Here is a 122,892-nt window from a genome sequence, read left to right as displayed (position 1 = left end):
TTGTACTTTCAAAATATATAAAGAATTTGCATATATATTTTCATTTTTCCTGTTGTCCCCATGATCCAAGATACTCTCTTCCCTTATTGGGATTCTGGCAACAATCTCCTGGTTTCCCCCTTTTGCTCTTGCTGCTTTATAGTATATCTTCCACAAAATAGCCAAAGATGTCTTTTTAAAATGTAAATCAGAACAGGACATTCCTTGGATCAAAACACTCCATTAACTCCTCATCTCTCTCTAAAAGCTGAAAGCCTTGCTGAGGGTCTCAAGGCACCGATGTTCTCTTGGACCTTGTTTCCTCCTTCTTCATGCTTGTCCCTTCTCCAATTTCACTGAGTTCTGTCCTATCTTTAGTACACAAGGCCCTGCCTCAGTTGGATTGAAATCTTCCCTTAATTGGATTGAAATCATTCCATGAAATCCTTTCCCCCAATTAGGTTTCTTCCATTTTCAATTTTTCCCAAAATGTCACCTTTCCACTGAGGCCTACCCTGATAACTCTTTCTAGAAGTGCGACTCAAGTTCTGATCTAGTTATTCAATGCTTTGTTTTTCTTTATGTTTTTATCATGACAGTATAATTTACTTCTTTATTATGATATTTATTGTCACCCTGCTCACACTGGGATGCAAGCTCTTCAAAGGCTGTGATATGACTCTTGTCTGTTTAGTTCTCTAATGTACTCCAACTTCTGGAACAGAGCAGGGCACATAGTAGGTGCTCAGTAAGCCTTGGTTGAGTGGGTAAATGAAATCAATTGTTCTTGTTACCAGTTGCATTCTCAGTAGTAAGTATTGAGTACTAGTCTACTCATCTTCAATGTACTTGTATTTTTCACTTTGTCATAGTGCTCACAATTCAGCTGCTACAGTCCAGGGAGTACTGAAAGTACATTCTATGTTTCTTTTGATTCTAAAAATGATTCTGTGGGAATATACTAATACACTTGATATTTTCATTTATAATATAGGATTATGATATAGGTAATGACATAAGACTTTCCTTTGATTTTTGAAATTTAGTTTGTTCTTGGGTGATGGATTTCTTCTCTTGGAATAGATAGGACATTGACATTGTTCAGTAGCCAAAACCATTTAGAAAAATGAACATAGAAAAGCCTCGTTTCCTACAATAGTTATATAACTTTGGGCACATTTAGCCACTCATAGCCAATTTACTCATCTGCAAAGTGGGAATAAAATTTTCTATCTTGTTGAGTTTTTTTGCGTAGGTTAAATGAGGAAACCTATGTAAATCGTCCATTTTGGTGCTTTTCCAGTGTATGTATTCATTAAGCAACAGTGATTAAAACCATTTCAACATGGCTTCCACCATTGGGGCTTTCTTACATTCTAACAGGCTTTGTCCTCTGGATCCAAAATATCTAAATGTACTTGGTGGATGAAAGGAAGACCTATGTACAGACCACCTGACATGGACTTGGGCTGGTGTCAGATCCCAGGAATTTGAGTGTTCTCCCAGATTATTCTACATGAACTGTGCAACCAAAGGTAGGAAGGGAGCGTTTTAGATCCATTTCTCCAAAGCCTCCTGGCTAGTGTTGCTTGAAGAAAAGTGGAAATGAGGCAAGAATAAGAGGTCTTCACATTGGAAAAGGGCTGCAGGGTATTATAGGGTCTAGTCCCCTCCCTGCAGATAAGCCAGATATGCATTACCTCCACTTTACAGGCATCATGGTCCATTTGGGCTAAATGATGTGGCCTTGTAGGGCGAGGGCAGTGCAAAGGGGATACAACCCAGGTTTCTGTGAGTACTTGAAGCAGCAGACCCATTGCCACACCTTCAGATGCCTGTAGAGGTGGGTGATATGGATGGGTGACACAGGCAGTGGGGACTGTGGCAATGTGGGGGCAGCCATACTCCATTCCAGTCCATTGTTGCCATGCTCTCTGTGGCATTGTTTATTATCTTCAAGTTTTTAAAGAGAATTGAAAAATTTTAAGAGATTTTTGGAATGGAAGCAAACAGATTTGACTATGGTATTTAGCCAAGAGGGGGTAGTATTTTTCTAAGAGGGATTTTTACCACCAACAACAATAATACTTGATAATAATATAGTATCATATGCCAATTATACTTGAATAATTTTTTTAAATAATGTCCTGTGTCTCCTTTTGCTCATCTGGCAAAGGGTTGGTTCTGGAAAGCACAGCAGCACATTCTTCATTCAGAACATCCAGTGTTGAAAGGGTATTGAACGAAGCTCCAGGGCAATGTACAGATGAATTCCCTTAATCACAGCAGGTACTCTGTGGCCACAGAAAAAGGAAGAAACAGATGAGTCACTACTGGGTTCAGAGAGAAGTTGTTTCAACTCTGCCCTGATGATCCGGTGGGCAGAGAGTTTGATGTCCTCACAGCTGTCTTCAGGCTAAAACACTGTCAATACATGTTTGATCATTTAATGTTTCCCTCCAGATTTCTTAAATAAGGAGGCTCTCATAATCTAAGAATCATCGATAGAACAGTGGGCTGCCAATGGGTCCTCTGGTTCATCTTTTAAATGTCACATCATTTATTGAACAATAAACTGTGATTGCCTCCAGACTAAGCAGTATTGATGGATGGACCGATCAACCAGACTTCAGAAACACTTCCCTGAGGCAGTTGCCAACCAATACCAGTGATGTTGGACTAAAACACGAAGATGAAACCTTGAATCCATGACCCAGACTGAGCTGTCAGCTTGATTTCTCCAGCTTCAAACAATCGGGATTGGCTGAAAGAAAATGATCTGTTAGTAAAACTTCTATATTATAGTTGTTTTAAGAACATGTTATTATTGTAAAATAAGTTTATTACTAAAAAATTATTTTTAAAAAGGAAGTGAATAAATAAAAACAAGCAAAATGCTTTTATTTTTCCTATGTCCCTCCCATTAGTATGAACTGTGAAAGGGATGAAACCCATCTTCCCTGTCTATACTTCCCCAAGGTGTGGGACAGTGCCTAGGTCTACTAGATGTCCAATAATTGTCTGAATGAAACGGCATTTCTCACCCATACTCTGGCTGTCTCTGACTGCAGATTTTGTTTGCTCTGCAATTGGTTGGCAACTGCCTCAGGAAAGTGTTTCTGCAGCAACTTTGAAGCACAATTCAGCATATTTTTACATTCTTAAGAAGACACTGCATTAGATTTTACTGAGAGGTTTTTAGGGAAAATTATTTACCTTACAGAAAATTCAGCATTTCACCCTCCATTCCCCATCAAACAGACCCCATCCTGACAATTCAGGGACCCTCTAGGAGTCACATCATTAGTATAAACTCAGTTATGGAGGAAAGGACTTCTTATAAATAACAAAGATTCCTATCACCTCTATCACTAAGAAAATTCCAATAAATGTATAAGCTCTGTGCCAGAACCAAGGACAAATACTGAATTATTATTATTATTAGTAGTAGTAGTAGTAGTAGTAGTTCTGTTGTTATATCACAGCCTTTCTCTGCCATAGCCCCCTCCAGCCACATTGCATCAGAGACTCTGATCAAGCTCTTTCCTTTATCAGAGATGCGAAGGTGTGTTCCCTCACACCACCCTGGTCTCTGCTCAAAGGTTAACTTCACAGGAGGCCATTCTGAGTACCGATACTCTCTAGCCCCTTCACTTCACTCTATTTGTCTTCGTAGCAATTATCACTGCCTGACATTCTTTTTAAAATTATTTTCTAATTTTTATTTTTTGCTAATTCTCACTGAGGATATTTTTCTGATCATTTAAAAAATTATTTTTATTGTTGAAAGTATTAAAATGCCCTATTGACCCCCTCCACTCTGCACCATACCCCCAGGCCTTCACTGTACTATTTTCTGTGCCCATGGTTTATGCCTATATGTATATAAGTTCTTTGGTTATTCTTTTTAAAAATATATGTATATTTTTATTGATTTCAGAGAAGAAGGGAAAGTGTGGGACAGAAACATCAATGATGAGAGAGAATCATCGATTGGCTGCCTCCAGCAAACCCCACACTGGTGATCAATCCTGCAATCTGAGCAAGTGCCCTGGACTGGAAGCGAACCATCAAACCCGGGATCCTTCAGTCCTCAGGCCAACGCTCTATTCACTGAGGACTGTAGTTATTCTTTAGAGAGATAGAAAAAGAGGAAGGGATGAGAAGGGTGAGAGGGAGAGAAGAAGGAAATGAGAGAGACAGAAAAGGGGAGAGAGAAAAAGAGAGAGAGACATCCATGTGATAGAGAATCATCGTTTGCCTCTGGCACATGCCCTGACCATTGTACCACACTTGTCAGGGCAATGCCTGACATTCTTATAGACACTTTTTCACTTTTTATTTCTCATCTCCATCCTCACAAAGAATATAAATTCTGCGAAGGCAGGTTTTCACCACTGTGGACCCATAGCATCTAGATCAGCTCCTGAACATGGTAGGAGTTCAAGAAGCATTAGTTGAATGGAAGAGTAAATATTTTCCTAGCTCTGACAGACGATGCACTTTGGGTCAAGTGACCTGCTTGATGCTACTAGGATTGAGGAAGAGTGCAACTTTCCAACTTTGCATTTCACAGTTGTGGGGATAAGGGTGAGGAGCTCTTTCTCATTCCTTTCCTTTCTCCTTTGCCAGGGAAGGCAATATTGTAAAGATCTCTTTTTGCTTCATTCAAAAATGGGTCTTCCTTACTCCAGGTTAGCCAATTGCTCAGAGCTCAGTGGGAAATTTCAACTCCAGCATTCTCTTCCCTCAAGAGAAGTTCTCTCTGTGTGATCACTTGTACCTTAAATCAGGACCTAAAAAGAAGAGACACTTAATGCATGCTTGATGATATATAAATGGAGAAATAAACACGTAGATGACACATGAATAGAAGACACTGTAAAACAAATCACATGCGGATCAATCCATTTACAGTATTTGCCGGAGCAGGTGACTCAGGATACACTTTTTATCTTCATATTCTCCATCACTCGTTTTGTTATGAACACTTTCAAATATTCTGTCCTCTTTCTTCATAGAAAAATGGGTGACTTTTACTTGCCCAAGCTTGGAACCCAGCCCTTTAGTAGACAATTGAGAGATAACAGGTGGAAGTTCATTTTCTTAATCTCTTTCTGAAGTCTGGCCTCTCAAGGACACCCAGGTGGTGGAGTCATTGCCCAATTTGTCAACAGTTGCCAGCAAGAACGAACATGCAGGCAGTCACAGTCTGAATGGGTGAGCTCCCTGACAAATTTCCTTCCTTGGGGCACAACAGACTTATTCACCCAGGTCACCTGCAAGAAAAAAGAGGGTGACAAGATCCCCTTGTAATTTTGTTGCAATATTTAGTATTTAAATTATATAAATATATTTTGTAGACTAATTTTGTCAACTAAAAAAGTAACAGAAAAAATTCATCTATGTATACGTATATATATAGATAATCCTCCATCCCTTTCTGTCCCCCTCAGATATAATTGCTGCTATCATTTTCTTATATAAACTTCCAGAGACATATTATGCATATACAAACATATTTATGTAGACATGTCCATCTTTTCTTATGCAAATGAGACCATCTTGCACACACATTGTCGCCTTTCTCCCTTGGACCTGATTTCACATCAGCACACAACCTGATTGCATTCCTTTTCACAATGCACTCCTTGGGTGGATGGCTATGCTATACCTTGTCGCTTCCCTTTCAGGTTGCTTCCAGATTTCACTACAACAGCAATCATTCATTATTTTGATGTAATGGCTAATCTTGGGCAAATGCTGTTTCTCACACATCTGAGTCTATTATAAGCTAAATATCTAGAAGTAGATTTTTGAGATTAAAGGGTTTGTTCACTGACAAATTTGTATTAGATATTGCCAAATTGCGGTAGCATTGATAATATCAATAAGAGAGTGTGAGAATGTCTGTTTCGAAACACCTTCTTTTGTATTCACTCTTAAGCAATGACAGTCTCATTTGGAGTCTGTTTTAGAGATGCCCAAGGCCCAGTTTTTGAGAGTGGGGGAATGATCACAGTGTAAAAATCAGAGCCACTATGTCCTAGTCCTGCCGGTCTAATGCCCTAAAAGATCGTGAACCAGTTTCTTCCCCTCTGTGGGACTCAAGTTTCTCATCTGATGACAAGTCCTTTGAACTAGAGAAGTACTGACTCCATGATTCAAAATCTGTGAATCCCATCTTTTATGTCAATGGTCATTCACCACAGTGTATAAAAGCAACTCAATCACCAAGCTCTGATGAAGTCCCATTCAGAGCCAAGCTCCATGTATTAGGTAGGTGCCTGCGAGCTACAGAGGATAAAGCCTGTGCCTTGACCTCTTTTTTAAAAAAAATCCTCACCTGGGGACATGCTTTTTACTTATTTTAGAGAAATTAAAGAGAGAGAAACATCTATATGAAAGTGAGACATTAATTGGTTACCTCCCACACTCACCCTGACCAGGAACCAAACCCACAATCTTTTAGTATACAGGACAATGCTCCAACCAACTGAACCACACAGGGCAAGCTTTGCCCTTTAAAAAAATTATATATATATATATATATATATATATATATATATAGAGAGAGAGAGAGAGAGAGAGAGAGAGAGAGAGAGAGAGAGAGAGAGAGGGAGGGAGAGAGAGAGAGAGAGAGAGAGAGAGAGAGAGAGTTAGAAACATCGATGAGAGAGAAAGACATTGATCAGCTGCCTCCTGCACAGCCCCCACTGGGGATGTGCCTGCAAACAAAGTACATGCCCTTGACTGGAATCGAACCTGAGACCCTTCAGTCCGCAGGCCGACGCTCTATCCACTGAGCCAAACCAATTTTGGCAAGCTTTGACCTTTTTGAGATCAATAGTTAGCAAGCCTGAAAAAAGTAGTGAACCACAGGTTACAGGATATAATCAAAGTTGCATTGGGAGGCATGGACCATAGGGGTTAAAATTGTTCAGAGGAGGGCGGCCTGACACTATGTACTTGGTGTCATCATAGGAGTCACAGAAAGGTGCCATTTACCCAAGATTTTAAGGGAAAGTAGAAATTTACCAGGCAGTGGTGCTAGAAGGGAAGCTGGGAGCATAATAGAACAGGGCTCTGGGACACAGGGAAACCCCCATGACAAATGTGGCTGGGCCTTATCTCTTTTTTATTTTATTTTATTTTATATTTTTATTGATTTTTTACAGAGAGGAAGGGAGAGAGATAGAGAGCTAGAAACTTCGATGAGAGAGAAACATCGACCAGCTGCCTCTTGCACACCCCCTATCGGGGATGTGCCCGCAACGAAGGTACATGCCCTTGACCAGAATCGAACCCGGGACCTTTCCATCCACAGGCCAATGCTCTACACTGAGCCAAACCGGTTTCGGCTGGGCCTTATCTCTTTTTGCACGATTGCCGAGAAACAAAAGTGAACCCCTAATCCCCATCACCAACATTCATTTTTAGTCTCAGATAATGGCCACTCTATCCTTTCAGTTTAACCTTCAACTCACCTTTGACTTCTCTTGTTCATGACCCATATCCAGGTCATCACCAAATCCTACTGACTCTACAAAAGAGATCCAAAATCCAAGTCCTTCTTCCTACTCTCACTGCAGGCTCTTAGTCACCATCATCTGTCAGCTGCATTACCAGGCATGCCTCTTACCTGGTCTTCTGCTTCCCCTGCATGTTGATTTCAGCATGGGGGTAGAGCGATCCTGATAAAATGGAAGTCCCATCAGATCACTTCTCCAATGGACTCCTATTCCACCCAGTATGAAAGTCAGTCCTTATAATAACCTATTTGATCCTATAGAAGATGACCCTCTACTCCCCTCTTTCAGATCTCATATATTGTCATTCTTCCCCCTTCACTTACACCTTCTCTTCTCTCCAGTCTACCAGCTTCCTAGCTGCTCCAAGTACACTGCAGCCTCAGAACCGTTGCACTGGCCATTTCCTCTTCCCAGAAAACTCTTTCCTAAGAGCTGCAAGCTCATACTGATACTGTTGTAAGCAAAGGGAAGGCCAAATACCGGAGGCATGTCATTTGGGCAGCTTTGCCAGGAAGCTTCAGCTTTACACTCCCCAAGGAGCCTCACAGATCCCTGAGAATGGACCAGGGGGTGACGATAAATGCATGATCAATAAAGTTGGGGAGACTGGCAAACTTGTTTACTTCAGTCAGGTCATCGGCCAGAACGGGCATGGCCACTGCGAGTGGATGATGATTTGATCTATTTAATCCCCTGAACAAAGTAGTGAGCTCTTTTGATTTTTGGGCTCTTGGTTGACTCCTGGCTTGCAGGAATCTCACACTCCTGCTTCCTACATTCACCCACATGGCCCCCTGCCACAACAGACTAATGGACCGTAACTAGTCTGATGCTGAACTGGACCCAGCTGCAACACGGATGGAAACTCCAGACACTGTCTTGGTTTTAGCTCTTTTGAAACCCCAATTACACTATTTCCAAAACTGGATTAAAGAAAATGGGGGATAAAAACTCAGGGATGTAATTTCAGGCAAATAAAAATCACTCATTACCCCACATGACTCCCAGAAAATTCTTTTTCTTGAGATATCATAAGGTCTCCACCCCCAGTACTCAGTGGGGTAGGGATAGCTTACTTTCACCATAACAATACCCTTCCTGCCGAAACCTGTTTGGCTCAGTGGATAGAGCGTCAGCCTGTGGACTGAAAGGTCCCAGGTTTGATTCTGGTCAAGGGCATATACTTGGGTTGCAGGCACATCCCCAGTAGGGGGTGTGCAGGAGGCAGCTGATCAATGATTCTCTCTCATCGATGTTTCTAACTCGCTATCGCTCTCCTTTCCTCTCTGTAAAAAATCAATAAAATATATTTAAAACACACACACACACACACACACACACACACACACACGCAAAACCCCCACAATATCCTTCCTATCTTCTCAATGACCTAACCTAAAAATCCTATTATTGTTGCACTCTCTAAAATCTCAATCCCCTGTATCATGCTGTACTTTTTCCTTATAGTACTTATTTTATTATATAATTAAATTGTTATTTTCTTACATTTATTGTTCATTGCCTATATCCCCCCTTCCCACCCACTAGAATGTCAGCTTCATGAGATACAAAGGATAAACCCTGAGCCTTGACATTTTTTTTTTAATCTTCAGCCAATTTGTAGATAAACTCAACACATGTTTTTTGAATGAATGAAAAAACCATGGGATTTTCTGATGAGCTGCTATGAAAAGAAAATAGGCTCGATAGTTTCATCACAATAGGTATGTCCCCTCATCTTGTTTTGCCTTCTGTCAAGGAAACTAGAATGTTCTATTTGACCCTCAGCTGATGTCCACCAATCTGTTAAGGAGTATGAGAAGCAGAAAAGCAGAGTGGTTACACCAAGAGCTTTGCTCCTTGCCGCTGTCACTTACCGTTTGTGTATATCACTCTCCTGAGACCCAACTTACCCCTTTTGAAAATTACTGGAAAAAACTACAAACTTCCCAGGAGAGAAGATTAAATGTGATAACAATGTGAAAAGCATTTTAGCAGGATGCTTCCCATTCTATAAGAGCTCAAGACACCCTAATTAATTATGGATATTATTTAACAGAAACATTGGGTCTTCCCCTAGAATCATATTCAGGGGGCCCTCAAGGTCAGATGGAGCTCCTGGTTCCAAGGAAGCCAATGGTAGAATTGGTGGGGTGGCCTGGCATTCACCCTGAAGGCCCTTGCTCCGACACGCTCCTCCACCATTTCCACACCAAACCAGCAATTGCCCCCAGGTTTTCATTTCCTCCCTTGCAGTTGTCTCCTTATGACAATCTTTGCCAGCAAAGGAGAAAAAGCCAGTTTGGATCTTAGGGAACAACAACAACAAAAAAATCTGGGCTCAAGGCCAACCTTGTAATACATGCCCTCTTGTCTAGTGACTCCCTTACCCCCTTAGGAATTAAGGTACCTCCTTTTAAGGGGAGGGGCTTCAAAAGGAAGGAGATGGGTGAGATGAAGGCAGAGGTGGGAGTTAAGAGTCAGTGAAGGCTGATGATGGGTGAGGTTAGAGTTGGTGGCGGGAAGATCATCCTCTTGCATCCCACAGTGGTCTAGGCTCCCTGGAGCAGGTGAGAACCAGATACCTGGTGAGGGCAGCAGCTGTGCTGATTGGCTAGAGCAAATGGGATAACATCAAGCTGTCGGTGGAAAGGGGCCTGGGGATGGGAAGGGCAGGAAGGACTGGTCTTTCTTTTCTCTGGTGGTTTAGGCCAGTGTTTTTCAACCTTTTTTGGGCAAAGGCACACTTGTTTCATGAAAAAAATCACGAGGCACACCACCATTAGAAAATGTTAAAAAAATTTAACTCTGTGCCTATATTGACTATATATAAAGTAATTCTCTTGAATAGGAATCAAATAAACACAAAGAAAGTATTTTATAATTACTTTATTATGAAATATTAAGTAAACAAAATAGTGAAAAATTATAAAATTCTTGTCTTGTCTGCACCTACGGCACACCAGGCAACATCTCGCGGCACGGGAACAGCAGTTGAAAAACGCTGGTTTAGGCAAGTGTGTAAACCACCAAGCCCAGGCTGATACCAAGTGGGTGACCCAGACAGGTGAGGGAAAGGGAATTTAGTTTCCAGACTGAGGAATGATAAAGGTTTCCTGACCCTTTACCCTCTATCCCATTTTCACAACAGCTTTAAGAAGTAGGGGCTGTTTGTATTCCCATTTTATAGATGAGAAATGGAGGAACAGAGAGGTTAAGAACTGCCCACCCACCATAAGCAAGTAGTGGCAACGTCAAACTACCAACCCACAGCACATTGCCTCTAAAGGGACAGAACCACTAAAATTCCTGCAAGAATAGGGCTTCTTGCAGCCTGAACTAAGCAGAGAAGAGAGTGAGGCACACAGAGGCGGACTTGCCTCCCACTATCCCACGCTTTCCCTCCCTCTTCCTTCTAAGCTGTCTTCAGTCTTCACCCTGTGCTTGTGTATGCAAATTAACCACAATCTTTGTCAGATTAATTTGCATACTCGCTCTGATGGGCTGATGGGCGTATTGGAGTGATGGTCAATTTGCATTTTCTCTTACATTAGTGTAGATATTTTTAGAGGACTATAAGTTTTCATCAATAAAGCATTTTGAAATTGAAATATAATTGACATATAACATTAACTTCAGGTATACAACATGATTTCGCACTTGTATGTATTGTGAAATGATTACAATAAGTCTAGTTAACATCCCTCACCACAGACAATTACAATTGTTTTCTAATGATGAGAACTTTTTAAGATATATTCTCTTAAGCATCTTGCATTTATCCCAGATTTGCTGAGAAGCTGAGAATGGAGTTAATGATCAATCAAGCTATGTATGGAAGTTTCCATGAATATGGGGTCTGGAGAATTTCCAGGTGGGGGATCATATCCACATGGTTCGGGGTGGTGGTGATGATACACCCCAACTTCATGGGGATAGAATCACCTACACTAGGAACTTTTCCAGACCTTGGCTTATATATCTCCTTAACTGGCTGTCCCTCTGTATCCCTTATTATATGCCTTTATAAACTGGCAAATGTAAGAAAGTGTTTCCGTGAATTCTATGAGATGTGCTGGCAAATTAATAGACCCCAAGGAAGGGGTCATGGGAACCTCTGATTTGTAGCATGGGCACCTGGTGTGTAGAAGCAGAGAAAGTTACAAATCCCCAAGGCTTTTTGGAGAACAGACAAGCATGTCTCTGCTCTAAATGATAGGGTAGCACCAGTAGGAGGCAGGGAGGGTGTCTGACTAGGAGTGTGAGGAGCACAGAGTGAATGGCCTGCTTTGTCTTCTGGGAGAAGGTTAGGTAACAGATTGGCTGAAGCCACAATTACCCGCTCTGTGAAAAGTGGCAGGAAAAGCAGCAGGACTGAGACAAAAAACATGGATGATTATTTTCACCACCTGCTTCCTCTTGGGAAGAGGGAGATTTCCAAAGGGCGGGTGTGGGGATAAAGGAGAGGTAATGATCATTTGCCTAAAGCCATGCTGTGTGCCAGACTGCAATTCTGAGAGGCTAACAGAGAGAACTCAGCTGCTTTGTAAAAAGAAAAGGGAGAGCATTAGAAATATGAAGGGGGGGGGGCAGGAACGGGTTGGAGCCATAGAACAAAGAAGTGCAGGCTATGGTCCAAGGAAGGGGAGAGGAAGGGGCCTGTCCTTGAATGTGGATTGAGAATGCATTTTGCCGTGTGCTATGTGATGGCATGACTCTCCCTCTCCATGACCTCCTCAATAAAATGTAGACCCTCATGAATGGGGTGTTGCAGGTTGACGTTTTTGGAGATACAGCTAAATATTGAGTCCTACTCTGAGGTAGGCACAGGAGTGAGAACAGAGGCTGCCCCATCACATGTGCATTTCCACTTATTTGGCCAAAGAAAATCCAGTGGCTTCATTCAAGTTCAAAGTTTGTTAATTCTACTTGTTTCCCAAGGGGAGGAATTGTTTATATTCATGCCACCTGCGAAGACTGGAAGCCTCCACAGGTAGGTGGTTCCTCTCTATCTCAGTGTCTCTAGTGTCTTGCGCCATGCTTAGCACTGTTCCTCTGTGTTCCTTATTATATCCCTTAATAAACTGGCAAATGTAAGTAAGTTTTCCGCGAATTCTGTGAGATATGCTAGCAAATGAATAAACCCCAAGGAAGGGGTCATGGGAACCTCTGATTTGTAGCATGGGCACCTGGTGAGTTAGAAGCAGAAAAAGTTACAAATCCCCAAGGCGGTCAAGTTCACTAGAGCTGCCACGATCCCTTGCAGAGGCTGGCCTGGCTCAGGTGGGAGAACTGGCAAGCATGTCTCTGCTCTAAATGACAGGGCAGGGCCAGTAGGAAGCGGGGAGGGTGTTTATTGCATAGAGGCATCTCTGCAGACTTGCCTTATCTTTCCATCACTGCTATCCTAAGTGCAGACTGTACCTGGACTATTCCAGTATCTTTTCTATGGCTCCCCAGCTCCCTATCTTTTCAGGGTCTCCCATTGCAAATGCACTTACGTTCCATCACTGTAGCCATGGATCCACTAAATATATTAGCACCACTTTGGTGGTAGCTTGCGTTGACTTATCAAACTTTAACTCTTCTGTTCTTCCCTCCTTGGAAACCTTGGAAACCTTGGAAACCTTGGGAAAGGAGCTCCCACTGCCTAGAATCATGTCTATATTCCTTATCCTGGGATTCAAAATCACATGGGGTTCTAAGGATGAAAAGAACTCAGGAGTGTGGAAAGCTTTTGCAGAACATTCACAAGGACACAGTTATTAGTCACCTGTGGTAGTCATTACTCTTTCCAGTATTCTCCCACTCACATATGCATAGCCAGAGGGCATTTTTCTGCCCCCTTAAGCTTGGGTGCAGAGACTGGATTTGTATTTGCCAAGGAAATGGGAACGAGTATTTCACTGGGTGGAGCCTTTAAAAAGCTCTACCTGGTTTGTCATGCTTCTTCTTTTTTTGTGAGTAAAGTGACAATGATACTTTGTCAGCCCATCCTTGAAGGAAAACCCCCTGGACTGATTTGAGAGAGGTGCACGCTAGAAGTGGCTGTCTCCATCACCACTTCCTACGACCAAGGAAGGAAGGAGACTGAGAGGCCAAATCACTTGCTCTTCAAGGATAGAACCAGCCGGGACCGGTTTGGCTCAATGGATAGAGTGTCGGCTTGGGGACTGAAGGGCCCCGGGTTCGATTCCGGTCAAGGGCATGTACCTTGGTTGCGGGCATATCCCCAGTAGGGGGTGTGCAAGAGGCAGCTGATAAATGACTCTCTCTCATTGATGTTTCTAACTCTCTATCTCTCTCCCTTCCTCTCTGTACAAAAATCAATAAAACATATAAAAAAAAAAAAAAAAAGGATAGAACCAAGGTCTCCCCAGTTGCAGTGGGAGACCTTGTCACCAGTGTAGACCCAATTGACTCCTCTAGGAAGACATAGGCAGAGTGAAAAACACAGAATTTTTATTGTCAGACCTGGTTCAAATGCCAGCTATGCCATATACCAATGACTCCCACTTCCCCATCAATAGAATGGCAACAACAACAGCCTGTCTCATTTGCATATGGGAAGGATGGAGAGCCTTGGGAGGCCGATAAAAGGGACTCAACATAGGTCAGCTCACCTTGTCTCTTTTCCACAGATTGGCTCTCCTTTTTGCCCTTGGATTGACAACACCTGTCCTCACAACTAATTATAAATCCCTCTCTATCTCCTCCTCTTACCACTCTCAAAACCCAACTTTTACACCAGCCTCCTCCTGCAGGCATTCTTGCTCACATTCTTTCCCTCAACCTTGGAATTCCATCAGCCCCTGACATTTAATTAGCCACCCATTTTTAACTGTTTCTCCAGCCCAGTGAAAATATATTCCATAGATATATTCAACACAGAGGGCATTGACCAGCCTCATGCCTCTTGCATGCTTCCCTGAGCTTGGCCCAGCCCTGGTTCTGACTGTCTCTTATTGGGTGAGTGGTTCTGGACACATCACTGGACCTAATTCAGCATGTGGGGAATAAATGAGGGAGCTCAGAAGCTGTCCCATTCCTGAACACTGGGTGAATGAATTCAACTGCAAATAGGAAGTTACCCGTGAGAATGGTTGGGTTTCCTGAAGCAGCCCTATGACCTGGCATTGCATCCAGTACCTGGCATTTTCTCTAGTTGTCAGGAACCTAGGACATGGGGTGTTTGCAGAGGAAGAACACCAACTTTGGAGGGATTCAGTAGCTCAATTGGCAACAGTAGGTTGAGAATTATTTATAAATAATAACTGAATATGAACGTGTGAGAGACTGTGCTAAGAATTCAGAGATAATTGTGCAGCTCACAGACTAGCTGACATGAGAGACATTCACATTCTGTCAACTCTTCTCTTCTGGCACTTTGTTGCATCATTATTTTCTGTGCATGTATGAGAAGCACCATCATTCTGCAGGTACATGTGACTCAGCTCCTTGCATGGATTGTCACCAGGTAATTCCATATGCATTATCTCAATTACTTTGGAACACATTCTGAAGAAAGGGCATTATGCTTATTCACCAGTGGCTTTGGTTTAAACCCCGATCCTGCCTCAGTTTCCTTCTCTGAAACACAGACGCCCCTACTTTGTAGAATTGCAGCATCAGTCAACTGAAGAGATGTATGCTCCCAAGAACAAGCCCAGTCATCTGTCCAAGGGCTTCCAGTCCCTGGCAGGCTCTGAATATGAAGGCCTTTGGGGTGTTTTTCATAGAAGCTGTCAGGTTTGCTTAAGGGGCTTTTTCTCTTTCAAATTGAGAAAATCTATACGGAGGCTCTGGGAACAGGTAGTTACATGGCTACTCAGCCCTTGGCAAGGGGATCATTTGCTTCCTAGTTTGGTTTGCCTTATGCCTCAGGCAGCATTCAGAAGGGTGCATAGCCTCAAGCTGTCTCCCAACTTGTCTTCATTTGAAGCCTCTTAAAAAGTCAATATTGTCTTGAGAATCAAGAAGCCATTCTCATCAACTCTTCTGCTAGATTGAGGTTCATGAGACACCACTCTGGCTTTTCTCATGTAATTCCAAGAAGACATGAAATCACCCTGACACTCAGTGGAGGACATGGGTCACCTTCTTACTTTATTGAAAATGCCAACTCCAAATTCACTCCTATGGGAACCCCTTTCACGTCCTACGTGATTCAGGGTTCCAGTTGAGGGTTTGGGTTCTGGAGAAGGCTGCACACTGAAATGATTTTAATGAAAAGACTTTAGGAAAGATTTAATTTGGGAAATGGGGGCCAGGAGGTAGTCCAATTCTAGTGGGAGAACTATTCCTCACTCTGGCTTTTCCATCCCTTTTCTTAAGATTAAAATTATAGGATACACCCATACCCCCTAGGCAGGAAACTCCAATAAAAGCCAATCAGTGAATTTAGGACTAACAGGTGGGGGCTGCTTCAATTACCAATATCTAGTAATCATCTCTGACCCCGTGTTTCCCAAACTTCTCTCATGATGAGAATCACCTGGTGGAATTGTTCAAATACAGATTCCTGAATCCCAATTAAGAAGTGCTAAACTAGAATTTATGAGAACATATAGGTAAAATTGTCTTAGAGCACTAGTTAAGTATACAATTTTACCTATATGTTCCCCAAAAATTCTAGTTTAGCACTTCTTAGTTGGGATTCAGGAATCTGTATTTGAACAACTCCACCAGGGAAGTTTGGGAAACACTGCTAGAGCAATTAAGGTTGACCAGCCCTCCGAATTCCCTGTCCACAGCTCTTTATTATTAAAATAATGATCGGTTTCTGGCAACATCCCAATGGAATAGATCCCTGGATTGTCTTTTAAAAATTAGTTACTTCTTTCATTGATAAAGAAATGTTAGGTGGGGCAAGGGCTTTGGGGGGGGGAGGGGTGAGAGGGGAACAAGTGGGGGGATGGAGGACATCTGTAGTACTGTTAACAATAAAAAATAAAGAAAAAAGTGATGTTAATTTTAGAACATATGAAATTACCATTTTATGGATCAAAAGTGATACCATGTTGACAATTTTTTATGGTTCACCCTACCACAAAGCATAGAGAACAGATATTAAAAGTACAAAGGGTACATAGCTCTCTCTCCTATTTCAGTCTCCTGTTTTCTCTCCCCAAAGGCAATTGCTACTGCCAGTGATTTGAAAAGCAATTTTATACAATTTGAGACATATTTTATGCATATATTAATGTATAAACATATGGAAGCATGCTATGCACACTTTTTAAAAACACATTTCTTTAACTGCATTTCTTAGAATCATTCCAACTAACTCCTTCATGGTTTCAACCAGTCCTTATGTATATGCCTGTTGTTCCCAGTGTTTTGCTGCTATAAATAATACCACATCTTTGTTATGTGCGAGTATGTGTACATAAATCTCTACAAGGGGAATGAATAGGCTGAAGGGCTTGAGATTATAAATTCTGAGAAATATTGACGAGTTCCCCTCAAAATGGGTAGCACTAATTTACACAACGCATTCTTCTCGCTTTGTAGTTGACACTTTATATGTGTTAATCTCATGCCTTAGCTCATGACTTGCAGACATTTGGAGGTTCTAAATAGCTCATATCAATGAACAAAGCTGAACAAAATGGTGATGCTCAGAGTGCTTCCGGTGGCTGCTGGACCTCAGATCATGCCCCATCTCTCCTCCATTGCCATTGCGTGTGTTGGGTGGTGGTAAAAGTGCTGATGCAGACTCATTTCCCAGACTTCCTAGGTCAGTGGTCGGCAAACTCATTAGTCAACAGTACAACAATTGAAATTTCTTTTGAGAGCCAAATTTTTAAACTTAAACTTCTCTTAATGTCACTTCTTCAAAATAGACTCGCCCAGGCTGTGGTATTTTGTGGAAGAGCCACACTCAAGGGGCCAAAGAGCAGCATGAGGCTCGTGAGCCGCAGTTTGCTGACCACTGCCCTAGGTCATTGGCTTCAGGTTAGGATTAGCCCGCAGGGAGGGAGGAAGCCAGGACATTCGGTGTCTGGTGGCATTTCTAGCCTCTGTGACCCAGAAGGTTCCTCCCTCCAATGTCCTGGCTCCAGCTGGGTGCCTGGCCCTGGGCTCAGTCACACACCTGTTTCCTTTGTCTTTTGAGCCCAGGGCTTCGAGTAGGAAGCCCCTGGCTTGGGGCTGCCTTCCTGGGCTCTTTCAGCTCTTCCAATATTATTGTAACTGGTTCCCTATCTACAATCACCACTATTGAACTTTGTGTATTTAATTCCCACCCCCACCCTCACCACCTGAACTGGTCTGGTACCCCTGAGGTTGATAAAAATGAGGAGACAAGGCCACATTCTTATACTGTTGGCAGTAATATAAGTTTTGTAACTTCTTTTGGCAGGCAGTTTGGCAATATGTGTCAAGAGCTTTAAAAACGTGCATGCTCTTGCCCTTTCTCTTAGAGGTGCAAGTTGAAATATTTATAAGTGAAATGATGTGTGTCTGAGTTTTGTTTCAAAACAATCCAGGGGAGAGGATAATTGGGACCTTATTAGATAAAGTGAGGTTGGCCACGAGTGGGTAGTTGTTTAAACTGAGTAAAGGATATTTAGACATTTACTACAATACACTCATGTCTTTACTTAGGAATGTTTTTGAGTTTTAAAATAATAAAAAGCTTCTTTCAGAAGTACAGTGTTGGGCCTTGAAGTCTGCTCTCTAGGAATTTTCTCTAAAGAAAAAAATCCTAATGTTAGAAAAGATTTATCTTTAAGGACGGTTCTTAACAGCATTGTTTATAAAAACACTTAACAACCATCTAATTTTCCAACAGTGGGATGATCCTATGTTAATTTATGTTGCTCTCTTTTCCACATCTGTGAGTCCCAGCTGTTGATTCATTTTTTGCCACATTGCTTAATAATAAAGATAAATAACCAGGCATTGACCTATGGGCTAAAATCCCTAAGGAGCTTCATCAACTGGTTTTGGGCTTGATCCCGAGTAGGGGGTGTACAGAAGGCAGCCAATCAATGATTCTCTCTCAGCATTGATATTTCTGTCTCTCCTCTCTCACCTCCTCTCTGAAATCAATAAAAATATATTTTTAAAACAGAATATAAAAGGGATTGATGCACCCTGTTTACTTAATGGCTGGGCGCCTGCCTGAAGACCACAAATGCCTCTCTTCTCTCATCAAGGGAAGAAGATTGCGAGTTGTGTAGGCAGAATGGGCTTGGAGACCTACAGACCCAGGTTTCCCAGGTACAGGCTGTGCCTCTTATAGGCTCTGTGACCCCGGCAAGTTGTTCAGCTTCTCTGAGCTTCAGTTTTCTTATCTAGAAAATGAGGATGATAATATGTATGAGAGAGAATTGTCGAGGAATTAAATAAGAAAATAGGCAAAGCCTCTGGCACGTAATAGGTGATCAATAATGGCTGTTCCTTCTTGCTTTTTGTATTAGGGGGGGGGGGGAACCCTCACACTTTTAAAGTTTACATAATTTTTTGGCCTCTCTCCAAAGTCAGTCTTGCACTCTGGACTTCAGACTGTCATTTGTGTTGAAAACCTATGTGAGCCCTAGGTGTAGCTCTAGGTGCTCAAGATGTATTGACCAATATGTATCTTACAACAACCTTTAAAGATGGTTTCTTTATCTCCATTGTTAAGTGAGCTCATTGGAGCTCAAAATATTTAAGTAATTGCCCCAGGGTTCTTGGTTGAGAAGCAGCAGAGAGAAACCTCTAACCCAGATCCTGCCGACTCCACTATGTTGGAAACAAGGCCCATCCCAGTTCTGCCATCGGCCAGAGCCATGAGTGACTTAGAAGAACCATTAGCTTTATAGGCTGGAAGGGACCTAAGAGGGCTTTTCATTTGGTCTTGTCTGGTCTGTTTTCTGATGTTTATATCATCCAGACCAGAGCAGTGTTATTGTTTAATGACCTCTAGAAATGTTTTCCTATTTTAAAACTATGTAGAATTTATATGTGTGAGTGGCAGGGGGGCAAAGGGCTGACAATCTGTGTAGACTTTAAGGGAAATGCTCCTGTTGTGTGGCCAGGAGGACCACAAAGAAGACCTGTGATGTTGGGTCCATAGTCTTGGGTATGGGGATAAGGTTTATAGGTCAGTTGTGTCCTAGAGAGAATCTGTAATGTTTGATATGTCTGTGCTTAATAAATTATGTGTTGAGTGAGTAAATAAATAAATAAATGTATACTCCATGGGGAAAGGTTAGTATGGTGCCTGGATATAGAAAGTGAGAGATAAGTGCCAAATTGATGATGTTGATGATGATAATCAAACGGACTCTGAGGCTGTCAACTCTGGATTGGCCACTGACAATGCTCAGTATAGGTCCTGGTAAAATGGCATTCTTCCACTCCACTAGCCATTCCTCCTTGCCACCAACCCTAAAGAAGCTCTAAAGAACAGTGCTTTTACAAACTCCAACTCCTCACTTTTTGTTCTTTGTGGAATTATGACAAGGCATTGGGAACAGTGTATTCTCTCTTTCCAGCTATTGAAGTGAAAAAACTTTAAGATTCTTCACATTAACACGTAAATGATTAACAGCAGTATCATCCCTGAGCCCCACTAATTCCAGCCATGTGGTCTCTCCCACCCTCTATGATTTTCTCCTATCTTTGCTTTTATACATGCTGTTATTGTCCTACAGTGCCTCCATTCTGCCCTGTTTCCTACCTAAAGATACTCTCTCTAAATTCAAGCTCCAGTATCATCCCCTCTGTGAAGCTCAAGCTAAGTTCTTCCAGCAGTTTCTTCCTCTTCTCTGATTTTTTCCTTTTCATTCTTTCCATTTGAACCTTTATCAAAGGGCAATGTTCTTATGCAGACCTCTCTCTCTCAGGTTAAAAATGAGCTACTCAAGACTGGGGGTCCTGCATATGGTGGCTGACAATGGGCAGCTCTGACTTTGCCAGTAGAGGGTGTTTATCTAGCATGTGGACTTGGCTTGGAGACTCCTTAGGTTCAAATCCTACCTACTATCTGTGAGACCCTGACAGGTGTCTCACCTCATGCCCAAGGTGTCCCACTTGAAATCAGTACAGTGAGCATCAAATACCACAGAGCAAGGCATGAACGTGTAAAGATAGGAGTTTGGAGTGGGTCACCTTATGGGATGACTTGGGATGGATGGGGAACAGGAAATTGTCCCTTAGATATGGTTTTTTCCACTGACACATGGAGGCCTGCTTATGAGTTTATTGGAACTAGATGCAGACACACAAACAATGGTTGAACATTTTTGAAAAATGTACCGAGCTTTATTCATTTTGTTAATTAAGCAGAACTGCATCACGCTAAAATCAACCCCTCTGGCTCATTCAGCTCAAAGAGTGGTTGTTACTGCTCAGATGCACACAGTTTTGTGGGCTATGAAACACTGCAGTCAACAACCTCTGAAAATCACACCTAAGGAAATGAATATAAAGCAAATTCCAAAACTCAAAAACAAAAAATTACAAATTCTGTTTAAAAAATTCCCTGCGTGCTTATAGAAATGTTTGTTTCACAAAGAACTTGGAGAGCTTTACAGCATCCTAGAGGCTTGGCCATGTACCTAATGGAGATATGTTCTCCTTTGACTTCCTTAGCATGATTCACTCTGCACCATGGTGAAGAAGAATTTGCAGAAAGAGCTCCAGGACTCCCCACAGTATTCCAGGGCTGCCTTATTCTGGTTCACTGCATCTGGGTCCTCCAGACACTCGGGATTGATGGGGGACTCTGCTGGGCCAGCGAGGGTATTCTCTTTGATCTTGTTAGGCTTCACGAGGGAAGCCTCATTGGTCATGTTCTGCTCCCTGGGAGAGGGCTCCATTGTCTCCTGGCTGGGTTTCTTTCCAATTAGAGTAGAGGTCACCAACTTGAGATTGGATTCTGGGAACTTCTTTCTGCACACCCTGGTCTTCAAGATGCTCTTGGAGTCCCCACAGATGGCTTTCTGAGTGCGCAGACTCCGGCCAATTTGTTTCCAATAGGCACCCTTTTTGGTTGACTCTAGGCACGAGGTTGGATTGCCCGTAAAGGAACAGGAAAACTTGTTATCCTGTCGGGTGCAATCGACCTTCAGGACAATGCCCTCCTCTTTCTCAGTCACCACCCATCTGCAGTCGGCCTGGTCTTGGGTGACAAACTTGCCTTTGGCCAGGTGCTTGGGTGGCTGGCTTTTCTGCTCATTCTCGGGCTTGCCCAACATCTGTGTTTTATCTGTGGTGGCTTTGCTGCCACCTCTATTCTTTACTTCCTTTTTGCCCCCCACCAAGAACACCTGAGTGGCCAGAAGGAGGAAGGACAGCAAAGTGAGGCTGTGGATCCTCATGTCTTCAGTTTGGTGGGAACCTGTTTGACAAAAGGCAGGTGAGTCAATGCTGGGAAGTCCCCCCGCTCCCCTGGCACATGCCTGCCTGCCTAGGAGTAAGTTCAAGAATCCTTCTGATTCTGGAATTACTCGACAAGCAGTCTGTCTATTCACATTTCTGCTTGACTGGAGTCTGGAATGTGAAAATTTCCTACCCTTCACTCCTTCCTTCACCACTCTCTGAGCCCCATTCATTCACTCATTTATGCCTTCATTTGCTCTTTCACTAATGCTTTTATTCACTCATTCAACAGGCATTTATGGAGCACCTGTTGTATGCCACATACTAGACTAGATGTGGAATATACCAAGATAAATAAGAAACTTTCACATCTTAAAAATTTAGAGGCAGCTCTTTGGGGATTCTCAATAGTATTGACCAGGAGTCTGTCCAAATTGTGTCCCCGCTTGATCTTAGACAAGTCACCCTCCCCCTCTGGGTCTCAGTTATTTTGTCTGGAAATCAATGTGTTGCATGAGATAACTGCCCACTCCTTCAGCTCTGATGTGCTGGGCTTCTATATCACAATTCAACATGGAGTCAGATGACCACACTATGAGAAAGGACATGGGAAGTGACATGCAAAGTGATGTTTGACCCAAGGTTAAACGTGCATGAGACTTGTACACTCTGAGATGGGTGGGTTTGTGAGGAGGGGCAATTGGGATGAAATAAGAACCCAAGGAAAGGCATAAAGAAGGGGAGATCATTCAGCTTGCCTGAGCAAAGTGAACCTGGGTAGATAGGAGTGAATTTTCACCAGAGCATTAGGCTGCTGTAGCACAATGCTGGGCATATAGAATGCCCTTAATCAATTCTTTTAAAAAAATCATTGAATGAATAGAATGACCTTAAATGCTATGCCAACCTACATGGATTCTGTCAGGTAAGCAACAAAACTACCCTGGAAGGAGAAGAGAAATATTATTTCTGTGCACTTGACCAGTATCTGACTACCTTGTTGATCCACACAAGAGTGCACCCTGGCAGATAATAATAAATCTTTTCAGTTAACAGATGTGGCAGTTAAGACTCAAAACGACAAATAAACTGTTTAAGATCCAATGAAGGGCAATTGACAAAGCTAGGACAGGCAGCCAGAACTTACCTCTCTGGTCCTTTATACCACCCTCCTCACCTTCAACTTACTCTGCCTTTCAAAAATATTGGCAAGAAATAAAAGAGCAATCATGAACAGCTCGGTGTTCAGTTTGGCTTACTTCATGATGACAAGATGATTCATATTATCAGTGCTCCATTTTAAAAGAAAATACCAAATTTTATTTAAACAAACAAACAAATAAAAAGGCTGGCCTAGGAAATGGCCCTATCTCATTTCCAGCCTAGACATTCTGACCTGCTATTAAGATTGAGAAAGGGGAAGACAGTCATAGACATGCGGGGTCCCAAAGAAAAGTGGGGCATGAGGTTAGGTATACCAGACAAAGACCCGCTCATTCCTCATGGCATTGAGACCCCTGCTGAAATCCAGACCCCAGGAACATGAGGTCCTTGGGGAAGCTGGAAGTGGGGCAGGCAATCACACTCTTAAAGATATAGGCTCTTACCTTGTTCTGAGTATGCAGGTGCAGTGCAATCCTGGGTGCCAGAGCAAGCTTTCAGGCTTACAGCTGTCTCTTCTGCAGTGCAAGGCAGGGGAGGCCCTTTTTATAGGAGCCCAGGCATACAGGTTTTCACAGGGCACACACCTGTGCAGCTCTCTTTACACTCCTCCCAGCCACACCCCCTTGGAGGGAGCCAGCGCCTGCAGGGAAAGTGGTTGGTGGAAAGTGGGTGGAGGGTTACACACAGGGCATTAGACTACACACTCCAAGCCCTTCCTCTTTCCCCAGCCACCAGTTTGGGAGGACAGCTCAGACTCGCAAAGATCCTCTTTGATGGGACTCCTTGATGCAGCAATATCTCTGGGGAAAGTTATAAACCACAAAAATAATCATAGCTGCCAAGCACTGTGCTAGGTCTATTTACTGAAATATCTCCATTTGTTCTTGTCACATCCATTCTATGATTTGGGAAGCTGTGATTCACCCCATTTTACTGATGGAAAACTGAAGCATGGCGATATTCAGAGTTTGTTCAAGGTCACACAGCCAGGAGAGTGAGGGGCCCAGAGTTAAATCTGGGACTTCCTGTATCCATTTTCCTACCTGCCATTCTCAGTAAATGTTGGGTTTATGAGTGGATGATCTGGGAACACATCCGAGTCCCTGTTTTCTCTGAGGCACCTGAAGTGACTGTTGGGCAGAGGAATCCAGGGGCTCCGAATGGCTGGTAGAGAGCAAGTTCCTGATCTTGGGATTTCTGCTGAAAATATTCAACTTTGGGTCCAAGCTCTGGCCAATCTTTTCTTTTTTTTAATCTTTTTTTATTTTATTGACATTTTATAGAGAGGAAGGGAAAGAGATAGAGAGCTAGAAACGTCGATGAGAGAGAAACATTGACCAGCTGCCTCTTGCACACCCCCTACCGGGGATGTGCCCGCAACCAATGTACATGCCCTTGACCTGAATCGAACCTGGGACCTTTCAGTCCGCAGACTGACGCTCTACCACTGAGCCAAACCGGTTTCGGCTCATTCTGGCCACTCTTTGATAGGCAATCTCATACTGGAATTATTTTTTAAAAAATATATTTTATTGATTTTTTACAGAGAGAAAGGGAGAGGGAGAGAGAGTTAGAGACATTGATGAGAGATAAACATCAATCAACTGTCTCCTGCACACCCCCTACTGGGGATGTGCCTGCAAGCAAGGTACATGCTCTTGACCAGAATTGAACCTGGGTCACTTGTGTCTGCAGGCTGATGCTCTATCCACTGAGCCAAACCAGTTAGGACAAAGCTTTCACTTAACCCCTGTCACAGCTGTCACATAACCTTTCCTAACCTCTGTGTGTGCATCTACAGATTGAGGAGAATCACAGTACCTCCCTTAAGTTTTCCTACTAAATTATTTATGGGCATAATGTAAACGAGGACAATTTGGTTCATAATGGGGACTCCATCTGTATTTTTTAAAAACAGACATATTTTGTTTTGATGTTAAACATGGAGAAGGAGACTCACTTCCCAAAAGAAGATGTGAACCTCAGTATAATTTGCCACCTCCCTTTTCATATCTGGGCACAAGAAGTTGTAGTTCTCTTCTTAACTCAGCCATAAGAAGAACAATAGTACACAAAAGGTCATAAATGGCAACCGACCTGCTTTTGGGACTGAGACACTAAAGAGCAGGGGCGACTGAGGCAATCAGGGTAGGTCCGGGTGGTAAGATCAGCACTTAGCTCCAGTTGGCTGAGAACATGTGGCCTTGGGGTTGGTATTTTCAGAAGTCATATATATATTGTGTGTATATATATATATATATATATATATATATATATATATATATAGTATTTAAACTATGGAGAGTTCTTGAACTTTAAAAAATGCCCCAACATCCAGATGTGAGTATATGAAATTGAGCTGCCATCTAATTGAAATTTTTAAAAAGTGCTGGCCTGGCCCATAATAAAGACACCAAAAGTCCTAATTGTGGTTGGATTCCACTCAAGCTGTGGATGTTGACTGGTTTACTCAGTGCTGTCGGGTGCTTCTTCTTTTTCTGCATCCCGCACAGAAAGGGAGGACAGGTTCCTGGGTGGAGGAGCTGGGGATTAAGAAATAAAAGAAATAAAGAGACAAGAGGCAGAAATAGATTCATAAACTGGGTGCCAGGTGGATGCTGTCACTCTGATGGAGGGACAGTCAACCCCCACCACAGACAGCACAGCGCATTTATTGATTTCCAGAGGGGGTTTAAGGTTAGAGAAGTTTGGGCGTGCCCAGGTCCTATTCATTCCCTCATTCCTGGGATTTAGCATATCAAGACCTGGGTAAGTCAAGGTCCTACCCTGTTTCCCTGAAAATAAGACAGTGTCTACTATTAATTTTTGCTCCCAAATATGTGCTAGGTCTTATTTTCAGGGGACGTCTTATTTTTCCATGAAGAAGAATACGGTACACATTTATTGTTAAATGAAAATAAAGGAAATTTATTACTGTATACGGTACAGTAGTACGGTAGTTGTCAACACAAACCAGACAAACTGAACCCTACAGTCTCAAGAATTTACTCATTTATTCAATGACGATCATGTCGTCATCTTCTGGAACATCATCATAACAATTTAATTCCTGAATTTCCTGGTGAATTTCTTGTGACTCCATTTCTTTCAGAATCAGTGGACCAAATCTCTCATGTTTAGCCTAGGGGGGCCTTATTTTCGGGGGATGCCTTATATTTCACTCAGAAGGAAACCTGTAAGTAGGTCTTATTTTCAGAGGATGTCTTATTTTCGGGGGAAATACTGTATTAGTTACTCATTCCAAGCACATGGATAAAGATAAGAAATCTGTACTGATAACAGTCTCTGACTTTTTGGGAAGCTGTTTCCAGGGACGGCCATGTCAGTCACCTCAGACTCAGCTGACATTAATTTAAAGGTCATCCATGTGCATTCCCAGGGGGCCCTCTACAACTCAGAGGTTCAAAGGTTCTTTTCATAATTGCCACCGGAGATGGCCATTTCCCCAAGCTCTAAGCCTCTTATAAAATCAGCTCTCGGAGAGATCCATCACCATTATTCCGACCACCATCTTATAGAACACACCCTTCCAAATAGGCACTCACAGTGTGGTGTTTTAGGAAATCACTTGGACATAGACAAGATAAAGCAGCTTTGTTCCACGGGGAGATATAGATCAAGGTGGCCTCTGAAATAATGAGGAATTCATCTTCATCCTCAGGACACAGCCAGCTTTTTTTTTTTTTTTTTTTTTTTTTTTTTCCTGGAGGAAGATTGTAAGTCAGAACACAAAGTATATTTAAAGGAAACTCATGGACTCCAGGATCTTTTCTGAGAATGTTTCTCTTAGCTTTGGCAGGGAACATGGGACTCCCCCTTCTGGCTTCCCATGGCTTCTTGTGATCCCACCCCAACTTCTGTCTTGATCTTTCTATTTCAAGCAAGAGGGGCACAGTATTAGGCCAAGCTATGTATACCTTTTCCTGTTGTCTCAGCCTGTCATTCCAAACTCATTTACACACACACTTACACACACAACAACAACAATCTGTCCATACTCGGATACTCATCCACCACTTTCTGAATACTAAGTTCACTTGCCCATTTCCTGCCTTTGCTCCTTCTGTTCGCCATACTTGGAATGCTCTTCCAGTCTTACTTTGCTAGGCTCACATTGGCTCATCCTTCAGGATCCAGCTCAAATAATGACTTCATATACAGACATTCTTTCTACTGGTGTCATTGGTCCCCTGTTCTTGTCCATGCCTCCACCTTTTCATGGATGTTCATGGAGAGAAATAGACTGTCATTCCCAGTAAGTGCTTACAGCACACTGACATTGTGCCAATGTGTGTTCCCCATACTATCTCACATCTGGGTACACTGAGAAAATTCTATATTTTTACTACAGAGCACTGGGGAAACTGGAGAGGGTTTGGAGCCCCAGCATGACTGTTCACAGCAGGCTCCCACAACCTCCCCGTATTCCCAGGATCCAGAGCATCTCTGACTCATGGAGAATGGATTACACAAAGGCACCTCACTTTTTTCACAAGAATCCCTGGAGGAAAGTCCAGCCTGGATCCTTGTGATACAGATGTGGAGTTGAGGCTCAGGTCATCCAAGAACATGCCTGACACACAATTCAAAAGGAATTAAATTAAGGCCTTCTAGTTTGTATTAAAAAGAAAGTAAGGGTCATTATAGGCTAAATTATAAACTCTTCTTTCTCCCTGCCTCTCTCTCCTTTCTCACCTTCTCATTCATTTTATATATATATATATATATTATTAGTTTTATAAAATATTTTCAAGATAGTTCCACTGTGTCCAAATCTCACACAGGATTCTCTGTGGATAACCTCTCACACTATAATATAATATTTATAAAACTATTGCAGCAATGTTGATAAGTATTACTCAAGTCCATATTTTATTTAGACTTTCTTACTTTTTATCTAATGTTTTTAAAAAAAAATCATTTCTAAACTTTATTTTTAAGAATGGTTCTTGGTTTCCAGTACAACTGAGCAGAAAGTACAGGAAGTACACTCCCCCCCAATCCTCTGTTGCTCATTGACACTGCTTTCTTCATCGCCCACCAGAGTGGCACAGCTATAGCAGGGGATGAATCTTCCTGACATACCACAATTATACAAAGTCCATGCCTCTTCTAACAGTTCACTCTCGGTGTTGTTCAATCTGTGGATTTTTACAAATGTACAATGACATATACCCATCATTATAATATCATAGAGAGTATTTTCACTGTCCTAAAAAAAGCATGACTGGGATAGATCGTGTTGCTGGTCTGATTGCTGGATAGACCGTGTGGCCAGTGTTGTGGATTATCTATCAATACATAGCCAGACATGTGAGTATTATGGCAGCTGATTCTCAGAGGGGCTGCGACGGTGGCTGCCCACTTTTGTGTGTGCACCTCTGTGATGGGAAGCAGCAATCAGTGATTTGAACGCACATCTCTCATAAGTGAGCGACAGGGTCCTCACCACCCATCCTGGCACTCAAATTCCGTGTGCAAGATACTCTGGGAACACATGTACCAGGGTCGGGGCCGGATAGGAGCTGCAGAGCTAAGGGTTGAAACTGAGCAAAGTTAACCACTCATCATGCAAGCCTTCCCCTGGAATTGTCAAGCCTTTACTAGATACCAGAGTTCCAAAAATAGTTACCTCAGACAGATTCTGCCAGTGCCATTCTTGTCCAAGTGGCAGACAGAGATGCTTCCTACTCTACCTCTTCCCTTTCCTTTTCTCTTGGAACCAAATGGAGACTCCCCTTCTGGACATTACACATGTAGGCTGACTAGGCTTTGCTTGAAGCCCACTGACCAGGAGTTCACTGCCTCACAAGGAAACTTGACCTGCTATTTATTGGAAGCCTATCATGGGTGAGTGACAAGGGCTCCACTTTGAGCCTATCAGTGCCAGGCATCGTGCTGATCATCACATCCATCCAATGAGGTGGGGCAATCCCCACACCATTTACAATAGGGGATGAGGCTAAGGGAGCTCATGTTGCTTCTCAAGGGAGAGCCACATTGAACTGAGGTCCATTTTCCCTCTAACATGTGGTGGGGAACCAAAGGAAATCAAGATAGGAGCTTTGTGCACATGTGTTTACAATCTAGCTGGGAGACAGCAATGCAATAAATGCTCATTTAGGAGAACAGATACGTGGTGAAAATCACTGATTGGACCTAGGGCAGTGGTTCTCAACCTTTCTAATGCCGCGACCCTTTAATACAGTTCCTCATGTTGTGGTGACCCCCAACCATAAAATTTCATCGTTACCTCATAACTATAATTTTGCTACTAGTATGAATCATAATGTAAATATCTTTGATTTCCAATGGTCTTAGGTGACCCTGCTATCAGTTCTCGACCTGTGGGTCACATAAGACCATCAGAAAACACAGATATTTACATTATGATTTATAACTGTAGCAAAATTACAGTTATGAAGTAGCAACGAAAATAATTTTATGGTTGGGGGTTACCACAACATGAGGAACTGTATTAAAGGGTTGTGGCATTAGAAAGGTTGAGAACCACTGACCTATGGGGTGCTGGCAGCAGTTCAGGAAAGGCAGAAAGGCCTGCAGGAGCCTCTACATAGGAGAGGAGTGGAGATGAACATTTCAAACTGATGGTGGGCTTCAGAGTTGAGGATTTGCCCTGGACAATCCAGATCTCAGGACTGGATCTGTCTTCTGCCTTCCCTCCAGCAGAGGTTAAATAAGCACAGGCTGCTTTGCCAGCAATCCGTTGTTTGTGATGGGGCCGCGTTTCTTGGACTATAGACCAAGACCTGTCCTTTATGGTATTTGCAATATAGCTTGGCCAAGTTTACTGTGTTTTGGACTCATCTGGAAAGCTTATTAAAATACATATTCCTGCCCAGCCAGTGTGGCTTAGTGGTTGAGCGTCGACCATGAACCAGATCATGGTTCTATTCCCAGTCAGGGCACATGCCCAGGTTATGGGCTCAATACCCAGTGTGGGGTGTGCAGGAGGCAGCTGATCAATGATTCTCATTCTTGATGTTTTTATCTCTCTCTCCCTCTCTTTTCCTCTCTGAAATCAATAAAAATATATTTTAAAAAATACACATTCCTGGGCCTTACCTTCAGTGTGTCTGTGTTAGAGTCCAAGAATTAGTATTTCTAGAGCTCCCTACATGATCCTCAGGCCACACTTTGAACAGTGCTGATACACACTGAATTTCATCTTCAGAAAACACTGGGCACCTATATGGTGGTTTTAGATTAAAACATTAGGAAATGGTCTGTGCCAAACCCAACCTAGCCTCTGCTGTCCATGTACTAGGAACCAGGAGCCATGGGAGGGGGGACTTGGATTCTCTACCTGCCTGGACTCTTAAGGGCTGTGTGATATTGGATCACTCACCTCTGTCAGCTTCAGGCACTTGTATCATCAATAGGAATACAACTGCTGGCCTCATAGGGATGTGGTGAGGATTATATGAGGGGGCAGGTGAAAGGCATGGAGTCTTCATAAGAAGCAAATGTGAAGACAGAGGCAGAAATCAGAGTGCTAAGTCCACAAGCCAAGAAACACCATGGACTACCCTCGGCCATCAGACTCTCGGAGACAGGCATGGATTCTCTCGAGCCCACTAGGGGAAACCAACTCTGATCACATGTTGATCTCAGACTTCAGTTCTCCATAACCATGAGAGAGTGCATTCCTGGTGCTTTAAGTCACTCAGTTTGTGTACTTTGTGATAGCCACCCTAAAAAAAATAATACAGTGCCCTAAATAACTATTTTTCCCCCCAAGAAGATATTGAAATAAGAAGATTTTTTCAATAAGGAGATTGGAGTCATACTTTGGAAACCATTCTTTTATTGTTTACACTCATATCTGCTATTGGCTGAACTTCCTTCAACTACAAGTCTAACTTCCTGTGCAATGAAATGTGACAAAATTCATGTCTGGTTTCGAAGACTAAACTGAAAAGGAATGAATGTGTTCCACATTTAAACTCGTAGGGAAGGCTCAGATGGTGAGAGCCCCACTTCGAAAGGTGGAAAGCAGGGGCACATGTTGCCCCCCCAGGCCCGCGAGGGCATATTCCAGACACTACCACCGAATCTGTAAACTCCTAAAGGGCAGCTTCTCTTCCAGTCCTTGGAGACGCTGTGCCGTTGATCTGTTCACCTGCTTTGCTCAGAGAGGCTGAGAGGCTGCATTGTGCAGACTGTAACACAAACAAACATCCCCAAAACACCGCATTATCTCTGACTAAGCAGTGACATCATAGATTAGAGACAACATGTAAACAGTCATGTGACCACTTGTTAAATCTACGAGGCAAAGGTGCTCCCTTTAAGAACCAAGTATCAAAGCAACCGTGTTATATCTTAATGCGCTTAACATACAATTGTCATTAATACAGCAAGTATTTCTTCAGCACCCATATGCCAGGCCTCATTTTCAAGAGCCATCAGCATTTATTTTTATCTGGACGAATCCAGTATTGTTATGTAATTTTAAGACATTCATTTAGCTTAAAAAGTCCATGGCATAATAATAAAGACACCCTCCTCCTCCCCCACCCTACTCCCAGACCTATCCTATGAACATGGTTTAAAAAAAAGAAAAGGCTTACTTTCCATGGGCATATTTTCAGCACTACAAAATACAATATATATATATATATATATATATATATATATATATATATATATATATATATATATAATTATTTCTTTTCAATGACTATCATAGCTCAACAGCTGCACCCCCCACCCCACATTTTTAGTCTAATACGATGTTGAAAGAGCCAGTTCAGGAGAAACACAGGTCAAAAAGAAGATGAGTGATGTGAAAATAAAGTGTACAAGGTCAAGGCACTCAGAGCGAAGGGCAGACCACGGGGTCCAAATGCAAACTAGTGAAAACAGCTACAAAGTCAAGTGCCAAGTCTCCGAGACAGAACTGCGAACAAGAAATCAGAAAGCTGGTTAAGGAAGCTGGGGAGAGTAAGCAAGCAGGAAAACATAGTAAAATCAAGCCTGAGGAAGTTAGTACAAAGGAAATATCTGAACAGAAATGACCCAGTAATTTAATTTGAAAAAAGAAAAAAGAAAAGAAAAAGAAACAAATTTTATCTCATCAGAGTTCGTCTTTAGCAAGCTCTGTGTGGGCAACAGTAGAGGAAGTGACCCCCCATCCCGCCGCCTCTGTAGGTCGCCTGCTCCTACTTACTACTCTTCATAGATGTCCTCCGAGTCCATCCTTCGATAGTACTTGGCCAGCTTCACAGCAATAATTATAGCTGGAAGTAGCAGTATGGTAGCTTCTCCTATGCCAAACCATAACAAATTCTAGGGAAAAGAAGAAAACCGGGAGGATGACATGTATGACAATAGGAAATGGGAAACAACAGTTACTAGGCAAAAAAGAATTCTGTTTTGCAGTTTTTAGAAAAGAGTTCTAATTTCATTTATTGAAACCACGGGTGACGGAGCAACCACGTCGGGAGCGGCAGTGGCCAGTCCCGGAGCAGCTGGTTGTGGAACGAACCAGAGCAACAGAGGCCAGGCCTGGAGCAGCCAGGCCTGGAACAGCTCGCTCCTCGCCTGCCCCTGCCCCACGGCTGCCTCTCAGACATGGCTGGAAACTTTTGCGGGAACTTGAGTGTCTGCTGAATCAAGTGATGAAGGCTTATATCTGGATGTGTTGAGTTAGTATAGCGCTGGGGTGTTGATCTGTGAGTGCTTTGTGCGGGGCCAGGATGAGGTTGGTTGACCTATTTGGAAATGTCTTTTGTGTGAAGTGTATCTTTGGGCATGTGGAGGTATTATTGATATGAGAAAATGCTAAGTAACTGATTTACTATCTGAAAAGGGATTTACTATTGGGGAAAGGGAGGGAGGAAGAGACTGAACATAAACCGTGCACCTATGGATGGGGACAATGGGGGTGGGGAAGGGGGCGGAGGGTGGGGTGGGAACCTGGTGGAGGGGGGAAGAAATGAGGAACCTTTGTAATAATATGAACAATAAAGATTGATAAAAAGAAAGAAAGAAAGAAAGAAAGAAAGAAAGAAAGAAAGAAAGAAAGAAAGAAAGAAAGAAAGAAAAAACTAGGAAAAAAAAAAGAAAAAAAAGAAACCACGGGTGAACTTGATGGGAGACAGCCACTGGGTAACAAGCTACAAATTATTGTAAGTGAGGGAGCCAGGTTGGCTTCTAGGACATGCAAAAATAGCTGTGAGCCAGCCCCCTGTGCTGCCAAGGATGCTGCATGGACAGCCACAGGCAGGGGCTCCAGGCCCCTGGGTGAGTTGTTCTGATGGTACAGTGACTAGAACCTCCGGGCTTTGTCCTGCCTCTGAACCGTGGACAGCAGCATCCTCACCCTCTGGCATTACTTTGTGAAGAAGACGAAGCAATGCATAGTGTGTACTGGGTTCTCAACAAACAGTCCATGTTTATCTTTTTTAACTTTTATTAATTCTAGAGAGAAAGAGGAAGGGAGAGGAAGAGCGAAGAGAGGGAGAAACATTGATTTGTTGTTCCACCTATTCACCTACACTTTTTCATTAAAAAAAAATCTTTACCCAAAGATATTTTTCCATTGATTTTTAGAGAGAGTGAAAGAGAAATGGAAAGAGAGAGAAATATTGATGTGAGAGAAACACACAGGTGTGTCTCCTGTACACACCTCTCCTTCCCCCAAAGAAGCCTGCAACTAAGGTACGTGCCTTTGACTGGTACATCCCCTTTGATTCATAGGTTGATGTTCTGTCCACTGAGCCAAACCAGCTAGGATTATCCACCTACATATTGGTTGGTTCTTGCATGTGCCCTGACTGAGGATTGAACCCACAACCGTGGTGTATCAGGACGATGCTCTAACTAACTGAGCTACTCCATCAGGGTAACAAATGGCCCATGGTTAATTGAGCCAATCTTTAAGGTACCTCATAGGCTGGATTCCATCCTGTTTTGTCTAAAAAGCAATGTTAAAGTGCTTTTTAAAACAGCTGCCAATATCTTCAAGTCAGATTTCATAGAGAAATCTAGATTTATGTCTTTTTTTGAAAAGTCTGAAGTCAGATCTCATAACCTCGAGCCCTTCCTCCCGCACAGCAGCATCGGCTGGGGCTGAGCACTGGTCCTTTTTTCCGGAGGGTGTCCGCCACAGTCTGCCATTCAACATTGTTTAAACTTGCTCAGCAACCAGAACCGAATCAGCTGCACCACCAGATGATGCTGTGTGTGCCCTGCTTTGTGAATCTACAACCTGCCAGGTCCTGGGAGAGGTTCAAGTGTTAGTCCTATGCCTTAGGCTAATCCTGTAGGCAACTCTAGAGCAGTTGTGTGTGTGTCTCCCCCCCCCCCCCCCCCCCCCCCCCCCCCCCCCCCCCCCCCCCGGCCAGGCCACCGGGAGGCAAAGGAAAAGGCAGCTTGGATTAAACAGCAACGGCCAAAAGCCACCGATGACTATTCCTTTCCAACTATTCTGGACAAATAGCTTTCTTCACGGGGGTCTCCTACCTTCTATGAATACAATTCTAGTAAGGAACGAAGAATTGCAGGTAAGTCTTTGACTTTTCTGGTGAATTAGGTACCAGAACACATTCATTTCCACTTTAGATTTTAGTTCTACATGTAACACACCTGAGCAGAAAACTATTTTATGTTACAGTGTGTAGCACAATCTTGGGGGGATGGGAGGGGGGAGAATCAAAAGGTAATGAGGTTGTCGCCTGTCCTTCTTTTGAAAGAGGAAATTCTCACCATGGGCTCGGTAATGAACTTGCACAGAAAGACGTCAACCACAGAATCTAAAGCAGTGGCCAGAGGTTTGCAGGCTGCGATGTTCCTTGTGACCTGAGGGGTAAAGAAACACAGGCAGACTCTGAGCCAGAGCCATGGATTCATGAGAGCCAGGCATGCCGTGTTCCTCCGGCCTGTTTTCACAAGAGCGATCTCTGTCTGCTGAGATTCGGAGCTGAGAGCTGGTTTCTATGGGTGAGTTCTAAGATGAATAAAAGTATGTGTTAGGAAGCAAGACCTTGATTCTCAGTTTCCAGTTTCCTCACTTGTCATTTGGAACAACAGGACCCATCCCACTGGACCCCTGAGAGAATAAAAAAGTACACCTAGCCAAAACCGGTTTGGCTCAGTAGATAGAGCATCGGCCTGTGGACTGATAGGTCCCAGGTTCAATTCCGGTCAAGGGCATGTACGTTGGTTGTGAGAACATCCCCAGTAAAGGGTGTATAAGAGGCAGCTGATTGATGTTTCCCTATAATTGATGTTTCTAACTCTCTATCCCTCTCTCTTCTTCTCTGTAAAAATAAATAAATAAATAAATAAAATATATACTTTTTTCTTTTAAAGTACACCTATCCAGCAAAGTGCCTGAATTATTACCTGACCCCTTTGGGATCTGACAAAGAATGCGGGAATAAAAATGGAAAGCTGGTTAACTAATAAGTGCACATTTTAGAACCGGGGGTAGCAAACTTTTCCTATAAAGGGCCAGAGAGTAAATTAGATTTGCAGGTGAGACTGCCTGACTCTGCCATGGAAAAGGCAACCACAGATGATATCCAGACATGGGTGTGGCTGTGTGCCAATAAAGTTTTATTTACAAAAACAACAGTACCTGCAGACCCTGTTCTAGAAGACAGAAAACAATGTACTCATTAATGAGGTGAAAGTAAAGAAGTTCATAGAATCCCAGACAGTTGCTCCAATCCCATTGACTTAAAAGAGCTACATTCAGCCGAAACCGGTTTGGCTCAATGGATAGAGCATTGGCTTGGGGACTGAAGGGACCCGGGTTTGATTCCAGTCAAGGGCATGTACCTTGGTTGCGGGCATATCCCCAGTAGAGGGTGTGCAAGAGGCAGCTAATCGATGACTCGCTCTCATCGATGTTTCTAACTCTCTATCTCTCTCCCTTCCTCTCTGTACAAAAATCAATAAAATATATTTAAAAAATAAAAAATAAAAAAAGAGCTACATTCAATCATTTACTCAAAAAACTTTGGTGTATGGACAATAGAGTGTGTCTTATTTCTCTCCCATCATTGGTTGGCTCACCTATAGACCTTACAAGGCAACTCGTGTTAATAACCTTTTGTCTCTCCAAGTTCAAACGATGTTACACACTCTCTGTATAGGCTTCTGTTAGTTTTACAGAAAGCGGGGTTGGGCTCATATTCTGTATGTTTTTCTGCATCTGTTGTGGCTCTCGGCATTTTGTACAAATGTCCACTTAATATTCCCACAGTGAGGCTTGTGTATAACACAGCCATTTCTGTCTAGACTTGCTTTGGTTCCAGAGTGTATGCTTGGTATTCCAGGTATGAATGTGACCCATTGTGGCCCCGTGGTCTAGTGGATGATATGTGCAATGGCGATGGTGGTGATAACGATAATGCATTTCCTCCACCACCACTCACTCGGATGCTGGCATTGAGAAGATCCTGGAGCCCTCATACCTGAGGTGTGGGAGGAGTTGTCAGCACACACATCAAGAAGCTGGCTCTTAAAAAACTAGGTGCATGGCCCATCAGCTGAAGGACAATGGGGACTAGAGGCAGCGATTGGCAAGAGGGATATGATATGCAGAAAGAATTGCATGGAGAAATGTTAATGTTTGCCTGGTCAGCATGGCTTAGTTGTTGAGTATCAAGCAACCTATGAAAGATAGGTCATGGTTCAATTCCCAGTCAAGGCTCAATCTTCAGTGGAGGGCATGGAGAAGGCAGCTGATCAATGATTCTCCCTCGTCATTGATGTTTCTATCTCTCCCTCTCTCTTCCTCTCTAAAATCAATAAAAATATATTTTATAAAAAGAAATATGGAAGTTTCAGGGAATCAAGCAGCTGAGTGTGGCTGGAATATGGGGTGGGGTAGAAAAGAAGATGGCCAGGCAGTTTGGGCTCACATGGTGAAGGGCTAGGGATTGGATTTGAGAACCTCAGGGCTGCTCAGGGGTAGCCCAAATTTTCCCGAGTCACTAAACTTCTTCAAGGCCATTTGGTTGGCAGCACCCACCCAAGTTAGTCAGCGGCAAGCACCACCTTCCCCCCAATGGAATAATCCTCAAGGGGAGCCAGCCCTGCACTCAAGATGACAAAAGGTATTTTCCAAGACACCATATTCCACAAAAGTTGGGTTCTGGGAGAAATGTGCTACCTTAAAACTCCTAGAAACTTTGCTCTTCGACTTTTCCAATATGTTTCTGGAGATACAACCATTATGGACTGAATTGCATTCCCCAAATGGTCACATGTTGAACTCCTAACCCCAGTGCCTCAAAACTGTATTTAGAGATACGGTCTTTGAAGAGACAAGTCAGTTCAAATGAGATCATTAGGGTGGACCTTCATCCCACATGATGGGTGTCCTTACAAAAGAAGAAGAAATTTGGAAAGACACTCACAGAGGAAAGAGCAAGTAAAGACACAAAAAGAAGACTGTTATCTACAATTCAAGAAAAGGGGCATTAGAAAAAACTAACCCTACCAACACCTTGATCTTGGACTTCTGGTCTCCAGAATTGTGATATGATGAATCTGTTGTTTAAACCACACCTGGCTGACTACCCAACAATGTCATAGACTCAGTGCTGCCCAGGGTATGCACAAACCAAGCTCCAAATGGACTCTGACTTAGGGAGCTCATGGTTTACTTCGAGAGACACAGTCAAGTGTGGCAAGAATCCCTGTGAGGAAGGTGAACCCAGGAAGCTGGGAGAGTCAAGGAGTGGCGTATTCTCCAACCTGGCGGGGGGCCTGAGGAGCCACCCAGTGTGGATGGCACTTGTACTGAGTCTCATGGAGCCTCAGTTGTGATCCCCGCATTGAAGGCCTTTTTCCTTATCTCCCATAAAATTATTGGAATTTGATTTTTTCCCTTTTGATTTTAACCTAGAAAATTACTGTTCTAACACATGACCTCCTTATGTTCATAAAAGAGAAACTACTTACAGAGATCTTGGCCCAGTACAGATAATGTTCAAAATATGAAATGATGATAGCTGAGAACATCTTACTTTCCTGGAAAAAAAAATCAAAAAGTAGGAAAAGTGTTAGGATGAACTACTGAGTCAGATAGTTATGGTCACATATGTATTTATTGGCATACTAATTTTTTTTTTTTTTACATCTTCTTTGGCTCCAGCCAGTTTGTCTCAGTGATTAGAGTGTCAATCCTCGGCCAGTCAAGGGCATGTACCTGGGTTACAGACTCAATCCCTGGTCCTGGTTGGTGTGTTTGCGGGAGGCAACAAATCAATGTGTCTCTCTCACATCAATGTTTCTCTCTGTGTGTGTCTCCCCATCCCTTCTACTCTCTCTAAAAAAATCAATGCAAAAATATCCTTGGGTGAGGATTAAAAAAAAAAAAAGGAAGAAAAAAGAAAAGAGAGAAAAACTATTTTTTAAAAAGTCTTACTTGCATAATAATAGATGAAAGATTGTTTGTGATGAATTTCTGAGTAGAATCTAAAGAGTCAACAATCTTGGTCACTTTTACCTGGAAAACACAACAACAACCGACATGCTATCAAGCGATAAAAGGGTTTCATCAGACAGTTTGAGTATCAATGTAAGTGCTATTAATTTAATCCCACACCACCATACCTTGTAAAGCAAAGAGACCATACAATCAGCTCAACGCTCTTCTGGCAGGGGGAAGGACACAGTTATGTAGCAAGCATTTCCTTTGAGCCAGATACTGGGCTGGGTCCTTTATCTGAATCACATCACTGAATACTCACAAGGCCGAAAGGAAGGTATTGCTGTGCCCCCTTAACAGGCCAGGGGACTGACTCTACCCAGTCAACAAGCTGGGAAGCCTAAGACCTGGAATTTGAACTTTCACTCCAAAGTCCACATGCTTTGCACAGTCACACAAAGAAGAACAAGACTACTGCCCACCCACGGGGCAGCTTGTTGCACATTAGGGTGCCCAGAGACCTCAGGGCACACAGCCTAGCCAGTGAGTCAAAGGCTGATCTCTGCCCCCACTCACCCCTCTTGAAGGGCAGTGCATCGCTGCATGTTGTCACCCTCAATTCTGAGGTGTGTTGGGGTGGCACATGAAGCCACCGGCCTGTTTCAGATTCCCTTGGCATGGGACATACACTTAGGAAATGGCAACCATGACTGAAGGTACAGGGATGGTCCAGAGCAGGGTAAACCTAATAGTCTTCAGAGAAACTAAGTCAGACCTTGGTACGTCAACAAAGAGGCAGGCTCAGTGAGGCCCAGGGAGAAGCCCAAGGGCCATCTAAGAAGCTCACAGTGTACTGGAGCAGTGGGCCGGGCAGGTGAGACCCAGTCAGACATGGCAAGAATTCCTATGAGGAAGGTGCATGTGTGGAACTCTGAGGAAAGCCCAGGGAAGGACGCGGAGTTTTCTGTGGTGGGGTTGACCTTCAAAACCTTCAGGGCAGCCCATTGCATTCAATGAGAAGTATTCCTGAGCCGCCCGTTGACATTGTGGCTACAGCCGAATGCAACACAGCCCAGGAGCTCAGTTTCTGTTGTGGGAATGTTTCCTGCTCAGAGAGCCCCTGTGGTAAACTGTATTAGCTGGTAGTGATGACTGGCACCTTCCCAGGTACAGCTGCCTGGTGATGGCGGGCTTGTTCGTGGGGCATGCTTTGGCCAATGGATGTAGAGGAAGTGGCCGTGTGCAGGTTCTAAGAAAGGGCAACCTGTGTTCCCATTCATCCTCTAAATTCCTGTTCTGCACTCGGAGGACATGAGGTGACCCAGGCAGAAACTGCTCCTCCAGGCTGATTTCTAAGGAGGGCAATATATGAAGAAGCCTACAGTCCACCCAACAATGAAAGTCTGTGGTCAGAAGGCATTGAGATCTGGGGGCTGTTGTTAGGCAGCATTATCTTGGTGAAAGTGACTGATGCATCTTCTACATCTGCATCCTACACATCAAAAGCACAGCTTTCCCATAAGCCTAATCACATGCCAAGATGAGGTCTGTACTGATAGAAGCACTTACTGAAAAAAAAAAAATTATGGTAGGAAAACCCAGTTTGGCATTTAAAATAAGTGAATCATTGAGACTTTTTAAAAATGTAAAGCACCTGCAAAACCAACATCTCTAAAAGTCTGTATGTACTTTATAATAAGACCCATGGCTGAAAAAGAAACACATCCTTACCTTCAATCCATTGGTTTTTTGTTGAAGCTCCTGGAAGTTCATGTGTAGTTCTCTCTGGTAAATAAAGAGGCAACGGTTTCCAGCTTATGACACGAAGCAGCAAGATCACATACCTTGTGTCCTCTCCTCCCCACAACTTGGCCATCAAATCCAACTTTATTCTGAAACTGGTGTACAAACACCAGCCTCCAGTAATCATGTACACCGCATACACCTCTAGTGTTGAAAAACTGGGAAATCAGGATGCGTCTTCCAGAGCCGCAAAGGGCAGCACATCGCATCACATATGAGACTGTTACTTAAAAGTAAAGCTGCCCAACGAGAGAGGTTTAATGTGTATGGTTTAAAGCAGGGACTGGCAAATGTTATCAGTTTCAGGCCAGACAGTAAAGAGTTGAGGCTTTGTGGGCCATGCCCTGTTCCAACCACTCTGCTCTTGCAGCCAAGAGCAGCCACAGACCATCTGTGAGTAAGTTAGCACAGCTGAGTCCCAGTAAAGCTTTATTTGTAAAAGCGGGCAGTGGGCCAGCTTTCTCCCACAGACTGTGGTTTCCAGGGCCAGAGTTAGCTAACCTCTGGTTTATACTGTGGGTCATGCATACAGAACAACTTGCCTATTTGTAGAAATAGGCAAATAGGGCTCTGAAAAGACCATGGAGCCCTGAGTCTGATAGAAGGAAGGCATTTAAGGGACATGCAAAACCCAGCTTTTAATGTGAACAACTTTGGCTCAACCAGTGTTGCTCAGTGGTTGAGTATCGACTTATGAACCAGGAGGTCATGGTTCGATTCCTGATCAGGGCACATGCCTAGGTTGTGTACTACTTAGTCCCCAGTGTGGGGCATGCAGGAGGCAGCCAATCAATGATTCTCTTCATCATTGATGTTTCTATCTCTCACTCTCCATCTCCCTTCCTCTCAGAAATCCTAATATATAAAAATCCTGGCAGTCAGTCCTGCGGTCAGAGCTGCAAGCATAGTGCCCCAAAACTGACTGCTGAGGGGGCTGCGAATCAGAGCCAGAGAGACCTGAAGAGAGAAGCAGGGACTAATCCGTTGCCTCTGTGGCAGCTTTTGGTCAGGACTTGCCTCTCTCCCAGTCTGGCCAGCAGCCTTGCCTCCTTTTCTCTCCAGGCCTCCACCGGGGCTGCTGATCAGTCCCACCTTTCTGATCAGGCCCTGTTAATAGGCCCAGAGATGCTGACTGGCATAGAAATTGACCAATCAGAACCAAATCTAGGGGAAGTGTGAGGAACCAAGGGCTGTCTAAGAGGCGGAGCTTTTGACGCTGACTGGCATGGAAACCTACCAATCAGAACCAAATTGGCTGGCAGAGGAAGGCAGTTAGAGGCAAGATCAGGCCTGCAGGGGAGAATAGATGGGGGTAAGATCAGGCTGGCAGACAGAGGCAGATAGGGACAATCAGGCAGGCAGGCAGAGGCAGTTAGGGGTGATCAGGCAGGCAGGCAGGCAGGCAGAGGGGTTAGGAGCTTAGGGGCAATTGGGCAGGCAGGCAGAGGCAGTTAGGGGAAATCAGGAAGTCAGGCGGGTGAGCCAGGGGTCCTAGATTGCAAGAGGGATGTCTGACTGCCGGCAGTTGGACATCCCCCAAAGGATCCTCAATTAAAGAAGGTGCAGGCTGGGCTGAGGGGACCCTCCTCCCTACACAAATTTCGTGCACTGGGCCACTAATATATACATAAATGTGAACAAATTTGTGCTGGGCCTAAAGAAGTATGGCAGAAAATTGTGGAGAGCACAGCACAAATATTAAGAAAATTCAATAAGAGGACTTTGGGGATATGTTAATGAATTAAAAAGCTAGAAGAAAAAAAAGAGAGAGATGATAAAAACTAGTTCTAGCAGCTTCTGAAGTTGAGGTTAAGTGAGCTACTACGTTTCTCCAAATAGCTCAGCTTCTTGGCCCGAGGCCAACCAAATTTGACCCTTGTGATGTGCACACATGTCCTTAGGCCACGGGAAAGCTGGCCAGTGAATGGGCCGTCGTCAGTTTGCAGGGAGATGCCAGAGCGATTACCAGTTCCGGTTCCAACGGTAGCACCTGGGTAAGGTGAATGGTTCTGAGCGCGTTTGCATTAAATTCCAGGGACGATTTTAATTCTCCAGGGGGCTACAGAGAGAAGAAATAAACACAGACCAACCATGTTTTTCCAGATGGCGGAGCCCTTGAATGCCCAGCCCTTGTGCCATGGTGATATCTGTGGGCCTGTGGGCTGACAGGAGGGGACTCGAGAGCTGTGAGCTTTAACCCACATTCATTAGCCATCCTGGGCATCCTGGGCTACATTCCCGCTCTCCCACCTCCCAAAACAGAGCTAGAAGTCACTTTGTAGTAACCATGTCCCCATTTTGCAATGAGAAAACCAAGGCTTGACGGAGCCCATAGACTTGAACTCACACTGCAGTAGGGTTTCCTGTGTGAAGGTTAACAGTCCTCCTGCCCCTCTTACAGATGAGGTTAGGGCACAGATGGGGAGATGTTCTGCCCAGGGTCCCACAGTTAAGAAAGTGGCTGAGTCAGGATGTCATCCTGGTCTTCTTCCAGACCCCAGATGCATGCACCCCCTCCCCACCATGCTCTGCTGCTTCTTGAAAGGGACCATTTTGTCACCAGCTAGCAGAGCAGCCAATGTATAGGATGCTGATGGGGTTTTGCCTTCCCTTCCCTCAGCCACTTCTTCTATTTTTTTGTGTTTTTTTTTTTTTATAAAAAAATGTATTTTTATTGACTTCAGAGCAGAAGGGAGAGGGAGAAAAAAATAGAAACATCAATGAGAGAGAATCATTGATTGGCTGCCTCCTGTATACCCCTCACTGGGGATTGAGCCCAAAATACTAGCATGTGCCCCGACCAGGGATTGAACTGTGACCTCTTGGTTCATAGGTCAACACTCAACCCCTGAACCATGCTGGCTGGGCCCCTCAGCCATGTCTTATTGTTGATATGGAGGATCATACAGAATCTCCCCCCCCCCCTCGCCCCATGTCCTCACTTACTATCCCCTGTGCTGCATGGGACACGTATGTACATGGGTTTGGCAGAAGAGGGGGTGCTGAGGAAAGAACAGAGCCAGTGATAAAGCCATTATGGGCACCAGCACCAAGCACAGGGTTCAGGAAGAGCTGTGTGTACCCCAAGGCCACCCTGGCAGCCTTCCCACGCTCACAGACTTTCATGGCTGTGGCTGCTGATGGGAACGTGGAGAAACACCTGTCAAGAAGGGATTGTCTGCTGGGCCAGTGTGCTCAGTGGTTGAGAGTTGACCTATGAACCAGGAGGTCACGGTTTGATTCCCAGTAAGGACGCCTGCCCAGGTTTCGGGCTTGATCCTAGTGTGGGACATGCAGGAAGCAGCCAATCAATGATTCTGAGTCTCTCATTGTTGATGTTTTTCTCTTTTCTTCCTCTCCCTTCCTTTCTGAAATAAATTTTTATATATATATTTTAAAGAAGGGGTTTCTTGTGGTGTGAGGAACCCCTTCAGTAACTCCCCTAACAGCCATGTTGGCAATGAACATCAACAGGGATTTCAGAATTTAACTGGGCCTTTGGGACTCACCAACTTGTTGGTTTGTGCTGTTAAATCAGTTGCATATGTCAAGAGCCCCACTTTGGTTACCGATTTAGCTGTCTGAAAAAAAAAAAAAAAAGATTAAAAAGAACTGTGTCATGACTATGGGATTTTTAAATCTTAATAATGTCTAACAGGCAACAGGTGGGACATGGTCCATAAAGTCGGGCAGTCACTCATGCATAGCATCCGCATTCGTCTTTAGACACATGCCACCATATGGAGAATTGAAGTATGATTGGCACGTGCTGTCATGCAGATGAACCTCAAGAACGGCGGGCTCCATGAAGGGGCCATTGAAGGTCATTAAACACAAAGGTCACGTCCTGCATGACCCCATTCATATCAAATACCCAGGACAGGTAGGTGCACAGAAACGGAGCGCAGGTTGGTGGCAACCAAGGGCGGGGAAGGGCGGATGAGGAGCAGCTGCTGAAGGGACACAGGGATCTGTTGTGGGTAATGGAGGTGTTCTTGTGCTGGAGGAGGTGGGGCTTGTGTCCCAGTGAGATTATCCTGAACACTAGCGAATTGCTCACTTAAAAATAGAATTGCTTTTCTATTACGTGAGTTTTGTCTTAATAAAAAAGTGAATCAAGACAGACTAAAAAAGACTTGTGTTCTGATTTCCCCCCAAAGACCAATTTCGGACACATGGGTCATACCTCAGCCAAGTAATCGTCATAATTGATTTGCTCCACTCCCGAGTCACTGAAATCCATAAGGTTTTTTCTTCCTTCTTTGCTTAGCAAGACAACGTCAAGGTTCAGCTTTATCTTTTTAAATTCAGCATTCACGTATCTGATGTGCTGTGCAATAAGAAGTCATAAGTAAGTCCATCCTTCTCTGAAAAAGTCACAGAGGAGGAATAAAATGACACCAGACAGCCCTGGCCGGTGTGGCTCAGTTGTTTGGGCGTCATCCCATTAGCACCCAAAGGTTTCTGGTTTGCTTCCCCATCAGAGCACATGCCCAGGTTTTGGGCTCCACCCCCCACGGGGGGCATGCAGGAGGCAGTGATTGTTATTTCTCTCCTTCTCCCTTCCTCTTTCTCAAAAAAATCTTTTTTTTTTTTTTTTTAATTACATGGGCCCTACCAGCATGGTTCAGTGGTTGAGTGTTGACCTATAGTCCAGGAGGTCACAGTTTGATTCCTGGTCAGGGCACATGCCCCAGTTGCTGCTCGATCCCTAGCAGAGGGTGTGCAGGAGGCAGCAATCAATGATTCTCTCTCATCATTGATGTGATATTAATAAAAATACATTTAGAAAAATATAATTACACAGGACCAAAAAAAATACAGACACTTGACTGGCATTTCTTCTTGACTCTTTCCTTCCCTCCCATCCCCTTCCTGCTTCTTTCCTTATGCCCCATGCAGAGCGCTATATGAGGGAGGTTGGAGTGCAAAGCAAAATAATATCACCTTTAGTTTCAAGGACCTCTAAGGGCAGAGGCAGTATCATAATAAAGGCACAGGACCTGCACCAGGACACCAGGGGTAGGGGACAGCCTTCCAGGAGAGAAGGCTGGGAGGGTAAAACAGAAGAGGTGGCTTCTGAGCCAGTCTTAACAAGAGATGCTGAAAGAGGATGGGCAAGCTGCATCTGGGTCAGGAGGCACAGGCACTGGCCTCAGGCGGTCGGGGAACATGCATTTATGGGAACAGGGAGGGTGGCCTGGGTTGGTCCTAAAAGGCAGACAATAGTGCGTGTGGTGTCCGAGGATCCTGGGCCCTCCCCACCCACCGCTGCTCACCCTGGCACACAGAGAGAACAGCTGATGGCAGGCATGATGGGAAAATGTGTGGAGGGCATTTATTTTGGGCTTGGTTACAAAATTACATTTTTATTTATGTATACAGGCAAGGTATATTTAGGGAAGATAATCAATACATGGTGTGCATACTGTATCCCCCTTTTTAAAATTTATGTTTTGTAAGTCTTCACCCAAGGATATTTAGAGAGAGAAGAAGGAAGAAAAGGAGAGAGAAGGAGAGAGAGACACACACCTATTGGTTGAGACACACACACACACACACACACATACATGAGCTGACACTCTAACCGCTGAGAAACACCCACCAGGGTTACTAGAATTCTGCTTTCAAATAAACTCCTCACATAGAAAAACTGTCAGGCCATCAAGACAACATGGAGCTACTGGGGGCCTTTTGTGACTTCTCAGTGGACAGGCTGTAGGATTTGGGGAACAATATCGGCTTAGGTACCCCTTGTATCTGCTTCCGATTTGGAGGTCCAGAGGAGAGAAGGCCCCTTAGATTCTCTCACAGCTGAGAAGGCCAGAGGCCCTGGAAGTGTAGGGGAGTGGGAATAGCACCCTGGGCCTGGACAGCTGAAACTCTCTCGCTCCCTCTGCTGGTCAGAAAGGGCCATTTCATCTTGTCCCCCTTACGTCCCTGCTGTCCCAGGCCCAGGGCCAGCAGAGCTCAGGCAGAAAATGGTGGCCAGTCTTGCAGAGTCAATCTCCCTGCGAAGCAAGAGGGGTTTGCTCCTCTCAGAACACTGACCCTCGGGGAGACAGAATCTTTCCCTCGGAGGCCCCGTTAAGGGACAATCAACTGGAGGTACTCATGCCCCAAGAAAGATGCAGATTGGGTGAGGGGGTGGGAGGGATGCGTTTTGGAATTAGACAGAGGGTAGGGTTGCACAACCTTCTGAACACATACGAAGTGTCCCTCTAAAGTGGTTGATTTTCTATGAATTTCACTCCCATTTGAAATGGCTCATGGTCGCTCTGCTTATCCCCACAGGGACAGCAAAGACAACTGGATTGGGGAAATGTCCTGGCTGGTTCTGAGTGTGTACCTCCTCGATGTTAAGATGCTCACTGACATTGTAGATGTGCTCCAGCTGCAGGGCAGTGTAGAAGCCCTCGTTGTCTTTGCAGTCCCTGTGGGGATAAGCAGAGCGACCATGAGCCAGAGAGGTAGCTGTGGCTCCCTCTGTCCACTGCCAGTGGGGAAGAGAGAGGGTAACAGTCTCTGTTGAATCTGTGAACAAAGTGCTGCTGGGGGTCCACACAGCAGGCCATCGCCAGCGGCGGCCTGAACCCCCGTGGCACCCACCTTTCCTGACTTCATTCCCCACTTTACAAAATGTCCCATTTGGAAACAGATTCAGTAGGATCAGCAAATATGTTCTCTGTCTCCTCTGTGTTCTTTCCAAATCTGTGTGTAATAACACATTTATACATCGGGAATAAATAATTCTCATTTAAAAACACCCAGCTGGTATGGTTCAGTGGTTGAGTGCCAATCTATAAACCAGGAGGTCAGGGTTTGATTCCCGGTCAGGGAAGATGCCCGGGTTGGTGGCTCGATCCCCAGTGAGGGGCATGCAAGAGGCAGCTTATCAATGATTCTCATCATTGATGTTTCTCTCTCTCCCACTCCCTTCCTCTCTGAAATCAATAAAAACATTAAAAAATTTAATTTAATTTAACAAAAAACAAAACAACACTTGCTATAATAAGTGTTACAAGGCATATCTTTATTAAATGGTTCTGGCAAACTTCTGCCAGGCCATCTCTCTCTCTGTATCCCCAGGAATGAGCTTTACCCACTGCACACCTGGTTGGAGGCATACTCTAATGGCAGGATGGAGACACCCAGGGGGCTACCGACATCTCAGGATCCTTTGGTGGAAACCTGACTTGGCCTCACTTCTCTGTGCTTCTTTAAAATGGAAAACCACCTCCCCTGAGCCTCATCTGATACATATTTCTTCCACCCACACAGCCACTTCCTGAAGGCATGTCCTCCCTGTGCTGCAGCCAGAGTCCTCTAGCTCTGAGAGGTGCTGTAGAAGCAACACTCTACATCCCCAAGAGGCGTGGTAGTCCTCCCCAGGGAACCCCAAGTGGGCTGGTGCTGCTGGAGCAGGGAGCTTGATGTACTAACAGAAGGAAGACTAGAGTTCTGCAGGAGCCAGAATCACAAAGAACATGATCTTGACCTCTCCGCATAGGGATGGTTTAATCGTGCACAGAAACACCAATGGATTGATAATGTCTGCCTAGAACATGCTGTTGAGAAAACTCCTGAGAGGTCTCTGAGCTGAGTAGAAGACCACAGTTGATTAGCAATGTCTACCAGAGGGGCAAAGTGCATGGATGGTGGACACATGTGCCACTCATCTGCTGTCTCTGCTAGAGGAGCTGAGAGACAGTGAAATGCCATTCCTGTTGCACGGCGAGGAAGTGCACTGTCCAAGGTCACAGAGGCCCGCTGACAGCCAGGACTGGAGCCCAGGCAGCCCCCACTGCACAGCCTGGCCCTTGAGCTGCATCACCATTCGCACGACTCTGGTTTGGACCCATCCGCTGACTTTGTGTTACATGGCATTTATTTGGGGCAGGGTGGTCCTTGAACAAGAGTTTTCACAGGGTCCTGCTATGCATTTTCAAGTCACCTTCACCAGTGTGTCCTAGTGATCCCTAGACAGGGGGACCTTAAAGCACCATTCCAAGGTTCTAACGGAAGGATCATCTTCTTGGTCTTATTTCTATTATTTCTTTGGTAAGACTAGAGAACAGCTTAATTCTGAAACTGGCCAAGTCTGATCATTAAGGTTAAAGACACTTTGAAAATAACATTCTCATTCTGGAAAGAAAACAAGATTTGCAAAAAACAAAAAACAAAACCAAAACAAAACAACAACAACAACACATAATGCAATTATTGTACTTATACCTGTAAAGTTGTTCAAAACTGAGACTAATATCCGGTTTGTTAAGTACCAAGCCAGAGAGATAGTATTTCCAATTCTTATTTATTAAATATGGTGTGTCCACGATCTAGAACAAATTTTAAAACTTTTTAAAAAGGCAGTTTTATACTAACATATATACTTATAATAAAAACAATATTAAGTTAGTGTATTTTAGGGATTTTCATGTCATGATGCTCCTCATTGATGTCCAATTTAAAACTAGAAAACAACAGCGTGGTTGGAATAAATCAAACCACCAGTGGGTAGCATCAACAGAAAGTATTGAAATTACTTTGGGGAACACTACTTTTTAGTAAAATGAACACATTAGAAATGACAAGAAGAACAGACCATTTTATTCAGAGTAGTAGATAACAGAAGCCACAAAGTAGTTGACCCAACTCCTCACTATTTCTCTGTAGACAAAATGGATAAACACTCACACATCTCTGACTTCACCTCACATATATTTAACCTGGACTAATTCATGCACGGCTTTTTATGTGTTTGAGGAGTAGAAATGGTTTAGAAACATTCCCTACTTCTTAAGAATTATTTTTAACAATTTAACACAATATGGGAGATAATAAAGTTTGGTTTGATGTGTTGTTACTATTTTTTTTTTTTATCACGAGTTCATGTGAGGATAATATGACAAATCAATGCTCTCAATTTAGTTTTTCTCAACCAACCAAATTATTAAAATACCACAACACCAACTCATTCGTTTAATAGCGATTCACCTGATTTTATGACAGATCCTGATTTGGAAAATATATACTGTAAAACAGGGAATCATAAATGTGTTTTAAAAAAATCAGAATCTGGAGAAAAACATGGAGAGCCAAACTTAGAGGGCAAACATAAAAACCCAAATGTCCTTCTAATTAAATGAAGCTAAATGTGAAATAGCCCTCTAGACTGTGTGCAGAAGTTGGGTTTCAGGGAGAAAATGAGGCTTGAGATCCATTTCTAACTGCCTTGTCATATTTCTGCCAAGAACAAACTATCTTGCCAGGAGGCATAGAATTTATCATCCCCTTCACTTCAACTATATGGTCTCAAACCATCTATGTGGGCAATTGTCATCTGGGAAATTCTTTAAATGTCAGAAACTTCTTGGGTTATGGAGGCACCCAGGGATTTATCTTCTGATGTTTCCGGCCTCATTTGGGAACTACTGCCAAGCAAAATTTTCTTCTCCCCATCTATTAACATCCCCATTGATACACATGCCTTAATTCCTGGTATTGATTTCACTTACAAAATAATAATAATAATAATAATAATAATAATAATAATAATAACAACAGCATAATGTTTTTGCTCTAATAAATAGGAGGAATCTCAACTTTTTGAATAAAAACCAAATTGCTCATGTTTTTGCATTGCTCTTGAGGAAAACCAAAGTTTTGGCTCAAGCTCTGCCTTAATGGTCACACAAACTGCATTTACCTGGAATAACTCCATGTTTTGGTAAGGTTCACAGACCAATTCTTTCACATTTGCACCAATGACAAAAGTAAGAGTCACAAAGAGCATCAATATCCAAGAAACAAAGAAACTAACTCCAACCCCACTGCGAAGAAATAGAAATAAAGTTAAGAATTCTATAAGGAATTATCCAATATTCAATATTACCTATCAGTAATTACTGACTCTATAGTAGGTGTAGAAGAGGAACCTGCATCTTTAGCTGTTTGCAGGTCAAATGAGTCAGCTTACCCAGGAGTGAAGACAGAAAGTGGTCCGCACCGTGGTCTTTCAGTCCTGGGCACCTATATACTTAGGGAACCCTTAAGGCTTACTCCTGGTCCACTTGCAGCCAGTACCATGGTTCAGACATGGGCTCTGAGTTACTTGAGTGAACCAAGACTTTCTGCAGAGGACACTGTGAGTTGGGAGGTTCTGAGGCAGAAAATGTGCCCTTGGGAGTCTGAATGGGGCTAACATGGCTCTGCATCCAGAGCACAGAGTGCGGCGAATGGCAACTTGAGAGGCAGGTAGGGGTGTACTGGAAAGGGGCTGCTAGACCCAGGGAAGGGAAGATACTGAGGGGCTTTACGTTCAAGAGAAACACAATGCAACTTCTCTCTGAAGAGGAATACTCTTGGCAGAGCATGACGTTTCCGGAGTTTCAAAGGGAATAAGCTAGATGACCATATAGATCAGTATCTGATAGCAGGTCAATCTTTAACAAGTATCTGGTGAACATATGAATGGATGGATGGATGGATGGATGGATGGATGGATGGAATAAATGGATGGATGGATAGGTGGATGGATGGATAGATGGATGGATGGAATAAATGGATGGATGGATGGATGGAATAAATGGATGGATGGATGGATGGATGGATGGATGGATGGATGGATAGGTGGATGGATGGATAGATGGATGGATGGATGGAATAAATGGATGGGTGGATGGGTGGATGGATGGATGGATGGATGGATGGATGGATGGGTGGATGGGTAGATGGATGGATGGATGGATGGATGGATGGATGGGTGGATGGATGGATGGATGGGATGGATGGATGGATGGAATAAATGGATGAATGGATGGGAGGATGGATGGATAGATGGATGGATGGAATAAATGGATGGATGGATGGATGGATGAATGAATGGGTGGATGGATGGATGGATGGCTAAATAGATGGGTGGATGGATGAATATGAATATAGGGGGGGAAATGGGAATAAAGAAAACAAACTTAGATATAATTTTCATAATAGCTGCTTTAAAAAGGAGCCCACCATAAACAGTTTGTTTCAGCTTATCTATGAACGTGCAACTATTTTAGAATTTTCTTTGACTTTTTTACTCTTGATGAAATTTCCCAAATCAATAAAAGTATAATCAACCAACACACTGATGGAACACAGTGCTCAGTCCAGAGGGCCACCATGGTCACCTACTCTCCTCCGAGTTTCCACCCCTCCAGTGGCAAGGAAGAGCAAACACTCACACCATGAGGAAGATGCCTCCAGTGTTTGAGACGCAGCCTCGTGTGATTGGGGTGGCCTTCGGGTGATAGCCAACAATGCCACACAACAAGCCCAGGAAATAAAAAATTATGATGAGAACCAGGAAAAAGCAGCCAATCAAGCAACTCAGCCACCTGGAGAAACAAGCACAATGCTATTATACATGAAAGAGGTGACATCATCATTACACAAAAGCTGCCATACCGAGGCAGAAACAACCGAGTATAATACTTGGCAATGACATATCAGAAGCCCTTGCTAATTCCTCAGAAGGTGATGAGAAATGATGCCTTCCCACCGCTAGTTTTCCAACCCAACCAATAAGAAACCTTAATTTTTATCTTGGCTTTGAAGCGCTCTCGCTCCATGGTCATAGGATTATTTTCTTCCTTTGCTTCACTTCTGTGGAGCTCATAAGCAGGGTTTGCTCAACTTCTCCTGGGCTACGGGTAACAATGAGCCTGAAGACTTTTATGTTCTTTCAAGATTCCTAAGCCTGGATGTGCTTATTAGAATAATGAGGAGGTATAAACAGATCAAGATTAGTCAACAGACAAAGAAATATTGAGCTCTTTTCCCAGGTATTTCTCTAAAATATTTTGTGACTGTATGAATGTTTAGTAGGCATTATGCTCTCCACAGAACCAGAAATTCTCCCCGCAGTAAGTATATTTTAGAATTTTACAAGCATCCTAAATCAAATGCCTGCAGAATGCAAATATTAATTTTATAATGGTCCTGTGTGACATTTGAGGATAATGGATCCTCAATAAGCTTTCCTGGCAGTCCTAGGGTGTACACTAAGCTTTTCCGGCAGCTGAGGGTAAAAATACTTTTCAGCCTTTAAAACACTAAAAAAGAATTTAGTTGTGAGACAAAAGCCTGCTACTAAAGCTTTTCATCCAATTAAAAGCAATCTTGGTAATTATAATAATAGCCACCTACATCCCTTCTATGGCATTTGTTCCAGATCCTAGGGGACACATAATTCAATAAGCCATGGAATGTGGCCTCAGAAATCCTTTCCCCTTAATACACGCTTCATTGGCTTAGTTAAATTTCTTTTAAAAATAAGCTGATGGTCTCCTGGCAGAGGGAGCTGATAGGTGGGCAAATAACTGTACCCTGCTTTCCATTTGTGAAACTTTAATGAGATTGTAAGCTCACTGAGAAAGGGTCTGTCTTATGTTTTCCCTGATACCCACTGGGGTGGCCTGGCACCACGGTAGGAAAATGGCCTGTGGATTATAAGGCAATAATGAAGAGATAGTCAGAGGGGGTTAAAAATGCATCTCTGACATGTTGTTGCTGCCTTGAATCACTGCATTACCCTGAGCCTCAGTTTTCTACAAAGCAAGGCTATAAATAGAACACAACCCAGGGGACCTTTGTGCATGTTATACAAGAAGTCATGTGTCCAGTGCTTGGTGGGCATGCTGTAATCGTTCCCTAATGGCTTGTGAGTATTGTTATGATTTATCTTATGCTCTTGCATAACAAAAAAACCAAATAGGAATGAATGTCTTCGGAGTGACCTTGGGTTTGAGCAGTGAGAACACTTCCAGTGGTGGGTCATGGGACTGAGCCTTTCAGAGGGGGAAGTGTTTTTTCAACAGCTCACCTGATCCTCTGAATCCCTCAAGTCGCCAAGTCCTTCCCTCCTGGCCCTTGGTCTGATAGATATTCTGTCCACATCTCCCAGGGCCAAACCCTAGGGCTAGCATTTTCTAATGGGGCAAACAGCTGCTTATCTGAGCTCTTTGAACAATTGACTGGGTTCAGGGATGCACTTTCTGCAAGCATTGACCTCTCCATATTTACTTTATGAACCAACAACGGAAAGAATATTACCCAAAATGTCCTTGTCTTTCTTAATTAAAGTTTTAAAATCTTAGTACATGCCTCAGATAATTATAACTACGATTCCAGAAGTCACTAATGACATCAAAAGTGCAGCTTATTAAAAATGTGGCTCAAGAACTTCAAGTCTTCAAGTTAAATAAAATATGAAATGCATCCTGAATTTGCAGGTCATCTCTGTATTGATATGCTCATGTTCTTAATGTAGTTTCAATTATATTTTATTTTTTATTTCCACAATAAATTTACTTATAAGGTTTTATGATCTGTGATTTTTTTCTTTTTTTAAATCCTCACCCAAAAATATTTTTCCATTGATTTTTTTTTTTTTTTGAGAGAGAGAGAGACAGTAGAAGGGAAGGATGAAGGGGAGAGAGAGAGAGAGAGAGAGAGAGAGAAACATCAATGTGAGAGAGACACATCAATTGGTTGCCTCCTGCAAACTCCCTGACCAGGGCCAGGAATCGAGCCTGGAATCAAGGTATGTGCCCTTGACTGGGAATCAAACCCAACATCCTTTAGTTCGAGGGCTGTTGCTCTAACCACTGAGCAAAACTGAACAAGGCTGTGATTTTTTTCAATTACAGTTTACCTTCAATATTACTCTGTATCAAGGGGACCAAGATGGCGGCATAGGTAAACACCTGAACTTGCTGCCTCACACAACCACATAAAACTACAACTAAAAGACAAAACTGATATAATCTAGAACCATGGGAAGGCTGGCTGAGTGAAAGTTATACAACTAGAAGGAAAGTGAAAAGCACACTGAGACAGGGAGGAGTTGCAGAGGTGCAGAGTTATAGGCTCACGTGAGGAAATGCAATGGCAACTGGGTACGCTGTTGTATTTTTCAATCTGGAGGGAGATACAAGCTCCAGATTCTCTGAACTCCAGTTCCAGGTGAGACTCTGAGGACCCAGACTCATACGGGGAGAAACTGGACTGTCTGGCATCGGGCCGGAACATGAGGGCAGCTTTCTCTCAAGGTGCTTGCAGTGATCACTGTTCCTGCATGGCGCCACGGGACACCGAGACCCAAGGAATTCTTTGGGGCAGAGATGATGGGTAGCTATTGCTGTTTGCTCTGCCCTGGTGATTCCCTGATACCTCACCCCACCCAATTTACACCACTCCCCAAGCTGTGTGCAGAAGCTTTTGCATATGAATGGCCTGGCCTTTTACAATCTAAAACCTAACAAACTGAAGCTGGGTCAGAGAGCCCCAGAGCTTCCAAAAGAAGACCCAAGGCTTAACAGCAACTTGAATTGCTTTATAGCTGGGTCTCATCTGGGCACCTCCAAACCCCAAACAAAGAGGAGGAATCTGCAAATCTCTCTGTAGCTCCTGCTGGGTGCCCTTAGGCAGTGGCTAACTTTGCACCTCCTTGGAGATCCAAGAGCCAGTGTACCCAGTGGTCAGAGTGAGACCATCCAGATTACAACTCTTCATATGCATAAGAGTCACACTCAGGGGGCAGACTCAGGGAGCACCAAAGCCCCACTGAAGCAAGTCCTGCCCAGTAAGGATGTCTCCAGCAGAGAAGTTCTCCCACTGTAGACACAACTGGTCCTCTCAGCCAATTGGCCTGGAGGTCAATTTCTCCCAATGATATTAACAACAATCAAGGCTCAACTACAACAAGACTGTGCACACAGCCCACAAAGGGGTGCACCAAGAGTATCCACCTCAGGTAACTGGGAAACTGGGAGGCTGAGCCACTGGGCCGTATAGGACACTTAGCATACAAAGCCACTCTATCAACATAGGGAAGCAGCAAAAATGCAGAGACAAAGAAACAGAATGCAAATGAAATAAATGGAGGAAAGCAAACTACTGGATATAGAGTTCAAAACCTTGGTTATAAGAATTACTCAAGAATCTTCTACAAACCTCTGAGAAATTTAGTGAGACCCTCAAGGATATGAAAAAGGACTACTTAGAAATTAAGCATACACTGACTGAAATATAGAATAATATACAGAGATACAACAGCAGACTAGAGAAATGTAAGAATCAAGTCAAATACGAAGAAGCAAAAAACACTCAACTGGAAAAGCAAAAAGCAAAAAGAATCCAAAAATATGAAGATAGTGTAAGGAGCTTCTGGGACAACTTCAAGAGTCCAACTTCAGAATTATGGGGTGCTAGAAGAAGAGAGAGCAAGATACTGAAAACGTATTTGAAGAAATAATGACAGAAAACTTCCCCTACCTGGTGAAAGAAATAAATTTACAAGTCCAGGAAGCACAGAGAACCCCAAACAAAAGGAATCCAAAGAGAATCACACCAACGCATATCATAATTAAAATGCCAAGAGCAAAAGACAAAGAGAGAATGTTAAAAGCAGCAAGAGAAAAACAGTTACCTACAAGGGAATATCCATAAGACTGTTAGCTGATTTCTCAACAGAAACTATGCAAGACCAGAAGGGAGTGGCAAGAAATATTCAAAGTGATGAATAGCAAGGAACTACAACCAAGATTATCCAGCAAAGCTATTATTTAGAATTGAAGGTCAGAAAAAAAAGCTTCATAGATAATAAAAAGCTAAAGGAAACAGCAAGACACCCATGAAAAACACCATGGTGTCAATACAAGCCAGATGAAAATCATTTGGGCAAAAAATGAAAAAGCATCCTAGGTTAAATTTATAGAAAATATTCCTTTATTAACTTTTGGTCGAGAATATGTTTGTATATTTTCAAAAAACAACTCTGAGACCATGTGGATTCTGGCAACAGAGAGGAATTGACAGGACTACTCCAGCCATGAAGACAGAAGAGAAGCAGTCCAGAGATGGAAGATGCTGACAACACCTTGCCATAATAGCAGTCAGCAGCTGTGTGTCACTGCAGGTTGTCCAGGACCAAACCAGAGAGGCTCGGACCTGCATTACCACCATTTGTCCACCATCCAGGACTGAAATATCATTGCTGACATATACACATAAGGAACTTCTTTGACATTGAAATTGGTTCTCAAAAGAACTGTTGGTCCAGAAAGAAACTCACTACAGACTGATTCATTTGCCTTTCAGCATAACCATTATTGCTTGTCTCATTTTCGATTCTTATAAGTATATTTCCAGTAGGACATGATCTCACTCATCTGGGGGAAATGGTGAACACCATAGACTGATGAACAAGAACAGACCCAGAGATAAAGAGCCGTGGATCAGACTGTTGGACCTCAAAGGGAGGGTGGGGATAAAAGGGAGAGATCAACCAAAGGACTTTTGTGCATACATATGAGCCTAACCAGTGGTCAAGGACAATAGGGGGGAGGGGGGAGGACATGAGTAGAGAGGGGTGGGAATTGGAATGGGGGTTGAGGACAAATACGTGATACCTTAATCAATAAAGAACTTTTAAAAAAAGAGAAAGGAAAAGAAGAAGAAGAAGAAGAAGAAAAAAAAAGCCAAAGGAGTTCATCACCGCCAAACTAGTACTATATGAAATGCTTAAAGGTATTCCTTCAGAAGAGGAAAAAGAAAAAGGTAAAGATAAAAATTATGAACAAGGAAGTGATAACAAATACATATCTATCAAGTAAATCTAAAAATCAAGTCAATAAAAAATCTGACAAACAGCCGAAACTGGTTTGGCTCAGTGGTAGAGCGTCGGTCTGCGGACTGAAGGGTCCCAGGTTTGATTCCGGTTGGGGAGCATGTACATTGGTTGTGGGCACATCCCCGGTAAAGGGTGTGCAGGACGCAGCTGGTCAATGTTTCTCTCTCATCAACGTTTCTAGCTCTCTATCTTTCTCCTTTCCACTCTGTAAAAAATCAATAAAATATGTATATTTTTTAAAAATCTGACAAACAATAAATTGGTGAATAGAACAGAATCAGGAGCATAGAAAGGGAGTGGACTGACAATTCTCAGGGGGAAAAGGTTTAGGGGATTATGGAAGAGACTGGACAAAAATTGTATAATTATGGATGAGAACAGCGAATAATTATATAATTGTATAATTATGGGTGGGAAAGGGCAGGGGGTGGAGTGGGAACGGGGTAGAGGGGAGCTATGGGGAAAAAAGAGGAACAACTGTAATAATCTGAACAATAAAGATTTATTAAAAAAAAAGATTTTAGTTCCAGTGGCTAAGTAACTTGACAAAGGTATGTAGAAATGGCTCTCTCAAAGACCATTAATAGGAATTTGTCAGGAGACAATTGAAGGGGAACTGTTCATGCCACCTCACCCGGTATTTCTACCCTTAGAAATGTATTCTATAGAAATAGTCCTACAAATTCATCACAAAAAGATGCATATGCAAATATTCATTGCAGCAAGCCCAACAGCCATTAAAATGGATAAATCAGAGCAACATGCAAATATGTGGGACAAATGCCCAAAATGTATTCAGTTAAAGGAAGCAAGCAAAATATGTATATACTAGAGGCCCAGTGCATGGATTTGTGCATGGGTGGGATCCCTCTGGGTGTCCTGCTGGGATCAGTTCAATGCTGCTTGTAGCTCCTACCTGCTGCTCCCGCTCATCCAAGCCCCACTGTGCCTACTGCAGGCTCACGCCCAATCAGGCCCCAATTGGGAGAGGCTTGTGCTGCCAGAGCAGTACTCTACAGCCATGAGCCCTACATCTGGTTCCCTGCTAAGGGGAGTGGCCTGCAGGATCGACCTGAAATCAACTCTCCAACATCCCCCCAAGGGTCCCAGATTGCGAGAGAGTGTAGGCCAGGCTGAGGGACGCCACCGGTGCATGATTGGGCCGGGGAAGGACCACGAGAGGGCTCCAGGGCGTGTCTGGCCCATCTCATTCAGTCCGATCAGCCAGACCCCAGCATCAAGCTAACATATCAGTCGGAGCATCTGCCCCTGGTGGTCAGTGCATGTCATGCGGCTGATCGACCAGTTGACTGTCGACCATGCATGTCATTGTGAGCAGTTGAGCAACCTTAGCATATCATTAGCATATTATGCTTTGATTGGTTGTTTGGTTATTCTGCTGTTTGGTCTATTTGCATATTACTCTTTTATTATATAGGATTACCCTTTTATCATATAGGATGTATTATACTAATATCATTAGCATATATGTAGGAAAAAATTATAAAAGAATATACATAAAAAATCTCAACAGGGTGAAATTAAGGGGAACTTTTCCTATGTAGCTCACTGTGTATTTCTATAATAAATTTTGATTAATCTTATATCTGGAATTAAAAAAATAAAATTAAGGTATATAAAATATATTATTCTGTGTCTGTTTCAAATGTATAACATAGTGGTTAGACAATCATATACTTTACAGAGTGGTCCCCCCAATGAAGGGATTAAGAAGTACAAATTGGCAGCTACAGTTTAGTCACAGAGATATAAATTACAGATAGGGAATATAGTCAATCATATTGTAATAACTATGTAAGGGACTAGAGCACACATGTCAAACACAAGGCCCGCGGGCCAAATCCGGCCCGCCAGGCCTTGCAATGTGGCCCGCACCGCGCTGTCATCACTGCACTCCGCTGCGTTCCATCACAATGACACACGGTGACATAGGAGGCTTGTGATCTCGCCGGCCGCCTCGCCGGCTGCCATACTTGCTATCTATTACGCATGCGCATAGATAACAAGTCACACGAGATTCAGGAGGCGTGACCTATAGTCCGGCATCCGATGTGGTTGTGCGGGTGGCAGAGCAGAGGAGAGAGTGAGTGTGCAGGCATAAAAAATACACAGCAGAAGCTGCCAGTTCCTGGCATAAAGTGCAGGCATAAAAATTGCAACAGAATCTGCTATCTGTACCCAGCCAGGCATTTATTGACTGACTTTTTTTTTCTCCACTCCATCTGCAAAATCAAGCTATCCCTGTGCAGTTTTCAACTTTTTCCTTCTAACGCAGATTTCCAATAAACTACATCTTTTACTGCCAATATTGATCCCAAAATGTCCAGGAAAAGAAAAGTTGACGGTGAAGGCAGACAATTTAATGACAAATGGGAAAATGAATACATGTTTGTGCTTAGAGAGGGCAAACCAGTGTTTATATTGTGTTATGAGACAGTGTCGGTGATGAAAGAGTACAATATACGTTGTCATTTTGACACCAAACATAATGTTAAGTATGGCAAATATATTTTGGAAGAAAAGCATAAAATTGTTAAAGAACTAAAAGGCAAACTACAATCACAGCCGCAAATGTTTACAAAGGCTACAGCGAAAAATGATGCTGCAGTGAAAGCAAGCTTTATAGTGGCTGAAGAAATTGCCCGTACTTCAAGGTGTTTTTCAGAGGGTGCCTTTTTGAAGCAATGCATGCTAAAAGTGTGTGAGCAAGTATGCCCAGACCAGATACAGAGTTTTCAAAATGTCAGTTTGTCAAGAAACACCATTGCAGATAGAGTTCAAGAACTCTCAGGAAATCTATCATCACAGCTGGCCTAACAGGCATGCAGTTATCTCGCTTTTTCACTTGCTATCGATGAAAGCACAGACAACACTGATACAGCGCAGCTGTCCATCTTTATACGTGCTACGAAGACCGACCTCTCTGTCACTGAGGAACTTTTGGATGTAGCTGCCATGCATGGGACGACGACTGGTAGAGAAATATTTGAGGCTGTGGAGAAATCTATAAATAATTTTAAATTACCCTGGGAAAAGTTGGTGGGGCTAACTACCGATGGTGCACCTTCAATGTGCAGAGAAAAGAAAGGCTTGGTTGGACTAATGAAGGAAAGAATGCAAAAAAGTCACTGCCACACACCCTTGATTACTTATCATTGCATTATCCACCAAGAGGCTATGTGTGGAAAAGTTCTGGACATGAATGACATAATGACCACAGTCATTAAAACTATTAACTTTATACGGGCACGTGGCCTGAATCATCGCCAGTTCCAGCAGTTTTTACAGGAGGTGGGTGCAGAGCATGGAGACGTGCCATACCACACAGAAGTAAGATGGCTGAGCAAGAGCGCAGTCCTCAAAAGATTTTTTGAGCTCAGAGAACAAATTGCTCTTTTCATGGAAAGTAAAGGAAAGCCCTTGCCTGAACTGTCGGATCCCGCCTGGCTATGTGATTTTGCTATGATGTGTGACATATGTGAGCATCTCGCCCAACTGAATCTGAAGCTGCAGGGACGCAAACAAGTCATTACGAAGATGTCTGACATGATCACAGCATTCCAGCGTAAACTTCAACTATGGAAGTCCCAACTGGAACAGGACAATCTTGCCCACTTTCCCGTTTGTTTGAGTATCTCAACCACTATTTCTGGTACTTTTCCTTGCAGTCGGCTGGCTACCAAAGTTAGCCGTTTACTAAGTGAATTTGAGTGGCGCTTCTCTGACTTTAGAACACAGCACTCAGGCTTTGACATCTTTGCCAATCCTTTTACAGTTGATGTCAACAATGTGCCCCATCACCTTCAGATGGAGATAATCGAGCTTCAGTCTGAAGGTTTCAGGATGTTGAAATTGAGGACTTCTACCCTCTACTGCCCCCTGACTCAATGCCAGAGCTCCGACTTCATGCTGCCCGTATTCTATTCATGTTCGGGAGCACCTATCTTTGTGAACAGATGTTTTCAATAATGAATCTGAACAAAAACAAGCACAGATCACGCATTACCGATGACAACCTCCATGCTGTTTTGCGGGTTGCTACAGCCCAAGAAATAAAACCAAACATTGACTCATTGATCCGGGGAAAAAGGTGTCAGACATCTAGCCAGAAAACAAAACAATGAGCATTTTAGGTACATTCCAATATTACTGTTTTGCTTGATACCAATATTACTGTTTTGCTTGATAGCATGTGAGTTGGTTAACAGCACTGTTAAGGAAAAGATTGTTCCACTCATTTTAAATTCACATTTCTGGTTAACATTGTCAGTTTATGACTGTTCAGTAAACCATTCGGCCCACGATTTAGGCTGGATTTTAGATTTTGGCCCCTTCTCTGATTAATTTCGACACCCCTGGACTAGAGGGTCCTTGAAATATCATATAATTTCCATTTTAGTGTATGCCCCAATGAAGTGAACAATTCAACTTTTTGAGTGAGCATCAATTAGGATGAATACATTGGGTTATGGTCTCTTTGTACAACTTGCTCTCATATGATTATCCTGGTTATAAGATCAAGTTTTACCTCGTAGCAAGCTTCACGCTCCTAGTTTACCAGCTCAACGGAGGCACTCACCTGTATGACTCATATTTTTCCACCCTAGTTATCTCGCGGTAGATGATACTTTCAAGGTTATCGATGTGATTCAAGAGAACGGACAGCTTTTCCTGAATGGGAATCTTTTGTTTTATCGATATGATATTTAAACCAATGTCATTCAAGGTTCTTCTGAGAGCTGGAAACAAAAACACCTCAGTCATGCATTCCTAGAGGAAACAGAAGCTCTGTTTGGGCACCAAAATGGAAACACTTGAACCACTTTCACTTTTTCCCATGTTACGTATGCACCTGAAGTATGAAAAGTTCTGTACAAAGCCGGAATGTAGCCAAGACCGTCAAAAAGCAATTACTTAGCAAAACAGCAGGCTAGGAGCACAGACTTTGATGATAGGGTGCTGAAATCAAGCCAGAGTTTTCTTCCTACTTATTTTATTTTACCCATTTAATTTCTTTTCTTGTTTAACTTATATGTTTTTAAGGGTCAGATGATTAAAATGTACTGCGTGCCTACACCAGGCCAGACATGTTTATCAATGTTAACTCACTTGTTCACTGAGGTACCAGTGACCCTGGGGGTTCACAGAGGTTACATACTTGCCCCTATGTCTCTTTTCCAGAAAGCACTGGAAATGGAGTTTGTCTAACTCAACAGCTTCTGTGACTTCAGGAAAATAACTTCATAACCTAACAATTCCTTCAACTACTCGCCGGCATCAGAAACACACCAATTCTCTGGGCTGAGGTGCTGAACAAGGGACTCCAGGAGGTATTTTTGTTAAATTTTTGTGTGGCTCATGTGAGACTTGTCAAAGCCCATCTGTGTTTGCTACATGCAAAAAGCAAGACTATCCCTGGTGGTCAAACAGCCCTCGTTCACCTCCATCCTCATCTTTCAGAGGGAGGAGGCTAAGTTCTAGCTTTCTGGGAAGTGTCCCTAACGACAGGTCCAGGATAAAGGCCACCTGGGATGCAGGGGGTGCCCTGACCCTGCATGCGCATAAGGTGTGCTGAGAACAGACACACCACTTAACATCCTGATCCTGTCATCTCCATCTCCGCAGCAGCCAAGACAAGGTGCACAGTTCTCTCTCCAGGCTGCCTAGGTCTCCTGGTGAATTCTGGGTAGATGGAATCATGGTCCAAAATGGAATTACATCAAAGTGGTGGGAACCTTTTCCAAAGTGTGCTGCTCACAACTGTCACTGCACGTGGCTCAATGCCAACGGCTTGCATTCGAAAGGCCCTGGGATCCTTGGCGAGGTGACTCTGTGGGCCTCCTTCTTACCCCTGGGATTTCTGGGAGTCTGACAGGTGAGATCTGTGGACTCCCCCTTCCCTATAGATGGTTCCTTAAACTAAGAAGTGGGCCCCTGTCTGCCTCCCAAGCTGTCCTGCCCTGTCACACAGCACAGCTCCCCAGTCTGTGAGCTCCAGTGCCCTCACTTAGCAAATACCTCCTTTAGGCCTCAGAAGTTGCTTCCTCCAGGAATCCTCCCGTCGGCCTCGCCCCACCCCATGGACCTCAATGTGTCCAAGAGTGTGATACACGGCACCTGGACACATGCCCGGCCGAAGGGACCGCCGTAGTCAACCTCCCATCTCAGAGCCCAGCAGCACCTGGCACACAGTAGGTGCTTAAAAGGTGTGTGCAGGACAGGTCCGAATGGTCAAACCAGGGGAGCTGAGAGTTTCTATTTGTTTTGGAAATAGAAACAAGAAAAGGAGCAGTTACTACTCCAGCTGACGGAGTGGCGCTCGCCAGGACCTGGGAAAACTCTGGCTTTTGTTTAGGCGACGATGGTGCGTGCAATGGGCCTCTCTCATGCACTCCACACACCGCGCTTTGCCAGACTTACAAAGGAGGCCGCATGGATTGGCAGAAGAGGTCCAGGAAGGGGAGGCAAGGAAAGGAAACAGAGATCGGTAAGTACGTGACCATCAGAAGTATGGCACTTGTCAGCCTTCGGATGCTGGCATAGCAAAGTGTGACTTAGTCTTTAATATTCGAGTATTTTTAGGCAGAATCTTAGACTGAACAAAAGAAAACACACAGGGCATCCAAAGCACCATGTAGTGGGGGCAAAAAATTTTTATTTTTTAAACCACAAGTCTTAATGGGTTGAAAGAATATTATTAGAAGAAGAAAAAAATCAAGTACCTCTAACACAATATTTCAAACCACTTGGTCAACAGATAAAAAGAAGCACCAAGAAAATGATTTGTTTAGAAAAGAAAATGGTTGGCCCGCCCAATGTGGCTCAGTGGTTGAACAACGACCCTTGAGCCAGGAGGTCACGGTTCCATTCCAGGTCAGGACTCATGCCCGGGTTGTGGGCTCAATCCCCAGTAGGGAGTGTGCAGGAGGCAGCCGATCAATGATTCTCTCTCATAGTTGATGTTTCTACTCTTTATTCCTCTCTCTTTCTCTCTCTGAAATCAATTAAAAAAATATTTAAAAATAAAAGAGAAGATAGTCTCACACGGCTTCAGAGATGTCTCCTCTTAGCAAATAACCCAGGTTTATGCCTACCCTAACCTCGATACAACGTGATTCAATCATTCACAACCAGTAGAATTTGCTCAACCTTAGTCTGTCTCTCCAAACTGTGAGCAACCTTCAGAACCTATAGTAGCATTACGTCAGCATCAAAAGACAGAAAAACATCTTCAAAGACAAAATAAACCCTTATACATAGTATTCCAAAAAATATACCAATTTTAAGTTCCTTTAGGAAATATAATAATCTAGAGCTTTTCCCCAGTGATAACAATCAGAATGTGACTCCAAGCTTTGACTGCTGGTGGCTCTGACAGCTTACCCTGAGGGCTTATCACTGCAGTGTGGCCCTCAGCCAGACAGCTTCCTGCCAGCAGGGGGCGATGCCAATCTGTGCTCATAGGATTATTTTTTTTTTTAAATCAATGTCAATTGTGAATGTGGCACCATCAAAAACCTCTGATATTCCTTTAGTTTTCTAAGTCTTACGGAGAGGGAAAGAGAACAATGGAATTCTTAGATTTCTTTGTGCAAATCACCCATTGCTTAACAAGGAGAGATACAAAATTATTTCAGTCTGTGACTCACCTACTCTTATGTCCTTGGTTTGGTTTTGCACTATCTCAGGTATATTATTAATGGAGGTATAGCCCTAAAAAAAAAAAAAAAGGTCAAAATAAATTGATGTGCACAGTAAGTAGAACAGGAGGGACCCGGGACTCATTTAGCATAGAGCAGAAAAGCAAAACACAGATGTAACATTTCCCTTAAGGTGGAAATCATCATTATGTGGCCATTAAAAGTCTCGAAAAATTCCCTGTAGAGGGGACTTGCTTCTAACTTGAAGATCATATTAAAAGTTTCTAACTTTTCACCTTTGACTCATGTTAAAAGTTTATATGTATCTTCACTATATCTCTCAAGTGGGGATAATTCTGCCCTTCACATCCATATGCTGAAGTTAGGAAACTCTGATCCATACAATGGACCATGTGCAGGTGCAGATTCATAGATAACCCATATCTACGCATTTCTACAATAGCATCTTCTTTTCCAATTGCATGAAATTGAGGCTCTAGGCTCACAGAAAACAATAATTCCCTAAAGCCCAGCTTCTGGAGAATACACATTGTAGTGAGGAAAAAAACAATAACAAAAACAAAACAAAACAAAACAAAACAAAAAAAAACAAAGACAGCCTTGCCCAGCCAGGTCGCTTGGAGGCTAAATCCGTGGCAGGAAAAAGTCCTTATTTCCCAAGTCACTCAAGGAAATATCCAGCCTCTTCCCTGGCAGGGGCTTGACTTGTGTTTCTGTGTATCAGCTGCTGTGTGTCGCCACCGGGCTGGGAACACTGCAGCGATTGTAACCTGTCCTGAATGCAAGGTCTGCATCCCCCTACAATGAAAATGCCGAAATCCCATCCCCAGAGTGATAGCATTAGGAGGTGGACCTCTGGGGGTGATGAAGTCAGGAGAGTGAAACCCCATGCATGAGGTTGGGGCCCTTATATGGGAGGGCGATCCCTGCCAGGTGAGGAGAAGGACCAGGTAACAAGGACCCAGTGAGAATTGACTGCCTGCCACCTGGGCAGGGGTCTCTCACCGGATCCCAGACATGCTGGCATCCTGATGGCAGAATTCCCACCACCGAAACTGGGAGAAATACCTCAGTGTCTGCCGTGAACAGCCTCCCAGCCTATGCTACTCTTTGATGGCAGTGCAGGTCCACATTGTAAACTTGGCAAGGTTTATGGTGTCCCCAGGTTCCACTGCAGCCCATCAGCAATAATGGCATAAAACAACATCCCAACTGCCTCCTCAGGGGTGACCAAGCTGCCCTGCTCATCCTTCTTGGCAATCCCGCTCCAAACCTCCCTGCTTTTCTGCTGTTACTTGTGTACGCATTAGTCTACTCTTTAAAGTAGGCTACCATGTTTCCCAGATAACATACCATTTTGACCAGGCTGGATAGATTTGTCTGGAGAACAACATTAATGCGATCAATTTCTGGTCTCAACAACTGGAGCTGAAATATGTAAAACAAAACATAAGGCAAGGTGGTGACCCTCCAAATCTCTTGTCATCTTCTATCCACGTTCCAGGGCCTCTATATTGTAGGGTATGACCTATATTTCTTGGGAACACCGAATACTGGGTAGGGAAAACACATTTTGCTCAGGATAGCTTGTAGAGAGCACTAGTTTTTGATGGGGCAGGTCTCCTGCCTCAGGAGAGAGAGAAATAGAACATGGACTGAATAGGTATGACCTCAATTTCAGGTAGTGAATATTGTTGAATAAACAACCTTTTCAAAAACACATTTGAAAGTAATACAGTCCATAGTTCTCTTGGTGCATGGGCTGGGATGTATTTTTCATTTTATATCATGCATGGACTTAAAGGGTCCTGTGTCTTACTAATACCGAGACAAATATCCCATGCCTCCCGACACCGTATACCAGGGACACGGTTTCGCTTTTGTGCTATCTTGACAAGTGCACAAACTTTAAATTGAATCATGAGGGACCATCAGACAAACATAAATTGAAGGTCATTCTATGTAAATAATAACTGCCTGTAGTCTTAAAAAAATGTCAATGTAGTCCTAGCTGGTTTGGCTCAGTGGATAGAGCATTGGCCTTCGGACTGAAGGATCCCGGGTTCACTTCCAGTCAAGGGCGCATGCCTGATTGCAGGCTGATCCCCAGTAGGGGGTGTGCAGGAGGCAGCCAATCAATGATTCTCTCTCATTCTCTCATCACTGATGTTTCTGTCTGTCTCTCTCTCTCTCCTTCTCCCTTCCTCTCTGAAATCAATACAAATATATATTTTTTAAAATGTCCATGTCATGAGAAAAAGATAGACTCAGACACTGTCTCAGATTGAAGAAACTAAAGAAACTTGAAAACCAAAAACCACATGTGATCCTAGACTGAACTGAATGAGAAAAAAAAAAAAAAAAGGCATTTTGAGAAAAATTGGCAAAATCTGAATATATACTGTGGGTTAGATGGTAGGAGTAGGTCAATTATATATGGCCTCACGTTGATAACGGTATTATTTACTATGTAAGGTCAGGAAATATTTAGGGGTAAAAGGGCATAATGCCTGAAACTTTCCTGCAAATGACTGAGAAAAGAACAAAATGCCTATCATTTTATGCATACATATGACAATATACCTAGACAGATGATAGATACATCTATACTACTAATAAAAGGGTAATATGCTAATTAGACCAGGAGACCAGACATCTTCCTACCATCCGACTTCCTTCCGGACAAAGCCATAGTGGTGGGGGCCGAGGCAGAGGTAGTTAGTGGTGATCAGGCCAGCAGGGGAGTGCAGTTGGGGGCCATGAGGCTGGCAGGGGAAGGCAGTTGGGGGCCATCAGGCTGGCATGGGAGCGGTTAGGCAGCGATCCAGCTGGTAGGCAGGCAAGTGGTTAGGAGCCAGTGGTCCCGGATTGTGAGACGGGTACAGGTTTAGGTCCCATCTCTGTGGGGGCAGTCAGACATCCCCTGAGGGGTCCCAGATTGGAGAGGGTGGAGGCCGTAAGGTATTCTCCCAACTCCAGTTCATGAATTTCGTGCACTGGGACTCTAGTAAGTAGATAAATGGATAAAATAATATGATCAAGCAAATGGAAGCAAATATGGTGGATCTGGGTAAAGGGCGTAGACAGGGTTCCTGGTACCATTCTAGTAGGCTTTCTGCATGTTTGAAAATTTGCCAGAATATGTCCACCAATTGGATCTGAAATATCATGGCTGACATGTACACTAAGGAACTGTTTGACATTGAAATTGGGACTCAAAGGAACTGTAGGCCCAGAAAGGAACCCACTACAGACTGATTCATTTTCCTCTCAGCATAACCATTATGGCTTGTCACATTTTTGGTTCTTATAAGAGTATTTCTTTATCACATGATCTCATGCATCTAGGGGAAATAAGGAACAACATAAACTGATAAACAAAAACAGACCCAGAGACAGAGAAGCAGCGATCAATCTGTCAAACCTCAGAGGGAAGGTAGGGAAGAATGAGGGTAAGGGGAGAAATCAACCAAAGGACTTGTGTGCATTCATATAAGCCTAACAGTGGTAATGGACAATAGGGGAAAGGGGGCATACGTGGGGAGAGGTTTGGGATGGGAATGGGGGGATGAGGAAAATTTTGTGATACCATAATCAACAAAGAAATTAAACTAAATAAATAAATAAATAATTTAAAAAATTTGCCAGAATAAAACATTACCCAAAAAGGACTCAATTTAAGTGCCAGTGCAGATCGTGAGATCTAAAAGACTGTTTGATGATGATGAAAGTGACTGTAGTAGCTACAAAGACACAGATGCTGGATGTGAAGTAAAACTGATACATGAAATATGAAAATGTGAAAAATGCAGCTAAATTAAAATACTGATTTATGCCAATGTGGTGTGTATTGATGTCACTATCTACATAAAGAAAAGACCATGAGCAGATATTATTATTTTATCTGTATCCCAGAACTTTATAAATTCAAGATGCTCCAAATATTTTACTTAATCTTTTCTTTGGAAATATGAGAAATTACTTTATATTTAGGCATATCATCCCAAAATACAGTTTAGCTTTTAAAGGTTTTTTAAAAAATGCATTCTGGACAAGTGCTGGTGAGGATGTGGAGAAAAAGAAACCCTCATGCACTGCTGGTGGGAATGCAGAGTTGATGCAGCCACTATGGAAGAAAATATGGAGTTTCCTCAAAAAATTAAAAATGGAATTCCCATTTGACCCAGGGATCCCACTTCTAGGAATATATCCTAAGAAACTAGAAACACCAATCAGAAACAATATATGCACTCCTATGTTCATAGCAGCACAATTTACAACAGCTAAGATTTGGAAACAGCCTAAGTGTCCATCAGCAGATGAGTGGATTAAAAGGCTGTGGTACATCTACACAATGGAATAGTATGCTGAGGTAAAAAAGAAGGAATTCTTACCATTTGCAACAGCATGGATGGAACTGAAGAACATTATGCTAAGCAAAATAAGCCATTCAGAGAAAGATATTTATCACATGATCTCACTCATTGGTGGGATATAATGAACAACATAAACTGGTGAACAAAAATAGAGCCAGGGTCAAAGAAGCATTGAACAGACCATCCAGCCCAAGAGGGAAGGCCAGGGGTGAGAGATCAACCAAAGGACTTGTATGCATACTGATGAGCATAACCAATGGACACAGACAGTAGGAGAGTGAGGGCATGTGCTGGAGGGTAGGAGCAGCTAGGGAGAGGTCAATGGGGGGAAAGGAGACTTATGTAATACTTTAAACAATAAGTAATTTTTTAAAATGCATTCTGCTTCCTTTTCTTTCTTTTCTTTTCTTTTTTTTTTTTTTAAGTTGAGTCCATTTTGCTCTTTTGTCCAATTGGATAACTCTCAAGGAGGGGCTTCCTACTACTTCTCCACCCACTGTGGCCATTCCAGTGGTGATCAGGTGCTGGGAAGGTGGACAGAGCCCAGGCACTGTGCACCAGGGCTAGCACCCACGTGGAGCCCTGCCCAGCTGCCCAGAGACTCTGCCCCACACAAGATGATGTCACCCCCTCACCAGGTCCAGGTTGATGTTGCTGTCCAGCTGGCCCAGAGTCATTCTGATGGAATTGCACTTGGCACTCACGGAGGATAGGTTGCACATGGGATCCTTGAGGGACCGTTCCATGTCACTTTTCACCTGATGCAGGTTTTTGTAGATCCCTTCCATCCCATTCTTCAACTCCCATAAGACTTGCTCCACGAGCAAAAGGAGTACACTGATTTCTTGGATCTCTGTGGGAACACAGTCTGCTTCAGGGCAGAGGCACCCATAGGCTGCTGCCCATCTACAGCTGCCCATCTACACTTCCCATCTACAGATCTCAGGAGTGCTCCCAGGATCCCATGTCCCCCCTCTCCCCACCCCTGGGGGAACCTGCCACTGCTGGCTCCTCTGCCAGCCCCTGCAACCAGCTCAGCCTTCCCGCTTGGGGAACTCGATGGGAACATCTGGGTATGGCAGTAACCCCCCGACAGGACATGGCAACCTCAGGAAAAGGTGTTGCTGCCCCAGCATCACCAGGCCTTGAAGAGGCCAGCCCAGCTCCAGCCGACCCGGCTCAGTGGTTAAGTATTGACCTTTGAACCAGGAGGTCATGGTTCAATTCCCGGTCAGGGCATATGCCTGGGTTGCAGGCTCGATCCCCAGTGTGGGACATGCAGGAGGCAGTCGATCGATGATTCTCTCTCATCATTGATGTTTCTATGTTCCCTCCATCACTTCTGCCTGTCACAGCACTCACCTTTTGCCATGGCCTTGATGTCATCAAGAACGAGGAGCGCATGAGGTCTTAGTTGTTCCTGAATGTTGCCTCCTAGCAATGTCTTAATATCTAAATGTAAAACAGGCATAAGGGAATGTGAGGGGTGCCCCGTGTCCTTCCTGCCCGGGTCCCACTCCTGCTCTAAGGTTGTGCCTAGAGAATCGCCTTTGGTCTCTCCCACAGTGAAATTCCACTCTTATTCTAGACCTGGGTTGGGTGTTGAGTCTTTTCAAAGCCCCGCACCTACTGTGTCCTCGTGAGAAACGAATGGGCAGAGACTCAGCATTTCGCGACCCTAGGACCATGGCCTTCATCATCTTGAGCTGCGAGTGCTGGTGGCCCTGAGACTGGGGTCCCTCAACCATGGCACCGCTGCCACGAGGGGCTGCCTAATTCTTTGCTGAGGAGGCTGCTTGTCCTGTGCATGGTGGGATTTGTAGTGGCATCTTTAGAATCTATCAACAGAGGCCAGTACCCCTGCCGACCCCCCTCACCCAGCTGGACAACCAGAAATGTCCCTGGATGTTGCCAAACATGGCCAGGGGGCACACAGGCTGAGAACTGCTGTGCAAGGCTTCATGGGAGCTGCCTGGAGGCACCCAGGGAGGAGCAGTCCCCTTTCCCCCACTCCCTTATGGCTTCCAAAGCCCCCTGGCTTCTCTGGGGCCTATTTCTGTCTTCAACAAAGAACCTGACAGAGACCACTCCTCCTGCTCATGGGCCATGGGGGACAGCCCCTGTGACTATAAGGAAATCAAAGCATTCTCACCATGAAGGCTAGGTTTCCATTCCGAGCAACACACTGCACACTGGCACTAACTCTAGGCAAGGACTTTCCTGTTTTTTCTCTTTTTGCACAGAAATGGTAGAAATAGCATCGTTCACCTGCGTCTGCGTTTTAGGGGAGATGGCCGTCACAACCTCCAGCCAAAACAAGCCCACACGAAAAACTCGAGGCAACTGGCAAAGCCACTTACTGTCCAGATCTGAGAAGGCCCTTTTCTTCGTGGTGGTGAACTGGGCAAGCACGTAGTTCAATTGCTAAAAATAAATAAATAAATAAATAAATAAACAAACAAACAAACAAACAAATAAATAAATAGAATACAGATGGTGTGTTCTAGAATTGTACATTTGAAATCTCTATACTTTTATTAAACCTGGCTGCCCCAATAAATTCAGTAAAAAGAAATAAAACAACATGAAACTGTCTCATCTGAAGTCCAAAGCCACACTAAAAAAGAGACCTAACATACAAAAAGTATCCCCAATCTGGCGGGTGTGGCTTAGTGATTGCGCATCAACCTATGAAGCAGATCACAGGGGCTTGCAGGAGGCACCCAATCAATGATTGTCTCTCATCATGGATGTTCCTATCTCTCTATCTCCCTCTCCTTTCCTCTCTGAAATGAACAAAAATATTTTTTAAAATATCTTGAACCAGAACATTTTTAAAAATATATATATTTTATTGATTTTTTTTTTTTTTACAGAGAGGAAGAGAGAGGGATAGAGAGTTAGAAATATCATTGATCAACTGCCTCTTGTACACCCCGCAACCAAGGTACATGCCTTGAACGGAATGAAACCTGGGACCTTTCAGTCTGCAAGCCAAACCGGTTCCAGCTTGAACCAGAACATTTTAAAAAAGGAAGTAGGTTCTTGGAGATGTTTACATTTTCTGACACCCCAATTTCTTAACAACACCCCACAGCGTGTTGGCTTAAGAAACAAGATTCCTGCCGAAACCGGTTTGGCTCAGTGGATAGAGCGTCGGCCTGTGGACTGAAGGATCCCAGGTTCGATTCTGATCAAGGGCATGTACATTGATTGCGGGCACATCCCCGGAAGGGGGTGTGTAGGAGGCAGCTGGTCGATGTTTCTCTCTCATCGACGTTTCTGGCTCTCTATCCCTCTCTCCTCTTCTCTGTGAAAAATTAATAAAATATATTTAAAAAACAAACAAACAAACAAAACCCAAAAAACATGATTCCTTATTTCCCAGGATGCTGGGCAGTGGCTCTGTGGTTGGCTGGGGGGAGACGGCGTGGCTGGGACATGGAGGCCACTCCCTCCACGTGGCCTCTCTTTCCCAAGGGTCCAACCTGGGTGTTTTCACTGTGGTCCGGGCAGTGAGAGAACAGGGCTGGAGGCTCAGGGCCGTGGGAAGCTTAAGCCAGACACTAGCACAAAGTCACCTCTGTCTGTCTGCTGAGTTCTTTTGGTCAAAGCAAGTCATGGAGGCAGCCCGGGTTCAGTGGGTGTGAACAGACCCACCTCTGGAAAAGAGGGATGGCAAAGAATCTGGGGCCACCACACACCTGCCACACCAGGGCCCCTGTTTCCAGGCCTGGGCCTGAGCTGCCTGTGGGGGCTGCTTGCTCTGCTGTCTAGGTGTCCTGTGGCCTCCCTGCCCCCTCCCCCCATGCTGCCGTGTTCAGTAACTGCCGCCGACCTCCTCAGCGAAAATGTGGCCGCTTTTAACTTTCCATTCCTCTGGCTGCCGGAGTAAGGGTAAGTATCTCGTTGCTTGCGGCCAAGGCGTGCTTCCTCTACAAAATGACTGCATGCATTGTCTGCTCTGTTTTTTTAAGCCTTCTTTAAAGCTCTTCTTGTACTTTTTAAAAATATATATTTTATTGATTTTTTACAGAGAGGAAGGGAGGGAGAGAGAGAGTTAGAAATATTAATCAGCTGCCTCTTGCACACCTCCTACTGGGGATGTGCCCGCAACCAAGGTACATGCCCTTGACCGGAATCAAACCCGGGACCCTTCAGTCCGCAGGCCGACGCTCTATCCACTGAGCCAAACCGGTTTCGGCTCTTCATGTATTCTGAACTAGACACACTTCCCCAAAAGTCCTAACAATTCACTAGCCTCCCATGTTTCTGAAAGCAACCCCAACGCACAGCAGCCACGACTGCTACGCATCGAATGTTGCCAACATTTTAGGAAAAAAGGGTTCCCTCTTGAGAGTGACAGGTGAAAATGTTATGAAATTTTATTCACAGATTGTGGAAACGAAACACTTCCCTCTGTGTAATACTGACAAGCGACGGGTAAAATTAGCTTCTCTCATCTCCATATGTAAAAGTGCCTTTTAGTTCCAGCCACATATTTAAAAACTGGTACACTAACGGGAGTGCTTTGCAGGCTGCGCTACAGGCGAAGAACTCATGCTGTGTGCGGACACCGTGGGTTCCGCAGGCTCCTGGACCAAACCCAGTGTGCACACGCTTCTCCCCAGCGGGGACCCTGAGCTCAGCGCCGGGTTTGGGGCTGATGCCTGCTCGGACATCTTGTAAATCAATGTTCTGAATAGGCAAGTCATCAATGTGTTACTGACACAGAAAAAAGGTGCTGCTGAAACCGGTTTGGTTCAGTGGATAGAGCATCAGCCTGCGGACTGAAAGGTCCCAGGTTCGATTCTGATCAACGGCATGTGCCTTGGTTGCGGGTTCATCCCCAGTAGGAGGTGTACAAGAGGCAGCTCTCATCAATATTTCTAACTCTCTATCCCTTTCTCTTCCTCTTGATAAAAAAAATCAATAAAATTTAAAAAAGAAATAAAGAAAAATGGTGTCTTCAGGCATCATGTTCCCGGTCCCCAAAGACAATGTGTGTGTGTGTGTGTGTGTGTGTGTGTGTGTGTGCAGGTGCACATGTGGGCCCACTCCCTAATCTATGTAGATATTAGTAAGTGGATGTTTATAAAGAACAAAGCTTTCATGACAAAGGTAACTTTGTCCAAAACAGTGGAGAGTTAACTACTGTTAACACTGTTAACTGCCAAAAAGTGAAGGGTAATGGCACCCAAAGATTTTTTCCTATTAAAAAAAAAAAAATCATGAGACCCTTGGAATGGATAAGCACTTTTATGATGTGTACCACTGGTATATTTTATGATACCTTAATAAAATAAAATAAAATGACTTCAATTTTGAAATCACGCTTTTGACCTGTTTTAGACATCACATGCTGGGCGTTTATTTCTTCCTCTACAACAGTGTTTCCCAAACTTTTGACATATGTGTACCCCTTCTGTAATTTTTGTAACGCTGAGTACCCCTCGTACTCATGAGGACGTAGAATTAGGTGCAGCTAAGCACGGTGCAGTGCACATCTCCACCAAACTCCAGTGCAACGTGTACCCCCACCAAACTCTTCCCGTGCCCCTGGGGGGACGCGTACCACACTTTGGGAAACACTGCTCTACAGCATTGAGAGATGGCACCTGTCTACTTTGACTCGTGGGCTTCCAGAAGGCCTGAGTGAGATTCCCCATAGACACAGGAACTCCAAAAGACCCCGAACACTCAACGCCCCAGGATACACAGATGGGGGGGAGGGGTAGGCTCTTACCGATTCAGTCTCGTTCAGAAAAGTCCTCAGGTCTCTGAAATTGCTGTCGGCCAGGCTATAGGTCTTTTTGGTGTGAGTCGTGAGGTAGTTGTTTGCCACGAAACCACAGATGACGCCGATGCTGTGGGGAAAGCACAGGAGAAGGAGGAGCATTTCCGGTGCCTGCAGTGGGTGGCCAGGACTGATGGGGAGCGGCAGGGCCCCACAGGGACAGGGCCCTCCTTCCCAGGCAACCCCGCCCTCCACTGCTGTAGCCTCTGGCCCTGATCCCCTGATCCACCACCACCACCACCATCCCCATCACATGGGTGGCAGACCCTATCTGCTCAGGGAAGACACAGAGCCAGGTCAGATGCATGTTCGGGTCAGTAGTAAATCAAATAAATGGAACAATGTTCATGATAAACTGCGAGGGAAACAGTAACTGACCAAGGGTACAAGGCATCAGAGTGTGCAATAGTTGTGTTCCATACGGATGTGATTGCAGGCACACACCCTCCCGTGCAGCTCACACACACACACACACACACCTCTGCTCCCCCAAAGAAGACTATCAGGCAAAATACCAAAATGGTAAGACTGCTTTGGGCTTTCTATCAGTTGTGGTTTCTCTAATTGTCTCTGTTAGTTTGTTTTTTGAAAAATATATTTTATTGATTTTTTACAGAGAGGAAGGGAGAGGGACAGAGAGTCAGAAACATATTGATGAGAGAGAATCATCTATCAGTTGCCTCCTGCACATCTCCTACTGGGGATGTGCCTGCAACCCAGGTACATGCCTTTGACCGGAATTGAACCCAGGACCTTTCAATCCGCAGTTTTTGTATTGTCTAGGTCAGTGGTCGGCAAACTCATTAGTCACCAGAGCCAAATAAATATCAACAGCACAATGATTGAAATTTCTTTCAAGAGCTAAAACTTCTTCTAACACCACTTCCTCAAAATAGACTCGCCCAGGCCATGGTATTATATTTTGTGGAAGAGCCACACTCAAGAGGCCAAAGAGCCTCAGTTTGCCGAGCATGGGTCTAGGCTGAAAAGAAGCATGAGTCACTTTAGCCGTTCAACGCTGTACAAAAGCTGTGAACAATGCCCACGCCGTACCACGCCATTTTACAGAAAGCACAGAGCCATGCAGAGTGATGCTGCTTAAAGCCATGGTTCTATTTTGGGAGAGGTAGATAATGATGTAACTGGTGTGTTCACTTCATAGAAACTCACAAATATGTGTTTATGCCAGGGACACTGTTCATCGTGGAAAATATACTTCAATAAAGACTTTCAAAAACACTATCCGAAAAGGCTCCTCGACATGAAAATACAACACATTTTTCAAGCCAAAAAATGGCCTACATTCAATCATTCTCGGGGCTTTTAATGTTGACTAGTTACTAACAATCTCCTGACTTAAATTAACTTGACCAGTTTGTTTTTATGTCAAAGCCTTAGTGAGAACATGGAAATGTGACGTTTAAAAATGGCTAATTGCCGAGGCTTTGCTGAACTTAACCACTAGGTGACAGTAAAGAATTACATAACATAACAATATACCAATCTACCTACAGAAGTCAGTAACAAAATTGTTAAATTTGCAACCATTCAAAATAGAAGGACAGAACAAAGTCTTGATAGAACAAAATTTTGCAAATAACAGGCAAACTCTGGGAAGAAAATTCTGATGCAGAATATCAATATCCTGGGTCTGCACCAAAAGCAATGTCTCCGGCTTTATGCATTCATATATTTACAGGTAGGGTGGCCAAGTGTCTATTTTTGCATCAAAAGTTCTGTGTTCCCAGGGGACCTCTCAGTCTTGGGAAAATGGATATGGTCATTCACCCAATTTACAGTCATCATTCATTCCAAGGAGCATCTGTTCATCACCGGTCTCACTTAAAACATTTCCTGATAGCAGTATCACACAGGAGCATGAGGTTTCCCAAACTAACCCAAAAAAGCCTATAATGCACAATATTGAACAATATTTCTCAGGTTTACTAAGTCCCAGTAGAATGTGTATAAGAGTAGAAACAAGACTTTGCCACTATTATCATTAACTCTTACTGCGTGAACTAGAGAAACCACTCTCCTTCTGTGAGCTTCAGTTGGTATCACAAAATTGAAAATTAGGTAATTGCTTGTCAAGAGAGAGGGGTATTGGATGTCTATTGTACAAATTTTAAGTGTGGGATCGTGCTGATGGTAATCTTTCAGACAGACACATACACACACACACACACACACACACATACACACACACACACACATACACACTAGGGGCCCAGTGCATGATGCACTGGGGGTGGGGGTGGGGGGCCCTCAGCCCAGCCTGTGCCCTCTCAGGGGATTGGGCCTAAGCTGGCAGTCAGATATCCTTCTCACAATCTGGAAGCCCTCAGGGGATGCCCACCTGCTGGCTTAGGCCTGCTCCCTGCCATTATTAGTTGGACATCTTTAGTGTTGCTGTAGAGGCGGGAGGGGCTCCCTCCAGCACTGCTGCACTGACCAGCCATGAGCCGGCTTCTGGCTGAGCGGCACTCTCCCTATGGAAGCACACTGACCACCAGGGGCAGGTCCTGCATTGAGCGTCTTCTCCCTGGTGGTCAGTGTGCATCATAGCAACCAGTCATTCTGGCTGTTCTGCTGTTAGGGTCAATTTGCATATTACCCTTTTATTTTATAGGATATAGGATATATATATGTATATATATATTTATTCTAGAGGCCCAATACATGAAATTCGTGAAAGGGGCTAGGTCCTCACAGCTGCGGTGGCTTGCTTCCTTAGCTTTGTCTGGAAGGTCATTCGAAAGGATATCTGGAAGGTCGTTCGGCTGTCCAGGCTAATTAGCATATTACACTTTTATTATTATAGCTCTATATATTCAGTGCCATTTGGAATACCCACCTTATCATCCATTTCTGTCAATCTCAAGTCTGCACTGGTATTTATGAGACCTACTTAATACCAAAGCAATAACAGTTAAGTGGTGCACTCATGCCAAATAAAGTCAAATGACCCAAAACAATGACTTTGGAGCGGAGTGGACCGAAAGGGAGAACAAGTTGAGTCATAACACTGTATTTGGAGCTTTACTTATCAGGCCAAATCCCAAACATCCATGACAAGTCAGGGTCATCACCTGCATACACCGGCCCACGACATGATCTCCTGCCGGGGCCCGTGCTGTCTCTCCCCAGCATGTCCAAATCATGTGTCATCCATCATGCTCCAGACCCATCGTGCCATATAACAAGTCAAAGAGGACTTGAGGAACAATAGCAAGTCCAAGTCCTCTTGGCTTTCACTGTCCCCTCCCACCCAGGGAACCTGGAACTCCCAGAGGGCTCTTCTGAAATTCTGATGGTGTTTCTCACTTCATACTCCAGTTTGTCTTTATTTTTACCTGTGCTTAATCTCTCTCTAAAGGAGACGAAAACTGCTTTGTCAATTTTACATACCATGGGGGTGCTCTGACCTGTGATGGGTGCTCAGTGAAGGTGGTTTTAGAGACTGGTCTTTGTTTCATTTTGGTCCATTTAGAAGACTGGCCATAGGTCTGGAGTGTCCAAGTCAGAAACTGTCTTTATTGAATAAACGCCTTTACTTACAAGGTCATCAATCGGTAAAACGAGTTGCAGTATGACACTGCATTTCAGTGCAGCATGCAGTATTTCAAAAGACCCACATTTCTGCTGATCGATTATGGATCCAATTAAAATGAAAGCATTGGTCATTTTTTTGTAAACCTGTATTAAACAGAACTCTGGAATAGAATTCAGCAACTTTCAAAGCTGATTTTTAGACCCATGCCACGTTGTAAATTTTACATTTAAATTAAGCATGGAAAATTCAGATGCCTACCTGGGCAGGCAGGAAGCAGGAAGGCAAGGAGTGTGGCAGAGACTTTGGGGAGCTAAAAGTGGGAAGTGGGGATGGGGCAGCTGAGCTGCGGCCCTATCATGTGCCCCCAACTTGGCAGATCTTCCCCAAAATGTAGAAATCTGCATTATTATGTAAAAATCTCCCATTTTAAATATTAGCAACCATTCAAAGAAAAAAGAAACTTTACATACCAGGAAAAAACAACTGGTTTCCATTTGTAATCTCTAATTTGAAACTTCTATCTAAACACAAAAGCTATCAAAGCATGTACTTTTTTATGCAGTACAATAAAATCTCTTGAAATATTTAACAGAAGATAGACAAGCTACTTTTTTGTGGTAAATTAGCATTATATCTTCTGAATTTTGTAATGGACAGGCCAATGTTGTCACATATACACTTTTAAAGAGTAAGGCCACACCTTTGAAACTCTTGGTAATTTTTTTTCTACCAGTTTCTACTGGCTTAATGAAATTAGCCAATGAAAGCCAAGTCAATGTTTTCAGTCTGTAACTGATCTCTTATGTTTTAAAGATAATTATTAAATTTAAAATGTAAATAAATAGCCTTCTCGTTCACGTTAAGAAAAATCTTGAGTTTTTCAGACATGCTAGTTCAATTTCTTTTCTGGAACCTCGTGGCCTCCAAGCCGGGAACTGACAGTCACATCCTTATGAAAAATGAACTGTGAAAAACAGTCATCTTCTTGAGAGTGACTGGGATTCCATTTTCACCACGGTCATTGGCAAGAGCTGGTTTGTCACACTCAGAAACTTAGGCAGGTACTGGGGAAATACAGGCCTCGGTGCTCCTTTTGGTGGCCTATAACCTTTCTTGAAATTCTGAAAAATGCAGCGATGACAAGAACCAGGGAAAGAAAGAAGGGGAAACTTGGCTTTGTCTGCAGCAAGGCACATCTGCTTAAACGGTTTGCAGCAAGAGGTGGAAATTCCATCTCTGGCCGATGGTCACACAGACTTACATAAACACATGGCGGCGGGTATGGCATTCTAGCCTGTCTTTGTAAAAACTCACACACAGGGAGAAGCTCACCACATATATCCCATAGTACTAGGGGTTCCTGCTCCTTTGACACCTATCCCTTTCTCAATTAAAACGGAAAAAAATACCTAATTTTTTTTTTTAATAAAAAAAGGGTGGATGATTGCCAAAACCGGTGTGGCTCAGTGGATAGAGCATCGGCCTGAGGACTGAAAGGTCCCAGGCTCGATTCCTGTCAAAGGCATGTACTTTGGTTGTGGGCACATTCCCAGTAGGGGGTGTGCAGGAGGCAGCTGATCGATGTTTCTCTCTCACCAATGTTTCTAACCCTCTATCCCTCTCTCTTCCTCTCTGTAAAAAATCAATTTATATATATATATATATATATATATATATATATATATATATATATATATATATATATATATTTTTAAGGGTGGGTGAAAAATTACAGCACTCAAGACTAATGTACAAACCAACTCCATTTTTAATTGTAACACTTCCTATAGAGACACAAAATGGAATTTAACCTGATAAAAGGCAAGTGAATAACTATGCTGGGGTTTCTGAATTTTAAAAAAAAACTCATATAAAGATTAATTATCAGCAGTACCCATCTCTGCTGAGTCCAAGTTCTTTTCTGCCTCCGACTTTTGTTTACATGCCTTCCCCTCTTATCTCATCGTCTGCTGTTGGGACGTACTTCCCTCTCCTTCCTACCTAATCAAAATGCAGAAATCGCCCTGTTCCCCTGGTCTCCAGCTTCTGGGATAACTCTGATTACTTATAAATAACACATAGCCACTATTCAACTCATGTGATGAAGAGATTTGCAAACTAAAAGGGGTTTTAAAAGTTAAGACATCAAGATAGCTTTTTTAGATGTAAACATTAAAGGCAAAGAAGACTAAACTTCTAGTCTGTACTTCATTAAACAAAACTATCTCAAATACTGCTTTTCTATTTATAATTCATCTACAAATTCAATGTGTTCTGTGAAATAAAAGTTTTTAAAATGTCACTTAGCCTCAAGTAATTGGGGCTTCCTGGAATCTCGTTTCTCAAACTTAATTCATCCCAGAAGGCGGTTCAAGAAGCAATTTGTTTGAACTCCGAATCATTTCTTCACCCCAATAGGAATAATGTAAATGTAATTAATCCGTTCCAAATCCCCAAATGATTCCCTGTTTTAACCTTTCTTATATACAGTGCATAACTAATGTACTGTGTAAGCTACAAATACACACTTCTTTTCTGAAATGTACTGAACCACCCCCTACTAGCCGTAACTGAATTTTTCAAACATCACTGTCTTGGAAATACTATGGTGCTATCTATCACCTGCTAACTGCTGTTATTTTATCCAATCAGCAACAGTTATTCTACCTATTCAACTGCCTGGGATTGTTGTTTTGTGAGCACCTTCACACCCTTGGCAACATTAGCACTCTTTATATTTTAAAATTATACCAATCATAGATTAGCAAAAACAAACAAACAAACAAAAAAAAACCTTCTCTCCTTTGTTTGTTTTCAAACAAATATGAAAGCGTTGCCAGGTTGGAAGCTGAAGTTTTGGTTGGCAACCAAGACATGTTTTTGGTGAACAACTAGGTTGAGAACCAAATTGTTTGAGATGGGGGACATTCGAGAACGGATGTTTGACTGTATTTGATTTCTGTGGCTGGCAGGCTGGCTGAATGAATGAGGAAATGTGAATGACACAGAGCACTTTTCTCAGCTGAGGAATCTGATTGAAACTCTTAACAAACGTCACCACCCTAAAATAAAAGCAGAATACTTCAGATCTGCTGGTCAGTTTGAAAACTTTCAGCAGTACAAGCCACGTGTGCTCCAGACTTCAAGAGAGGGTAGCAGCTTACTTGCAAATTTAAGAAACTAGATATATTGTCAGAAAGTTAATCCCATTCTCCAACTGCAAAATTCAGGGAGTGGGCCCATCCTTTAAGATCTCCTTAGACATCCCAATCAACAGGCAAATCCTCGCTCTGCTTCCTGCAGGCTGCCTGTCCCCAATAGCTATTTAAGAGAAGGGAGGTGACTCAGTGGTTGAGCATGGACCTAAGAACCAGGAGGTCACAGTTGGATTCCCAGTCAGGGCACATGCCTGGCTTGCGGGCTCATTCCCAGTAGGAAGTGTGCAGGAAGCAGCCAATGATTCTCTCTCATTATTGATGTTTCTCTCTCTCTCTCTCTCTTTCTCTCTCTCTCTCTCCTTCTTTCTCTCTCCTTCTCTCTCTCTCTTTCTCTCTCTCACTTTCTCTCTCTCCTCTCTCTCTCTCTCTCTCTCTCTCTCTCTCTCTCTCTCTCTCTCTCTCTCTCTCTCTCTCTCTCTCCCCTTCTCTCTTCTTCTCTGAAATCAATAAAAACTTTGTTTTAAGAGGAAAAAAAGGGGAGAGCACCTTTCTAGGAGGTAAATGCTTCCTGCAGTCTAAGGTTCATCAGAATGTCTTCAAAGTGAAGACACACGGAAGGGCTGGCTGAGCACGTAGGTTAGGGCAGCCTGATGACAAGGCCAACTTCTGGTCACAGTGCCATCTTTCTAAGCCATCCTGCACCAACGTTTTGTTTTCTCTTTTCTGTTTTTGGAGGGTTTTGTTGTTTCATTTTAAACTTATGGGCTTAACAGGTAAAACATGAGACAGTCCTCCTCCCCCCAAAACCCAGGCGGCTGCTGCCCAAGATTCTACTCGCCTCATAAGCAGACAGAGGACCAGGAGGGAGAGGGCATAGTACTTCCTCATGAAGGCCTCGTTCGGCTTCTGGCGCTGGTGCATTTCTCCGCCGCACTTGTGGTTGCAGCGGCACAAGCCGAAGCACAGCCCGACCAGCGGCATGAGGATGGCAAAGAGCAGTCCCAGGAGGGCGCAGAGAAGAATCCCGAGCTCATACCGGATGACCTGCAAGTCAAGCAAAAGAATCAGCAGGTGCCGCAACACAGAGCCAGGGGAACATCCCCGTGAACACGGTTCATTTTCTCTAACCTGTCTGACACCCTGAGCACACATCCCCACTGTGAAGCTCCTCTTGAAACAGAGGAAGCAGAGATTTGAGTGACGGGAACACCAGGTCAGCTGTTACTATTCTCTTCCAACTCCCAAGAAAATGTCCAAATGCAGGGTCAAGTTGAAAATGGCTTTATTTCAACCCCAGACATATTGTTTTTAAATGCTGTAACCACTGTTGGCAGAAGTGCTTGCATAATGAAGACGGATAGGGTGTTTTTCGACCAGAAAAAAAATAGGACCAGTGGACGTTATCAAGGATTCAAAGCCATTTAGATTGAATCAATTAATGTCAAGTTTATGGTCAGTTACAAAAGAATCTGGACTACACTGAAATTTAGAAAACAGGCTCAGACTCTCTGAGCCAGATGTGGCCACTCGATCTCCTCACCCACACACTGGGAATAACCTACCTTGTCTGGTCATTGTGACCACCATAGTTAATGTAGGAATAGCAATAAGGCATGGGTGGACACCTATTAAGTGACTCTCACACAGAGCCGGTGAGACTGGGCACGGCTGCCTGGGTCTCAGACATTTACTAGGTGCCTGGATGCTTAGCAACTGGCACAACTTGTAGATACAAGCACATGACCAAACTATGTTTTCATAATCGCTCCTGACTTTATTCTAGGAGAAATAACAATGTGTGCAACTGCATGACGAAATTTCATCTCATTCCAGCTCGCATGCAGTTATGTTTCCACAAAACAAGACATGTTTAAAGAAAGGCAGAAAATGACAGGTTGGCAGTTTGCAACTAAGGGGCTTGCTAGCCACTTAGCAATAGAGTCTAGAGCCGAGCTGAGCCAAGGGAAACAAAGCATAAGTGTTGGTCCCAGGAGCCAACACGATGTTTTTAGAGAGAATGCTGAGCTTGGAGTCAGAAGAGGGGCCTTCAGTCCTGGCAGGGGCTTCTGGTTCCCTCAACTGGAAAGCGATACAGGAGCACCGACTTCATAAGCACAGTGTGAGGGACACACAGTGAAATGGTTAATGAGAAAACAACTAGCCAACTGCCTACCCTGTAGCAAATACTCAATTCCTATTGATTAATTCTGGGGCCAAATGCTTAAGAGTATTAATTAAGTCAGGGGCACAGGGCACTTGAATATTATCTATTTAAACATTACGGTTAGGATGCTAAGAGGAAAACGTGGCGGAATTTTGCCACATCCATCAGTAAATGGTCTTGCTTAAACTAAGGCCGATGGACAGGGAGAGTCTGCGTTGGCTCCCTTGAGGATTTACATAATTGGCCAATGGAGAAAGCAGCCCTGAGCACCCTGAACTCATACATTTTGCTATGTTTCTCAGCAAATATTCTAAATTATTTACTTTTTTCCCCCCAAGGAATTTAGAATCCTTTCTGAGTCTTAAGAAACACTGAACCCAAACCCAGGAAAGAAAGTGTATTGAGATGTTTTAAATATCCTCTCCTTAGCTCCAAGCAATAGCTTTCCTCTGTTAGGTCAGTCAGCATAGGGACAGATGTCATTTCATGGGCCTCCATGACATTCTGAAACGCCAGGATCTCTGGGGTGCTCTGTGGACTGCCTTGAAGGAAAGATGGGGATCTGAATTTGCCAAGATGGGTCATCTTTCTCCCCTGAACTACTACAACTGAGGGACGAGGAAAGATGATGGCGGAGACCACAGTGAAACCACAGATCTAAAGACCATCACTATGGACATGACAGGGAAGGACAGAAAGTTCTGGAGAAAGCATTATGTTGATCCAGTTGACTGGCTTTAGACAGAGCAATAGTGACGAGCAGATGAGGACTTTACCTGCAGAGTCAACACCACGCTTTCTGGCTGTGGAGGCCACAGCAGAGGAGTTGGTGAGAGGCGAGGCAGCGTGCACCAAGAAAACAGAAACAGTGGCATGAGAAGTCAGCCGCAGAGGAAGTCAGTGGGAGACAGACCAACACAAGGTGGACAGAGAAACCGTGAGTGCTTGTGAGAGGCAGAGGGCTTTGGGTAGAATCAAGTTCTGGAGCTTAGATTTGAATCACCTTTGGATTTCTGCGAAGGTTCTGCATCGGTACGCTGATCAAGTATGAACATGGGACTGGGAAGGAAAGGTGCAAATGCTTAACTTGCTCCCCATGTGGCCTTCGTGAAATAGGAAGCGGTAGCTGCCTAGAACCCTGGAGCCAAAGGCGACACCTCCCGAAGCGTCCTTTCTAAAATGAAACCCGATGGTGTCATTGCCTCGCCTAATAGCATTCCGTGGGTCTCACCGTGTTTAATTCAGACTTCTTAATGTGGCCCAACAGAATTCGCCCTGGCTTCATGGCCCAGTTCGTCCTGACTCCTGCAGTCTCCGGAAAGCACCTGCTCTCTCCCCTTCCTCACTCTGGCCTCCCTCATATGGCTTCCTTGTCCAGGACATTGTTTCCATTACCCTCTACCTCCCACACGCCATGAAACTCAGCATCCTTAGTTGTATGTTCCTCCTCGTCTTGAGAGTCTGGGACTGCAGCCCATCCCTCCTCCATGCTGCCTTGGAGCCTGTACTTGGCCTTTCACAGCACACATCCCTCTTGGGGAATCTAGCAGTACGCTCCAGGCCTTGGAGAACAATGAGGGTCACACTTGCCATCCTCTCTCCAGCGCCCAGCCTGGGACCTGCCATACAGCAGTTGCCTATCCAGAATCAGCTAAATGATGAGCTGAGGGACTAGGAGCCACTGCCTAAGACCAATGATTTCTAAACAGTGGCCCAGAGACAGTGACTGGTCAGCTGTGAGGACAGACCAACCCTCAGGGAAGTCAAAAAATAAAGGTAATGAGTTTCCCATAAGGCAAAATTCGCTCAGTTTATGACTATTCTTTCTTTCTTTTCTTTTTTTTTTTTTTTTTTTTTTTTTTTTTGGTGGGTGGGGGAGAGAAGAAATGTGTATAAAGGGAAACAGAAGTTATTATGGTTGACTTAATAAATGTTCTTACATGGCAAAATGAAATTAGGTGGCTCTGGGTCATTCCCCAGATTACTTTTTTTGAAACTGTCAGGTCCAAGAAGTCCAAGTATAGGAACTATGGTTTTAGATGGCAGCTTTCCACAGATGGGAGAGAAGAATGTGATATTATTAACTTCTAAATGGGATATCCAAAATGTTGGTGTGGGCAGTTCAGATACCTTTGCCTCCAGGGTCACATGGGGCATGCTGAGTGACCCCAGCCCCGCTTCCTGGGTAGGGGGTCCCCTAGGCTTGATTCCTCCCAAACTCACTACCACGGGCACCCCACAGTGCATGTTAACCACTGCCTTCAGGCTCCTCCCACTGAAGAGGGTGTGAGGGGATTCCAGAAAGAGCAGGAACCTTTAAAACGGGCCTGGTAATGGCTGTGAATAGGAAACCGGCTCTTGGCTCCCACACTGGCTGCAGACAGGGCAGCACAGCCTGTGTTTCACTCCCTCCCTCCCGCCCCCTACATCAGTGTGTCTGTCATGTCTGATGGGGTGGGTACCAGCCAAGCCCTCCAGGGAGCTAAGTGCCTTTCCACCTTCTCCCTGCCCGTGCTGGCTGTCATGCATGTATAAGGGTATTATTGCGGCAATGCCGTGGTTTGCAGATTAGCTCTGCCACCTCGTGTCTGTTTCCTATTTTATATGGTCACTGCAAAGGCAACCTGAGAAGCAGTGAGGAGCAACCCATTTTCTGCATCATTCTGTTCTAACTACTATTTAGTGCATGGTCAGTGGGTTAGTTCATGTGCAGCGCTTAGACCAGAGCCTGCCAGTACAATGCTCAATCAGTAACAGTAAGAAGCAGTCACCAATGCACATCAGCATCGCTCTCATACCCGAGCTCCAGTGAGCCTCAGGTGATGATCCAGTCAAGGGCTTTCTTGCATCGTCGTCTATCCATTCTTGCACCGCCTTCTGGGATCCCTAGAACAGTGGTCGGCAAACTGAGGCTCGAGAGCCACATGCGGCTCTTTGGCCCCTTGAGTGTGGCTCTTCCACAAAATACCACGGCCTGGGTGAGTCTATTTTAAAGAATTGGCATTAGAAGAAGCTTAAGTTTAAAAATTTAGCTCTCAAAAGGAATTTCAATCGTTGTCCTGTTGATATTTGGCTCTGTTGACTAATGAGTTTGCCGACCATGGCCCTAGAAGACACTTTCCTTATTTGGAAAGGAGAGCATGCTCCTATAGGCAGCGCATCATCACGCTCTTAAGTTGCTCCTAAAAAGGACATGGGTTTGAACAGAACAGGTCTCTCATACCCAGATTTTTTTCAATAAATATGCAAAGCATTATAATATATTTTTTCTTCCTTATGACTTTTTAATAACACTTTTTCCAGCTTCCTTTATTGTAAGAACACAGTAGCAATACATATAACATACAGAATATGAGTTACTCAATTGCTTGTTATTGGCAAGGCCAACAGTGGACGATGGGGAATAGAGTGAAGATGCAAATAGTTGAGCTGTGAAATGATTGAACTCAAGTAGGTTGAGGAAGCGATGCTATTTTTGTAAGTAGGCTGGGAACTTAAACATTTGAACTTTCAAGCCCTGTGCCAATGTCTAGATATACAGTAGAACCTCGTTTTTTGAACTTAATTTGTTCCAGAAGGCTGTTTGAGAAACGATTTGTTCAAAAATAGAATCATTTTTTCCCCATTAGAAATAATGTAAACTGAATTAATCTGTTCCAGACCCTCAAATGATTTTGTTTCAACCTTTCTTATACACAGTACATGTCTAATGTACTGTCTAACTTATAAACACTTCTTTTCTTAAATTTATGGAACCACCCTACTAACCTTAAAGAAACTTTTCACTTATCACTGCCTGTGAAATGCTATCACCAGTTAACTGCTTTTCCTTTATCCAAATCAACAACTGTTTTTCTATCTATTCAATCACCTGTGGTTGCTTTTCCGTGAGCACTTTCACACCCTTAGCCATATTAGCACTCTTGGTGGCCTCCTTATGTTTTAAAATTGTGCTAATGGCCAGCAACAAAAGCATTCTCTTTTTGCTTGTGGGCAAGAAGTTTTTGGTCATGCTGAGTTATTAGCACGAAAGGGTTGTCAGGTTGAAAACTGAAGTGTTAGTCCACAACCAAGACTTTTTTTTCCTGTGAACAACTTGGTTGAGAACCGAACTGTTCAAGATGGGAGACATTCAAGAAAGGAGGTTAGACTGTACATCAAATCTCTAGTTACCCCCTGAAGGGCTAAGGTGAGAATGTCTACATATCAGACCGCCTGACATCCAGCATCCTGACCATCAGGTCATGGAGATCGGTACCACAGACTAACCTGGAGGCCAGGGACATGGTAAGTCATCTCAAGAACGTGACTACTATAACAACTCTGACCGTGGCTCTCTCCTTTGGAACACTTCTGGGTTTTGCTAGCTGTGTTCAGTCTGCAGACTCTAAGGCCCATAAATACATCTTTGACATTTATTTCTAGCAAAACTCCAGGCTCGTGTGCTCGCTCTCTCTCTCTCTCTCTCTCTCTCTCTCTCTCTCTCTCTCTCTCTCTGTCTCTTTTAGTTTGTTCAGCAGCTATTGGCAATTAAGGATTTAGGGAATCAAAAGCTATATCCGAATTTTGACTACATGGAGGTTGGTGCCCCAATTGCCACATTGCTCAAGGGACTTCTCCTCCCTTAGCTAAGGAAGTAACATAGTACTGCCTTTAAGGAAATGTTAGTTTTTAAATAACATACAATTTGAAAGGTGAAGGTTTCTTTCAATGCTCCTTTTGTCATTTTTTGCTGTAGTTCAAAGGAGATTGATAAGGTGCTCCAATATTCCACAGAAATTCTTTATCAAAAAAGATTTTTCAATTCACAGATTACATAACCAGTTGCTTAAAGTTTTACTTTTTAAGTCAGTCAAAATTTGTTCACACTTATTTTAATAACAAATATATCAATAAAAATTACCTTCCCATAATCCATTGACAGTTCAAACTTCTTTTGTACTAGTTTTCTTATAATATCTGGCAGAGGGGGAGGGGGGAAGGGAGAGACACAGAACAGTAGCAAGATTAATTTTTCAATAAAAGTATAAAATGTATATTTAGAGAATAAAAATCTACATATATTTACAAATTATTGTACCTCTCTATATCATTGTAATCTTAGAATTTTAATCCTATTTATAATATAGGTAAATAATTGAGCTGATGAGGCTCTTAACTATAGCAAAAACTGAAGGGCAAATACTACTTGGCTTACTACTTTGCCAGTGGCAGAATAGAAGGCTGCTATTTTTAAGAGTTTTCAGCTTCTTGCCGGGACCGGTTTGGCTCAGTGGATAGAGCGTCGGTCTGCGGACTGAAAGGTCCTGGGTTCGATTCCGGTCAAGGGCATGTACCTTGGTTGCGGGCATATCCCCAGTAGGGGGGTGTGCAAGGAGCACCTGATCGATGATTCTCTCTCATTGATGTTTCTCTCTATCCCTCTCCCTTCCTCTCTGTGAAAAATCAATAAAATATATATTTTTTTAAAAAGTTTTCAGCTTCTTACAACACACCTTAATATTTATCAGCAAAAACCACAAATACTTTATTAAAAGTCACTGATAAAATGTTACAGATTCTTCATTGTTTAGAACCACAAATGCAATTCCTTTTTTAATAATTTCACATAAATAGTATTTTACAAATGAAAGGATTCTTATCAGGAACCTAACCCAAGAGTTCCAAATCACATGAGACGTCCCTCCCATCTCATCTCCAAACACTGTGTGGGACCCCGGAAATTTCAGCTATGCAAAACTGGACTTTTCCATGCGTGTTCATTCTGGGCATTTTCAAATTCTCACATAAGTTAAGAGCCACTTCATCTAGTTCACCAATCTGGTAATAATATGCACAAGTGACCCCTGCTGGTGTGACTCAGTGGTTAGAGTGCCAGCCTGTACACAGAAGGGTCGCAGGTTTGATTCTCGGTCAAAGAAATGTACCTTAGTTGCAGGTTCCATCCCCACACCTCATACGCCCCCACCCCCGCCAACTGGGCAAGTGCAAGCATCAATTGATGTGTCTTCTCTCCTCTTTCTCTCTCTCCCCCTTGTCCCCTACTTTTCACTCTTTCTGAAAATCAATGAGAAATATATCTCACTAAGTCAAACAAATTTGGAACTATCTGGTTATTTGGATAATTTGACCTAGTTTACCTTTTATCAAGAAAAATGTTTAAGGAGCCATTGCATGAAACTGTTTTAATCTGATTGAGTCAGCCCAGTAGGTGTGATCAGTTCTGATAGCTGAGAGGTTAGTTGAAAAAGAAAAGGCAGGGAATCATGCCTTAGACGTTTTATTTTAACTTAAGGCATAACAATCAATATGCATACCTGTTAGCCCATCATTTGAAGAGAAGCCGGGGTCCTTTTTTGAGTATAAACTCTCTGGCTAGAATGGAGGTGAATTAAAATGGCATCTATAGTAAAAGAAAGCTCCTCACTTCTTTAAAGGCCGACTTGGCCCAACCACCCCATCTCCAATACACAAGCTGAAGGTTGATGAAAATGGTGTCATCGGCTGACAAAGTCACACCACCTACACACAGCATTGGTATTTCAGAGAAAGCTCTGGGTGATCATGGAGCTTCCCTCAGGGTACAATGGGACCTGGCTTATCTGATTCTTCAGTGATAGGAATGGGGAGAGGGATAGGCTTTTCTCTAACTAAACACTCCTCCCCACCCTAATCTCCAAACATTGGGATCATTGTGTAAAGAAACAGAACCAGTAAGAGACAGAGATGGAGACAAGTATAGAGCTACAGATAAGCTAGAGCTAGAGACACGTACAGAAAGCTTTATTTTAAGGAACTGTGGGGGATGAAACCTTTAGGGCAGGCTGGCTGGCTGGCAACTCAGGCAGGACTTGATGCTATAGTCTTGAGGCTGAATTTCCTCTTCTCCCAGAAATCTCAGTTTCTTCTCTTAAGGCCTTCAGCTGATTGGATGATGCCCACTCAGTATAAAAAGCTACATCCTCCACTTAAAGTCAACTAATCAGAGGTGTCAACCACATCTACAAAATACTTCCACAGCAACACCTGGATTTGAGTTTCATTAACTCGTTGGGAACTACAGTCTGGCCAGGTGATCTCACCAGCGCTCCACCCAGGCTGGCATTGTTCCCCGCAGAACAGGGATGCCCAGTGTGCTGGAGCAGAGCGCACCTGAGCACCCAAGCCAGTACCTATGACCAGGCAGACTCACCACCATCAAGGTCCGCAGCTGACCATCCAACCCCTCGCCAAGCAGAGGGCCACATTGGGGGGCCAATTGATGCAAGAATAGGACCTTACATAGTCTCTGAGGACAACTAATCTTGAATGGTGGCCCTTAATCACCCCTCAAAACTGGCTTATGCTATGTTTGCTGAGTTAAAAGGGAGGCCATTGATGGCTTTGGGACAGATTTCCAGCGGGAAATGGCAGAACTACACTAACTTGCCACTTGTAAGGTTTGGTGGCTCTTCCAGCAGCCGCTTTTCGCGAAGAGTGCTCTCTATCCTTGCCTTGGGGTGTACACCCTCTGCCCGCTAATCGGCTCACATTCTCCTCTGGCTAATGCGGTGAGGCTGAGCGTGAAGAAGTGATTCCAGGGACCCAATATGATGTGACTGCCTTGGGTCCTAGAGTCCACCGAACCCTTGGGCAGCCTCTTTCCTGCAGGCCTGGCTGGCGAGCCTGTCTGAATCTATGCTAGAGGGACACGCACTTTGCACCTGCTCCCCACGCAGGCACCGTCCTGCACTCTCAGTTTCACGGAGCCCTTCATCCTGCAGTTCGAACTCTCTGTCAACATGACTGAACTCTGTGGTTTGGTTTTCAATAAAGAGAGATTGATGCTGCAGACCTTTAGAAGCCACACCAAGTTTGTTAGCACTTGTCAAAAGTATCCCCATGCCTCCAAGTGTCTCATCAAGTATTTCTTCATTTAAGATGCAACCAGGCACCTTGTCGTGCTTTATTCCTCGGTGACAGCTGTCAACACGTGGCTGTGTGAGCCCCCTCCCTAGAGGACTGATGCATGTGCATGGGCTTGTCCCAGAATTAACCACGGCGCTGACTCTCTCTTAGAGAAAAATACTTGGGGGGAAAAACAAACAAACAAACAAACAAACAAACAAAAAAACAAAACGCTGCTAGGGAAGCTATTCTAGTGAAAACATCTGGGACCAATTTAGTCCTCATAGCTTTCTCAGACACATGTCCACACCAATATACCAATCCACCAACCGTGAGCTGGGATTTCATTTTACCTTTACAGCAGATAACCAAACCTGTTGCTGGCAAGACTTCCCTTCAGAGTCTTTCAATGGGAACAGGTGCTCCCTCAGCCACACAGGTAAGGGCAACTTCTGGAGTCTCCTGGGGCTTGGAATTCTTGACACTGCGTGCCCCATGAGGGCTCAGGGCCCAAGAACCCTTTTAGGGTTGGGAACAGGCAGGGCAGCCTTGCCACCAGTGACAAATCCAGGGAGGGGCAGGGAACACGGCCAAAACATCCACGGATTCCCGTGGTGTTTGGTTTCCTCCCCTAAGTCATACTTGGAAAGTATTACTGTTTCTGTGGAAAATTCGCCTGGAGGATCTGAAAAGAATGTGGCTTGAATCACATTAATGCTTGGTCTGTCCAAGTCCACGTGATCTCACACACACTCCTGTGAGAATGGGGATCGGCTGAATTCCATTCTCAGCTGCTGACTGTCAGCTGCTGACTGTCACCACCCCAACAGGGAACAGAAGGTGGGACTAGGAACAGAGTGAAGGGGAACCTCTTCTTCCGGGTATTCTTTGAGCTTACTTTTAGTTTTTAAAAGAATAAAGTTTTGTAAACAAAGAACTTTTATTGACATACTTCTCTATGCTCTCCCCCCTCCCAAAAAAAAGGAACAAAAAGAAGACATAGTTCTAACACTATCAAGTTACAAATTCCACTGCCTATAAATATTCATCAGATTTTATATCATGTGTAGGATATGTGACCCGGAGCCATGTTTAGACTATTTCAGTTTTTAGTATTTGTTATTTAAAAAGAAAGAAAAGAGAAAGAAAGAAAAAAAAAAAAACTGAGGGAAAAAGACCGAAATCTGCAAAAATTTAGATGCTACCCAATAAGTAATCATCAGAAAAGAAATAATGAAGTATTCAATATCTGGAAGAAACTCAGTTTTTCCCCAAGAAGTGTTTGGTTCAGACAAAATACACCCCTCTAGTGTTTTGTTAATGCCCCAGACCAGCTTCCAGTGGCACTCTGTCCATCCCTCTCACTTGGCCAGCTGAGCTCTGCTCTCTCCCAGTCTCTCCTGTTTGTCTCCAAATCGCTTTCTGCTGGTTGTACTGGTTGATGCAATTATACAATTTACATAAGGATTATAAAAACAGATAAAGCATGACTACCCAAAGCAAAAGTTGTTGTTTATATAAATTCCACTTTTAATGTTTTTAAAACTCAGTAAAGAGGCGGTGTTTTTAAAAGCTAAAAAGAGTTGCTGGGATTGCCCAGCCTGTATGGCTCAGTGGTTGAGCATTGACCTATGAACCAGAGATCACAGTTCGATTCCCGGTCAGGGCACATGCCTGGGTTGCGGGCTCGATCCCCAATGTGGGGTGTGCAGGAGGCAGTTGATCAATGATTCTCTCTCATCACTAGTGTTTCTCTCTCTCTCTCCCTCTCCCTTCCTCTCTGAAGTCAATAAAAATATTTAAAATAAAAAAAACTTGTTGGACTCAATTCTTTGTTTGGGAAGAGAGGTAATGGGGAAGAGGGGAGAAAACTTGAAAAGCTCAGGAAGAAAACAAGGAAAAACTAGGGGGGTGGGGGGAATCAGCCTGAGTTCACAGCACAAAGCCCTGCTACATGAATAAGATGCAAACTGGAAACCATGAAAGTTGTGTTGTGGGGAAATCCTACCCGGAGACTTACACTAACCAACACTGAATTAGGAGGTTAAGATTCTGCAAAACAACGTTCCTCCCACCAGCAAGGAGAACTGTCCAGATAACAAGAGACATTGTCGCTTTTCCTGGGACACCCAAGAGCTGAGGCTGTGAAGCAGCTAATTCCAGAGAGTGCCAAGCAGGAAAGAAGAAATCACCAAAAATGTTCCCAAGCTCTTAAAGGTCAACTGTGGGCTGACATGTCCATGTGGAAGGTTCTGGAAGGCCCAGAAACAATGATTTTGCATTTGCTTGCAAGCCTCCACTGGGTGCTCATAAGAGACGCTGGGGCAGGGCACATGCCTGGAAAAAGTCCCTGCGTGGTCAGGATATGAAGGGGGTCCTGGGCTACAACTGAGAAAAGGCATGAAGCCTGCGTCTGGGTAATTCTTGCTGGTGGGAGGAATGTTGTTTTGCAGAATTTTACTTTCTAACTTTCCCCCTGGATATTCTCAGATGAAGCAAAAGCCCCAAAGCCCCAAAGCCACTGAAGCAATGAATCTATGTGCCCCATAGACAAGGCAAAACCCTATTGCTTCTAAGGTGGGGGTACATGCAAAAGCCGTCTGTGGGGAAGAGGTTGGAAACCCTCCTGCCTGTAGGACACAGGGAAAGACCCACAGTTGCTGGGGAAGCAAAACCTTTCTGTGCCTGGGGAGGGAAAACAGATGCCGGCATGCCACCACTGTGATCAGGGCAGAAAACTCTCTCCTCCCCAAGACAACACAGACTCCAGGCAAGAGTTTGGCCTCATGCATACCTCCTTTGGTGCCCTTACCACCACCTACCAATCAAATTGGTATACCTGGCAATTTCCCTTCATAGGACTATTAACATTCCCATTCCTCCTCCTCATTTTTGGCCCATATATTTTGTGTCATTTTTCATCTTTGCTTCAGGACCACTTTTGAGTCTTCACCAACCAGTCCCTTGGGGAAATCATGATCCTGTAACCCCTTTCTCCAACCATAAGGAATCTATACAGTATTCCGGTCCACTAAAATCAAAGCCCATTCCCCTATGATCTCGACGTCCCCCCTCAGCAGGAAGTAACGACGACTTCCGTCCCTATTCCATAAAATAAAAATACTGGAATGTTAGGTTTGATCAAATAATTGAATCAATACCCCTCCCCTGGGAACTGACTTTTAGGCCATTTCCCAACCTACATTCCCTTTAGCTTAGGTCACATTTCACTTGCTAAGGGCACATTCCACTTGATAAAATCATTATCTCCCCCTCTGGACCCTCCCAGAGAGTTCCCCACTGGGAAACCCCACCTAGAGTCCTTTGAAACCTCTGGCTCCCACCCCTGGGTGCTGGCACCATCTTGTCTCCAGATGACCTAACAAATTTGTAATCCCTTACCACTTTGGGCCTCGTGATAAAACTTGCATGTCCTAAACAAGACATTCCTCCTTTGGTGACTCTACCACCACACTTTATTCTTCTAAGTTAAAACTTGAGGTCCTCAGCTGACTTCCCTCTTAGTTATACCTTTACAAGTTATCACTTACATGTGATATTTAATTATCTCTGGCTTACTTATACATTGTCTGGACTCTTTATTCTGTGTAAACACATTTGTTTCCTCATCTGGAGAGGGTCCATTCTTAAGGCAGAAAATGTTCTCTCTCATAATCTCTAACCCAGTGCTATGAATCTGTGGTAAGTGTGAGTAAAACTTGCATGTCCTAAACAAGACAATTAAATGAGATCCCAGAAGATACCATAAAGCCAGAATATTTTCTTTAGGGGAAAAAAAATCTAGAGATACAAACATGGTAGTATTCTTAAGAAGTTTCACTTTTGACCCTGGCCAGGTAGCTCGGTTGGCTATAGTGTCATCCTAATACACCAAATTTGGGGGTTCAGTCCTGGTCAGGGCATATACAAGAATCAACTACGAAATGTATAGATAGGTGGAACAACAAATCAATATGTGTTCTCTCTCTCTCTCTCTCTCTCTCTCTCTCTCTCTCTCTCTCCTCTCTTCTCTCTCTCTCTCTCTCTCTCTCTCTCTCTCTCTCCTCTCTCTCTCCTCTCTCTCTCTCTCTCTCTCTCTCTCTCTCTCTCTCTCTCTCTCTCTCTCTCCCAAAATCAATCAATAATTTTTTTAAAGATTAAAAATAAGAAAAGAAGCTTCATCTTTTCTGTTTGAAGTATATACTTCTGTACCTCAGCTTCTTTATTAAGCCCCGAAGGGGATGGAGTTGAGACATCAGACCTCTTATAAACAAACAAACAAAAAAATCCAAAATCACCCTAATTGTTGACCTAGAAAACCCCAGCCTTTCCAGTGGTACATTAAGCATCAGACAAAATCTGATTTTCTTATAGTTCTAAGTCCTTAATTCAGTCTGATTTTTAAGTGGGCAACCATTTATTTTTTTAAGTCTCATTTATTATAATTTAAAAAAATTATTAGATAATCTGCATACACAGACCAGTGGGTAAGAATCTTGTTTTTCTTATAGGCCATATCTTTATTTTTAGATTCTATTTGAGAATATAATGTGATTTTAACTAAATTAAAAAAAAAAACAAAACTGTTGGCCTGGGGGGAAAAAAATCTAAAAAGCAGTAGAGCAAAATGTAAACATAGGTTACCTTTGAGCGGAGAATGGACCCTTTTTTACTTGTTTCTGTGCACTTTACATTAACACATACTACTTATAAAATGGAAATAAATACTTATTTCCATTTTTAATTTTTTGAGGAAAACTCCATACTGTTTTCCATAATGGCTGCACCAGTCTGTGTTCCTACCAGCATTGTACTAGGGTTCTCTTTTCTCCACATCCTATGCCAGCATTTGTCAATTGTTGAAGAATCATATCTTTTCATTAATAACTCTAGCCAGGGAAAAGAATTCTAAATGCAAGACCAGCCCTAAAGAGGAACTGGAAATAAAAATAGAGAGCAATGAGTCAGTTTCCATGTGATTCCATCCATTCCCATGGTGGAGAATGAGGTCACTGGCTGGTGGAGGGTTCAGGGTAGAATTTGAGAAGAGAAAGAATGCAAGTAAGAAGTTGAAACAACCCAGCCAGTGTGGCTCAGTGATTGAGCATTGACCTATATGAACCAGGAGGACACGGTTCCATTCCCGGTCAGGACACATGCCCAGGTTGCAGGCTCCATCCTCAGTAGGGGGTGTGCAGGAGGTAGCCAATTAGTGATTCTCACCATTGATGTTTCTATCTCCATCTCCCTTCTTTTCTGAAATCAATTTAAAAAAATATTTACAAAAGAATAAAGTATTTAAAAAAAAAAAAAAGAAGTGGAAATGGAGATTGATTGTGAAACAGGTCAAAAGTGTCAGGAGCGTAAGTGTTCTGGATCTGTGGATACACATCTAAAGCGAGTCTGTGGCCACCACAGCCATCTTTTCTAGGCACATTCAGTTGCTCTGAGATATAAATGAGAAAATGTGGCAAGGAGTTTGGGATTTTGACAGAAGAAAATCAGTGAGAAAGGAGGGCAAGGCGATGTTTATAACAGACTGTGGGTGCCGACAGAGTGAAGATGACGGGGTGCTCTAAGTGCGATCAGGAACGCTGAGTGGTAGAAGAACAGGCTAAGAGGCAGCTATATTTTGTCGGGGAAGGCCACCATGTGAGGAGGAAACCTATGCATAGACTTGGAGATAGGAAGGAGCCAGCTGCCCACTGAGAGGATGCAGACCATAAAGAAGGAAGGCACAGCACGTGCAAAGGCACTGGGGTCAGGAAGGAGCTTGGAGAGATTCTAGGAGCTAAGAGGCCTTGTGACTGCAGTGCAGTGAGCACGTGGAGTGTGCCCGAGTGTATCCATCAATTCACACAACAATAGTGCGCTGTCCGAAGCTCTAGGGATGTGGCATTGAGGAGGACAACAAAATACAGCCCCACCTCTCAAGATGGTTAGAGTCCAATAAGCAAGACAAATAGATATCCTATCTAATAAAAGAATAATATACAAATTGACCATCTCTCCAACACACAAGATGGCTGTCCCCAGGTAAATACAAGATGGCTGCCACAAGATAGCCTGCAGGGGAGGGTAGTTGGGAGGGATCAAGCCAGCAGGGGAGGGGAGTTGGGAGGGACCAGGCCTACAAGGGATGGCAGTTGGGAGTGATCAAGCCTGCAGGGGAGGGCAGTTAGGGGTGACCAGGCTGGCAGAGGAGGGAAGTTAGGGGCAAGCAGGCTGGCAGGGGAGTGGTTAGGGGGTGGTCAGGTTGGCAGGCAGAAGCGGTTAGGGGCAAGCAGGAAGGCATGCAGGTGAGCAGTTGGGAGCAGGCCATCCTGGATCGTGCCTGAACGGGCAGTCGGACATCCCTCAAGGGGTCCCAGATTGGTGCAGGCTGGACTGAGGGACACACCCCACCGTGCATGAATTTTGTGCACCGGGCCTCTAGTTTACTATCATGCCACGATATGTGCTACAAAGAAAAATGAAACAAGGTAAGGGAGTGTGGTCAGGGGTCCTGAATTATACAGAGCTGCCAGAGATTCTCTCTCTGAGATGATACTTGAGCAAAGGAGTCAAATGACATGAAAAGTCATGCAGAAGATCCAAGCAAAGGGAAGAGTCAGCTGCTAAGGGTCTGAGGCAGGACATCGTGTGACATGTTCCAGGAAGAGCAGGGAGGCCAGCTGGTGTCACTATTGAGTCAGGAGGCCACTGTAATGGCCCAGGTGATGGGCAGCCCAGGGAGGACAGTACTGACTGAGAGAAGTGGGCAGATTTGATACTAGTGGACACCTCCCGGTAGAACATCTGGATTTAACTGCGAGCAAAGTGGTCTTCAAGAAGACTGGTCTGCTCCCTGCTATTGCAATGCAATACTGGGAGACATTCGTTTTGGAAGTTTCTATTAACTTCAGTTTCATGGTAGATGTTCCTTTCCACTCAGCTTTACTTCTATCGCACAAATTAATTCTACAGAAATGCAATTCCCTGCAATGCAGGCATCCCGGACATCCATTCATTTTTCACACACACACACACACACACACACACACAAAACCAGACTTGGCTGCATTAAGCACTGCATGTCATGATCGATCTTCTTCTTGGAAGCCTGCTGTCCAAATCTCATTAGGCCAAGTTTCTGGGTCAGCCAGTTGCCAAGAGGGTATTAAAACCCATACAACCGCCTCCTCCCCGGGATTCAGGGCGATTTACTTCCAATCAGGTTCAGAGAAGAGCCTTCGTCTCAATTAATAAATATGTCCTATTAAATCAGTGATGCCGTCCATTTAAAATATCTTAAAATGATAATCTAAGAACTTACAGATTCCCACCGGAGGCCATAACTGATAAAGAAATGCCACACGCCAAGAAACAGTTGTTTCACTGTTTGGGCTCCGAGTGTTGACTAAGAGGCCTGCTCCCCACAGTTACTGAACAGAAGCCTGTGTCTGCAGCTGCTCTCTGTAACCAGCTGCCCCTCCTGGCCTTGCAAGGCTATGCAGACTTCTTTCCCCTGACTGCTGCCCCAGGAGTCCTCTCCCTCCCCCTCCTCTCGTTCTAAATTCGTTCTTTTTCCAAGCCCACTCAATACAAATTGGACTTCTAGGATGTTTAAATGTTTTAATGTAATTTTATTGATTTCAGAGAGGAAGGGAGAGGAAGAGGGAAACATCAATGATGAGAGAGAATCATCCATCAGCTGCCTCCTGCACACTCCACAGTGGGATCGAGCCCTGGACAGGCTGGAACCGTGACCTCCTGGTTCATAGGTCAATGCTCAACCACTGAGCCACACCAGCTGGGCTCAAATTCCTATTCTACCTGTGCTAAGGATATGGTTAAAATTAAGATAACAAGGATAAGAAGAAAGACAAAAGAAAAGCAAGCCCAGGGACAGAAGATGGAACTCCTGTGCTCCACACAGGGACTCCCTGGTTCCTAGCTCCACCCCCCGCAGTGTTGGCTTTTGCAGCAAAAGAACACAGGAAGCAAGAGGCCATTCAGTGCCCGCTGCATAGAGGGGAAGCCACTATTCCAAAATTTTCCAGAAGCCATTTAGAATGAATTGCTCAGGCCCATGGTCCAGGAAAAAAGTTAAGACCAGAAACAAGGGTTTTTCCACGTGCTCTCACCAAAAGGAAACTCTGAAACACAATCAGCAACTGTTTCAACAACATTCTAAAATGGTAGCTGAAGGAACATTGTGTAATTTCAGAAAGCAAGGGTGAGGGGTGAGAAGGAGGGTTCCTTGGGAATCACCCCGGGTGTGCAGCTCCCAGCTCAGGAGAGAGCCAGAGGGTGCACGTGGACAGGAGACTGGCAAGTGTTAAACAAACAAACTAGAACAGCTCACACTTATCTGTGGCATTCAATCCTTCCCTAGAGGTAACATTTACTCAGCTGACAGTAGTCCACGTGGGTAAAACAAAAGAGAAAGTATAAACTATTAGAAAACACCACATTTCAAAATCTACAGGATACAGCCAAACTGTTCTCAGAAGAAATGTCATACACTTACATGCATTTATTAGGAAATGAAGATAAAAATGAGTACTGCAAATATTGGGAGAACACTTTGTAAAGTATATGATTGTCTAGTCATTACACTGCACACCTGACCAATAAAAAACAAAAATAGAAACTGCCTGCTATTTCTGAGATAAATACTGTCTGTCACCAAAAATGATGTCTTATTACATTCTGGGACTTACATTCACAAAAGCCCTGGGAAGAGAAGTCCACCAATAAATTATAAGCCAAACTATTAATGATAACAAATTGAGGGAGATGTAATCAAATATTTAAGAGTTACAAAAGAAAATGAAGTAGACTTCCAGGTGTAGAAGGGAAGAATTACTAAAGATAGATTGAACAAAAAAGAACATAATTTTTTTTGTTAAAAAGCACATTAGCAGCCGGTAAAGGCCAGCCCTTAATTCTATTACTCACTCCTGTTCCCATGGGGAAGACTGATTTATAAAACAAGCACCTTGGACATGGTCTAAGACCCAGGAGCAACACCTGGACTAAACCCTTCCATCAAACGTTTCCAATCTTTCTACTTGATTCTCTTCCTGGACTTCTTGGAAGTAGAAGAATTCACAAAGCATTTTCCACGAAGTGCACTGTCCAATCCCACTACTAGAAAACACCACATTTCAAAATCATTATATTGTACACCTGACTATTATGCAATAGCCTAGGGCCGTGGTCGGCAAACTGCGGCTCGTGAGCCACGTGCAGCTCTTTGGCCCTTGAGTGTGGCTCTTCCACAAAATACCACAGCCTGGGTGTCTATTTTGAAGAATTGGCATTAGAAGAAGTTTAAGTTTTAAAAATTTGGCTCTCGCCAAGACAGGTTTGGCTCAATGGATAGAGCGTCGGCTTGGGGACTGAGAGGTCCTGGGTTCGATTCTGGTCAAGGGCATGTACCTTGGTTGCGGGCATATCCCCAGTAGGGGGTGTGCAAGAGGCAGCTGATCGATGACTCTCTCTCATCGATGTTTCTAACTCTCTATCTCTCTCCCTACCTCTCTACAAAATCAATAAAATATATTTTTTTAAAAATAAAAATAAAAATAAAAATTTGGCTCTCAAAAGAGATTCTAATCGTCGTACTGTTGATATTTGGCTCTGTTGACTAATGAGTTTGCCGACCACAGGCCTAGTGTAAGAAGCACACATGACATGAGAATGATGCTGAAATCAGACAGATCTGAATTCAAATCCCTGCTCTGCCCACGCACAAGCTAGGTGGCCCTGGCTCAGGGAGCTCCCCTCTCTGAGCCTCTGTTTCCACGTAGATGATATAGAGAAGATGCTCACCTCACAAAACACTGGGCAAAATTCAGCGAGCTATCTCTGCATGGCTATTGTAGCACTAAACTGGTTCAATCCGTGTGGAGTGCAACAAGGCAATAGCTGTTAAAAGTGGAAATTCACAAAATTATAAACTGACCTGGCCATGCTATTTCTAGGAATTTATCCTATATACAGACTTTAGTGTGACATTACTGAAGTTCCTTATAACAGCGCTTGTGACAGCAAAATGGGGAACACTGGTTAACAAGTAATGAACTACAACACAGCAATAAAAAAATAAAAGACCGAGGAAGCTCTCTGTGTACTAATATAAAATAAGGAACAATGTGTATGGTTTTTTTTTTTTTAATATTTTATTGATTTTCCACAGAGAGAGAGAGAGGAACAGAGAGTTAGAAATGTCGTTGAGAGAGAAACATCAACCAGCTGCCTCCTGCACAGCCCCCACCGGGGATGTGCCCGCAACCTTTGTACATGCCCTAGACCGGAATCGAACCTGGGACCCTTTAGTCCGCAGACCGATGCTCTATCCACTGAGCCAAACCGGTTTCAGCAGGAACAATGTGTATGTTTACAAGGAAAGCCACATGTCAAATAACATAGACAACGTATTGTCATTTGTGGAGAAAAGACCACTTACACATATTTGCTTGTAGAAGATATGTCTGAAAAGACACAGACCCGCCGAAACCGGTTTGGCTCAGTGGCAGAGTGTCGGTCTGCGGACTGAAAGGTCCCCGATTCGATTCCGGTCAAGGGCATGTACCTTGGTTGCGGGCACATCCCCGGTAGGGGGTGCGCAAGAGGCAGCTGGTCGATGTTTCTCTCTCATCGACGTTTCTGGCTCTCTATCTCTCTCCCTTCCTCTCTGTAAAAAATCAATAAAATATATATTTTTTTTTAAAAAGACACAGACCCACGAATGCACACAGGGAACCTGCAAACCGTGGCTGGGTGGCTGAGAGTCAGGAAGGGAACGGAGTGTCATGCTGCATACCATTCTGTACTTTTCCTTTTACATATCTTATTGATTTTTTACAGAAAGGAAGGGAGATGGATAGAGAGTCAGAAACATCAATGAGAGAGAAACATTGGCCAGTTGCCTCCTGCACAGCCCCTACTGGGGATGTGCCCACAACCAAGGTACATGTCCTTGACCAGAATCGAACCTGGGACCCTTCAGTCTGCAGGCCGACGCTCTATCCACTGAGCCAAACCAGTTTTAGCGCATTTTATACTTCTAAATTCTGAGTGATGCAAGTATGTTACGTACTCAAGGAATTAAGTATTTTAAATTTGGTGAGCTACTTTCATAAATCAAAGTGGAAAATGCCAAGAGATGTAAATCAAAACAACAATGTGGTACCATCTCACACCTGTCAGAATGGCCAACATCAACAAATCAACAAACGACAAGTGTTGGCGAGGTTGTGGAGAAAAAGACACCCTCATGCACTGCTGGTGGGAATGCAGACTGGTGCAACCATTGTAGAGAACAGTATGGACTTTTCTCAAAAAACTGAAAATGGAACTCCCATTTGACCCAGTAATACCACTCCTAGGATTATATCCCAAGAAACTAGAAACACCAATCAGAAAGGATATATGCACCCCTATGTTCATAGCAGCACAATCTACAATAGCTAGAATTTGGAAACAGCCTAGGAGCCTGTCAGCAGATGATTGGATCCAAAAACTATGGTACATCTACACAATGGAATACTATGCTGCCATAAAAAGGAAGAAATTCTCATCATTTGCAGCAACCTGGATGGAATTGGAGAACATCATGCTGAGTGAAATAAGCTAGTCAATGAAAGAGAAACACCACATGACCTTACTCATTTATGGATAATAAAGAACATTATAAACTGATGAACCAAAACATAGATATAGAGACAGTAGAGCAAAAAGCAGACTGTCAAATTACAGCAGGGAGGGTAGAAAGATCTGGGGGAGATAAGAGATCAACCAAAGGACTTGTATACATGCATATAAGTACAACCAATGGACACAAAACTCTGAGGAGGGAGGGTTTTTCGGGGGGGGGGGGGAGGAAAGGACAATGGTAAGATATGTACACAGATAATAATTTAATTAAAAAAAAAAAAAAAAAAAAAAACCAAAGTGGAAAATGCCAAAAATTCAACTGAAAAGTAAGCCAAGATAAGAACAGGAAGTTTCTTTGATTAAAAAAAAAAGAAAAGAAATTCAAATGGAGGAAGGGTATGACTCACTTGTGATTAAAGATACACAAATTAAAACATGACATTTTCTTCCTGTAACATGTCAACATTAAAAATCTTAATCACCAGCATTGGAAAAAGTGTGGGAAAACAATTATTTTCATGTTTTAATACTGGGACTACAAATTGGTATACAAATCAGACAGCAATTTGGTAAATCAATCAAAAACTCTGCAGGCACACACCACTTGCCACAATAATGCCTTTTCTGGGGTCCCTCCTATTGATTGAACTTGCCCAACCTTGCAAAGCTATGCATTCAAGAGTGGTCTTCTTAATAGTGTTTGAAAAACAGAAAAACAAAACTGGAAACCCAAAAACCCACCAATATACTAGGGAAGTGCATTGTCTTATCAATGGAGCAATGCTTACCAGTAACAAAGATGAGGGAAAAGAACTAAAATGCCATTGCTAGGGAATGGGATAAACACAATGGGGCTTACTCATACAAAGGAATTAAAATGAATGGGTGAGAAACCCTGAGTTTCAACATGGATAGAAACCAAACACATTAACAGTGAGTTAAAACAAAACAAAACAAAACAAAACAACAAAACCAGTGCTCTTTCCATACGAATGAGAGCTTCTGTGGACCAGGGAAGGAGGGATGGAGGGAAGGAGGGAGAGAAACCAGGAGCAGGAACGTGGGAATGGTAAGATATGTACACAGATAATAATTTTGTCACTAAGGTTTTCTTTCTTTCTTTATTTGTTTCTTTGTTTCTTCCTTTTTAAATTTTATTTTATTGCTTCAATTATTATAAAGAGTAAAGCAATCTCACTACATGTTCATTGTGGTAGAATAAACACACTATGAGTGGTTTATGTACTTTTTTCTCTGTATTTCTTTGCATTGTGTGAAACTAAAGAGAAATAAAATGGATGTCAGGAATAATCTATCAGATATGGTAGGTTTTAAAAGTAAGGGGCAGCCAAAACCGGTTTGGCTCAGTGGTAGAGCATCGATCTGCCAACTGAAAGGTCCCAGGTTCGATTCCGGTCAAGGGCATGTACCTTGGTTGCGGGCACATCCCCGGTAGGGGGTGCGCAAGAGGCAGCTGGTCGATGTTTCTCTCTCATCGACGTTTCTAGCTCTCTATCCCTCTCTCCTCCTCTCTGTAAAAAAAATCAATAAAATATATTTAAAAAAATAATAAAATAAATAAATAAATAAAAGGGGCAGAAGCCCATGTCAAATAATTCCTGGGGGTGGGGGGGAACATGTGTGTGTGTGTGTGTGTGTATGTGTGTGTGTGTAAAATATTTATGGTGCCCTGACTGGTTTGGCTTCGGCCAAAGAACCGAAAAGTTCCAGGTTCAATTACAGTCAAGGGCATGTATCTTGGTTGGGGCACATCCCGGGTAGCGGGTGTGCAGGAGGCAGCTGATTGATGTTTCTTTCTCATCGATGTTTCTAACTCTCTATCCCTCTCCCTTCCTCTCTGTAAAAATTAATAAAATGTATTTATTGAAAAAAAATGTCTAGTGTTCATTCCCCAGAACCTAGAATAGAATCTAGCACTTGGAAAGCACACGCTTTCCATTCATGAGTGAACACATGGCTATATGAATACCTTGTTAGCAATCATTACCTTTCCATGTTATTTGCCTTTTATGTACATGTATTGCTTTCATACTTTAAAAATATTAAAAACTTAGTTATCTTTATAACTACTGAGATGATTTGAATTTAATTCAATACTTAGTCCTTCTCAGTTCAGGCATGCCCAGGAGCCCTGGTCCCCTTTCCTGCGAGCCCACCAGATGGTTCTCACCTCACAGCTGTTCCTGCCCCTTAGCTCCTCACAGATACTTTATTACTGTGGAGTCCAGGAATCTTGTTGGCTAAAATAGTATAAGCTTGAGTTTTGCCATGAAAGTACAAAAAAATCAATAATCTTGGAGATATAGTCTCAAGTCTTGGAAACATAAGTAGCTATCACAAAATCCATATACTTTTAATTCTACAGGAGAAATGGAGCTGCCCAAGGCAACGCCCCAGATGTATAAAGTGAAGAGTGTAACACAAAGCATTCGGATTTGAAGAAAGCAGAGATGCTCTGACAGCTGACAAGAGGGAAATTAAAAGTAATTGAAAACCTGACAGTAAGGGAAGTTTTAGAAGAAAATGTAAAAGCAGAGCAACACGCTCTGGAAAGGCTCACAGCCCTGAGGGTGTTACTGTTTTGATAGCTCAGGGGTATCATCATGACACCAGTATTTCAGGAAAGCACACAGCAAATACTCAACCTTTGTTGAGTGAATAGAGAGAGAAATTTGGTGGAGTGGGAGAATTTTTATAGAGAGTAAAAAATACTACAACTAAAGCCAGCAACTATGAGGATCTCGGATGTGCCAGGCAGGGCTGGTACGATTAAGTTGATAGATAAGCTGAGATTGCAAACTACCGAAAGGCAGTGTGAAGCATGCAGAAGTAAAAGTGAATAAATGAAACTGAAATGGTACAGACAAAACAATGAGATTAGGGGGACCAGACTTCCAGAGTTATGTGTCACATGAGCCAAGTTTTCAGAAATAACAGTTTGCCAGGAGGAGAGTGAAGGACAAGAGGAACGGAACAAGGAGTCTCGTCTTGAGCAAACTTAGGTCCTCACATCAGACAGGGACTGCAGTGAACAAAAACCAGGAATTGTCAGTGCAAACCCCTGAAATCTCTAGTGTCAAGCACTTTTTCTATTGTGTATTGATGAAGGGGAAGGCTACATAATACAATTGTAGAAAGGTGGAAAAAAATCATTTATATTATTTCTTTCTCATTTTTTTACTCTTCACCACACATAGTTGAATCCATCAGTTCAATGAATGGATGACGTGACTCAGTCATATAAATGTACAGCAGAGACTCTACTTTCCAGCTGATCAGGCTATTGGCCATCAGTTCCTTCCCTAGAAGACATGGCGGCACGCAGTCCCTAATCAGATGTGCCCTTCGCTGTCTAGTGTTCATTGTACACTTACTGGATGGATTCGCTTGCTGGATCTGCCCTAACGAAGAACCACAAATGGAGTGGTTTAACCAACAGAAATTTATTGTCTCATAATTCTGGGGTCACGAAGGCCAAGATCGGCATGTTGACAAAGCCATGCTCCCACTGATGGCCCCAGGGAAGGAAGGTCTGGGTCTCTCCTAGCTTTTCGTAGTTCCTTGGCTTGTGGCAGCGTAACTCCATTGTTGCCATGGCATTCTCCAAATTCCCTCTTTTATGAGGATACTAGTCATATCAGATTAGGGGCCCACCCTACTTCAGTATGACCTCATCATTTGCAACAATCCTATCTCCAAATATGATTGTGTTCAAAGGTACTGGGGGGTTAAGATTTCAATATGGGAATTTCAGTGATGGGAAGGGGAACAATTCAACCCATAACTCTGGGTTTGTTCCCAGGCTTCTTCCTGCCTCTTTAAGTATAAAAAGTATTATTACACAAACTGAAGAAATAAGACCATAAAAAGAATGAGCATTGAAAATGAAGTCAAATGGCCTATTAAGACTTAATAAAAGCTAGTCAATTGGATGAAATTACATGTGGGTAAACGGTAAAAGCCCAGGGAGAAAGCTACAGGCTACAGAGCTAGGACACTGAGCTCCAAGTGTTTTTGTTGTATTTCAAAGAAAGCAAAACAAAGAAGCCAAAATTAGAGAGGATGCATTTTGGGTGGGTGCTGTTTATGTCAGAAACACTAATGGTAAAACTTCAAACAATTAACTCATAATAAAAATAATTTTAAGCCCTTGGCCCTACATCAAAAGATTGGTGAAAGAATGCCTTAGGGTCCTTACTAAAAACCTGCTTATTTTTGGTCAACATCCTTATGGGAACTGACTTGGAGAGATGCCCACAATATAATGCTAAGTGAAAGACTCAAGTTATAGAATATGCAAACTATCCCACTTTTTCTGAAGAGTTTCAATATACTTGAAAGCATGTTTGCAAATGATCTTCAAAGGATTAGACCTATTACGAATGAATGAATGAATGAATGAATGAACTAATATAGAATGGTCATTAATGCATTATGTTGCATTATAAAGAGACAACCAGAACATATGTCTCTTGACACAAACGTGCAATACCATCCATAAGTTGTTTTGACTCTAAATGAACGTGGGTCTGATCTTTCTAAGTACTAATTTACAGGAAATGCAGAGGACATAGGAACATGTTAAGAACATAACAATCAGCAAAGTTCAGTCTATAGGAAAGTAACTAGGTTCTTCAATAAATAAATTGCAAGGAGAAAAAACATGGAGGAGCATCCTATAAATTCAAAAGAGTCATAGAAGACACATCAACCAATTGCAATGTATGGGCATTATTTGGATCCTGACTCAAATAAACTGTTTAAAAATGGAACTTATCAACACTTCCTGAATATTGGACTATATTGAAGAACTACTGTTAACTTTCTATAGTAGAACAGTATTGTGTCTTTAGTTTTAGAGACACATACTGAAATATTTACAGATGAATGATAGAAAGACTGGGATTTGCTTCAAAATGAAGGGGGTGAGGAGGAGGAGGAGTGGGTAGGAGTAGAACTGGAGCAAGATTGGTCTTGAATTGAAAGTTGCTGAAGCTTGGGTGATGGCTAACTGAGGACTCAATCAAACTCTACTCAATAATTTTTTAAAAAAATGTCTAAAGGATTTGATTAGTATACATGGTCCCCAAAAGACACATACAAAATCTTCATAGCAGCACTTTGCAAAATGGCTCTTCTCAGGGAGTAAATGTTTGTCTCTCCCAAAGCCACATGTTGAAGTCCTAATCACCTGTGATGGTATTTGGAGGTGAGTGGAAGAGAAGTCCTAAAATTTCCCTTCTTTGATTGCTCCATCGTGATTAATCCTCCTCTGGACAGCCATGGGCACTGTTCAGACCTGACAGTGAGCTCGGCTAGCCTGTCCTACATCACAGCCCATGGCCAAGGTGACAATCTCCTCACTCCATGTCAGCCTTTCGAGAACAGAGAAACCCAGCCAACACCATCTCTGCTGAACAGCACCAGGCTAAGCACTCCGTGGGAGCTCACTTCGTGTTTACACGATTGAAACACAAGCATTAGGAATTAGACAGTCAGGTTTGAGTCTGGTTTCATTGTTTTTCAGAAACATGACCTTGGGCACATACCTTAGCACTTCTGAGCTCTTGGTGAAGACTAAAGAGCCACGTAATAGGTTTGGTGGGCTGAATCGTGACTCCCAAAATGATGTGTCTAAGTCCTGAGCCTGGGAACCTGGGAATGTGACCTGATTTGGAAAAGGGTCTTTGCAGATGTAATTAAATGAAGGATCTTAATATCATTCTGGATATAGGGGAGACCCTAAACCAAATGACTGCTGTCCTTATAAGAGAAAGACAGGGGAAGGGGTTGAAGGGATATATGAGCCAGAGACACAAACCATGGCCCTGTGAAGACAGGCAGAAACCAGAACTCCTGGAGCCACCAGAGGCTGGGAGAAGAAGGAAGGGTTCTCCCCGGGAGCCCTCAAAGGGAGCATGGCCCTGCCAATAACCTTGACCCTGGACTCTGGCCCTTGGAACTGTGATCATTTGTTTGTGGTCACCCAGTCTGTGATCATTTGTTATGGCAGCCCTAGGAAGACAATACAGGGAGGGTCAAATACAAGACCAGTGCTCTAACCACTGAGCCATGGAGCCTGGTATTAAAGAAATACTTATTCTGAAGTCCATGTGATCACCAAGACCTGAAGTTAACTTAAAGGCTTTTAAATAAATATGTATGTATTCATTCATATTCTTTTTAACAAATAATAATATAGCACTTTGTATATATCAGATGCTGTTATAATTTTTTCTATAAAAATATTTATTTAGCCCTAAGCAGTTTGGCTCAGTGGATAGAGCACTGGCCTGTGGACTCATGGGTCCCAGGTTCAATTCCAGTCAAGGGCATGTACCTTGGTTGCAGGTATATCCCCAGTAGGGGGTGTGCAGGAGGCAGCTGATCAATGTTTCTCTCTCATTGATGTTTCTAACTCTATCCTTCTCCCTTCCTCTCTATAAAAAACCAATAAAATATATTTTATAAAATGTTTATTTAAATATTATAACCAAAAATTACTACTATTATTATTATTATTATTATTATTATTATTTCCAGTTTAGAGAGAGAAAATTAAGAGTTTAAGTAATTTGCCCAAGGTCACAGGGCTAGCAAACATCAGAGCCAGGATCCAAACCCAGGCAGCTCTTCCCAGGGCCAGGATGTTAGGCTCACTTCCCAATCTAGTCCCCAGCCAAGCTGAGGGTGCCAGGCCTGCGTGGGGCCACCTCTCCTGGTTCTGTCCATCCTTTATGGTTCTGACCCAGAGCTGCCCTGTGCACACTACACTTTCCAGCTACTCCTCCAGGTGCAGATTTTAGGACTTCTCTCCATTCAACCCCAGAGGACAAGCAACACATAATACCAGGTGGACTTCACCCAGCCGCTGCTGGGTAGCCTCTCTATTTGCCTTTGCACTCATCTCTCATCTACTGCAGGTACTTGAAGTCCTCCTGAATGGACACAGCTGGAGACCACAAAAACAGGAAGCTTTTCTCCTGGTGTCTTTTTCGGGACTGGCCCATGTTTCCCAGAAGGGCACAGCTGCCACCCTGTTTACTAAGGAAAAGCCAGGAGCACACTTCAGCAGGGCCTTGCAGACAAGCCTAAAGGAACATAGCTGATAGGATCCGTTTTTTAGTTTGGCTGAAGCAGCTGTGCTGTGAAGTGGAAGGTGTGTAAGGAGGACCAGAGGAGTCCCTGTTACAGTCTGCAGACACATCTGTCCCCTCCCAAGCAACACCACTCCTCACTCACTGGGCTAGTAGCAGACTGAGAAACCTATCTCCAGGACTAGCTGCCTCTCCTATACTCCCTGGCTTACCTTGGGGATCATTTATTTTCCTTTTATTTGATCATCATGCTTGTAAACTGAGCGTGGGTCACTGTGAAAAAGGAGTAATTTTTTTGCATGTTAAAAGGGTGCATTGCAGAAGATCACGTGCATGGGTGATGAATGACCAATACCCTTTCCAGTTGGATGCGTCTGTGATGAGTTTGGCAGAAATCGTGGTCCAGATCAGAGCCATTGTGAGGGAAAAGCAAAAAAAATGTCCCTAGCCAATGGGTCTCTGGCCCACTCAGGAATGGGACATTTGAGACTGTCCCTCATTTAAGAGAATGTCCCTGGGGACAGGTAAATGCCATCCCTAAGCCAGGCCTCCAGGGAGGCACATGGAGAGGAGCTGGGGGACCAGCTGTGTGGGTCTCACAGGACCTCAGTCACACCTGGCTTCACTGCTTAGCCAGCAGCATGTGTGATTCTGGAACGGTCCGTCACCTCCCTGAATCTCAGCCAAACAAAAGTGGCAACTGTGAGCTCCGCCTCTGCCACTGCACAGCAAGTGGCCCTGGTCTGGTTAGCTGACTCTCTGCCTCAACTTTCTCTTCTATAAAATGGGAATAGTCGTACCTAGCTCATAGAGGGCTAAGGTGTTCAGATCCCTGAATGTAAGCACATATACAGTTGTTGGCTGTTGTAATTGATAGGATAAAAAGAGATGACAACTACGGCCTGCCCAGCATAATGAGTGACCTGGGGAGGGACACCCATAGATATTGGTTCTTTCCCTCGGTGAACTTATATGGCTGGACTGGTTGCCAGTAGGAGTCACATGATCTAGCAGACAGTACTGGCTTTGTCTGAATTAAGAACACACGGATGGCCAAAATCGGTTTGGCTCAGTGGATAGAGCATCAGCCTGCGAACTTGAGGGTCCCAGGTTTGATTCCGGTCAAGGGCATGTACCTTGGTTGGGAGCACATCCCCAGTAGGAAGAGTGCAGAAGGCAGTTGATCGATGTTTCTCTCTCATTGATGTTTCTAACTCTCTATCCCTCTCCCTTCCTCTCTGTAAAAAATTAATAAAATATTTAAAAAAAAAAAAAAAAGAACACACAGGTGATGGATAGAATACATCCTGATTCTACGTGGATATTGGCATAGACACACCTACTGGGCTGTGGGCCGGGGCCATTCTTTCCTGGGAACCACCTCCCTCTGTGATGCCATGTGGAGTTGGGACCTTGGCCACAGGCACACAGTGGGCCCGGGGCTGGTGGCTGGCTCAGAAAGGACTGGAAGTGGGATGGGACTGCAAGAGAAAAAAAATGCCCAGCCACTCTCCAGGAAGCCGGCCTGAAACTTATGTTGGCAATCTGGTTCTCCACCTCAGCCTGCAGGAATGGGGGACCTTAGAGGAGAGAGAGGGGGAGGAGGGAGAAGTGGCTACATGCAGAGAGGAGCCAGGTGGGTGGCAGAGAGTCCAGAGAGCGTGAAGTCCAGTCCCTGGGAGCTGACCCCTTTTTAATGAGGGCAGGAATGACATAGCTGCAGTCCTAATGACAAACTTTTTTTTTTTTTTAATTGCCTTAGCTCAGTGTTTCCCAAAGTATGCTACACATACCCGCAGAGGTACGAGAAGAGTTTGGTGGGGGTACGCGTTGCACCAGAATTTGGTGGGGATATGCATTGCACTGTGCTTAGCTGCGTCTAATTCTACGTTCTCATGAGTACAAGGGGTACTCAGCATTACGAAAATTATAGAAGGGGTGCACATATGTCAAAAGTTTGGGAAACACTGCTTAGTTAATGGATTTCAGTTACCTGCAGCAGAGAGAGCTCCCACATAGCCTAGCATCCTGGTGGCGTCTCAAATTCAACAGAAACCACGCTTCCCTCTCCCCTCTTCCACTCTCCTACCGTGTTTCCCTGAAAATAAGACATCCTCCGAAAATAAGACCTAGCGCATGAAAAAATAAGACATCCCCTGAAAATAAGACCTAGCGCAAGTGTGGGAGAAAAATTAATATAAGACACTGTCTTATTTTCAGGGAAACAGGGTACTTACCCAGCTCTCCTCTCACTCCCACAAAATACCAGAAGCAAATCAGATTAGCCTAAAACGCTGTTAGAAGCAGGCCAACCATCCTATAATCTAAATTAAAAGTATACCAAACCAAGGCAGAGAATAATTTTAGAGAATTGCTATAAAAATAAAAGCAGACGAGACTCCCCCCCCGCTTGTTTCATCACAATGGCTGATCTGGGCCCACAGTGGCTGATCTGGCCATGATTCTGCCAAACTCATCACAGACACATCCAACTGGAAAGGTCATTGGCCATCACCCATGCATGTGATCTTCTGCAAGGCACACTTTTAACGTGCAAAAAATTACTCTCTTTTCACAGTGACCCATGCTCCGTTTACAAAGCACTATGCTCAAATAAAAGGGAAATAGATTACCCACAAGGTAAGCCAGGGAATTTAGGAGAGAAAGCTAGTTTTGGAGACAGGTTTCTAAGTCTACCACTAGCTAGTTGCACGCCTTGGACATGTAATCTCATCCTGACTTAGCTTTCCAACCTGTAAAGGGGGTATAAGAGATAGACAGAAGACTGCCATCATATGCCTCTTAAAGTTGTTGGGAGATTCAAATAAGCTAACACTTGGAAAAGTGGGTCCTTCAGCAGATACAGGGACAGCAGGAGCTGTTAGATGCAGCAGTTCCCGGGGAGGAGCCAAGACCACTCAGTAAACTGGCACTGCATCCGGGCCCTGGCTTCTTCACCCAGCTCTGCCACCGCGGGGCTCCCAGGAGACATAGCCACCTGACTTCAAAGGGAATGGATCTCTTCTTAGGAGGCACCTCCCTGGGGACTGTTCCCGAGGAACAGCAGCAGGACGTTGAAGGATCCCTCCTGGAGACACCTTCCTTTTCCCATGCCCCGTCCTGATGCTAAGCTTGGCGTCAAATAGATCTAACATTAAGCCAATAACAATTTAGACTGCCAAACCCCAGTAACAGACTTTTTCCAGACTATTTTAATTTTCATAATCTTATATGGAAACACAAACCCCGAAGACTTTGAGGATAGCGAGGAGGGTAAGCAGTGGTAAGAAGACCAAGTAGACACATATACAAAGAATAATAGCACTCTATGCCCTGAGCATCCCAACAGACGCCATCCCTCCTTTCCTCACAAACTCTTAGAATTGAAACACACTTTCTTGGGTACAATACAAAGGTTTGGTCAGGCCTTTCCTTGCCTGAAGCAATGTCAAAATTGCTTTTTTGTTCTTTGTTGTTGTTGTTGTTGTTGTTGTTGTTTTGTTAATCCTCACTCAAGGGTATTTTTCCATGGATTTTAGAGAGAATGGAAGAGAGAGGGAAAGACAGAAACATAGATGTGAGAGAAACTCATCCATTGGTTGCCTCTTGCATGTACCCTGACTAAGGCCAGATTTGGGGAGGAGCCTGCAACCAAGAATACCTGCCCTTGACCTGAATCAAACCTGGGACCCTTCAGTCCACAGGCCTATGTTCTCTCCACTAAGCCAAACCGGCTAGGGCCAAACTTGCATTCTGTGGTGGGCCGAGAAGAGTTAAATGTTTAAGCCATGAGGAAATTATTAACTCCTCAGTTGATGACAGAGAATTTGCATTTGTACCCTAATGTTTACCTTTGGTATGTACCCGAGAATAACTCATTGATCCAGCCAAAAAGAAAAGAAATAGAAAGTGTCTATAGTCTACATCGGTTGTCTTGTCATTAATGAACAACATTGAGTGTGTGCACCCCACTGTGTGGGGACCAAAACCACCTTTCCCACAGTGGTCACTTACCCTTTGGGAAAGCGTTGGGCTGCACCACCTGGATGAAGTTGTTCACCATCCTAAAGAGACCGTTGAAGGAATCAGGTGGGAAAAAGTCTTTGGTCTCATATTCCTGCTTGGGCAATTGAAACGACAGACTATCATCAAAATGGCCTACGGGGAACAAGGAATCCTCTGAAATGGTACTCTGGCAGAGTCCCAGCAGCAGCAGGACGCCGAGTGTCAGGGTCATGGCTAGCCAGATGCTCCACGCATGAGGTAGAAGTGGGAGCCTCTCGCCACAGAGGTTCTGGAAGCCGTGGATAAGCCGGGAGTGTGCGTTTCTGTGTAGAAGAGGCGCGAGGAGGGGAGGACTGGCCTGGATGGCATGCGCGATCTCCAGTGGGGTCGGTCACTCAAGGCAGCATCCCTGGCGGAGGGAGAAGAGGCGTCAGTCACTAACACAGTGGCAGGCCTGCACCAGGAGCTGCCCAGGAGGAGGCTGTGAGGCTTAGAGCAAGCCCATCAGCCTAATCTGAATGGGGGCGGGGCTCAGAGGATGCCTCAGAGCCATGGGACTGGGAAAGTTCCCTGCAGGTCCCTCCTCCCGCAAGATCTGAGCACTGACTACCTTCCAGACACTGTTGTCCTTGCTTCAGAGGTAGGATCTAGCTTAAGGCATTATACCATTTTACAGATAAGGAAACTGACTGAGGATTTCCTTGGTGACTTGCGTGAGGTCACAGCTAAGTCCAAGGGGCTAGAACAGTGGTCGGCTAAGTGGCTCGAGAGCCATAAGCAGCTCTTTGGCTTCTTGAGTGTGGGCTCTTCCACAAAATATCACGGCCTAGAAGAAATTTAAGTTTAAAAAAAATGTGGCTCTCAAAAGAAATTTCAATCGTCGTGCTGTTGATATTTGGCTGTTGACTAATGAGTTTGCTGACCACTGAGCTAGACTCCTGACCTTCTACTCCCTTCAGAGCTTTTCCTCCCAGGCTCCAGTCAGAGGCTGAGGCCCCAGCAACAGACTGGACGCTTTCTTTTTTCTCCTGGTCTCTGGAGATAAATCTTACTTTGCCTTTTATTCTACTTATTGCTCACTGATCTCAGTTCAAACATCCTCCCTCTATCCACCTACAACCCAAACTAGAAAGGGCAGGGTCTCAAGGGTGTGGGCCAAACTCTTCAAGGCTGGGTGACTACAGAATTTATCTGTCCCAAAGACTCACCAGGTGGTCTTGATGGAGATCTTTGCCCCCACATCACCACCTGATCAACTAGGGGTCCAGGCGATGAGAAGCAGGGCAGAAGGGGACTCCTGCCCAACCCTGGGAGAGGGAGAAAGATACAGGGATCCTAAAAGCTGCTACCAACCCAGTGTCTACTGAGAATGCTTCCTGTGGCCCCTATTCTCCTTGTTTCTGTCCCCAGAACTGACCACAAAGCAGGGCACACAGTAGGAGCTCTGGGGGTGCTGCTGAATATGAAATAGATAAGCCAGAACAGCGGACTTGCTTGTATCATTGCATAAGGCTAGTGAGCTAAAACAAAACCCACCAGCTAAACTGGGATGCGCTGCTTGCCTCCTCAGTTCTGGCGTCAGGAACCCCGGATTTTATTTATATGGAAGCTGCATGATTAGAGCAAGGATGATGGGCCAGGTACAGAAACTCACCAGGGCAGAGAGCCTAGCCAGGGGCAAAAGTGGGAAAACAAGAAAGAACCTTGTCCTCAGGGTAACCTATCCTCCCCTAGCATATCTCTAGTCCTGCGATTTAGACCTCCTGACCTTTTCCTCCCTACAGATATGCTCAGGACAAAGGACCCAGTACACACTCTCCTCTAGTCTCCCCTAGGAAAGCACGCCAGCACCATTCCCTTCCTCCTTCTTCCCTCTAAGGGACTCCCATATGACTTGCAACCAGGGGAGCAACAGGCAGCAGCAGCATATTCTTGTCCTGAACCTGTCTATGAGCCAAACTCTCCTGCTGCTGCTTCTATGCCTTGTCTCACTGTCCAAAGTATGTTTTTGCTGCCATCATGGACCCAATACCCTTTGGCTCAGTCCAGTGTAGCACTTCCCTTTAGATATTTCCATCCCCTACCTCCTTTTCTTTAAATAAATTCAATGATTCTTTATCCACCATCTGAGATGGCTCTTCAGATCACTGACTTTAACATTTCAGTTGACATACACAGGTGCTCTTGAAACACTCACTGTGAGAGCACCCATCAAGAAGGTGACACACTGTACAAGGGAGCAGAGGATCCATTACCTACATCCCCCCAAGTCAGAGGAGGAGGTAGGATTTCACGAGCTACTTGAAGATGTGAGTTCCTATGGAACCCTCTTAGATACTGCCTAAGTCCTGTCCTGCTCCAATCACTCTGCAAAGAACCACCAATAGAATGACCCCAAACTCTGCCTTTATCAACACAATGCTGCCACATCCTCAGTGGCCCTGGTACCAGCTTCATCAACCCCAAGCTTCCATGTCTGCTCCCCATCCCACGCACAGATACACCAGGACCTGGCAACTGCTTCCCAAAGGCGATCTTCCTGCCAGGCACGGCTGCTGCAAACCCCTGTCCTCAGGCTCTGCACTGCTTCCAACAGGAACCCGGGTTCTGCTTGGCCCTCAAACCCTTTCCAGAGAGAATGAAGAAGAAAACAGCGTGGCAGCTTTTGCAAGTCCCTTTCGACTGGGAATCTCTGGGCTGCACGGGGCAGGAGAAAGTATGAAACAAGGGATGTGTGTGGTTATTCAGATGTGAAAGGGCTACTCTAAGCAGACAGGCAACTGTGTACACGCACATACACTGCACACACACACATACCATGTACACATAAACCACACACTGACACCCTCCCTGTACACATAGAACACACCAATACCCATAAATACAGGGTGGGCAAGAGTATATTTCCAATTGTGAATATGTAAAACAGGGTTTATTCTTATATTATTTTTTATTAACTAGACACCCAGTGCATGAATTGTGCATGGGTGGGGTCCCTCCTGGTCAATCAGGGCTGGCCAGGGGGAGGGACCATGGGAGGTTGGCTAGCCACAGGAGATTAGCTGTGGGAGTGCACTGACAGGCAGGGGGAAGCTCCTGCATTGAGCATCTGCTCCCTGGTGGTCAGTGCATGTCATAGCTACCTGTTGATGGTCCAGTCTTAATGCTTGCTTAGAGGCCTGGTGCAAGAAATTTGCGCAGTTGGTGGTGGTGATGGTGTGGGCGGAGTTCCTCAGCCCAGCCTGTACCTTTTGTAGTCCAGAGGCCTTTGGGGGATGTCCCACTGATGGCTTAGGTTTAAGCTGGCAGTCTGACATCCTTAGTGCTGCTACAGAGCTGGAGAGGCTTCTGGTTTCCACCACCACTGCTGCACTCACCAGCCATGAGCCCGGCTGGCTGAGCAGTGCTCCCCCTATGGGAGTGCACTGACCACCAGGGGGCAGCTCCTGCATTGAGCATCTTCCCCCTGGTGGTCAGTGTACATCATAGCGATGGGTCATACTGCCATTCTGGTGATTTGCATATTAGCTTTTTATTATATTGGATTATTGTTTTATTTTCCATATAACCAACTTTAAACCTACTTTTGCCCTACCACACACAGAATAACACTCACCACATATATGTACATACACTAACACACACCATATACATAGGCACCACATATTGACACCCTACATACACAGATCTTACACATAACAACATACCATACACACAGCACACACTAACACACAACACATGCACACATGTGGACACATACCACACAATACACACACTGCGCACCCCTGCCACCCCCCACAAGGGCATCTTGTTTTCTGCTGAAGGACAGGCAGGGAGCAGAGCAGCTGGGAGGATTAAGGGCTCAGCTGCTGAGAAAGGCTGGCTTCCCGGTAATGCCACCGAGCCCCTGCCAGGGAGAGACCTGGCAGGAGGGAAGTGGTGGGGGGCCTGTGGGAGAACCAGGAATGAGCAGACTCCCAGGCCCCGTCCACAAAACACAGGAAAGGGAGGTCCCGAAGGAGAAGCTGCCTCTCGCAGGCGTGTCGGTGGGTGTCTTTACTCCTTGATCCAAAGTGGAGGGTCCTCTTAAAGTTCAGAATACATTTGAAAAAAATAAAATAAAATAAAACCTCACTATGCCTGAAACACTAGACAACCGATAAAAGCCAAGTCCAATAGAAAACGTTTCCATCCCCGTTTTCATCAGCTGTGCCAAGAGGCCCGGGTGCGTGCCGATCCAACCACATGCAGCCTGAGAGCAGCCCCCAGAACTGCCCGCCGAAAACCCAGGAAAACCTTCACGGCCAACAGCTGCATCCGCATAAAGGGGGGGGCATTTATTCCAAACGCAGATGATCGGAACTATTTCTAGAGACGTTGATCTGCATAGTTAACAAGCTCCCCTGGTGAACGATTCCTAAAACATCTCAGGTCTGAAAGCCAGCACTGTGTCTGAAAGCCAGCTGCCTGGCCCATTCCTGCCTCTGTCCCAAATGCAACCTCAGGACGACAGAACAAAAAGGCAAAAGCTCTCACCCGCCCGGCTCATAGTGCATGGGACTGACCGGCTGCTGGGTGGGGTGTCTGACTTCCTTATCTCTGTGCCCATCGTGGACTCAGGCACACAGTAGGTGCTCATTAAGGACTGCTGAAATCAAATGGACTCCCAGCTTGATCGTTCTACCTGTTCTGAAATCATGCCAAGCGCTTGCTTAGGAGCAGTTCTGTGGCCTTTTGATGGGAGGCGTTGGGTTGCTTGTGGCTACTTCCTGCAACCCAGGCGGCCACGGGGTCCTCACTGGTGTCACCGACGGGAGAGCTGGTGTGCCCTCCTAGGGGCCATCCTTCCTGCTGGGATCCTCACCTTCACAGGCTTTGGACTGTGCTCTCTGGGGTGCTATCTCCTGGCCTTGGGACCAGGCTGACCAATACACAGGATGGAGATTCCTAGTTTTTACTCCAAATGCACCGAGTGAGTGCAAACTGGGGGAAGGCGTGCAGGAGTGTGAATGTGGCACAAACACTGCCCATGATTGTGAGCCTAGCGTCCAGAGTTGGGCACTACCGCAAACCCTGGTTTAAAAGCAAGCACGGCCCCAGCTGGTTTGGCTCAGTGGATAGAGCGTCGGCCTGTGGACCAAAGGGTCCCAAGTTCGATTCTGGTCAAGGGCACATACCTTGGTTGCAGGCTCCTCCCCCGCCTGGGACCTGGTCAAAGCTCATGCAGGAGGCAACACATCGATGTGTTTCTCTCACATCGATGCTTCTGTCTTTCCCTCTCTCTTTCCGTTCTCCCTAAAAATCAGTGGGAAAGCATCCTCAGGCGAGGATTAACTAGAAAACAAAAGAAAATAAAAGTAAACATGGTGACCATCCAGCTTCATTTTTTTCTTTTGCGGGAACGTTTGCTGGGGTGTCTGTTAAAAGGATCTCTGTATAGAGATGTTTGCCATCTGGGGTTTGGGGGTGAGAATAGGTGTGGTGGGAGCTGCCCAACTTCTGAGCCCACCTTTGCAAGCCTCTCATCGCAAGGCCAGCTGGGGCCCCCCAAACTGTGCTCTGCCCCCCCTCCCAGGTCAGTCTGGCTCAGCCAATCAGATCCTTACTCCTGGGGCTGCACATGGAGCAGCGCATGGAGGCAGAGACTGTTTCTACCCCATTCTGCAGAGCCAGCAGCCACCTTCAGAGCCTTCTTGGTGAGAGCCACGGCCATATGCCAACTGGGAGCTCTTCTCATCGCTTCTCAGAGCCACCCAATTCAGTTATCCAGAGTTGGCTTCTATCATTTTATATATATATATTTGTATTGATATCAGAGAGGAAGGGGGAGGGAGACAGAGATAGGAACACCAACAATGAGAGAGAATCACTGATGGGCTGCCTCCTGCACACCCCCACTGGGGATCAAGCCCACAACCCGGGCATGTGCCCTGAATTGAACCGTGACCTCCTGGTTGATAGGTGGATGCTCAACCACTTAGCCACACTGGCTGAGCGGCTTCTATCATTTGTAACAAAGCAAATCTTCGAGGAAGCAAAACCTATCTTCATCATTATTTTAAACAGTTAACAAAACAGTGTTTGGTTTAAAGTTTTATTATTTAACCGGCCCTCTGATGCACTTCTCGAGACTCACAAAACAGCCCAGCATGGAATCATAGGGAAGCTCATAAAAATCATTATGAGCCGCATTAAGGAAACAAAACAAAATTAAGAGGCACCACTGAGGAGACAGTGGGGCTGGATGCTGGAGTTTGACTTATTAGCTCTGAGATGGTTGCTTCCCCTCTGGCGGTTCCCTCCCTTCCTCTGTGAAACAGGATTGCCAGTGGTGCCGGAGGGTTACAGACAAGGCAGGCTGGGCACCTGGCTCCCAGCTGGCACTCAGTGGTGGGTCAGTACCGCTCCTGCCAGCTCAAGACTCTCCCCTAACAAGACAGGACAGCTCCAAGGATATTGAACGTGAACATTCCCAAGTATGTGAGAAAAGAAAAAGAAATATTAAGTTGTCCATATTCCAGTCTTGTGGCCACACACACACACACACACACACACACCCCAAAATGCAATTTCACATAGTTCAACCTCATGCACGAGCACAGTTGCGTGAGTCCCCACGGGTCTGCTGCAGCCCAGGGCGGGGGTAGGTTTAAGGACCCAGATCGCACACCTTATCCTCACAAGGGCACCCACGGTCCACAGGAGCCCTGACAACCTTATAGGAGCGGGCAGGGAAGGCAGGGAACATCCTGGGCTGCAGGCGCAACCAGTTTCTGCAGGAAGCCTGGGGGGACACACCCCACCCCACCCCCGCGATCCCCTCCAACGCAGCCTGACCAGCCCCCTGCACCCCGCTCCCCCCCTTCCCCCCCGCCTCCAAAGAATGGGCTGCAGGACACAAACACAAAAGCCTGGACAGCAGGGCGGGCTGGGGAAGCTGCTCCAGGAACCCACCGCCTCCTGGGGGAGGCGGCTGCCCAAGTAACTTGGCTGCCCCGAGCGCGCGGCCCCGCAGCCCGGGTGGGCACAGATCGGGGTCCCCGAGAAGCAAGGGGCCAGGAGCGGTGCACCCCCAAACAGGCATGGGCTCCCCAGCGCCTCCGAAGGTGGGCTTTCGGAGAAACTGACCTCCGCCCGACTCTCCGACTCCCCTCTCCTCTCCGCCGCGCGTCCTCGGTCCACGCGTTCCTTTGTTGTCCCGGCCGCGCCGCGCCGCCGGGGGCACCCCAGCACCCAGTTCTCACCCCAACAGCGGGGGGGGGGGGGGACCCTACGCGGGGGGCAACCCAGAGGGGGGGCAGGGGGAGGCTGCAAGTCCCGGGTTAGTGAGGCCGGAGACGGGTCCCATTGCACCCCAGAGCTCCCCCTGCTGCGGTAGCTTGCACAGCGCATTCCAGGGGGCAAAGCAGAGAAAGGGGACCCCTTCCCGCACCCAAGAGGAGGATCAGTGCCACGTGTCTCCCTCCCCTCTCCCCCCTCGCTGCAGAACATCGCCCAGAGCCCCTGAGGAGCCTCCCGGGGTCTGCTGCCCACCCCCCACCCCCCCAAGATCCCCTCTGTGGCCTGGGGGTCAGGGTCCTGGTTCCGTTTGCGCGCCCAGACCAGGGACCAGGACCGCAGCTGCAGGCTCGCCCCCCGGGATGGAGGGAAGACCCGCCGGGCAGCCCGCAAAGTTTGTGCCTCCACGCCCTGGCGAGGCGCCGGGACCCCTCGCCCGCCTGGCAGCCCACTGGCTCCCTGGCCGCTTTGGGGGTCCCATCCCCTGCCCAGGCGTCGGGGCGCGGGGTCTTGGGGAGCTGGGAGGCGAGGAGCGCAGAAAGAAACCAGTCCCAGCCCCGGTTTTCCAGAAAGGGATGCGAGCACCCCTTCATCCACACACACACACACCCCCCCCCCTCCGCAGATCCCGCAGACGGTCCCAGGCTCCAGGCTCGGGGTAAGGACTCGGCCACTCACCGCTCCCCTGTCCGCTCCGCTTTAGCTGCACCGCCCGCGCCCTCCCTCTCCGCTGGCTCAGGATGATTTATGGGGACCACCCGGAGGCCTCCGTCCGGAGCGGCTAGGAGGAGGAGCAGGACAGGAAAGAGTCTGCCCCGGGAGTGGGGGTGGGGGGGAGGAAGAGGGTGGTTGGGGGAGGGTGCTAGCCAGGCCCGGGGTCTGGAGGACCTGTTGCTGCCTCCCTGCTCCCGTTAGTCCGCCTTCAAGTCCAAGTTTCCTTCAAGGACCTCACCTGCCCGGGACAGCAGAGGGCCAGATACCTAGAGGGGATCCTGAGGGTTTAAAGATCATAAGCCCGGGTTTGGGGCGCACCCATTGGGCCAGCCAGCGTGAGGCCTGGGCACGTGGACTGCACCGGCTTCCCGCCCTGCGCCCAGCACCCACGCCTCCTCCTCCAGGCAGAGCCCTCGACTGGGTTAGGGGTACCTCAGCCTTCTCCACACTCCGCCTCTGTCTGGCTCCAACTCTGCCCAGACTCCCTCAGTCGCTGCAGACTTTTAACAAATGATTTACCAAGACAAAACAATAGTGTATAATGCCAGTGGCCAGAGCCTTAAAACGGCAGATAGCCTCATTCTGTCCCGGCACCACAGGGATATATGG

General features: G+C 44.3%; 2 protein-coding genes across 2 annotated transcripts; both read right to left on the bottom strand.

Moving 5' to 3' along the window:
- Positions 1–20,739: 20,739 nt before the first annotated feature.
- Positions 20,740–23,604, bottom strand: LOC118708722 (fibroblast growth factor-binding protein 1). Its single transcript, XM_036420156.2, has 2 exons — positions 23,432–23,604; positions 20,740–21,843 (listed from the first exon to the last, which is right to left on the bottom strand). Exon 2 carries the CDS (start codon positions 21,821–21,823, stop codon positions 21,092–21,094), a length of 732 nt encoding a protein of 243 aa, XP_036276049.1. The 5' UTR covers positions 21,824–21,843; positions 23,432–23,604; the 3' UTR covers positions 20,740–21,091.
- An 8,091-nt stretch (positions 23,605–31,695) lies between these two features.
- On the bottom strand, positions 31,696–122,568 carry PROM1 (prominin 1). The gene is made up of 25 exons (XM_045573967.1): positions 122,522–122,568; positions 114,301–114,700; positions 88,539–88,594; positions 84,412–84,438; positions 82,310–82,515; positions 74,707–74,827; positions 71,321–71,384; positions 70,323–70,412; positions 69,596–69,813; positions 65,938–66,012; positions 64,573–64,636; positions 61,503–61,662; positions 51,453–51,605; positions 49,934–50,057; positions 48,460–48,563; positions 46,574–46,658; positions 44,411–44,554; positions 43,734–43,805; positions 42,191–42,283; positions 40,153–40,206; positions 38,419–38,499; positions 37,953–38,021; positions 34,743–34,835; positions 32,206–32,321; positions 31,696–31,932 (listed from the first exon to the last, which is right to left on the bottom strand). Exons 2-25 carry the CDS (start codon positions 114,521–114,523, stop codon positions 31,899–31,901), a joined length of 2,526 nt encoding a protein of 841 aa, XP_045429923.1. The 5' UTR covers positions 114,524–114,700; positions 122,522–122,568; the 3' UTR covers positions 31,696–31,898.
- Positions 122,569–122,892: the final 324 nt, after the last annotated feature.

Source organism: Pipistrellus kuhlii, unplaced genomic scaffold (genome assembly GCF_014108245.1).
Source record: "Pipistrellus kuhlii isolate mPipKuh1 unplaced genomic scaffold, mPipKuh1.p scaffold_m20_p_1, whole genome shotgun sequence".
NCBI classification, from domain to species: domain Eukaryota; kingdom Metazoa; phylum Chordata; class Mammalia; order Chiroptera; family Vespertilionidae; genus Pipistrellus; species Pipistrellus kuhlii.
Note: the sequence above shows the minus strand (reverse complement) of the source record. Positions and strands in the feature narration are given on the sequence as shown.

Excerpts from the sequence above, each read along its gene's own strand:
- LOC118708722 (XM_036420156.2), bottom strand. The coding sequence starts at position 21,823 with ATGAGGATCCACAGCCTCACTTTGCTGTCCTTCCTCCTTCTGGCCACT.
- PROM1 (XM_045573967.1), bottom strand. The coding sequence starts at position 114,523 with ATGACCCTGACACTCGGCGTCCTGCTGCTGCTGGGACTCTGCCAGAGT. Across the intron at positions 82,516-84,411 it reads GCGTGGTGTTGACTCTGCAG|GTCATCCGGTATGAGCTCGG; the intron begins GTAAAGTCCTCA and ends CTTGACTTGCAG. Across the intron at positions 50,058-51,452 it reads GGAGGCATCTTCCTCATGGT|TGGGGTTGGAGTTAGTTTCT; the intron begins GTGAGTGTTTGC and ends ATTTCTTCGCAG.